The sequence below is a fragment of the Ostrinia nubilalis genome, chromosome 23 (assembly GCF_963855985.1).
Source record: "Ostrinia nubilalis chromosome 23, ilOstNubi1.1, whole genome shotgun sequence".
Classification (NCBI taxonomy): Eukaryota; Metazoa; Arthropoda; class Insecta; order Lepidoptera; family Crambidae; genus Ostrinia; species Ostrinia nubilalis.
This window is the reverse complement of record NC_087110.1, coordinates 12,168,564-12,285,000: the sequence shown is the minus strand read 5'-3', so window position 1 is coordinate 12,285,000 and position 116,437 is coordinate 12,168,564. Positions and strand designations below refer to the sequence as shown.

Sequence of the window (116,437 nt, the reverse complement as noted above, 5' to 3'; positions counted from 1 at the left end):
TTATTTATGTATGTAGCATATTTGTTTTTGTTTTTCTTTCCTGCACTAGAAGTACCGCCAAACAAATTTCTTTTCTGCTCAACCCAAAGGTAAACTGGTCGAGAATGCTTTAGTGCATTAAGTTCGCCTTATGTTCAAATTTATTTTGGCATAAAAGTTTAAATAAATAAATAAATAAATGTCTCCGTTTTCCTGTTCCGTTTTATCGTGTACGTTTTTTTTTCGTCGATGGCGTATGTAGTTGTATGAGCGACTTCACACATAAAAAATTAAAAAATTAAAAATTAAAATTCATAAAATTCATTTATTTTTGCAAATAGGCTTTAAAAAGTACATGACACAGTATTCTGTATACAGTAATACATACAAAAAACGTACACGATAAAACGGAACAGTAAAACGGAGACATGTGTGAACCGGGCGTTAGATAACAAAAACTTTTTAAAAATAAGGACTCGTCCATTAATCCTTTACCCTTTAACCCTTTTGTTATTCGTGATAAAGATTATATTCATCCTGTATTAGGTATTTTAGTTAGTCCTAAAACCTGTATCCCTTTCCCCTAGTGATATTATGTTTTCCTCAGATAATCTCTCCCCTGCGAGCCTAATATTAATGGACGATCCCTACTAACAAAAACGGCATTAATTTTGTTGTTAATTTTTTTAAAGCCACTGCCTATTCTTCTTACGTCGTTCATTACCTTGCCTCCAACGATGCTGACGCCCAACGGGGCCCCGGGGCTCCTCTTTATAGCCACCCGGCGCGGGGGGCCCCAGCGCTGCGCCGCGAGCGGGCCCCGCTCGGGGGACACGGTCACTGTCATCGCTGCCTGGACGTAGCTGTGGACAGCAGGCTTAAATGAGGATGTTGGCGACAGATATGGTGACACCGGTGCTAGGCCATGGACTGCACGGTGACTAACGGTGTTAGCCATCTTGTTTTTGCTATACTGTTACCTGGCTTTATAAATGTGATCTAGATAAAAGTTTTTTTAAAGTCGTCTTCCATTTCTGCAGCTAACAAAGGAAATGCATTTTTTTTTTACCGTGGATGCAGGCCGCCACCAACTGGCCATTCTGGAAATCATTGGGGAAGGCCTATGTTCAGCAGTGGACGTCCTATGGCTGAAATGATGATAACTATGCTAGGCTACGCGGTACACGGTACAAAATAATGCTTGGGAGATAAACAATATTTTTATTAATATTGAAAATAAATAAAAATTAAAAGGTAACTTTCGCGAGTTAGGCGCCACCTATTAGCAATTACCGCCACGCAACGATACAAAACCGCTCGTTTCTGCGGGGGTACTCCGAAAAACTTTGTCCAAAGTTTCGAATGTTGCTATCCCTCTCACGCAAAGAGAGATGCCGGTGACAGATAGACTCAAAACTACTAAACAGCATTTCGGAGTAGCCCTCCTATTTCAGCGACAACTTCTAACTAGCTCAGTAATAGGGCATCATGCCGATTGTTCAAGTGGTTAAGTGAACAATTGGACTCACGCAAACTGCGGGTATGATGTAAATAACGAGGTGTTGTCGACGTTTTACCGAAAATAGCTTGTTTAAAACACGCTTTTAGTGGGATTAAAATAGCTTTGATTTTAATTTGTTTGTACATGCGTGCGTTTTCCGGGTCACTTTTAAAATTAATTGTAATTGTTAGCACATGGCAAGATTTGTGCATTTATTAATTTTCATTAGAATTCTACCCTACCCAGATCACAATTTTAGTTGCATTATTTTCTTCATTAATAGTTGGGTAACTGATAAAGTTTTCAAGTTGGTTGACCACTTATTTATTGATTGTGATGTACTTATGATTATTACTACTCTTTATAATGGTTGAAAGTGGAGATGACTGGAAACCTCCTAGGGTAGGCGTGCCGTGTATGTAAGTATATCAAAACAATGATTAATTAGTTTATTTATTTGATTTATTATTAGGTTATATGTATACTCCCAAGCCGCTTTTGGCTACGGTAACTACCAGAAATTCCTTTTAGTCCGAAATAAGAGTCCCTGCTGCTGCCCTGTCATGTGCCCTAATATGGCTACAGAAGCCAATCTTGTTAGTAAACGTGCGCGAACAATGACGACACGTTAGGACATGGGACACCATTGATGAAGGTGTGAATGATAGCCTTAACTAGTTTTCCAAAATACAAACAAATACAATTCAATTATCCTTCTACAATACACCTAAACACCTACACAAAAGATGCACAATGAAAACAATAAACAATGTATGCAATAACTGCTGCAGTGGCTGTGAAAATTTAATTCGATCAGCGCCACTGCGGACGGATTGAGAGCCCCGCGCGCTAGCATTCGTTATTGCATTTAACTGGTTAGGTTATATGCACCTTATAATGCCTATTGGTAGAGGTTTTTAACGGTGCAGTAAGTAAGATCTGAGGTAGAGAAGATAGAAGAATTAATCGATGACACGTTACTTCTTGACGTTTATTTAACTGGAGTAATTAGAAGTTAGAAAAATCAACCGATGATACGTTATTAATACATAGAATTAGAAGTTTACAACTAACTACGTCTACTTAGCACTTCTATTAGCGCCTACTGCCAGCACAGAATAAACATTAATTTGTTCTTCTGTCAGTTCGTTTATAGTCATCAATGGATAATTTGGAAATCAATCAATGGAAATTAATGATTAAACGAACTTAAAAAGTGAAGTTCTATCATAATTATGCGAGGGCTTTGTCCGAAGAGATTAGAAATAAGAACTATGTAGTATCACGTACGGTGATGCCAGTTTACGCACTGTTAGTTGAGGATATATTTTTTTTTTTTTTTTTTTTTTTTTTTTTTTTTTTGTGGGTATCTCACTTTACATCTTCTTTGACATTGGTATCCGTCGTCAGTTAGTTTGGAGTAGTAATTTGTATTTTTTATCATTTCACTAATATGGGGGTTTGTGTTTTTAATAATATACATATTATATGATTGTTAAAGACGGGTGGGAGGGTTTCTAATCTCTTCGGACAAAGCCCTCGCATAATTATGATAGAACTTCACTTTTTAAGTTCGTTTAATCATTAATTATGCTCGTGCTTTGTCCTCGAGATTAGAAATAAGAACTATGTAGATTTTGAGAGAACTGATGTGAAATGATAATAAAAACAAAGCTGTTTATTACTTTGCAAAAATAATAAATCATTGGTAAGAATACAATGCTTGTTTTATAATTACTATTAAGTGTGACATAACTGTCATAGTTACCCGAGTGAGTACTTTCGTATAATTGATAATTAAGGGTAAGTAATTAAAGGCAAGTATAATTAGCTGTTATATTAGCCATAATGTAAGTGGGAAAGTTATTTATTGTTTCCCAAATCAATTGTCAGTATTAGGTTCTTCTGGCAATTAAATGTTGATTGTTATTTCTGGACGCAATAGGCATTCTGTTAAAGAATTTGGCCAAAGTACCTATTTGAAATAACGCTCCAACCGGGGGTAATTCTGATAATCAAGATTAATTCCTAATGTATATGCTCTAGACGAGGCAGCATGCCTCGTGCTGTGAGTGTTAAATATCAAGGTGTCAATGTCACAAGCCTGCAATGATAATTGAACTAAACTTGTGACTAAACTAAGTGCTCGGTGTTAGAGCGGTAAAAATTTCGTGAGCAACACTTTGCACAAAATGCTTGTACATGACAGTCATAAATTGTCAAGACAATACCAAGATTGATTGTTGTGAACTTGCGCGCGATGTCGTGATTAGATTGAATATTTGTATGCATAATATTTGAATGCTTATAAGGAAGGTTTGAACAATGTGTGTAATAATTACACTAACTAATGACAGTAAAATGGCTAATTTCTCAATATTTTAAATTTTTCGGAAACCATAATATCTGATTATGTTTCCAATATGACAGCCAAATTAAAAGACAAGCTTATTACAGCTATTGAAATTCACAATTTTTTATTAAAATAGTGGAATCTAATACCTTAATGAATGGTAGTTATGGCAAATGTAAAACAGTTTCCTTGAACAATTATTGTACTGCTTGATCATCAGACAATGATGAAGATATAATATCCTTAGATAGATGAAGATGTAATCTTCGTTTTATATGAGACATTTAGACACGTGTAGCGTTATTATTTTTATTCAATTAAAGAAACAAAGCTAGACTTCGTTATAAGGGTACTGCTAGTATACCCGTCGCTTGATCACATGTGATTTTTCGCAATGTATGTGTAATACAAAAAAAGGAAGGAAACCGCAGAAAAAGGCTTGACCTTGTTGTCTTAAAAATTTTAATTGCGTATGCATCGGGATACCTATCTAATTTAGGGTATATAACGATAGCGAATTTAGCAAAATTAACGATGCCATGTTCTCCAAATGTAAAAATGATAAAATGGTGAATTTGGTAATGTCGAGTCCATACTAATATTGAATGGACTCTTCAAGATTCGGTATCTACCATGCTATTATCTAGATAAGATAGGTTTAGATAGGATACATCATTGTGTAGGTATTGATGATTATAATGATTTTTCTAGTTTCGCATCATTGCCACAATTATTTTTATTTGTGTTAAGTGGGGGGAAACTGCACGCCACCTATGCGGTGTACAAAACTGAATTTCATTCTGAGAAACTGAAAATTTTGAAGATCCTTAGTAAATACTTTTAGGCCAAGAAAGGTCAAAGTTTGGAATCTTTGCAGATTAATTCTTATACAGTGTGAGTCACGTTAAAGTGTACATATGAAAATAGATGAAACTAGACCTGTTTTTATCGACAAAAAAGAGGTCAAAAAATTTTTGAGATTTTTTTTTAATTTTTTATAGAATTTTTTTTCTTCCAATTACTTATTGTAAAGAAAACGTAATAACTTTTAAACTAAGCGGTATATCCTGATAAAATAAAAACAGTAATAATTCTAAATAACAGGCGATACTAAAAAAATACATAAAATAGACAAAAAAGGCCAACTTAATAATAAAAAATGATACTTTTTGAAAAAAAACTGCTTAAAAATTCGTGTTTTTTTGGTTATTTGATAAATTTCTCCAAAAAATGCCCCTATAACCGGTGGTTTTTATTACTTTGTATTGTTCTCTATCGTATTATCTTTGTAAAACCAAAAATCGCATGTCTCTATCCCTATCACAACATTTGCTATGATCGTTTGAACAAAGGCCTGCCACAACATTATTCTCCGCTACAGGTAGAGACAATTTTAATTTTAACTAAAATGCTTATTTTACTTCGAAATCTTTTGTTTTTATTTGAAATCTAACTTGTCTTTATCAAAATTACAAATCTAGAGCCATTTTCAGTTTTGTTGTTAACGAAGCGTTGAATGGCGCGCCCGGAGAGGCTTAGTTTAAACGATCATTGCAAACGTTGTGATAGGGATAGAGACATGCGATTTTTGGTTTTACGAAGGTAATACGATAGAGAATAATACAAAGTAATAAAAACCACTGGTTATATGGGCATTTTTTGGAGAAATTTATCAAATAACCAAAAAAACACGAATTTTTAAGCAGATTTTTTTCAAAAAGTATCATTTTTTATTATTTGCTGGCCTTTTTTGTGTATTTTATGTATTTTTTTAGTATTGCCTGTTATTGAGCATTATTACTGTTTTTATTTTATCAGGATATACCGCTTAGTTTAAAAGTTATTACGTTTTCTTTACAATAAGTAATTGGAAGAAAAAAAAAACAATAAAAAATTTAAAAAAAATCTCAAAAAAATTTTGACCTCTTTTTTGTCGATAAAAATAGGTCTAGTTTCATCTATTTTCATATGTACACTTTAACGTGACTCACACTGTATTATGTTTTTAATATTAGATAATTTAATAAAATAAAATAGATGTTGGACCATGGGTCCCCAGAAGTTTCCCCGTAACACGCCGCCCCCCATCCCGTAGTTGAGACATCGGAGTTATACAATTGAAATTTTTTTTTTTTTTTTTTTTTTTAATGTCCGAATATAATCATGTATTATGTGATTTATACTGACATTTATTATTGGTTGTGAGATTGAAATCACATAACTCTATCCTAGTACAACAGAGTCACTTATTACTAGTGACCACTGATGGTAAAAATTTAAAAGCCAACCGACATATTTTACGAGATTCAACTGTTGCGGTTCTGAGCTGGATGCGGCTGGTGCGCTCACGAGCATGACACGTGATGACTGTTTTGAAAGTCAGGAGGTCAAGTCCTCTGTTTTCATCGGTTGTCTGCCTTTCGGACTTTTTGGTGGCTGCTGATTTGATTTTGGGATTCAATTCCAGATCAGCCCCAAACTTTGAAGTTCCCTAGGCAGTTTTTAGTGTTTTGGAAAGTTTTTATCAAAAGACATGGCGTCAATCTTCGGTGTTTGTAATAAATAAATAAATAGATAAGTCTTTTAACAATTTCACACAGCGCCAGCTGGCCCCAAAGTAGGTAATAATTGATCTTATCTTTAATGAGTCTAAGTAGAATTACGTTTTTTCTGATAAGGAATTCTTAGTAGACAGTCGAAAAAATGCGATTGGCATCGATAAGAAATTCATATTAAGGTAATTGTGTTGAGGCTTGTCCTACACAGGATCATCACCAATATTACAATCTCATCATGAAGGGGCGCAGCTGTTTCAGACCAACAGCGTTGCAGGTGTCGAATCTAATTGATTTCTAGTTTCAGCAGCAGCGGAAGCGGCGCAGATGGCAACGAGAGCAGCAGCGTCGGCGGCGGCAGGGTTCGAGGCTAAGGGTTCTGAGTCCAGTGTTTCGATAGCCACTAATGGTTTTTCACCTGCTAACGATTTGGCGTGTATCATATCACCGCCCGGTAGTGTGGATATAAACCCATCAAATCATGTCTTATTAAGACAACTCCCAATTTTTAAACAAGTAGGTATGCATTATTGCATTTTTTTTTTTTTTTTTTTTTAATGTGATATGTACTTTTACAAGTATGGAACAGCCCTTTTGACTGCCTGCTAAAATATGTAGCGGGTAGGTAACAACTTAACACGAATTTTCTGCATGCCTAGTAATATTAACGTTTATATCAATTTAAAATTAAATATCGCCAAATTGTTATCACCGAAAAACTTAGACTTGAACTTACTTGACTTAAAGAATTAAGTAGGTAAGACAGTAAAATTACAACCCGTTGTAGTTGCCCGCAATACCGTAAGTATCGTAATATTTTTAGGATTCTGCGTCTGATTTAGAGGGTAGGTATTGTTGATAATACCGCAAACCATCATATTATAAAAATCACACAGCTCCGCAGTATGGTAGTATGGGTAATTATTATTTAAAAAAATAATTAACTTCGAACATCTGATTTAGAAGTAGGTTATTAATGCAAAGTTTTTAGTGCCGCAAACCCTTAGATATAGATAAATCATTACATTACGAACGTCTGATTTGGAGGCAAGTATATATTAATATCGCAAACTGTCAGACAAAAATAACCACACAAATTAAATAACGTGACAACCCGTGTACGGTTGCCCGCAATATGGTAGTATGTGTAATGATAATATTGTATTAAGTAAATATAATTTACTGTATTCGTCTGAATTAGAGGTAGGTAATAACTCAAACGTTAAAACGCAAATCGTCAGACAAAAACCACAACTAGCATAACGTGACAACCTGCTATGGTTGCCCGCAATATGGTAGTATGTGTAATGATAATGTTGTATTAAGTAAATAGAATTTACTGTATTCGTCTGAATTAGAGGTAGGTAATAACTCAAACGTTAAAACGCAAATCGTCAGACAAAAACCACAACTAGCATAACGTGACAACCTGGTATGGTTGCCCGCAATATGGTAGTATGTGTAATGATAATATTTTAATAAAAATAATTTACTGTATTCGTCTGAATTAGAGGTAGGAGTAGAACTCGAACGTTAAACCGCAAACCCTCAGACAAAAAACACAACTAGCATAAGAAGACAACCCGGTATGGTTGCCCGCACCATGGTAGTATGTGTAATAATGGATAGAACTTACTGCATCTGTCTTCTTCTTCGTTTGGTTGAAGGCGATGAACTTGCGTTTTTTCTAATTGTCTGAATTAGAGGTAGGAGTAGAACTCAAACGTTAAACCGCAAACCCTCAGACAAAAAACACAACTGGCATAAGGAGACAACCCGGGATGGTTGCCCGCACTATGGTAGTATGTGTAATGATGATGTTCTTCTTCTTCTTCTTTTGGTTGAAGGCGATGAACTTGCGATTTTTCCAATTGTCTGAATTAGGGGTAGGAGTAGAACTCAAACGTTAAACCGCAAACCCTCAGACAAAAAACACAACTGGCATAAAGAGACAACCCGGGATGGTTGTTCGCATTATGGTAATGTGTAATGATGATGTTCTTCTTCTTCTTCTTTTGGTTGAAGGCGATGAACTTGCGATTTTTCCAATTGTCTGAATTAGGGGTAGGAGTAGAACTCAAACGTTAAACCGCAAACCCTCAGACAAAAAACACAACTGGCATAAAGAGACAACCCGGGATGGTTGTTCGCATTATGGTAATGTGTAATGATGATGTTCTTCTTTTTCTTCTTTTGGTTGAAGGCGATGAACTTGCGATTTTTCCAATTGTCTGAATTAGGGGTAGGAGTAGAACTCAAACGTTAAACCGCAAACCCTCAGACAAAAAACACAACTGGCATAAAGAGACAACCCGGGATGGTTGTTCGCATTATGGTAATGTGTAACGATGATCTTCTGTTGAACCGCTTGAACGACGTTCAGCACCCCATATCTTCTGCTCCAATTTATTTATTTTCTTCAGCAAATGTTCCTTATCCTCATTTGACGTTTTTCGTTCGGCATTTTGTCGACACAAAAACACTATTTTTAACACTGGGTACGTATTTAAGTAGAAGAAGTGCGAACTGGCAGAGCACTGAATCGTGACTGACGACGGATACCAATGTCAAAGAAGATGTAAAGTGAGATACCCACAAAAAAAAAAAAAAAAAAAAAAAAAAAAAAAAAAAAAAAAAAAAAAAAAATATATATCCTCAACTAACAGTGCGTAAACTGGCATCACCGTACGTGATACTACATAGTTCTTATTTCTAATCTCGAGGACAAAGCACGAGCATAATTACAAATTACCCAATTAAGTAATATTTATTTGGATATTCTGTCTTCTTCTTTTGTTACACAATGTGAGTTCAAGTTTATGGACATTTTGACTGTCGTTAGTTTTTGTAGGACGATAACGTGCATAATCTCATTTCCTTTCAAAATACAAAATGCTTTTCAACAGAGTAATGCACAAAAAGTTCAACGTTAAAACTTGGAAAGTGTTTTAAAATGTCGATTTCATCCTAAAAGCTTTTTCCTAAAACGTGTTTCCTAAATTCTGCTAAATGAGTTTTCAGAGGAGATTTAAAAGAAAAACGGCCATTAGTTTTTTAACTATAACTCTATTATATTACTTCCTGATAGCACATTTACTCAATACGAGTACATAATATAGTAGTTACTACTGGTAGATCTGTATTATCATTACTATTATATAGGGACTCCTTAAAGTAAGACATTTTGGGCAGTACATTTTGATTCGTGCTTTACCAGGATCGCACATGGAAAATTTTGGAAAAACAACGACATAATATCAACAGCACCAACAGTTAGCAAAGGCATGATTAAAACATCGTATTTATTTCGAAGAGCTTAACGGACCCGCATCGGCACCATAATCATCAAATAATGTTTCAAGAATTATCTATATCTATAAAAGCGAAAGTTCACTGACTGACTCACTCACTCATCACGAAATCTCAGAAACTACAAGTGCTAGGAGTCTCAAAATTTTACATGGGGGTTTCTTTTAGAACGTATGTGCTCAATATAAGACGGTATTTTCCAAAATTGAACCCCTAAGGGGGTAAAACGGGGTCAACGTGTAAGAAGTCGCGGGTGACCGCTATTAATAAAATATAAGCTACTTGATGTTACCCACTTTACAAGGATGTATTTTATTGCATTCAATAGACGACCTGCACGAGTGACCGCGGTATTGTTACGCGATCAAATAAAATGGGGTTCACAATGGCTTCGGGATGTATAGGAGGAAGAGATTGTGCACAAACAACTCAGGGCAAGCGTTTGATCGAGTATTAGAGAGCTATTGAGAAGTATTGTTAGAACATTTACTGGACACTGGAAATTGTGTTATTAACAGCTCATGAGACTAGTTTTGTTGCAAAATCACTCTTATTACCACTAAGATGTCTCAGTTTATAACAATGCAGCTTGATGTGCCGTCGTCCGTACTTGTGCTTTCATCATTGGATTAGTTACCCGCCCATGAAGATTATTTACTGATTGATTTTATATGCAAGGTCCTAGTCAAATTGTAAAATACACATCAACATTTTTCGGTTTCAGGATGCAGGCCTCTACCAACCGTGCGATGTGGAAATAATTGGGAGAGGCATATGTTCAGCAGTGGACTACCTGTTTCAGAACTTTCGTTTTAAAACCACAAGCGTGATTTCCGTGTTACGTACAACACGTCACTATTTGGTGTTCAACGCGAGGCCTAACGACTTTTCAAATCGATATTGACCAAGATTGCTTTATTGTCTAGAGGTTCTAAAATAATTTACCTTTCTACAGAAGCTTCATCATTAAACTCTACAGACAACAAATTAAAGCAAATCAATCCTCCAACAGTAATAACAGCCAATCAGCGCTCCTGCGATGAGTTAGCGAGCGTTGTTATGCCGCTTCACGGAGCGGATTATTGTGTTAGACCCGATGCACCGTGCTTGTGAGATCAGAAAATAAAGTTGACGGTGTACGTTTACAGTTCAGTTGAAACGGAGAGATTAGGATTGCTAATAAAGTAACACTTTTATTGAAATGAAACTGAGATAAGGATGTTTGTCACTGGTCAGCCACAGCCCACACTACAGAAGAAAGTAAATATGTATCTTAATAGTTTCGATTAATCTTTTATAATGCGAACAGCTAGGGACTGGAACTCGCTGCCTGTTGCTATCTTTCCTGAACACTATAATCCGGGCCTTTTCAAGGCGAGAGTGAATAGGCACTTACAGCGCAGATATGTACCATCCTAGACTGCATCTTACTTAACACCAGGTGCGATTGCGGTCAAATACCTGCCTTGTCCTTCATAAAAAATAGATTTAAAGTCTCTCCGGAGTTCATTTTTTGTGGAGTGTCAAGAATGACACGGATGAGAATGCCTTATGGCATTAAATTCGTAAAATTTTGGCATTAAAGTATAAATAAATAAATGGCATGTTCCCAAGTTAATGACCTAAAAGGCAGGACATATTGTATCATATAAGCAAATTCTGTCAGCCTTTACATAATTTGTCCCATAGTTTTGGAAAAGCACATGATTACTATGAACAAAACTGTGTGATTTTTAGCAATAAGTACTTCTCGTGTTTCATTGGTTTGGATCGAAGTTTTGAAGAGGAAAAGAACTGATTCTAGTAGTTCCTACTAAGCACCTATTTACCAACTTAACTACCTCTAAATCTGCCTAAATATCTAGACTGCATCTCATATAACATCAGGTGTGATTGCGGTCAAATTCCTTTCTTAAAAAAACCGAATGTTTTCACTATAGATGCCCATAAAGACTCAAAGCAGGAGATTGTTTAATTTTGTTTTATTAACACGTTACATATTTACAAGTACCTATAACCTCTCCCTTTGATAAATCCACGAAGATGCACTATAAAGGTGACCCAGGAACAGATCAGGCCGGAACCAGTGGCCCGTGCGCCGCGCTCCACTGAGCACATTACACAAATATTTATTGTTCGACGGACAGACGATACTTTTGTGTAGGTATATCGACGACATCATAGTAGCCGCTGGAACTATACGGGGTGTTTGCAAATGAGATTTTGCAACCTTTTTTAAAAATGAACGTAGTTTTTGGAAAGAAAATGAAAAGGGTACTTGCAGTCTTTTATAGGGTGTCCCAAAAGTAGTACGATACGCTGACAACGGAGGTAGATGTAGGGTTGCCAACTATACTGGTGTGAACAGTATTATACTGTTTTTCACAAAATTATACTTTTTACTGTTGAACGAAAATAAAGTATACAAGATACAAACAGTATTTCAGTAGAAAGTATCACTAGTATTCATAGATATTTTTAAAAGTAAATTCCCAACACTACATTTAGGTACGCGATGTGGAGGTCGAAGCTGTATTGTTTTTTAAATACTGTTTGTTTTCCTTTTCCGACCTTAGATAATACTTTATATTAAAAAAAGAAACTGGCAACCCTAGGTAGATGGGCCTAAGACGTATATGACTAGCATTAGTTTTCTTAAGTTAGCTTTAGTTTTCAGTAAAGTTTGAACTTAATTTTAAGCTTATTTAGTATGAACCTTAAACTCATTTCAGTCACTATTTTTTTTCTTCTTTATAGTCGGTTCGGTTAAGCCACTTAAAATATCACCTTGATAGCTCTTGGGTATTGCTTGATTAAAGGTTTGGTAACGTAGGTACTTGATTATGGGGTATCAAATATTTCAATACAACATTTTGAGAAGTGAGCTAGAATTATAGTAAACTTTACTTACAAAACAAACATGATTAAAAAACTTTAAACAAACTTACCAATCACTTTAACCACGCCAATCTCTTAACTAACGTCTATTCAGAGCACCCATTTACCTAATTGAATTAAAACTAATTAAGTTAAAACTCACCAATTATATTCTGTCTTCAAACATTCCCGTTTAGTGACGCGAGCACTCCCAAAAGTTCGGATACGTTTCAATTACGTTTCGGTTACGTTTCGTTTTCGGTCACGCGTGGAACTATCAAAAAAGGACGTGGATTGAGCTCGGGCTGTCAATCCGCAATGGTGCGGTGCGGTCGTGGCGCGTAACTCAATTATGGGTATTAGCAATTTTCTAGTAGTGATGTCAGTGGTGCATTTGTTATCGATAAGATTTTGTATCATTATTTTTAAGCCCCAAGCAAACTTGGCGGCGCACTGTAGCAGACGAGGCAAAGAAGATTGGCAAGACTTGGAGCGAGATCAAACGCGAAGCTCAAGACCGAACGTGATGAAGGACTGTTGTGGACGCCCTCCGCCCCATCTAGGGGACATAGGACCTTAAGTCAAATAAGTAATTTTTGAGTACCTGCTTTCACTAACCTATTCACAGATTTAAATAGACGAATTGATTAGCAACCAAGCACTTCTAATAAAGTAAGAAGTGTTTGATTATTTTTTTTGTAAAAAGACACTGAAACAAAACTTATTTTTCTATACCATTTGCCTGCAAATCCCTCTCAATCTTAGTGATATAAGATCTTAATCAATCATTAGGTAATCTACAGCGCGGAACGATTTTTATTTGTCGAGTTTCTTCAACCTTTGATAAATTTTATTGCCGTAAAGTTCCGAAAGCCTTAATCCTAAACTCGAATGCGTTCTTAGATTTTAAAAAATCAGAAGTTTGAACCTACTGTTATCCTTGGACCAAAAACCGTTCTATCGATATCAGTTTTCAGTACACCTCACCCCTAGTCTGTTTTCTATAATCCCTCATAAGTCGCCGCGGGGCGGGCTGGATTGTTTTTTATTAATTTTCTTTGTTTTATGTCTCGGTTTATTTTCCACAACACTAGCTTTGTTGTTTCATAAATAAACAATTGCTCTGTTATGCTATAATAAGTGACGAGATGCAAGTGTCGTCAAGCGACCAATGATTGTATCAGGTAGTCACTTACTAAACTCTTCTTATACTTTTCCAATTTATTTTACTATCAGATTTTTTTGTACAGTTTGAATATCAGCATTTTGTTTGTTCTACAATAGACTTAGATTACGAATTCAATATGATTGAAACCTGACGAAGAGCACATCAAGCAATATATTATATCGTTATCATAATTATTATCAGCTCATATAATCTTCTACAGAAGTACTACAGAAGTTCGACCTTCTCCAATTTACCAGCAGAGGCATGCTGGCCAGATGGGTTGGGGAGGCAAGATATGTGATCAGACAGATCTAATAACTACAAAAGTTTAATTGTTATTACGAATAGTTTGCTACCAGTTTCATTCACATTTAACAATTAATGAACCACTAGCCAGAGTGATTTAAAACCATTGTCTAAAAGCGCCCCGGTCAGCGTTTGTCTACGAAAGTTATTAGTAAAATAACCATTACGGTATTAGTGTTCAGTCGTTCCCACGGGCACGTCACAAGTTTAGTGAATGCAATTACTAGGAAACCCCCACGGAACGCCACTTAGCGAAATTACAATACATTGGTTGCCTAGAATATGTTGGAAAGAAATTAGGGATGTATAAAGGCTAGTCCGTGGATAACCAGTTTGGTATTTGACCACTTTTCAGTCAGTCAGCGCGTTTAGAAGAATTTTTAAGAAATTTTACATACGTATGATTTGTTTATTTAGTTCACTAAAAGACCGGTGAAAAGTAGTGATCTTTATGAATGATCCCGTACCTTACCTCTAGCATGAACAACTTTCGTCTTCGAATCGTTTGCGTATTCGACAATTAATATTCGATACTCAACCTTCGAATTAAACGATAACGTGACAATTTTGATTCTCAAATTAAGTTTCGTGTAACCATTTCTTATACTAAGTAAGTTCAATTTACAACACGTTCACAAGGGCGCTGTTGTAGTTTTCGTACTAAATCTTTTGATGGCGATTCGAATACGCAAACGAAATATGTACCTACTTGATCGCTACAAATTAGGTGCCAAGCGACAAAGTAACAATCACAAGAGTTAAGTAGGTCAGGCCGATAGTCAGGACATCACTAGGAAATGATATTGATATCGAGGTAGCTGGAAGCAATTTTTTATAGTTATTGGTTTAATATTCAATTGTGCTAGATTACGAAGCTGATGAGTGACGTCATTTCAATTGACAGAACGGTGTCAGCGTCGGACTACTAACTCTAGTGTCACTGGTTTGATTCCCATCGACCGCTGGACTAAAGTGGTGAATCCACTCTTCCTTCATACAACATTAATGTAACTTATCAAGAGTTGACAAACATTGTAATAAGTAGCATTATCACAGATTTATTAGTATTTTAATTTTTTTTTATTAAAGTCTCAGTTAGGTTACCGAAAAATACAATCAGAATAGGGATGTTTCCTGGGTAAAAAAGCAAGAGTTTTAATTAGTCCGTCAGTTAGCTTATCAAACGTATTTTTCACTTTTTAAAAACTAATGAAAATGTAAAGAGATAAAGTGTGCCAAAGTTCTAAAGAAAAGGCCCGTGACGTGAGTGATTGCGTAAAAGTGCAGCACTTTGTGACGTCGCGCGGAACTTCAACGCACTATAACTTTGTAATTACTTGTTTGATTGACAATTAAAAATATACGTGTCCAATATTTTTTTATACTAAAATTGATGGACTAAAACAATTTTTTTAGGAAACTAGCCTATTATTAGTATTTTAAAAACTTGTTTCAAAGTCTCAGATAATAGCGAAAATAAATCGGTAACATACATCATCTCTACCCAGTTTCTACAATAGGACTGAGCTGAGTTGTATCGATTCTATCTCTTTCCCTCCCTGCTGGGATGATACTCGAGTGACAGTGACAGAGTGACGGACAGATCTAATCAAAATTTATTGGCGGATTAGACCCTCAATCAAACAAGATCAAACTGAGATTGAATGACAATCGTCGAGTATCCATTGTGGAGTGGTCAGGAAGTTAATTTTCTACGGAGTTCCAAGGTTCATTCCTTAGTGGGGGGAAATTGTGGAGCCTACTTATTTGGCAGAATCTTCATTCGTTGAAGTAATAACGATGTTCAGTGTTTGTTGTAAAGAAAGAGAAAATATAGGAAATTTTGGCTTTTTAAACATTTTGCCTCGGAGGTATTGATGTGAATGGAGTATCTAATAAAATAAAGTACAATTTTGAACTTCACGCGAGCAAATTAGGAGTACTAGTACTATTATTATGATTAGAAGACCTTAGAAGGCCTTAGAAGATCTTTTTCTAAAATATTTGCAGACCTCATAAGATTATTTATCTTTTATCAATGATAGAGTTTTATGTATCACGACTATCAGTAGCAATAATCTATTTTTATTCATCATTTTCTTCAACGTATTTGTCTATTTCGTATTTCACAAATATTCGAAAAGATACAGCAGTTATTTGTAGATATAGACATAAATGATGGATGTCGCGGCATCGTGCCAAATGTTCGAACGTTTTCACGACGTCGTTAACATTGAACCAATTCTTTTCAACTTGAACTTGAGTTTCATATTAAACACCAATGTTATTCGCAAGATCACACATTCTTCCCTTCCATCAAAACTATTTCCTATATCTTTCACGTCAAAGTTTAGTTTGCTCTGGAAATTGATGCTCATGTGGAATTTGTCACGTTTTGTTAGAAATGAAACCTTTTTGTAATAAAAGTAGAGTCCGTTTTTGCTTGTGCTGTATAAAGGGATCGTATTAGAAATGTCCTTATTGTAAGACTTCATCGCATTAGTGTCACGTGCGACAGGAAATCTCTTGGTTCATCTGTTTGTCACATTCAATAAAGTAAAAATAGAAAATGGAAGAAAACTACTGTTGCTAATAATACCTCATACGCTGCCCTTGGCGAATAAGAATCAATAGATTTGTGGTTTGAAATTGTACCTATTTACAGCTTTCTGAAAGACGCGACGCCGCCACTGATAACTGCGATATTTTTTAAGGTGAGACTTTTAATTTCTGAACAAGTTAGTTTAAACCAGCTCCTAACAAAGTTTCAGATAGTTTTCTGATATGTAATGCTATCAAACAAAATAATGTTTGCTGGTAACTTGTATTTCTAAAATCTGAAATCCAAATAAACAACGATGCAATAAATAAATAATAAACTTATAATATCTTAAACCTAGACTTACCTCGCTCTTCTAGAAGGCACAAGAAACTTCAAGGGTCCAGCAGACTTTCTCCTATTCTGGGATACAGGCACCATCAGCAAGTCTTCATCATCAGTATCTGATATCGGGCTCTCCAGATTCACCAGCGCTGGCGCTGACATTCTCCGATCTGTTAAACCTCTAGGAACTTCTAGCATGTCCCGTATCACTTCACAGTACTTGCACGCGCTTGCTTCAGCCATATAGGCTTTGGTGATGGCATACGCATAATTTTCTAGAAAACACTTATGACATCCCGAAACGTAGTTGTTTTCAAGATCCGTCGATTCTTCACTTGGGTCCTTCTTTTTTAGCTGTAATTTCTTCTCCATCACAGCTGTATTATTATCTAGCAGTTTCTTTTGTTCCTCTTTATATTTCTTTTCCTCTTCGTCTAATTTTTGTTGTCTAATCTCTTTCAAACATTCGTCTTGGTCATTGTAATATTCGATACACTTTCTTTCGTGCTTGGACGGCTTGGTCGGGCTTTTTTTCTTTTGCTTCTTATGGGCAATGTTTATATTTAAGGGTTCTATTCTCAATGATTTCATCTGCTTAATTATGTGCTCCTGCACGTAAGGCCGGGTATACGACACCTCGTCGACGGAATTGGCAGTGTTCTGTTCAAACGTTTTGGCACTTGCGTCGTTGTCTTTGTTTCTAACAGCTATTTTATCGTGTTTACTTTTTTCTTTTATGTGTTTATCGCTGGAAAATTTACGAGCATTTTTCACTGTACACTTTGCAGAAGAGTCGTCGTCGAGACACGTTTCGTAGCCATCTACGTCGTGATCGATGTACAACAGCGAATTGCTATCTTCCTGGACGGATATTCTAGTAGTGGCATCGTAAAAGCTAATAGTTTCATCGTTCGGGGTATTTATACATTCCTTCCAACTCTCATCGCTTTTGATTTCTTCTAACTTTTTCTTTTCTACTTTATTTTCGTCACACTCCTTCCAATACCGGTCGAAGCTTATTCTTTCTAAGCCTGTTGGTGTGACAGCAAAAACCATTTCATCAGAGGTAGAAATATCTTTACTCTGTTGTTTAGACAGACTCCTTTCTCCATTTTCTTTTCTATCAGCTGATTTGCTTCTTAAATTTAACTCTCTAGGGGCAGTCAGGACATCGTCTTCTGTTATTGTCATGTCGTCATCTGGTTCGTCTAAAGAATCGTCAGATTTCGAAGATTTGAACTCACCGATGCCGTTAACTTTTTCTCTACTACCTTTTCTTTCGTCTTTCTTGCAGTCTTCTAAACTAAGGTCGCCTAGAGCGGATAATTCCTCGTCCTTGATAGACGCTTCTTCTGGCTCCAGGCAGATCTGAACCACTTCGAGACCCTCGCCATACTCTTGAAGGCACTCATGGAAAGAGTCCATGCCGGTGTGGTCGTCTGACGCCAGGGAGTTTATACATTCCTAGAACAAAACTTTATCATTTTAAAACATACCTACGTGGTATTGAAATTAAATAAAATTGTGGAACTTTTTGATGGTGGTAGGAAACATACCTACGTGGTATTGAAAATCAATAAAGTTATGGAACTTTTTGATGGTGGTAGATTTTAGCTTATTTTAAATTAATTAATAATTTTAAATTAATAATTCAAAAGCATATCTTACAATTATTTACGAATGAAAATAGAAGGTTTGGGAATACCTATGCGGATTTTTCAGTGTAATTTTTATCTCTTCCGTTTAACTACGGGCATGTGTGGTTTTCACCACAAAAAAATCAAAGAAGTAGATAACTTTGGCAACATTTATTTCTGCAACACACATAACAAAGCTTCTGGATAAATATATTTCTAACACAGACTCTTAAAGCATCGGACATCGACTTAACTATATCTATTACAACAATTCACAACAATTCTCTAGTGTATTTAAATACTTTGAGATTGATACTATTTACCTTTACTATATTTGTTTCTACCAAATCCTGTTCACTGCTTAACAAAAGCCTCCCCCAAGGATTTAAGCAACGACCAGGTTATAATATATAATATAATAATGAGTGCTGACCAGGGCTTCCCACCACCAGATCCACCGAGGGAACTGCCCAAACTACGTTTTCTAACAAATCCTCATTTTTTCAGCAAATATTATTATGTTGTCCCGAAGTGGTGGTAGGGCAAGCTTTATTTGGGACGTGTATAAGTGCCCTGGAAAAGGCCTAATGTACTGAATAAAATATTTGAATAATATGAATTTCATTTCATGTAAAATTGATAATGATAAAAGTAACAATCCCAAGTGATTTTGCAACATATAAAAATCTTTCGCTGGTAATTAGTATTCTAGAACTATCCTCAAAACTTTACTCACATTTGAAATTAGTTTCAAGGCTTAAAATAAATTGAGTCTTGAGACAAAGTAAAACCTACTAAGCCTTGAAACTCGTTTTAAAATCGGAATTGAGTTTTAAGTTGTTACATTTAGTCCTAAAATACAGGTAGAGCACCTAATTAAATTAGACAACATTCACTTAATGCTAGAATACGCTATTCTTATTGACTTTCAAAATTTGACTTCATCAACATTTTATTGCGATGCGTATACTAAATTGAAATTATTTACTCTTACAGTAATTTACATCCACCAATTGTAATATACCTAAGCCATTTGATTTCACTGTACACTGCTCTTCTCAGAATAATATTTAGAGTCAGTTCCAAAAACCCCTGGTAGGTACATATTAGAGGCCCAACGTTGTTATAGCAAGAGGTTTTCTTGCAAATTGACAGAGTGTAGTTAAGTCAAATTGCAAGGGTCATTTAAGAAGGCTTTGCCCTTATATTACAATTTGGTTGGAATACTAGCTACCTATATTAAACCTATTATTATGTAAATATACATTATTAAAATAAAACTTTGTAAAAAATAATATCATTTTTTTTTGTAAATTTTACATTGGTAAATATTGTGTAACTTTAAAACTTTCAATTCACACTTTTTGGGGCTCTAAAGACAGTCTTGTAAACTGATGTTTATTATTTTAACTTTGGTGTCTTTTTTGTTGAAAATAAAATATTTCACCCAATATTATTCATATTTTTTAACTAATAATATTTCCGAATGTTCTCTCAACCTTACACCTATGATATGTTACAAATTTCCTGTAAGCGAACGATTATAAATGCTTCTTTATTTGAGCACATACATTTCAATGCGAAACAAATAATAAATACTTTTACACTTTTTACAGTGTATCTTTAACATTTAGAAATATTACGAAATGTAGGTAATATTATTTTTATAATACCGTATTTTTATTTCTTTTTTCAAGATAATAATTTCAGAAAGAAAGAAAGAAAGAAAAATAATTATTTAGTACTAAATAATTCCAATTATAAATACTATAAAAAAACAATAATCACAAGTCTTTCAACATTAATTTTTTACTAGGTCTGGCTATTTTTTAACATTTTCGTCAATGGGTTAACATACCTACATACGAAAATTATACATAACGTAAATATTCTTTCTTTTAGCCAATATATACAATCACGCTTTATACCTATAAATAGGTAAATTTTACTCTTTAACACATAATTATAGAAACTACGGTCACGATTTAATTTTTAATTGATTTTTCCCTAAAATTACATATCCGGACGCATTCATATCTTATAACTAATTTACTGTACCAACTTTAATTAGGGAAATTGGAAGATAGTTCTAAATAGTGAGAAAATTGACATGAGATATTCTAGGAACGATGAGAATAGCATGTTGGAAAATTATTAGACTGAAGAAGATACACCTAGCATTTGTATATTATATTAAATATAATTATTATAGTTAGTTATTTACATAACTAGATTTTTAACAAATAAAAACTTATTGGGAATGGTCTTCTATTGTTTCTACAAAATATTCGTCCTAAATTATCTAAATTATTTCAACCCTTTAAACTTCTTCAGAACCAAAACAAAATTCTATACAAAGGATTTATCTTGAAGTGAATATTTTATACATACGGTTACTCGTATTATCACGCTTGTTTTCACGTCTAGATACATCTTATAGCATCTTTTGGCTATATTTCTTCTTAAACCTAACTTTCAACAATCGTTGCCATTCTCCAAACCGTCTACCAGTTTGGCCAAACCAAAGCATCAACATTACAGGATTAAATGAGCCTGATTATCCAACACATCATTTAATCAATCACAATATCTTTTTTTTAATCATACACACTACTGCGGCACTCGGTCTTCAGGTTTCTTTCACATTACGTTGACCTTTATTGGTTGAGGTTTCATTGACGGTCAAGTGGTAAATCATGACATATACAATAGTCAAAGAAGCAGCAAAGAGATCTGTTATAGATCGTTTCATCCACGAAGACGCGCCCCACCATTCTTCCGCTAATGTTTGAGTGTTATCGGTACACGCTACATTATCCATCACGCATACTACAGTAATGCCGCTAGGAGCAAACTCCCCGCACCCCGCGCGATCGAGACCAAAAATAGGTGGGGCGCGTCTTTTTTTTTATGCAAAACAAGGCAGGTATTTGACCACAATCGCACCTGATGTTTAGTGGGATGCAGTCTAGGATGGTACATAATCTGCCCTGTAAGTGCCTATTCACTCTCGCCTTGAAAAGGCCCGGAATGTAGTTTTCAGGAAAGACGGCAGCAGGCAACGATTTCCAGTCCCTAGCTGTTCGCATTATAAAAGAGTCATCGAAGTCATCAGTCTTCGTGGATGAAATGATCTATAATAGGCAGTCCCTGTTACAAACTGGCTAGCAGAACTGCCTCCTTAGGCTTCAACTACATAGAATTAGAGTTTGCTTTAGTTCCTTTAGACTGTTTGTTTTTAAATACAATATCTACTTTACCTTCAACGAATACAATTCTGATCATCCGGTAGCAGTTCCCTTCAGATCCAATATCAATTTCAATTTCAATCAGTCCACTCCGTAACAGTTCCATTTGCGTTCCATTTCAAATCTTGGTTTCCTCGCACTTCGGCACGTCATCGGACCGCGCGCCGTCCGGCACTTCGACTGTGACCGAATACCTCAGCTTTTCCTCCTGTCATTTCATGGTGATCTCTGCTTTAATCTTGGGGGGGACCCTGAAGGGGGAAGGGAGAGGGGGTGCAGGGTCGTAGTCCTGGGAACACTGGAGTTGTAATTCCAGGATGTCGCGGTGGAGAGACATGATGAGGCGCAGGATTTTCGTGAAGTACTCCAGTTTCTGGAAGAAAGAGAGCGGAATAGTTTGTGGTTTCGTTTGTGAAGTTGTTAAGTAATTTTCAGTATGTATTAGTATTTATTTTAAGAGTTAGTCCGTCTTGAGATAAATGAATGTAAGCTGTGATGTGCTTAGAATTGAATTATTACCAAAAACAATTTAAAAAGGACGATGTGCAAAATGTAATGTCTACAGTAGTTTAGAAGGAAAACCTGTTGATGTCTGTGGACAAGATTTTGTACAAAAAATATGAACACTTTGATGCTGGCATTTGTATCTCAATTTTTTTTCTGCTTTGCAGTAAAGTAACGATTTTAACTTAGGCAATATTAGAAATTCATTGACGTTATAAACGAAATTAAAAAAAAAAACCAGCTATACTTTTCACAACATCTTCGATTTTTTTTATTCTGAAGTTTTACTTCTAGCACACCACAGCTTCATTGCATTATACTGAAGATTACGGTTAGCTAGTTAACATTCTAATTAGACAAACGGCATGCATTCGTATTGTACACTAAAGGGAGATCACAACAGAAACATCAAAAACAAAATCAACAGTATTACTTATTATCTTAGAGCGGTAATTTTTTTCTATTCCCTTTATTGTACAAAATTATTTGTTTAAGTAAGAAAAATATGTAAATATGTAAAAAATTGCATGCTACATTATTGTAAGTACTGCTCTAAGCGTATAGAAAAGCTTAAAAATAACTTACTGTCAGATACTGTCCCCTCAGTGTACAATATACACAACACTCAAACGGTTTATACGAATTTATGTATAATGTATATTCTCCTCACCAATATAAACGTCAAACGGAAAAATAGTACACAGTGTTTTGTTTCTACTGTCAAATAAAACAAAAGACAGAGAAAGAAAACAGTGATTACATATTTTTGGACAGTTTTTATTAGTAAGAGGAATAATTACGTATCAATTTTAGTTTTAAAATACGTGTATTTTCAAACAAAAATAAAACAGTAAAATTTTCACGATACGGCGAAGTACAGGCACATCAAGCTAACACTTTTGGGTCTTATGAAGTTGTAAAATGACAATTTTGGAATCAAAATGTTTCATCTGATGTGCTATCGACTGTACAAATAAAAATTCGGGTATTTTGTTTAAAAAACATAGGGGATTGGTCCGATTCATTAAAATACTTTTTGTAAACATATTTTTTAAATATTTCGATTTTTATTTCAAATACAAGATAAAAAAAAAGTGTTGGATTAAAAAAACATATTAATCGTTCCGTTAGGTACGAACGCATTTTCAATTTTTTTTTCAAAAATTGTAATCAAATTGAAATGACTAATATTTTATGTAGGTATATAAGGTTTAAAGTAAATAATGTACATACCTGACTACTCTGCATACTGTGTCCGTTGGCTTTCTCCCCACCCACTACCGTACTGCAGGGAAGAGGTTTTGCGATACCTATCGTAACAATTCCTGGAACAAAGGAGAGTTTAATTTAATATAATTAGCTACTTCATCATCATCTTCATAATAATATAATAATATAGTTTATATTTTTATTTTGTTTAGAGTTAAGTTTGCCTTAGTTTAAAAAAAATTCTGTTTATTGTAAATAAAGATATCTCCACTGTAGGAAAACTAACTACAATTTCATAATCATCATCATTTCAGCCACAGGACGTCCACTGCTAAACATAGGCCTCCCCCAATGACTTCCACATCGTCCGGTTGGTGGCGTCCTGCATCCAGCGCCTTCTCTACGCCTCCCCATCTCTCTCATGAACCCTACAATTTACCATAGCAAAATGGAGGACTTGATCTACACTCTTCACTTTGGCCTTGTTTGGAAAGCCTGACTTATGTTCACATAAGTATTTTTTCTCCCATAGAAGCGACTATAACAAAAGCAAAAAAATACTTCCCCAATCTAAAATCGAATGTGAGGGTGGTCCCTATTCTTCCTGCCAGAACCACACGGTGGTTACTGACTTGAAGTCAAAACAAATAAACCACATAAAGAGCAATAACACAAAACAAAATGGAAAACGCAAGATAAAAAGAGTGCTCTATTTTTAGAAAACTGACACATTTATAATATTTAATACCTGATAAACTGTGTTATATCGTTTCAAAATCACTGTTTTGTCTCCTTTATTATTAAAAAAATCCGTTAAGGCATACTTGTATAGAGCTCTATTCACTATGATTAAATGGTTAATGTTACACAAATGAACAATATTATGACTTTACTTCAATCAAATACAGACTCATATATTTGATTTACGATAACCCTTATCAGGTTCTGAAGGTTGAGTTTATTTGTTTAGTTGTTGCTAGTGTTTATTTATATCTCATAATAATTGTTCACTCCAAGCTCAATGATTACAGTGATTACCTAGTTTCAGAACACCAAAACAATCTTTTTATTGATTATTATAATGCTGAATTAAAAAAATAAGCATCAAGAGACGCTGCAAAAGAAACGGAAAATGGTCTTCGCGTACATCGAAACCATTGCCAGGCATGTTAGTCCTACCAGGCCTGTTCATCTCCGCGAGTTTACATCGAAAACAAAACACGCACGATGGCCCACCTACAGGATACGATTCGACAAGGCCTCACATACGAGCGAACATTGACTCACGCACGCGTATTCTTGTGTATGATGGAAGAAAATGGTGTACTAAATACTGTGCAGTATTTAACTGCTTAAATAATAATACAAACACAGAATGTACTTTTTTAAGTTGCCTCAAGACACTGATAGGTAAATAAGTAGTTAATATTATTCATGATAATTCATGCTAACTAAATCATGTATTTCCTCCGCCATTTTCCGCAGTTTGGCACCTCACGTCACATCATTTTACCGAAGTCAGCCCTATAGTTTCGGCGCAGTGCCGATCACTGACGTTTGTCAACAAAATGGTGCTTGACTCTTGAGACAGGCTAAATTACACCATATTGTTAGTGACATTGAGCATACATTTTTTTTAATACCTTCGCGAAGTAAAACTTCTGTACGTAGTACTTATTATTATTCTGTGGTCCTACGTTTTGTTGTATAAGATTTTTCGGCGCGCTCTTAATAGGTCCGACAGTAGCAAGCGAGGGAGCTCCGCGACACGTCTTACCCTTTGACGGGATGAGCCGGTCACTTAGCTCATGTGCGTTAGCATAGTGCGTTAAAACAATACGTTTAGGATTCAAGAGCCGTTGCTGGCGGCGAGGAGCGAACAGTTCTAAGTAAGATTACAGCGCTCCTTAGCACATGTGACTAGACTCGTGATTGAGTGAGAAGAGAAGCTACCAGTGAGGGTGAGTGGACAACACCCCGCTTCATAGCAAGTCTGTTAGGTTTGGTGCTTTAAAAAGTACCTTTTGGCACGCTCCTAGGGGGTTGATCTAACGCATCAAATCCTAGAAATAATGCGTAGTAGTATAACTACTCTTTACCTTTGGGCGCGCTCTTGATAGCGCTAACGGCCGCAGCGAAGGGGCTCCTCGATATTTCTAATCCGTTGACGGAGATGAGTCGGTCGCTTATCTCATGTGCGTTAGCATAGTGCGTTAAAACAATACCTTTAGCGCTGCAGCGGCGGGAAGTGGATTTCACGCCACAACACATGGAGTTTTTTGACAGGCGCGTTAGTCCTACGTGTTGTTGTGTAAGGTTACCTTTGGGAGCGCTCTTGATAGCGCTAACAGCTGCAGCAGTGAGGGGGCTCCGAGACAAGTCCCGCCTGTCAGAGATGAGCTGGTCGTCTTTCCTATGTTACTAGACCCATGAGTTCAGTATCATCAAGAGCTGCTGCCAGCTGTGGGAATCGGTTTATTAGCAGGTGCGTTATTCCTAGGTGCTGTTAAGTAAGGTTACCTTTGGGCGCACTCTTGATAGCGCTCACAGCTGCAGCGAGCGGGCTTTTCGATACATTTAACCCGTTGACGGAGTTGAGCCGATCGCTTAGCCTATGTGCGTTAGCATAGTGCGTTAAAACAATACCTTTAGCGCTGTAGCGGCGGGAAGTGGATGTCACGCCACAACACTTGGAGTCTTTTGACAGAAGTGCGTTATTCCTACGTGTTGTTGTGTAAGGTTACCTTTGGGCGCGCTCTTGATAGCGCTAACGGCTGCAGCGAGTGGGCTCCGCGACACGTCCAGGCCATTTACAGAGATGAGCCGGTCACTTAGGTTATGTGCGTTAGCATAGTGCGTTAAAACAATACGTTCAGGATTCAAAAGCCGTTGCTGGCCGCGAGAAGCAGATCGTTCTAAGTAAGATTACCTTTAGGCGCGCTCTTGATAGCGCTAACGGCCGCAGCGAGAGGTCTCCTCGACACGTCCAGGCCATTGACGGAGATGAGCCGGTCGCCGGGCTGCAGGCGGCCGTCGCTGGCCGCCGCGCCGCCGCCCGCCACCGACCGGACCACGATCACAGCTGCCCGGCTCAGTGATGATGATGCGGTCAATGTCACCTGCGTACTATATCGCAGGTCGCTACCAGCTGGGCAACATGGAAAGCATTGGGGGAGGCCTATATTCAAGTAGACGTCCTATGGCTGAGATGATGATGATTTCGTACGCCACGCGTCATGGACAGTAGAACTAAGATGCGCTCTTGATGGCGTTGACAGCGCTCCTTAGCACATGTGACTAGTGCCTAAAGCATAACAAGAGAAGCTACCAGTGACGGAGAGTGGACAACACCCCGCTTCATAGCAAGTCTGTTAATAGTAGTGCGTTAAAAAGTTCCTTTAGGCGCGCTCTTAATAGCGCTAACGGCAGTTGCGAAGGTTAGGTAGGCTTAGCTCATGTGCGTTAGCATAGTGCGTTAAAACAATACGTTCAGGATTCAAGAGCCGTTGCTGGCCGCGAGAAGCAGACCGTTCTAAGTAAGATTACCTTTGGGCGCGCTCTTGATAGCGCTAACGGCTGCAGCGAGCGGGCTCCGCGACACGTCCAGGCCATTGACAGAGATGAGCCGGTCGCCGGGCTGCAGGCGGCCGTCGCTGGCCGCCGCGCCGCCGCCCACCACTGACCGAACCACGATCACAGCTGCCCGGCTCGGTCATAGTAGTGTGGTCAATGTACCTAAAAAATGTGACTTGCTGCCCCCCTAGGCCAAAGGCTTAACGCGCCTCTATACCTTTTAGTGCACTCCTTATAGCATTGACAGCGCTGCTTAGCACATGAGTCTAGACACCTTATTAGTAGTACCTAAAGAACAAATATAGCCGGTCATAATGGTCAGTCCTATCCTATGTATGATTCGTCAAACTCTGTAGGTACCTTAAGGTGCGCGTATTTAGCTCACCCCCTCAGAATGGTGTGATGTTTAATAGTACTAACTCATGAGCTATGAATACTGATACTAAATCCTCCCCGCCCCCTTAAAAGTAACCCTAGATACGCCCGTGCTGTCCGGCTCGATGATAGTAGTGTGGTCAACATTAATGTCACAATCAGTGCTAGTCATTAATGCCAGTGGTGGAGAGTGGACAACGCGCCGCGTCATATCGTCATACATTGATAGATGTGGTGCGGTTAAGAGTACTTTTTGGCACGCGCTTAATGGTACTGCTTTTGCCACTTTTGCTGCGAGGGGGCTTCGTGACATTTGAAAAAGATAAGGGTCTATTGACAGGTGCGTTAGTCCTAGGAATGATGCGTAAAACTCTATTATTAACCTTTTGGCGCGCTCTTAATAGCACTGACAGTAGCAACGAGGGGGGTACCGCGACACATCAAGCCCGTTGACGGACATGAGTCAGTGGCTTATATCATATGCGTTAGCATAGTGCGTTAAAACAATACCTTTAGCGCTGCAGCGGCGGGAAGTGGATGTCACGCCACAACACTTGGAGTCTTTTGACAGAAGTGCGTTATTCCTACGTGTTGTTGTGTAAGGTTACCTTTGGGCGCGCTCTTGATAGCGCTAACGGCTGCAGCGAGCGGGCTCCGCGACACGTCCAGGCCATTGACGGAGATGAGCCGGTCGCCGGGCTGCAGGCGGCCGTCGCTGGCCGCCGCGCCGCCGCCCACCACCGACCGGACCACGATCACAGCTGCCCGGCTCGGTCATAGTGGTCAGTCCTATCCTATGTATGATTCGTCAAACTCTGTAGGTACCTTAAGATGCGCGTATTTAGATCACCCCCCAGAATGGTGTGATGTTTCATGTACTAACTCATGAACTGTGATACTAATCGCACAATTCTTCCCCGCCCCCCTTAAAACAAACCTAGATACGCCCGAGCTGCCCGGCTCGGTGATATTAGTGTCATCAATGACAATGTCACAGCCAGTGCCAGTCATCAATGCCAGTGGTGGAGAGTGGACAATGCGAGCCAGTGCCAGTCATCAATGGTGGAGAGTGAACAACGCGCCGCGTCATATCGTCACACATTAATAGATGTGGTGCGTTAAAGAGTACCTTTTGGCACGCTCTTAATGGTAGATACTGCTTTTGCGACTTTTGCTACGAGGGGGCTTCGTGACATTTGACAGAGATGAAGGGTCAATCGACAGGTGCGTTAGTCCTAGAAATGATGCGCTAAACTCTGTTCTTTACCTTTGGGCGCGCTCTTAATAGCACTGACAATAGCAACGAGGGGGTTCCGAGACACATCAAGCCCGTTGACGGAGATGAGCCGGTCGCTTAGTTCATTTGCGTTTGCATAGTGCGTTAAAACAATACCTTTAGCGCTGCAGCGGCGGAAGTGGATATCACGCCACAACACATGGAGTTTTTTGACAGGCGCGTTAGTCCTACGTGTTGTTGTGTAAGATTACCTTTGGGCGCGCTCTTGATAGCGCTAACGGCTGCAGCGAGCGGGCTCCTAGACACGTCCAGGCCATTGACGGAGATGAGCCGGTCGCCGGGCTGCAGGCGGCCGTCGCTGGCCGCCGCGCCGCCGCCCACCACCGACCGGACCACTATTACTGAACTGCCCGGCTCGGTGATGGTGGTGCGGTCAATATCGCCTGCGTACTATATCGCAGGTCGCTGCCAACCGGGCAACATGGAAAGCATTGGGGGAGGCCTATTATATTCAAGTAGACGTCCTATGGCTGAGATGATGATGATGCACTATGTTGTACGCTACGCGCTATAGACAGTAGGATAAGATGCGCTCTTAATGACGTTAACAGCACTTAGACTCGTGATTAGTACCTAAAGCATAAAAAGAGAAGCTACTAGTGACGAAGAGTGGACGACACCCCGCTTCATAGCAAGTCTGTTAATAGTAGTGCGTTAAAAAGTACCTTTAGGCGTGCTCTTAATAATGCTCCGTGACACTTAGCTCATGTGCGTTAGCATAGTGCGTTAAAACAATACATTTAGCATTCAAGAGCCGTTGCTGGTCGCGAGAAGCAGATCGTTCTAAGTAAGATTACCTTTCGGCGCGCTCTTGATAGCGCTCACAGCCGCAGCGAGTGGGCTCCGCGACACGTCCAGGCCATTGACGGAGATGAGCTGGTCGCTTAGTTCATTTGCGTTTGCATAGTGCGTTAAAACAATACCTTTAGCGCTGCAGCGGCGGAAGTGGATATCACGCCACAATACATGGAGTTTTTTGACAGGCGCGTTAGTCCTACGTGTTGTTGTGTAAGATTACCTTTGGGCGCGCTCTTGATAGCGCTAACGGCTGCAGCGAGGGGGCTCCTCGACACGTCCAGGCCATTGACAGAGATGAGCCGGTCGCTTAGCTCATTTGCGTTTGCATAGTGCGTTAAAACAATACGTTCAGGATTCAAGAGCCGTTGCTGGCAGCGAGGAGCGAATTTCGCGCTGAGTATACAATGTATCCGAGTCTATTGACAGTTCTATGTAATATTAAGTACTTTTTGGCGCACTCTTAATGGCTCTTAGTGATCGCCGGGCGCCCGGACTATACAATCACTCTTAAATAAATAAATAAATAAAATAAAAATCATTTATTTGCAGACAAAACCAGTCTATAGTTTGGTTAGTAACAATTTGAACTTAACTTATTAGTAGAGTTAGTAACAATGTGTAAACTATTGACAGGTGGGTTAGTCCTACGTGTTGTTGTCTATTAGGAGGTGCTCTGTTGCTGTGTTGTGGTGGTAAGGTTACCTTTGGGCGCGCTCTTGATAGCGCTAACGGCTGCAGCGAGCGGGCTCCGCGATACGTCCAGCCCATTGACAGAGATGAGCCGGTCGCCGGGCTGCAGGCGGCCGTCGCACCACCGACCGGACCATCACAGCTGCCCGGCTCGGTGATGGTGGTGCGGTCAATATCGCCTGCGTACTATATCGCAGGTCGCTACCAGCTGGGCAATATGGAAAGCATTGGGGAAGGCCTATGTTCAAGTAGACGTCCTATGGCTGAGATGATGATGATGCACTATGTTGTACGCTACGCGCTATAGACAGTAGGATAAGATGCGCTCTTAATGACGTTAACAGCACTTAGACTCGTGATTAGTACCTAAAGCATAAAAAGAGAAGCTACTAGTGACGAAGAGTGGACGACACCCCGCTTCATAGCAAGTCTGTTAATAGTAGTGCGTTAAAAAGTACCTTTAGGCGTGCTCTTAATAATGCTCCGTGACACTTAGCTCATGTGCGTTAGCATAGTGCGTTAAAACAATACATTTAGCATTCAAGAGCCGTTGCTGGTCGCGAGAAGCAGATCGTTCTAAGTAAGATTACCTTTCGGCGCGCTCTTGATAGCGCTCACAGCCGCAGCGAGTGGGCTCCGCGACACGTCCAGGCCATTGACGGAGATGAGCTGGTCGCTTAGTTCATTTGCGTTTGCATAGTGCGTTAAAACAATACCTTTAGCGCTGCAGCGGCGGAAGTGGATATCACGCCACAATACATGGAGTTTTTTGACAGGCGCGTTAGTCCTACGTGTTGTTGTGTAAGATTACCTTTGGGCGCGCTCTTGATAGCGCTAACGGCTGCAGCGAGGGGGCTCCTCGACACGTCCAGGCCATTGACAGAGATGAGCCGGTCGCTTAGCTCATTTGCGTTTGCATAGTGCGTTAAAACAATACGTTCAGGATTCAAGAGCCGTTGCTGGCAGCGAGGAGCGAATTTCGCGCTGAGTATACAATGTATCCGAGTCTATTGACAGTTCTATGTAATATTAAGTACTTTTTGGCGCACTCTTAATGGCTCTTAGTGATCGCCGGGCGCCCGGACTATACAATCACTCTTAAATAAATAAATAAATAAAATAAAAATCATTTATTTGCAGACAAAACCAGTCTATAGTTTGGTTAGTAACAATTTGAACTTAACTATATTAGTAGAGTTAGTAACAATGTGTAAACTATTGACAGGTGGGTTAGTCCTACGTGTTGTTGTCTATTAGGAGGTGCTCTGTTGCTGTGTTGTGGTGGTAAGGTTACCTTTGGGCGCGCTCTTGATAGCGCTAACGGCTGCAGCGAGCGGGCTCCGCGATACGTCCAGCCCATTGACAGAGATGAGCCGGTCGCCGGGCTGCAGGCGGCCGTCGCACCACCGACCGGACCATCACAGCTGCCCGGCTCGGTGATGGTGGTGCGGTCAATATCGCCTGCGTACTATATCGCAGGTCGCTACCAGCTGGGCAATATGGAAAGCATTGGGGAAGGCCTATGTTCAAGTAGACGTCCTATGGCTGAGATGATGATGATGCACTATGTTGTACGCTACGCGCTATAGACAGTAGGATAAGATGCGCTCTTAATGACGTTAACAGCACTTAGACTCGTGATTAGTACCTAAAGCATAACAAGAGAAGCTACCAGTGACGGAAAGTGGACAACACTCCGCTTCATAGCAAGTCTGTTAACACCTTTGCTGCGGCACTAACTCTCTAATACTTTCCGTTCCTTCGGTACAAGGTCAGTAAACCTGGTATTAAAACTTACGTTGTGGCGGCACAAGGCTTAAAGACCTTGTAATATTTAAGATACATTAATTTTATTTTTGGCTTCATTTTAATAGATATTGTGTTTTTTTTCTTTGAATATTAATAATAATGCATTTATTGACATACACCTGAAGGCGTTCGTGAATAACTTGTTTAGTATAAAAATTATAGCTATATTCAAAATACAAGGCTTATGCACCTTGTGCCGCACTGAAGTAGGGAAGTCTGGTGGGTATTCTAGGGATGTGAAATACAAATATCGATAGTTTAAATTAAGTTTTCATAAAAATTATAAAAAGTAACAAACAAAGATGTTTTAATAATTTAGTCTAAATATTTTACAAATAAGACATACGTGCATAAATAGTTAAATAAGCTATATTTAAAGAAAACATATTATTTAATAACATTTAGTTACAACTTCAAATGTTTGTCACGAAAAACATTATTTAAATTAGCAATAAATCGTGTAGCAAATTAAATTATAATCAATTTGCAGTTTTGATTTTGTTTGTTTCTCTTGACGCCATGTCGATATGTGCGTTTCTTACGAATGCGAGGCAACACTGGCTGCACGAAGCTAGCGTGGGGTGCGGTACCAGGTGCGCAGGGTACAAGGTGCTTCGACCTGGTTTCGCATTGTGAAGACATTTTATTACTTCCGTGCGGTACCAGGTCTAAAAACCTGGTATTAAGGTAGGTACATCATTGGATTCTATTTTAAGAATACATCATAGATATATATTCATCACTTTCCTACACCGGACCCAATTGAAGTTATGCCTTTCGCACGACAAGGAAGACTATAATTTTCTTAGCCGCACGGTAAGCGAGACGTACACAAGGTCTATAGACCTGGTTTCGCACTCAACGTGTTAACAGTAGTGCGTTAAAAAGTACCTTTAGGCGCGCTCTTAATAGCATTAACGGCAGCAGCGAAGGTGCTCCGTGACACACACGTCTAACCCATTGACGGAGATGACACTTAGCCCATGTGCGTTAGCATAGTGCATTAAAACAATACATTTAGCATTCAAGAGCCGTTGCTGGCAGCGAGGAGCAGACACTTCTAAGTAAGGTTACCTTTGGGCGCGCTCTTGATAGCGCTAACGGCCGCAGCGAGAGGGCTCCTCGACACGTCCAGGCCATTGACAGAGATGAGTCAGTCGCTTATACCATGTGCGTTAGCATAGTGCGTTAAAACAATACCTTTAGCGCTGCAGCGGCGGGAAGTGGATATCACGCCACAATACATGGAGTCTTTTGAAAGAAGTGCGTTATTCCTACGTGTTGTTGTGTAAGGTTACTACCTTTAGGCGCGCTCTTGATAGCGCTAACGGCCGCAGCGAGAGGGCTCCTCGACACGTCCAGGCCATTGACGGAGATGAGCCGGTCGCTTAGCTCAATTGCGTTAGCATAGTGCGTTAAAACAATACGTTCAGGATTCAAGAGCCGTTGCTGGCAGCGAGGAGCAGATTACCTTTGGGCGCGCTCTTGATAGCGCTAACGGCCGCAGCAAGCGGGCTCCTCGACACGTCCAGGCCATTGACGGAGATGAGCCGGTCGCCGGGCTGCAGGCGGCCGTCGCTGGCCGCCGCGCCGCCGCCCACCACCGACCGGACCACGATTGCCCGGCTCAGTGATGGTGATGCGGTCAATATCGCCTGAGTACTATATCGCAGGTCGCTACCAACCGGGCAACATGGAGAGCATTGGGGGAGGCCTATATTCAAGTAGACGTCCTATGGCTGAGATGATGATAATGATGATGTACTATGTCGTACGCTACGCGTCATGGACAGTAGAACTAAGATGCGCTCTTGATGGCGTTGACAGCGCTTAGCACATGTGACTAGACTCGTGATTAGTGCCTAAAGCATAACAAGAGAAGCTACCAGTGACGGAGAGTGGACATCACCCCGCTTCATAGCAAGTCTGTTAGATGTGGTGCTTTAAAAAGTACCTTTTAGCGCAATAGCCCTAACGGCAACAGCGAAGGTGCTCCGTGACACACGGGTCTAACCCATTGACGGAGATGACACTTAGCTCATATGCGTTAGCATAGTGCGTTAAAACAATACGTTCAAGATTTAAGAACCGTTGCTGGCAGCGAGGAGCAGATTACCTTTGGGCGCGCTCTTGATAGCGCTAACGGCCGCAGCGAGCGGGCTCCGCGACACGTCCAGGCCATTGACGGAGATGAGCCGGTCGCCGGGCTGCAGGCGGCCGTCGCTGGCCGCCGCGCCGCCGCCCACCACCGACCGGACCACTATTACTGAACTGCCCGGCTCGGATGGATCCTGGGAAGACAAAGGATAAACACCTTCATATTTTTAACAGTTGATACAATCGGCGAATGACCGGTACTTTAATCTATAATGGTGCCAATCTGTTAAGTGAAAATGCCATCCTAGTGAGTGACAATGCGATAGTCCTCCTACCGGTTCAGTGTCGAACCTTAATTTCGATCTCCTTCTATGTTCTTCTGACTAATGTCGTTGCGGGTCCAATGACAGTTTAACTTTCCCCGGGACAAACTTGACCTTCATTGGTTGGGTTTTCGTGGCGGTCAAGCTGTCAAGCTACACAGGAGTTGCAGTGGTGGGAACGAGAGGTGGGAATAGACCCGTACCGATGCAAATATTAGTTGGTGACACTGTCTTAGCCACTAGCGAGTGACAGGACCTTATTGTACAGTGGCGTTAAGTGGTGCATTATTGAGTGTGATACTCTAATATGGTATAATCATTTCAGACACAGAACGTACACTGCTGAACATAGACTACCCCAATAATTTCCCTCTAACCTTAAATCGTCTATCCACTTTTTGGGTAAACGTCACACGCTGTGCTGGATCGGTATGTAGCTTTCATTCCAGGATTATTCACCCCCATCGACCATCAGTTCCGTGTGCCCTAGCCACCGTTACTTCAACTTGCTAATCCGTCAGGCTCTTTATAATTTTACTGTAAATTACTACTTACTTATGGCGGTCAATATGGAATCATTGGGGGAGGTCTATTTCATTTAAAGTCAGTTCAGCAGTGGACGTCCTATAGCTGAAACGATGATGATGACCAAAACCCGGTCTGTGAGCACGTAGAATTTTGTCCAATGACCCCTAGCTACCCATCCTTATCGTTCGCGCGCAATTATATTGCTGTCGCGACTGTGCGACGGGCGCCCGCAGTGAGTGTGCGAGCGCGACAGCAACATAATTGGACAAAATTCTACGTGCTCACATACCAGACTAAAGTTACTCACCAAGTAGTCCAAAATAGAGAAGCCGAGCCCCCGGTCTTCCTTGAGCAGCTGTATGTACTCGATGTGGTCGCTCCACATCGCCAGCCCGCTCAGCGGCTCCAAAGACCTCGACCGGTTCCTTTCCAGGTCGTCTGTGCAGAACTCTGTAATAGAAAGAACGAAAAATTTTTATTTGGTACTAACAAAACAAAACATTTGCCAGTAAGACGTCTCCGCTCTGAAAAGTGATCTGTGATAATCTTTGTGCAATCGATAACAATATAAATATCACACTATCTACATAAAAAAATTGAAACATTTCGAATCTGAGTTCGCATCGAGTGCCGAGCGGGCTGTCATAGTCGTATAAACAACTCGCTTTGGACTCGACCAATTTATTGTAGGCTAGCGCTGAGAGGAAAGCATAGCGTTACTCATATTATTGCTTTTTATGGTAAAAACGATTTTCCATAGTGAAAAAAAAAAGTAATATTCTCGTTAACCCCTATAAGCTAAATACATGTCTGACGTCTGTGTTCGAGAGTTAGTTTCCCTCTACCCGCCCATGGCCATTCCAGCCTTGTGATTATTGCCAGAGTAAATACAAATGAGTAGGTCATCTTTTAGCGTGAATTAGCGGGGAGCCAGTCGTGGTTGCGCCAAATTTTGTCAGTGTGTGCGTGCGCGCCGCATACGTAGTTAGGTTGCATTCAACCGCGTCCTCGCCTTCTAGGGCTGGGCTGCAACGATCACGCAACGGGCGGCACCCCATAGGCCGATTCCCATAGGAATCGGGAATCGGCAGTCCAACACCGACACCGTTGGGCCATTTTCAATTCGTTCTTATTCTTTTTTTTATGCTAGACAAGGCAGGTATTTGACCGCAATCGCACCAGGTGTTAAGTGAGATGCCTATTCACTCTCGCCTTGAAAATGCCCGGATTATAGTGTTCAGTAAATACAGCAGCAGGCAGCGAATTCCAGCCCCTAGCTGTTAGCATTAGAAACGAGTCGTCGAAACGCTTAGTGCGAGCTGGTGGAATGTCGACAATGTAGGGATGGTACGCTGGTTCCCCGTGATGGAAGGGGGCTGGTGGATTTAGGTCGTATAAAGCCTGGTCCGTGAGCACGTAGATTCCCGTCCAATGACCCCAAGCTACCCATCCCTATCGCTCGCGACTGTGCGACGGGCGCCCGCAGTGAGTGTGCGAGCGCGACAGCAACATAATTACGCGCGAGCGATAGGGAAGGGTAGCTTGGGGTCATTGGACGGGATTCTACGTGCTCACGGACCAGGTTTTAATTCCTTCGCACATTCTCCGAAGTGTAGCCCGTATTCCTAAACTAAAACCTCACCGTCATGGTCGTGGCTGGCGGACAAGACCGTGGCGGCGCTGCACAGCGAGGCCACGGAACTCTCGGACTTGGCCTTGATCAGCCGCTGTGGAGGCGCCAGCAGGTCTTGCAGGCTGCCGCCCAGGATCTGGTTCTGGTGAGATAGGAGGAATTTATTGAGTGGTGGTGTTAGTGCAAAATGCCCCTAGTTAGTATCCAGAGGAGCGTGGGGGAGGGGGCAGAAAAAGGCACTTGCATACCAACTGCATATTTTGTTCTTAGGTGTTTAAGAGGGGAGGGAATCTGCTCAAAATTTCGATGTTATGTAAGCAATGGAGAGGGGGGGTACCGGTCCAAAAAAGCGTCTGGGCGAGATACTACCCCGTCTCCCTGGCTAAAAAGCAGTTTAGACCCCCAGGACTACTCAATCTATACTGGTTAGACTTTATTGGAAGCCAAAACATTCGTATCGCAGTCCCTTTTTTCAACTGCAGTCGCATCACTAACTCGTGCTCGCCTAGTACTTGCCAGCCGTTTCGTTCATTCCCCACACCTGGACAAAGGCCTCCCCTGCGGATGATCTTATACTGCCTGCATCTAAGTGCTTCTTGAAACTTCCGCCAGATCATCGGTCCACCGAGTGGGGCTTCATAAAAAGACAATCTCCTCACCCTAGCGATCCCAGCGGCCTCGATCTTGTCCATGCGGTGCTCCTCCTGCTTCCTGACGCACACCAACAAGACTGGTGACGTCACCGCCCGCAATCGCGTCACCACCTCCACGTGATGCGCGCCTAGTACTCTCTAGCCGAATATCTCTTAACACTATCTGAACTACTAAGTTCCTTCTTCAATATTGAGAAGACTCCTTGCAAGTGATACGCGCCTAGTACTAGCCAGCCGTATATCTCTTAACTATCTAAACTACTAACGGCCGAATACTGAAACACTACTCAAATCTTTCACTCAGCTGACGGGCTCCTAAATTTAAGTATCCTTCAATTTTAAATGGTATTCTCAAACGCCACTCAACGGATTTCAAGCCGTGATCAGCTAAGCAGCTCTCAAATGTTTACATAATGGCAACATTTACCAAAAAAAGTATGTTTTCATTTACACAAATGATGACTTTACGTTTTTTATCCATTACACGCAGCATCTTTTGGTTATGTATTGTCTTTTATGGAAATATACTCAATCAACTTAACATAGAACAGTTTATTTTAAGTTTCTATTATATATAAATCTCGTTTTATTATATAAAAAAATTAATGCTTGCATTTTTATTTAATTAAAAAAATAACTTTAAAGCTGATACTTTTTATTGTTGAAATCTATTAAGTGGCGATCGTGGACCGAAACGTAACCACAATTTGATATTTATCATTGTTGACAGAGCATCAAATTGACAAATCAACAAACTCTTGGAAATGCTGCTATAGCTTAAATCCATTTGCGATGTCCCCATATTCCTCTGAAATAGGCATGTTTATGTAAAGCGATTTCATATCAGCTATTTTGGTTGTTACTTTGTGCACTATACGATGCACAGTTGGCTGTTCGATGTGGAAGATATCACCTAGTACACGTTCATAACTTTCCGTTGCGTAGAATCGTAGGGTTATAATAAGTATTTGGTTCACTGGTTGTATGGCGTTTGGTGAGGGGTTTCAAAGAGCTTCCAAATTATGAATCCAGAAACAACACCGTTTCTTTGGAGACGCGGAACATCGCTCGGAATTGCATGTCATTATAATAATATTTTTCAATAGCGTTCAGCCTCATTGCGTTCCTGCGATTAGATCTAGGTACCTATTTCCTCGAGGCTCGAAAGAAATGATAACGATGACACATACATTATTTACCACTATTTAGGTCGATTTAGGTATAAGAATAGGATTTAAGATACCGCGCAAGCACTCTCAAATTTAACGGCTGCTCAAGACGATTTGACAGTTGTTTGAGTAATGCTTAGCGTTGAATGGCGTTTCAGTATGCGAAAATTCATTTGAGTTGCGTTTGAGTGCAACTTAATTTGAGAGGTGCTTAAAAATTGAGAACTGCTTAGATATTGTTTTGAGTATGCGAAATGTAAGTTTAGGAGCTGCTTAACTATTTGAGAAGCTGTCAAATATTTAAATGGCGTTTCAGTATTCGGCCGTAAGTTCCTTCTTCAATATTGATAAGACTCCTAGCAAGTGATACGCGCCTAGTACTCGCCAGCCGTATTCTTAATTCCTTACAAGCTAATTATATCCACTGCTGGACAAAACCCCCCCAGGGATTTCCACAACGATCGTTCCTGTGCTGCCCACATCCAAGAGCTTCCCAAGACCTACATCAGATCGTCAGTCCACCGAGTGGAAGGCCTGACTTCACTACATTTTCTGGTCCACCTCATACTCACCAGCGATATAATCTCTTCAGCGTTGTTCCAAGACCTTCACTAGATCATCGGTCCACCGAATAGGGAGGTCTGCCTACACTAGGTTTTCTGGTCCACTTAGTACCCCCCAGCCGTATATCTCAACTAAAGTCCGGTCGCCGAGCACATAAAATTTCGTCCACTCACTCGTAATTATATTGCAGCCGCAACTGTGACGACGATCGCAGTGAGAGTGCGTGAATATAATTACGTGCGAGTGATAATGATGGGTAGCTTGGGGTCATTGGACGAGAGTGTATCCGCTCGGCGACCGGACTTTACCACAATCGCAATGTCCCTTCTTCTATGATAAAATAAGTTTTCTCACCCTAGCGATCCCAGCGGCCTCTATCTTGTCCATGCGGTGCTCCTCCTGCTTCCTGACGCACACCAACAGAACTGGTGACGTCACCGTCCGCAGTCGCGTCACCACCTCCACGTGATACGCGCCTAGTACTCGCCAGCCGTATAATATTATGTCTTGACTATCTGAACTACTAAGTTCCTTCTTCAATATTGAGAAGACTCCTAGCAAGTGATACGCGCCTAGTACTCGCCAGCCGTATCCTTAATTCCTTCCAAGCTAATTATATCCACTGCTGGACAAAACCCCCCCAGGGATTTCCACAATGACGCGGTCCTGTGCTGCCTGCATCCAGATGCTTCCCAAGACCTTCACTAGATCGTCAGTCCACCGAGTGTCAGGTCTACGGGACTATTCCCACCTCTCGTTCCCACCACTGCAACTCCTGTGTAGCCAGGATCTACAGCTTGACCGCCACAAAAACCCAACCAATGAAGGTCAAGTTTGTCCCGGGGGAAAGTTAAACTGTCATTGGACCCGCAACGAAATTAATCAGAAGAACATAGGAGGAGTTCGAAATTAAGGTTCGACTTCCCTCCATTGCAAAGCGGATGACAGGTGACAAACAAAGGTTTAAAACCTTTAAGAAAAAGATTATGCACCACGGACAATAAATTAAATTAAGGGGGCCTATCTTATGAGCAATTAGCAACTACCTGCCAATAATATTTTTCACAAAATCGCTTAAAAGCACGGAAATTTTTCCTTGTCGCGACAAGATCGGTGTAATAAATTGCGGAAACAGATGTATGTTGTATTGAATTAAGCATTATATCACGTTCATGTTTCCAAAGATCACACTCCCACAAGATATGATGGGCAGACTGCTCATGACTGACATCATCAGTGGAACACTCGCAAAAAGGAGACGGAACTAGTTTGAATTCGTGAAGTTTATGTTTAAAGTTGCCATGTCCCGTGAGGAACTGCGACGAGCAATGGTCGATTTCTAACCATCGCCTAGTTAGACGTTCGCGTACATTCGGGAAGAATTTATATAAGTGACGTCCTTTGACTGACGTATCCCATCTTTTTTGCCATTCATTAAGTAAATCTTCTTCAACGACTACTCGGGAATCAAATAATCGACTTATTTTAGAACGATCGCGGCTATTTAAGAAATCGGAGGTTATATTTTCCCTTGATGCGAAGTACATAGCCGCACGCTTTTGTACCTCTAAGTCGACCGGCAGTACACCAGCCAGGACTGGCAGAGCCTCCGTGCTCACAGTTCTATAAGCTTTGCAAAGAAAAATCAATGCAAGGCGTTGACTTTGGAGTAGTTTCCGTCGAGCGGCTCCTATAGTAGCTCTGTCAGCCCAAACTGGTGCACCATAGCAAATGGAGCTTAAATAAGTGGCCGAATATATTACTCGGAGGATTTTAAACGTTAGACCCCACGTCGAGGTTGAAATGTGACTTAAGGCATAAAAGTTCTTTTTAGCTTTTTCACCGATCTGTTTAATGTGCTCGACAAAACTAAAGTTTTTCTCTAAAATTAGTCCGAGATAGCAAACAGATTCCCGTTTTTTAACAGTTATTTCATTGAATTTAATGCGAGGCAAAACTTTAAGATTACCTTTTAATAGAAGCTGATAAGTTTTGTGAGGGGCAAACTGCAAACGATTCCTGTCTCCCCATTGAGATATTAAATTCAAGCATGTATCCGCTAGAGTGTCAGGTCTGCCTACACTGCCTTTTCTGGTCCACCTAGTACCCCCCAGCCGTATATCTCAACTAAAGTCCGGTCGCCGAACACATAAAATTTCGTCCACTCACTCGAAATTATATTGCAGCCGCAACTGTGACGACGATCGCAGTGAGAGTGCGCTAACAAAATTACGTGTGAGTGATAAGGATGGGTAGCTTGGGGTCATTGGACGAGACTGTATCCGCTCGGCGACCGGACTTTACCACAATCGCAATGCCCCTTCTTCTATGATAAAATAAGTTTCCTCACCCTAGCGATCCCAGCGGCCTCGATCTTGTCCATGCGGTGCTCCTCCTGCTTCCTGACGCACACCAACAAGACTGGTGACGTCACCGCGCGCAGCCGCGTCACCACTTCCACGTGATACACGCCTAGTACTCTTCAGCCGTATATCTCTTAACTACCAGAACTTTAAGTCTCTTCTTCAATATTGAGAAGACTCCTTGCAAGTGATACGCGCCTAGTACTCGCCAGCTGTATTCTTAATTTCTTTCAAGCTGCTGGACAAAGCCCTCCCAGGGATTTCCACAACGATCGATCCTGTGCTGCCCACATCCAAGGGCTTCCCAAGACCTTCACCAGATCGTCAGTCCACCGAGTGGAAGGACTGCTTACACTACATTTTCTGGTCCACCTCATACTCACCAGCGATATATCTCTTCAGCGTTGTTCCAAGACCTTCACTAGATCGTCAGTCCACAGAGTGGAAGGCCTGACTACACTACATTTTCTGGTCCACCTCATACTCACCAGCGATATAATATCACAACTATCACAGTCGCAATGCCTGGGACAAACTTGACCTTCACTGGTTGTGTTTTTGTTGGCAGTCAAGTTATAGATCCAGGCTACACAGGAGTTGCAGCGGTGGGAACGAGAGGTGAGAATAATCCCGTAGTCGCAATTTCCCTTCTTCAATAAATACTAAGTTTCCTCACCCTAGCGATCCCAGCGGCCTCGATCTTGTCCATGCGGTGCTCCTCCTGCTTCCTGACGCACACCAACAAGACTGGTGACGTCACAGCCCGTAGCCGCGTCACCACCTCCACATGATGCGCGCCTAGTACTCGCCAGCCGTTAACCTGGAGAAATAGATAGATAGACATATGGTTTATTTGCAAAACATATTGACACACAAGAATCAAAAAGTAAGATTAATAAACACAGGAGTAGCAGGAAAGATATGGTACATTACAAAGATATAGTAAATACAGTAAAAAAGTGCATTATAACTGTGTGCTTACCTTTAGTTTACGTTAGATGTGCTATTACGTTAAAAATGACATTAACTGGTTGACAAATTGTACAGAGCCTTTAGCGCCTGCTTTCAAGAACTAAAATCTTCATTGAATTTTTGACGCACTCGCTAGCAACACCTCATGTAAACTCATGGTAAACACAGTTTTTATGTTCACACTTAACTTACAAATATTTATGTTATTATTTAACTGTTAAAAAACAGCTTTAGCAATAGTTATAGCCTGACCAGGAACATAAAAACCCTGGCATAGAGGCGCGACAATTGCATTTGATAGTGCAACACTGAGTACAGTCGTACCTGTGTTAAATTAGTAGGCTAACTTTATGTATCAGGATTCAGGATTACGGGCTAATTTGATATTTTCATAAATTAACGAAAAAATATTAGTATAGGTAACCTGGCTTAAATAAATTAAATGAAACCATCAATCGAGCTAGTAGGATTTATTATATTATTCATCAATAATCAAATTCAGAACTTGAATATTCAACTGCAATGTCTGCTCATGAACGCTTCAAACTCGGTACTTCTTTTCCAATTTCATAAAATTCAACACTTAGAAAGTGACAAAAATCTTTAAAATAGGTAGTTGAAACAAACCACAGCTAATTTTCATAGTGGACTGTACTATACGATAAACATGTCAGTCAATTTGACAAGCTTTGTCGGAAACATTATTCAATGAAAATATTGTCCGAACCCTTAGTATTTCTCTTCGACAAATACTTTAACACATTGTGAACCATTTTTCTTTCACGACTATAAAAAGTTTTAAGCAATTTAATTCACAAAATCAATTGCACACATTTAAAACAAAGTTTGTTTACACTTTGACAGCAATAGACTGGCATGCAAGGTGACATGTCAATGAAGTTTTCAGTTACTGTTGCCATTAAAAGAAATTAGTACCATTAGTTTTCCGCAACATGGCGAGGGTTTTTATGTTCCTGGTCGGGCTATAACTGTACAAAAGAGTCACAGTTGTCAATATGATTTAAAGAACCAACTCCAAACTAGTGTACTTACTTAAGTCAAGAAAATATTTGTTTTTACATGTGGAACGACCGCGGGGGCAGCCAGGGTCTATGTTGAACTTTTCCCACCATAGGGGCAGATCCTACTAATTAAAACCTCATGGGATCTACTAGTGCGATATTGAGATGCACACTATTACACACAGGGTTTACCACGTATGCACCGCAAGCGTCTGCCGCATCCAACTCCCTTCAAAGTAAGCGGATGTGCGCGCGCTCAAGTTAACCTTATTTATATGAATGCTAGCCGCCCGTGACTTCGTACGCGTGGGTCCCGTTTTACCCCCTTCATCTGTCTTACGCGGTTTAGATTTTTTCATACAAATGTTTTTTCCCGCTAACTCCCGTTCCCGTGGGAATTTTGCAATATCCTGTTGTAACTAAGCTTTAAGTTTACTAAGGTACCTGCATGCCAAATTGCAAGCGTCTAAGTGGTTTAGATTTTTCATACAAAAGGATTTTCCCACTAATTTCCGTTCCCGTGGAAATTTCGGGAATTCCTTTTTTTATTGCACCTCTACGGTACCTAAGCTACGTCCCTTCCAAATTTCAAGTGCCTACGTTTAGTCGTTTAGGCTGCGCGTTGATATGTCAGTCAGTCAGTCAGTCAGTCAGTTAGTTTCTCCTTTTTTATATTTAGATAAAACCTACCTCCAACAGCTCATCGCCCACTTTATGCAGGCCCAGCTTAGCGACCGGCCCGTTGGGCGCGATCGCCCTGATGTAATGCCGAGCTTGCACCTCCTTGCCGGCGACCACCCGTACAGTGCCCTCGAGCGAGATGCCTAGCCCGCTGTCCTTTTCTTTCATTATTGTGCCGACCTGGGAACAAGGAAAATAATTCGTGTACGTTACTCCAGCTGGAAAGTAGCTCATAGAGTGATATGAGTAGAACGTATAATTAGTTCCCAACGTGGTGTAAATGTGCGCCAAATTAGATATTTGTGCGTGCTGTCGTTTTGGTACAAAACGGAAAAAACGATTCCTGCTGGAGTAACGTTGTTCTAGCAGGAAAATTCTAAACGAATGATCGGAAAGAGAAAAACTGTGTACGAGCAGATAGCTTATATTTGTTCTATTGTGTGAGCTGAAAATGTGATTTGTGCGTCTTCAGGTTTTCGAGATTTTGCATTTCCTGCCAGGGTAACGTTTTGCAGAATGCTCTATCTCTAAAACCATTATGTGTGCGCCTATGATTTGTGCGTATATGTGAAAGAAAAATGTTTATGGAAATATTAATAAATATCAAGTAATCGAGCTTTCTTCAAAATCCGAAAAAATCGTGTAGCGCCTGAATAACAAAACATACAAGCTCACTGAAAACTGTATTCGATCCTTCTTATTATAGTTCCAAAATACTGGACTGTCCTGTCGATGACATTGACAGTGGGGCGCCACCGTCAATACCGGATCGCTGGTTCAGATTTTAGCCATGTTGGAAACCATATAGTTGAACGATGGTAGCGCCCCCCTGTCATTGAGTTTGGTGGGACAGTTCAGCGTGGTTCATCTATACGTATTATAACCATAAAAAGTTTCAAAAACGCACATTCATGGGTCGTTTAATAATATCACTAAAAGTAACTACGACGGTGCTATAATTTTGACGTCAAAATACAAGGAATCAGCTACACCAAGATGAGTGGATGTCAACCGTATAATTAGAGCGTTTATTGAACAAATATAAAATATAATATTCAGCTTGAAATGTATCGCTTAAAAAAAGATATACACAAAAATATCAAATTGTAAATAACGGCTGGTTACCCGACCAAATTCGAATGCATACAAAAAAGCGACGGATTCATACATATCGATTTTTCAAGTTATTTATAATTTTCAAAAAAGTAAAATATTTTTTATAATTATTTGCTTTTTGCTAAATGAGCATGATGTTTGGCTTAGATTTTGTTATAGTGTGACAAATGTGTACTGTGTGGCAATACTGAAATAATTGCTACGACTCGCGTCAGTGCTACGAAATCGTAGCTCTTTGCAGAAGTCAAAGTAGTCAGAATTTCCTGCTTCTCATACAAGCGGCTCCTACGCACACAGCTAAATTAACTGGTGCTACGCCATGTAGCTATTTATTGCAATTGAATTGCAACTGCTACGGTTATCGTCAGTGCTACGGCCACTTATTTTCCGCTACGACTCGTAGCTTTTGCCAGTGTACTTACATAATATTAGGGAGATGCTACACGTCTAGATGCACGTAGGTCTTGTACTACGAGTTATTAGACTGCAATTACTGCGGCAATCATCAGAGCTACGGCCACTCATTCACTTGCACTTTGCTACGAAGTATTTAAGTCTAACTGCTACGGCACTGATTCGTAGTATTTACAATAATCTCATAGTGGTGTTGATGTCCCGGCCAGTCATGCTCATTCTGGAGTATGTTCCGCCACTTATCTTGTATGTGGCGCACCTCCACACTGTCGTAGAGATATGCTACGACATGTAGTTCTTTTCTACGAGGCACTATGACTGCTACGGCAAATATCAGTGCTACGACTCGTAGCTTTTGCCAGTTTTTACAAGCTTTTGCTTTGAACTCTGACTTTTACGGCTACTTACAATAATCTCATAATGATGTTGATGTCCCGGCCAGTCATGTTCGTTTTGGAGTATGTCCCGCCACTTGTCCAGTATACATCGCACTTCCCATTTACACATAAATAGTAGGAAGACGCTACAACACGTAAGTAGGTCATTGCTACGAGGCCCGAGGCACTGCTTTGTGACTGCTACGGCTACCATAAGTGCTACAGCTACTTGTCCTCGTTCCTTTTGCTACGAGACACTTAAATCTAACTGCTACAGTTTGTAGCTACTTACAATAATTTCGTAGTGATGCTGATGTCCCGGCCAGTCATGTTCGTTCTGGAGTATGTCCCGCCACTTGTCCTGTATGCGGCGCGCCTCCCTCTCGGGCGCGTCGTCGTCCCTCCCGATGACAATCTCTGCCTCCTCCGAAGGGGAGGTTGGGGAGGGGAGGTGAGGCTGGATCTCAGACTCGGGCTCCACTTCTATTACTGTTGATTCGTCGTACTGAAAAGTAGTCATAATCGAAGTTACAAAGATAAAAAGAAGTCATGTACCATCGGCCACTGTGTTAACTATCCATTGCCTGTCATGTCGTCTCGTTCTATCGCAAAGAATCACCATTTGATTAGAGCGAGAGCAAAAACGGAAATGGATAGTTAACAGTGTGGCCGTGTGTACATGGTTATGCAGGGTAAAATATTCGCAAAACTTGATGAGTTACGAAATCGATAGTTTGAAAGAAAATACATTAATCTTAAGTAACATGTAGCCTATGGAAATCCACTGGACGAAAGCCAAGCAAAGAAATGCCACAAAGCAATCTTCAACTATGATTGATGGATTATATTAAGTTGAATGATGATAATGATCCCTATTTTGAGTATTTTTCAAGTGTTTACAAATAGTATTTTAAATTTTTCATATAACTTATAGTCTGCTACTTTTAACTTTTTACATTATAGTGTCTACTTTACAGTGCCTTGAATCTAGAAATAGGAAGCTGTATGAAATAAGTTAGACCAACAACACGCGGCTCAGTTTCATTTTTGTGAATCTAATACCGCCTTTAATGAGCAGGCGGGGAGAGTACCACATAACCCACTGGCCGTTCCCATAGACTAGAATGCGGAAATCATTTCCCGACGTTAAAAAAGTAAATGATCATCATCATCTCATCATCATTTCAGCCACAGGACGTCCACTGCTGAACATAGGCCTCCCCAATGACTTCCACGTCTCACGCTGCGTTTTCTGGTATGTAAAAAAGGTAATACTGAATGACTCTTTTTTATTTGTGTTAAGGTGATGCCTTGCGAATATTAGGCGTTTTAAAGAAGCGCAGAATTAGTTTTATTCGTACTTTTCTTATTACTTATGTTCTTATTTTGAAATATGTCATAGTTGACTAATAAATCTAGTGTCTGGTCGAAGCCGAAACATGAATGGAAACAATTTTCTCGATAGAAAAAAAATCCAAAGATGACCCTTCTATTACTCGGTTTTTCGTTTTATAAGCAGATAGGCTAATATTTCAATACCAAATTTTGTATATTGGTAAGGTAATAACATACTATTCTAAGTACTGGTCGAGTTATTTTCTTTAAATAGTGTTTGGTTTTTCAATAAATACATGATTTCCGATTTTTGTCGCTTACGTTATTTTATTCCGCGCCGCGCGCGCTATTGCTGTCCCTTTCCTCGCACTGAGAAATCATATTTCTATCCCTCTGTGTGCGAGGCATTCAGTCGGCCGAAAACTTTTACGAGGTAGCGCCTTAAGCGACTATTCTAGTTCACAAAGTCCTAGTATCACTGCGACCGGTACCGATCAATTGTATGAATGATGAATGAATGATACTTACCACACTAAAACTATATTTGGCCAGAGAAGTGACGGAGGGTGATGGGGGTGCGAGGGGGGAGCGGCGCCCGTCTTGCGCTGCTAGTGCCTTCTGAAGCTTCTCAAACCCCGCCCCGCGTAAGTACCTGTAAGGATAGAATGGAATCATCATCATCATACACATAGCAACCTCAAATATGTGGTGATCTTATTATCTTTTTTGGTTATGACAAGAAATTTATTTATTTATTTTCGTATAGTAGTACAAAGGTACATAATACATGAAAAAACGATGACCCCTGCAGAAGTATAAAACTGTGTCGCAGGGATCAACGCCCTCCTCCAAGAAACAATAAATGATAATTAATGTTAATTTGTTAAGGGAGAGCGACTCCTTCTGTTACAGGTGCCATTGCACTTACAAGAAATATTCCACCTCAAATTATATTCTATTCATTGTTGTTGTTAACAAAATAAAGATTTTTCATTTTTTCATCATCATTTCAGCCATAGGACGTCCACTGCTGAACATTGGCCTCCCCCATGATTTCCACAATAGCCGGTTGGTGGCAGCCTGTATCCAGCGCTTTCCTGCTACCTTTATAAGGTCGTCAGTCCACCTTGTGGGTGGACAGAGTAGAATAGAAAATGTTTATTTTGTTGCCACATGAATATACACAGAACAAACAGAGCTCACAACAGTACTTATCAGTCATAAGATAATAATATAAGGCGAGAAATAGGGCATCGGCTAAATTATCTAGGCGATGTAAGGGCAGCGAAAAGGTCCGCGTCTCAGCTTGTGTCGTGTGACGTACACAGGATACTTGCTGATGTACGGTTCGAGGTTTTATTCCCGATCGGTTAGTCAGAGACAGATAAAACATTAAGGGCCTCAGCAGATATGATACTTTTAGCATCAGCGATAAGTGATTTTTTGACTGTATCGATGCAGCATCGCGATTTCGCGACTTCATTTGTTCGAACTTGGTATCGGAATCGCGCGTTTTAGCAACTGTTGTTGCTGCGTCGAACTTCCGAAAAGCGACTTAATTGCCGCGTTTGGCTTTTAGAGTGTGCGGTGGAATGTGTGGTCACTGCATTCGGCTTCTAAAAAGCGGCTAAATCGCCGATCGCTATTGAAAATAGCATGAGTGCGCTTTGGCTAATAGATAAGATCCTGCAATATCACATTGTTGCACGTGGTACGTACAGTCAGCGTCAAATAGTTCGTAACACCACAGAATAATAATAAGTACTACGTACAGAAGTTTTACTTCGCGAAGGTATTTAAAAAAATGTATGCTCAATGGCATTAACAATATGGTGTAATTTATCCTGTCTCAAGAGTCAAGCACCATTTTGTTGACAAACGTCAGTGATCGGCTCTGCGCCGAAGCTATAGGGCTGACTTCGGTAAAATGATGTGACGTGAGGTGCCAAACTGCGGAAAATGGCGGAGGAAATACATGATTTACCATGAATTATCATGAATAATATTAACTACTTATTTACCTCTCAGTGTCTTGAGGCAACTTAAAAAGTACATTCTGTGTTTTTATTATTATTTAGGCAGTTAAATACTGCACAGTATTTAGTACACCATTTTCTTTATTTTCTTCCATCATACACAAGAATACGCGTGCGTGAGTCAATGTTCGCTCGTATGTGAGGCCTTGTCGAATAGTATCCTGTAGGTAGGCCATCGTGCGTGTCTTGTTTTCGATGTAAACTCGCGGAGATGAACAGGCCTGGTAACACTCAAATTAGCCAAAAAGTTGGCAACACGTCTTTGTTACAATTGGAATAAGGTTGTGTTATCAACTTTTTGACTACTTTAGATATCGTCACGACCTATTTGACGCTGACTGACTACATAACCATAATACTATAAAAATATTTTTTTAATAATAAGCCTTACCGTAACGCTTTTAGCCGCACCACCGGCCCCTTTGCGTCTCTCAGTAACGCCACCGCTCTATGGTTCGTCACCCCGTGCAGTGAAACCCCGTCTACCTATAAACAAATAAATATAAGAAATATCTTATTTCAAGAAAGAACTTAGAGAGGTATTCGGAAAAAATATGCTCGGGCTAGTGAGGCAAAATTTGCCTCTAGTATGATCATATTGACCTTTCTGTGGCTTGCTGCTACGATCTACGATTCTCACACTCACTCACAACAACTTAACGAATTTTTATATCATAAAATATACCTACATATTTACTACAATAATACACTGATGTTTCTACAAGACTAAACATTTGATTTCTCAAACCCTATGGTACATCTTGGGATTCAAACACATAACTGTACCTCTAGCATGAACAACTTTCGTCTTCGAATTGTTTGCGTATTCGACAAAATTCGATGCTCAATCTTCGAATTAAACGATAACGTGATAGTTTTGATTCTCAAAATAAGTTTCGTGCAACCATTTCTCATACTAAACTTCACTTTATGACACGTTCACAAGGGCGCTGTTGCAGTTTTCGTACTAAATCTTTTAATGGCACGGGCGATTGGAATACGCAAACGATTTGATCTCGAAAGTTTTTCGTGCTAGCGGTACTGTACGGGTCATCACGTTCAAATCTTAGCTACCTTTCGAAATCTCGTACCTTGACCTAAAACGTCCAATTAAACCGAGTCACGTAGCAAGTTCATCTTAAATTGCAACGTCTAAACTCTAAAATTGGCGACGCAGCGAGCTTGCTAGTAAATAAGCGCCAGAGTGGAGTAGAACAATACGTAAGAGCGCGCGTCGGCGCTATTCAAATTGGAGGTAGCGACAGCAGAACAACGAAAACAAATTCACCAGAAATATAACAGTATTTAGATCATCCCACAAGATTTAGGTATGCTTAACATTCCCTTCTTCTTAGCCGTTTCACTCTTGGATTACTTTGGACTACTGAATATAGGTGAAAGATTTCATTAATATAAAGAATTAAATTTAGAACATGTCCTGATTGACAGTCATTTTTGCACTCATCTCATCATCATCATCAGATTCTCTTGACTCAGAAGTTTAGGGTTTAATTCGATTGACAAGGTTTAAGCGTGTGTTCCTAGGCAGGGCATTGCAGGCTTAAAAGAACCTAATTGTCCAAAAAAGAAGTAAGATACTGTGTATATTAAGTCATTTAGGGTGGATTCGACCAAACAAGAGCAAATATTAATCTCAAAATCAATCGTCAGTTTTGACATATTTCCCGTAGGTACTGAAACTGTCAATGTGCCAGTTATACCAGGAATTCTCGGATAAAATTTTGGTCGAATCAGGCCTAAGTCTCAAATTTATCAGAGGAAAATTGAATTTACCTACACTTCCCAGGCCAGGGTTAGGAGGTTATTAGTGTTAAAACTTGATAAACAATAAAAACAGAGTTTCATTAATAGATAAAACCATAAGCTAAGACTTGTTCTGCTGTCGGTACATCGAAGCGGCAGCATAGTAGTAGGTAGTGCATCTCGCCCAATCACGCATTCAGGGCGCACTCGGGCTGTTTGCAGAGTGACCGAATTGTGCTGCGACATGTCCAGTTTGTTTACATGTTGCCCGGTCAATAGGCTTCGTTATAATAATGGAAACTGTGCACTATAGTTAATCAACAATACAAAGACGCTACAATACTGGATGTTCAACCAAAACAATAACATAATGTTTACCAACCTAATGCTAAGCCAGAACAATACGTGTTTGCTTACGTGAGATAGCAATAAATAATTATTACCTATTTCATAAGAAAGGTATTCCTAGTTTTAGAGAAAGTAAGCAAACTTTTTAAAAACCTTTGGTCCTAGTCTTAATCTTGTAACCTTTAAAAAAGAAAAATGTTGCTCAGCAACCTAACTGTTTCTGATAATAAAAACGTTGTATTTCTTTTTATTATCTTTTTATTTATCAAAATGAAGAGCAAAAATAATTTGTTGTACCAAATTGAGATCTGCTCAGTATGACGCCACACTCGTAGCTATTAAGATTTTTGCATTTTACGCTGGTTCACATCTTCAAATGCAAGCTAATAGTCTCAGATTCAATACCACCAGATGCAGGTCGATTTGAAATTTCAAGTTATTTTTTTATGCTGCACCTACGCCGGGAACATCCGGGAATAATGTTAAATGATAAATCAATAATAACTAACCTCCACAATCCTATCGTTGACCTGTATCTTGCCGCAGAGGTCGGCGGAGCTGCCCTCGCTGATGCTCTTCACGAAGATACCACTCAGCTCCTCTGAAACAATTGGTATTAAGTTAAATTAATTGATGTGTTCCCTCATCGTGACTGACTGACATAGTGATCTATCAACGCACAGCCCAAACCACTGGACGGATCGGGCTGAAATTTGGCATGCAGGTAGATGTTATGACGTAGGTATCCGCTAAGAAAGGATTTTACGAAACTCCACCCCTAAGGGGGTAAAACGGGATCCACGCGCACGTGTCGCGGGCGGCCGTTAGTTGTCCTATAAGTTTGTTACCAATATGGGACACTAGTAGGATACTAGTGTCTTTCAGACGTCGTCGGCTTGCCAGCGCCCGCGCAGCGTCGACGTAACGCTCGAAAGACGCTGGAGCCCATACTGGCATGGCACTTTCTTATAAGATCAGTCAAAACCATAGCAGGCTGAACTCGGCTGCCATTGGTAAAATAGATTTTAATGTTATTAAAGTTTCATAGTAGGTAGATGACCTAAGCTATTTTTCAGGTACATAAGTAAGTATACCGAATTTAATAATAGCGGTACCGCGGTGGCGGCTTGTAAATGATGCGGCGAATTTCGGATCTCCTTATTTAAAAACCACACGTAAACTCAATTCAATCTCAAACAAATTTATGCTTGACTTTCAATCAAGTCCTAAGTGTCTACGATTCATTTCCTATAACACGAACCTAATTATATAAATTGCTTTCGCACTATCAACATCAATACCTACAGAGTACAGATCCAATTTAACCACTCGAGCTGAAAGTTTACTTCTTGTTTGTAGCGAAATTTCAAACTTCACTTCTAAATATAAACGCGCAATTTATAAAAGAAACAATAAAGACACGTCACCAACTTATTTTCCAGAAACCATTCCGCTGGAGTATATTGGAAAAGTTTGCAAATACGCCGCCACAAATAAAGAAGGTATAGTAGATTCACTACAACGAAGACCGTAGCCTTATTCACGTAACAAAACTTCAACGACAACAAATCGCTGAGTTGCGATCCTATCGATTAATCGTTCTATCAAAATGACCTTTGTGAATACGGATTTAGAACCGTTTTTCAATAGGACGACTTCCAAACGTCAACGAGATTTCGACTGTGTCAAAATACGTGAATTAGGCCACCGGACTCTAAGTTAGCTTTCGTAATAGTTTCGCTGTCCGTATGTCAAGAAGTGTCCCTAGGTGGACTGACGATCTGGTGTGGGACACGAGAAGAACCTGGATACGGGCAGCGCAAGACCGGTCATTATGGAAATCCTTGGGGTAGGTACTTTGTCCAGAAGTAGACGTTATTTGGCTGAAACGAACGACCGAATGTCAAGTTACGTTTATGGAGTCTGAAAGAAAAAAAACTTTCTAAAACTCTGTAATGCAATGAAAGAAGACTAACTTGTAGATAGTGAAAATAATCAAGACTAAGCTAAGATAAACGACTGTTATTGGTTACGTTGTCGTAAATACAGTGGACCAACTGTATCTTTTCCTGTATCTTTTATACCGCGAAAGATTTTATTGGGTCTTATTGCTTGTTACTAGTTCTCTATCGTCGCTAGAATAGCTATGGCAAGCAGCTATAATGTACGAGTATATCATTATACGAACCTCCTTAGAATTGGTTTAAAAAAATTAAAACTCATTAAAACTCATTTATTTCTGTAAATAGGCTTAAAAAAGCACTTTTACACGTCCCAGTATTAACCCTACCACTGCTTCAGGACAATAAATGGGCCAGTGCTGAGAAGAAGCAGCGCAAGAAACTCAGTCACTATTGTCAGCCTCTTTTTCAAAGGTTTACATGCTTTAAAATGTACAAAGTTATAAATATTTATGCGAGCTAGGCAGTAACGTATCCCAAACATTTTTATCTTTTAAATAATCATCGACTTTATAGTAGCCCTTTTTCATTAAGGTACTTTTAATATGTGCTTTGAATTTATGAATGGGTAGTTCTACAACAGTTTGTGGTAATTTATTAAAGAATTTAATACATTTTCCCATAAATGAATTACCAATCTTATGCAATCTGAAATTTGGAACGGCAAGTTTATTTTTGTTTCTTGTATTAAAGTTATGCAAATCGCTCTTTTTCGTGAATTGCTCTATATTTTTGCGGACATATAAAAGGTTTTCATAAATGAACTGTGAAGCTACTGTCAGTATGTTTATTTCCTTAAAAAAATCTTTCAAGGAAAATCGGGGTCCAAGGTTATAAATGGCCCGCACTGCTCTCTTCTGCAGAACAAATACAGTTTCAATGTCCGCGGCTGAGCCCCACAACAATATGCCGTATGACATTATACTATGAAAATAGCTAAAATATACTAGCCTTGCCGTTTCAATGTCAGTTAATTGCCTTATCTTTCTCACTGCAAAAGCAGCCGAACTGAGCCTTTTTGACAAAGTTTCAATATGAGGACCCCATTGAAGTTTAGCATCTAAAGTGATTCCCAGGAATGTTGTGGAATTTATGCTATTTAATGGTTCATTCTTCACCATTAAGCAATAATCGCATTCAGATCTATACATTCTATACTTATCTATACTTAATATTATAAATGAGAAAGTAACTCTATCTGTCTCGCTTTCACGCTTAAACCACTGAACCGATTTTGATGAAATTTGGTATAAAGATAGTTTGAGTCCCGGGAAAGGACATAGGATAGTTTTTATCCCGGTTTTTTGAAACAAGGACGAGCGCGATAAAGTTTTTCTGTGACAGACAAAATTCCACGCGGGCGAAGCCTCAGGCAAAAAGCTAGTGGCTTTATAAATGTAGCTATAATACTCGTATACGAGTGTAGGTATCATTATACAAACTGCACTTTGAATTGATTTAAGAAATCGTATTCAGATTTATACAAAAACTTAACAAATCTTGTTTTGTCTCCACACCTTAACCGTTACATACTCGTACATAAGTTTTTATTGGAAACTCATAATGTTCCATATTTATTTATTTATTGCAATAAAATACATGTACATTAAGAAACTTAAAACTAGGTAACTTAGGTATTATGCACACCCGGTTGGGTATATTTTAGATTGAATAGACAAATTAATATCTATGCTTCCGATATGAAATTTTGTGTAATACCGTAGGGGTCGTGCACCTGTTACCTAATACGAGTTATCTACTGCAAAATACGTGCACAAAATGCGTACGTAAATAATGACAACGTTTTATCGTTCCTATTAAACTACAGGGTTATTTACTACCCGAATAAAACAATTCCATTTCAATATAGGACTAATATTATTAATTCTCATGTTGATGTCCCCATGATTCTGGCGAATATTTGTTTGAAATGTTTTTGTGGAAAATCTAATTTTCCTTTCTTTGGGAAAAGTTGTTGCATATGAGCAGTAGAATCAATCCTTTTACTAGTGAATCATCATGTATGTGTTATAAAGTTTTTCTAAGTCCGTCAGAAATACGGGCAAAGCCGCGCCACTAAGTAGATCAAAAAACTTAGTTTAGACAACCACCAAAAACTAAGTAATCGCCTCCCAAACTCAATCAAACCGGCGAATCTCCATGACAAAGCTGCCATCTTTAATTCAACGTAAACTCGGGGAAATCTCCCCATTTCCCACGATCCCAGCTTTTGGGGAAAAACTGTAATAAAGGCGACGAACTTTCGACAAAAGCTTCGGGATTATTAAGCGGAGATGTAGTCACTTCTACTTTGGACCGTAACGAAATGGCGGGACGGGACAAGTTGCACGTCTTATTAGATGTACAATATACAGGGTGGAATTTTGTAATGCCACCTGGGAAAGTACCATTAATACTGTAGATAGAACATTTTACTCAAAGAAAACACTCCTTTATTTTTGAAAAGAAAGAGAACTGCATTCAAAGATTTTTGAATTTTTTTTGAAAATTCACCGCCATACCATACATTCTGTAAATAATTAAAATAATTTAAGATTTCATGGTTTTCCTTTCATTTAATTTATCAAATTTGTTAGAGAGATTTCATCCCTAAACCTAACCCTAAAGATCTATGCAATAAAAATACAGGATGTCATTTTTAATAGATTTTAGTGGGTTCGATTCCCGGGCATGGCATGCAAATTTTTGGAAATCTTTGAATCCAGTTCTATTTCTTTTCAAAAATAAAGGAACGTTTTCTTTGAGTAAAATTTTCTATCTACAGTATTAAGACTTTCCCTTCAGATTACAAAATTCCACCCTGTATACTCGTATATCGTGCGTTGACTTGAGACAGGGTTCCAGAATATTGAGCAAAATAGTGGAACTGCGATCTTGTTTCACTGCTTTATTGGCTTTATACGAGTAAGCTTTCTTATTATATTTTTTAATCAAGTGAGTGTAGCAAAGTGCGCAATTGACCTCAATCTCATCTGCTAGTGTGGATGCAGCAGACTGCATCTATGTATGTACGTTACATGCCACTCTAAACAGTGATACATAAGTAATTTTATTTATTAATACGTGACTACGACCGCGTTGCCGAATCGCGTTGTAGAATCAAGAAGAAATTACTTTATAAGTACAGGGTGACTGGTAATATAGTCTGGTCGTAGAATTTTGTCCACAGTCGCGACAGCAATATAATGACGCGCGAGCGATAAGGATGGGTAGCTAGGGGTCATTGGACAAAATTCTACGTGCTCACGGACCGGGCTTTAGTGGCGGAGCCGTTAGGGGTAGTCTAGGGTTATTCTGACAGATATCACTATGAGACCTACCGTCCTTATTTAACCCTTTCCAAGATATTCCTACTTATAGAGGAGTTGTGTACTTTTTTACTTATGTAGTGACAATTTGTGTGGATGAATACAACCTCTATTTCAATTAGTGTTTTAATTCTTTGGACACGCGCGGCCAAAATGGCGACCGCCTACAAACAAACGTGGCTAGACACACACGTTGATTAAAACAAACACTGTACGAGTTGAAATTAAAAACTTCAAGCTCTTTCACAGGCTTCGTAAATAAGCATTCCTTGTCTAAATAGTAGATTTTTTTTTATTGCAATACGTTTATCCAAACAACTTTTGAACTTTGGTAAAAGTATATTTTTTTGTTTTTGACAAAAAAACTTTGAGAAGAAATTTAAAAAAAAAAATCACTCCTATTACAACTATGATGACATAGTGCTTAGCTTGGTGTGTTGACCTCTGTACATATAAAGATCTTCAAACTAAAAAGACACCTATGAACCGATTGATTGATTGACAATGTATATTCCTCTTAGGCCCAGAACAGACGGTGAAACGCAACTGCAACGAAACTGCAACTTTGTGATGATTCTGATGAATGAAACTGAAACTGAAAGTTTCAAACTGGTCGCGTCATGTGTGGTTTCTCAACGGACGCTATGGCAGAAACTTAGATGCAACTCAAAACTAGCAGTTGCAGTTTCGTTGCAGTTGCGTTTCACCGTCTGTTCTGGGCCTTACAGAATAAAACGACTCTACAACAAAAGTAAAGAAGCCTGTGAAGAGAATAAAACGACTCTACAACAGAATAAAGAAGGTGAAGACTTCCCCCCATCGACCAGTCCTCAATCGCAACTCGTTTACCCCTGAAATGGAGGCTCCATCAGCAATCAGCGTGTATCAACGTCAGGTGCCAGATTAATGTCGCTCGAGGTAATGACCAGGAAATACGCTAGGTCTGGAAATGGATAGGTTTAGGTAACGACTTGACAGGATGGAACTTGATGGAGATTAGAGTTGACACCTAAGGCTAAGGTTTATTATGCAGGTTGCCTAGGACATAAACGGTGAAACGACAATGTGTATTTTTTACTGCTACAATCTTATCAACATTTTCAGAATACTGAAATTAAACCGAGTTCAAAGAAAATACACGCGTCCTATCTTAAAACTTGCATAATTTAACGTTTAACACCTAGATACTTTAGCATACTACGTCTTCCGGCCAGTGTTCGCCACTCGAGAAATTTTCTGCCCCAACGGCCATCAGCTCTACGAGTTACGTACCCTGTCCATTGTCACTTGAGTTTAGCATAGAATAAGATGTGATATGCATTCTGAAAATGTTTTTGTAAGAATTAATGAACCAGATGAACCGTTGTAGATACACCGGGTTACTATCCCTTTAATAAAAAATATCACATAACCCTCCTTTGCTTTGAGCAGTCGGGTAACAATATTGCGCGCAAAACCTGTAGGTTCATCCGGTGAAATGAGCTACCAAAACCTTTGACTATCTTGGAATAAATTATTTGATTGAAGCTATGACAGTCCACTGATCCTCTATCCAGAATTATTGAGCTGTGAAACGTGAAATGCTTTTGATGTACGATGTACCTGATTGTACATACCTACCTATGTAAATTAAAGTGTAATAGGTATTCTTGTACCCTTGGTATGGTACATTAACATAGTTTTAAGTTATTATCTACTATAGTTTGGATATTCAGCTGTAGGTACGGCGTCGCCCAATATGTCTTAGTTACAAATCTTTTTATTTTTTATCGACATACAACGCTACATTATGTTTAATATCACTACGACATCTAGTACTCGGGAGTCCGATTTAAGACTGCAAATTAGGTTTTAAAAGTATACCTCCATTAAACCAACAACTTATGTTCCTTTTTATTGCTTTTCTTTAGTTAAAACATACGACCCAACCTACCCCGTACCATATCTAAGCAATATAACTATCTTAACGCACTCAAGCAACGGGCTCTCGTCACTTGCGCCACACTTTATTTCGACCGCGGCTGTGGCGGCGGTTAATTTGACACCGGATAGATAGGCCCCTTCTAAAATTAACCCTCGTACCAGTCTACGAAATAGGAAGACGGTTTCAGACACAGTAACATACGAGGCGAGGTTTATTGGTAAAAGTAGTTTTAAGAAAGACAGTAAAGTTACTCTAACTGACTTGTTTGAGATAACAGGAGGAAACAAAGGGAATTATAATAGTAAAGACAATGTCTACTACTTATTATGATGTGTGAATTGAATGATTTTATGTTTCAACCATGCATAAAGGTGGTTAGTCTATCTTGATGTGATTCGTCGAAATTTTTGTAGAAAACATAAATAAGATTAAAATTCAAAATATTTATCAGAACAACAGTAAGTTTGGGTACTAAGATAAATATTAAGCACTAGAGGTATAATATTTTTCAGACCGCTTCAAAAATAAAACACAAACATCGCAATGAATTCGAAAAGGTCATGCTTACCCAAAATTTTATACCACCGTATTTATTCAACACGGTTTTGACGAACTGTAACTAATTATAAACCAACATTCTGCTGAAACAAAACTTTTACATTTACCTTTAATCATTTATACACTGTGCCTAATCGAAAAAATAATTCTCTGGCTAGAAAAAGGTTGTTTCTGTACAAGACAGTGAGAATAATTACCTCAAACGTGTGCCTTGGGAGGTCTTTCGTATTACGAAACAAATTGAGGAAAACTAGTGATTCAGAACCATTGGAATGTTTTATGTACGAGGGTAGACTGGTTTCGTGCGATATTTATAGCTCGACCTGAATTGGTTCGGTAATGTATAAAACCAGCAGTGGAACTTGCTGGAAATTAAGCTGAAAAAGTATTTTAGAACTTTTGAATTGAAGGAAAGATTACATAACATCATTATCACCAGGTTATTACAATATGCAGAAACACGACTCTCTAATTTACCAGAGCCAAATGAATTTGGTGTACACCCTACACCAGGCTAAATAAATTGGGGAGGCTTTTAAGACAATATTTTTGAAAAACAATCACAACAACACGAATAAATTGTAACTTGATTTGAGACAAATAAATACTTTATATCTATCTACTTAAGTACTCGGATGGTAATGATGGTAAACTCTACTACTAGAGACCATAAACGAACAAAAATCATAGAAATAGTAAAATATTACTGACCGAACCCGACTTTGAACAAACTTTTCAGTTTTTCCTCCAATCTCAGCGAAAATCCACAAACTACCAAGTCGCAGTTCTAAAAATACATTACAAGTTTCACCTCCAAAAATCCAATAACCTCAAGGCAACTCCTCAAAGAGAGAAGTCGGCAGATTACGAGAGGGCTTGAGGACCGACGCTTGTTATTTTTACAATCCCTCGCCTCTGAGGTGTTCGAGGATAAGCCCTTAACATCAGTGGAATGGACATGGATACGTAAGTTAAATACTGGTTGCTGGAGAAATAGACAATAAGCAAAGATAAGGTTGTAAGACAAAACTTATTTTTTTCTGGAGACAATTCAAACATTGTTTTTCTTACATTATGCTTTAAATTATGCTCGCGGCTTTATGACACGTTTAGTCGAATTATTATAGCAGCTATATGGGAAGGACTTTTATTGCACAATTTAGAAGCACTGGTCCATTTATTGTCCTGAAGCAGTGGTAGGGTTAATACTGGGACGTGTAGAAGTGCTTTTTAAAGCCTATTTGCAGAAATAAATGAGTTTTATGAGTTTTTTTTTAAATTCAAATTCATTAATTTATTTCACAGAAATTACACGTTCATTAGATGTTAGTACATAATCAATTTCGTTACAATTAATAGTCTCTTAATAGATTACGTAGTTCTGGATATTGTATTACAGTATTACAAAACATTGAGAACCGATTGTAATGTCGCATGTCAGAGTCAAGTCCTTAATTTTTTAAGGTTCCTATTCTTGAAGGAACTCTAAGGTAGGGTTAACCTTTTCTTGAATAAAAAAGGAGCTTCAAATTATACTATTAAAATCATCTTCATCTCAATCATCTCCGCTCACCTCATTAGCAGAAAGCGCCTCAACACTCTGAGCTTTCAAGAAAGCTCCGCACAAAGGAAGTGGCGCTACAAACTACATACTCACTCAACTCGCAAATGTTAAACGCTGAAATTTGAAAAGCTTGCGCGCCGGAAATGCATTTTATGAGGAAAGTTTCGCATAAATTATATTATATGCGAGTCGAATATGAAGTTGTAATGCTTTTTTTAGTTTTTTTTTATGCAAGACAAGGCAGGTATTTGACCGCAATCGCACAGACCTGGTGTTAAGTGAGATGCAGTCTAGGATTTTTTTCATTAGACGAATGAATGTGATATTAGTATAATGCTGCTACAGATAGTTTTTGAAACATTTTTGAGAAATGCTTAAGGTTAGCAGAGCGTACTAAATTATGACGATGGGGGCAAGTAAGACTTACAGATTTTTCTAATCTCTTACCCCCTTACTAATGAAACTTACACGCTCGTTGATCAGTGTTTTAAAGTGACGTTTAGTATATTATTTATGACATTTCCATCATTTTAAAACAGTGTTCAACAACTGTGTAACTTTTTATTAGTAAGGGGGTTAATGTTTTGTGTACATAAGAAACATATTTTTATTCAGTTACAACTCCAACTCCAATCCGCTTTTGCTGTGTTTACTTCTAACATAATCCTATTTACTTAGCAAACGAGTGTAGACCAACATTTTAGGAGTTGATATTTTATTAAATGCCACGTAATATCGAGTCGGGACAGACGCGCTGAAAACTTAAACAGACTCTACCACAGCTTAAGTAGATAAATCCAGCTTGTTTAGCACGAATTTGTTTTTGGATTTAACGTACCATAGCCAAGGAAAATCATGTGCGCTATAAATATGCCCTTCATTGCGCTTCTTTTAGCAACAGAGACTTTGGGTAAATTTATTTAGGTATAAAATTTTCCTATATTTCAACTATTTTCATTGCAACCACGAAATTATTTTAGCTAAGGCAAAAAGGCAGTTACGTCGAGGAAATGCTTTACACTACCTACGTCCTTGACAACTATCATGGGGATGAAGGATACATGAAATTGATAAAATTCATGAAACTGTAAACAGTAATTTGTAAAAAAAATATTATCACATTCACACCTTGCAATAACATTAAGTAATAGGACAGCCAGGCACTTGCTTATTAGGAGACATGTAAAGTGACATGCATAAGTGCCAAAATACAGGTCAAAATTTAACAAAATATTTTTGATTTGATTTGATTTGATTTGATTTTGATTATGTTATTCGGCATGGCTGCTGTCCCCAGGCTGTGACAGTCACGTGTTTGTTTGATAACTACCCTCGGGGCTTAGCTGGGGCGGCGGTCACTGGCTTATCTTGCTGGTTTATTAATAAAATCATTCTTCCACTCTTTTTGGACGCAGGTACTTGGATACGATATTTTAATCATTGGGCGGGAGTGCACAACACAATTAACTTTTGGGTTCGAATGAGTCTTCTTATTACTTCTGTCTGGTGGTTGGACTCTGTATTTGGAAACAAATCAGAATACTTAAGTTTTCTTAAGTGTAAGTACGGGTGTATGAAATTTAAAAGATAATTCAAGGTACGAAGAGATGACATCAATAGGCAAATAATCTTAAGCTCATTTCACGAAACTCTCAATGTTTGATGGTATATTCATAGATGCCATTCCGTAATTATGGGCTTCAGTTCCTCTATTTGTTGCATTCGATTTATAGAAAGAAGGAAAAAATATTTATTTGACAACTAATAAAAATACAAAAACAATGGAGAGAAAAAGAGAAAAACCGTTGACATTTTACTGCCAAGTGCCAAGTCACTGGTTTTCAGTGGGTACCTTGTACGCAGGGGCAAAAAGAATCTTAAAGAATAATCACCAACAGATGGCACTGTTCACTTTATACACCGCGCTAATGCATTTTAACCAATTCACTTACCTTGTTCGCACACGTATCCAGCCACGGTGATGCCGAGTCCGAGAGCGGAGTCCTTGCTGAGCTCCACCTGGTAGCTCAGGGTCTCCGGCTCGCCGGTCCCTCGCACCGCCATGTCCAGGGGTAACCTGGACATAATGGTGCTAGTAATAAGTGCTGTTTTTGCTTATTTATGCTTGGATCAGATTTTATAAGCTGCTATTGTATTTTGTCACTCTCGCACCAGAATGTCCAGTGGTAACCTAGACACAATAGTTAAAGTAATAAGGACTGTTTTGGGTTATTTATTTTGATACTCAAGGCTATGCTGATGACCTAGTGGTTATCATCAGAGGTCCCTGCCTGAGCACAATTTCAAGTCTAATGCAAGGCGCTCTCAACACCATAAGTAGGTGGTGTAGAGAAAACGAATTATCTATTAATGCGGATAAAACAGTGATAATACCATTCACGAGGAAGAGAAAACTGGAAAAACTGGTAAATCTGAAATTAAACGGAAAAACTCTTCCTTTCTCAAGCGAAACCAAGTATCTAGGGGTAACTTTTGACCAAAAGCTTACTTGGAATTCGCACCTAAACAACATCATTCAAAAAGCCAAAATGGCTCTGTGGAGTTGTTGTCGAATGGCAGGGTCAAGATGGGGACTAAAACCCGCAATTGCCCTATGGCTGTACACAGCGGTCGTGAGACCGATAATAACCTATGCCTCTGCCGTCTGGTGCGGCAAGGTCAACCAAATGACAACAATACAGAAATTGAGCAGCCTACAACGGCTAGCCTGCATCACAGCAACCGGAGCACTATCAACGACACCAGGGGCTGCATTAAATGCTCTGCTTGATCTTATACCACTGCATATGCATGTGCAAAAAGAAGCCAAGCAGAGCACATATAGAATCTGCACCCGCACGAAAGTCAGATGGGCTTCTCAAAATCTGATAAGACTCAAGGAATCAGTACTTGAAAACAAACTTCTGTGCATGCCCAGTGACGACATGCATACGGAATGTAACTTCACCAAACTATATTCCGTAAACATACCTCCTAGAGACAAATGGCTAGAAGGCCAAATGTCATTTAAGGAAGGTAGTCACGTCTGGTACACGGACGGATCCAAAAAGGAAAATAATGTAGGTTGCGGGATCTACGGAGAGAGGCCTAAGCTCAAAGTTAGCCTAAACATGGGGACTGAAGCCTCAATCTTCCAAGCCGAGGTCTTTGCCATAAACAAATGTGCAGAGATAAACTTGGAAAGGAAGCTCCAGGATCAACACATCTACATCAACTCAGACAGCCAAGCAGCACTGCTGGCCTTAACATCCTTCGAATACACGTCAAAATTGGTGCAAACATGCACCGAGACACTGAATGCACTGGGAAATACCAACAAAGTAACGCTTACATGGGTACCAGGACATTCGAATATAGAAGGAAACGAAGTAGCAGATGAACTCGCCAGAGATGGAGCCGATAACCCTCAAATCGGCGTAGAACCGTTCTGTGGCATTACCAAACAACGAGCCACCACGCTACTAACCGCCCTCTGCAAACAAGAGGCTATTGAGTGGTGGAAGTCTACATCGGGACAAAAACACTCAAAAGCACTCATTCAGGGATATAGCAATAAAGTAACTAAGGAACTGCTAAAGTTCAAAAGATACAAAGCCTGTGCAGTGACTAGAATACTGACCGGCCACTGCAAACTAAACAAACATAAATCGAACATGAACATGACCGAGGAAACTCTGTGCAGATTCTGCCATACAGAAGAAGAAACGGCCATGCATGTTCTTTGCTCATGCTTCCCGCTTATGAGCAAAAGAAGTATCCATCTCGGGCGACACATCATGCACCCGGATGAGATAGCAGATATCACGCTCCAAAGAATCTGGAAATTTATAGACTCAACGGGACTAAGCAGTGAACTTTAAAGACAAGGGCTGCCACAATAGATCAAACCTGGTCGAGTTGGCGCTAATAAAGGCCCAAAAACCAATAATAATAATAATTGGGTTATTTATACTTAGATCAGAAGATTTTTGTCACCCTCGCACCGCTATGTCCAGTGGTAACCTGGACACAATGGTGCTGGTTATAAGAGCTGTTTTTGGTTATTCATTTTGAGGACCAAAGATGTCTAAAAAAGTTTTCGTTCATATAAGTTAGTGCCCCTATTTCTCACCATCTGTAACCCCTGTACCGTAATGCAGCTCTGTATTTATTTATTTATTTATACTTTAAAGCCAAAATTTTAACATAAGGCGACTTAATGCCATAAGGACGAGAATTCCAGTTTACTTTCGGGTTATGCAGCAAAATAGTCCCGATAGCCCCTCGTACTAAGCTGAATATGCTTGTGTCATCAGTGAGCAAACCACAATAGTCGACTCTGTGAAATAAATGAATTTGAATTTGGGCGAGAGCGGGGTTCGAACCCGCGTTCCTCGGATGACGAGTAGTTGATGCCGTTCGGCTATCGTGTCAATGAGTTGTAATGGCAGGAACAAGTGGATTTAGCTAGCCCTGTTTACAATTAACCCTGTTGAAGTATACAATATAATCTCACCTCATGGGCGGCTGCTTGGGCTCCACCGGCGCGATGATGAGCGGCGGCGGGCGCGGCGCCGGCGCCAGCGCGCCACGGGGCACCACCGCCACGATTGACGCCACCGGCTGTTGAAGGGTTAATTAGTTATTTGTCGAGTTTGCTGAGAACAGCATGAGGTATTGCTGCTGTTGGTAGAGGGTTAATTGATCATTTTGTCATGTAAACGGAGAACAGCGTGGGGCTATGAGGGTTTGACGCAGCCCCAGATAACATGATTCAATTTCAATGCAGCAATTTCATCACTGCGAGCAACAGTTATTGAGCATGTAATGCAGTCGTCCCTCAATAAAGTCTGCCAAAGGGAGTCGGGTGTGAACTGTGGAGTCGTCGCATAGTGCGCCGAGGTCTTTGTCCAGCAGTGGCTGTCCAGGAGCACTATACCAAGCCGCTATGATTCGCGTCAAGGAAAAACCGTACGTGTGAAGGTGGCTATAAGTTTGAGGATGTCTTACTCTATGATTGCAGTCGCTCCTCAATTAAGGTGGGCAGAGGGGAAGCGGGCGCGGCGTCCTCACAAGCACACCATGGCCTATGTCCAGCAGTGGATGTCCAGTAGCAGGCTACTGTGACCTCGTGTTGAGGAGAAATCGTTCGTGTGAATGTGGCTATAAGGTTGAGGATATCACTTACTCTATGATGCAGCCGCTCCTCAATGAAGGTAGGCGGAGGGGAGGCGGGCGCGGCGTCATCGCACAGCGCGTCGAAGCCGTCGTGGCCCGCAGTCTATACCAAGCTGCTGTGCCAGGGAGAAATCGGTCGTGTGTAGAAGGCCATAAGGTTGAGAAGGTCTTACTTTGTGATGCAGCCGCTCCTCAATAAAGTCTGCCTAAGGGACTCGGGCATGAAGTCCTTGTAAGCGTGCCGAGGTCTTTCTCCAGGGGTGGACGACTCTAGGTGTTGTACCCTGATGCCTTGAGTGAAGAGAGGGTGTTAAAGGGGAATCTTGGGAATGAATTTAGGGTGGGAATCTTACTCGGTGATGCAGCCGCTCCTCAATGAAGGTGGGCGGAGGGGAGGCGGGCGCGGCGTCCTCGCACAGCGCGCCGAAGCCGTCGTGGCCGGCCTCGGCCAGGCGCCGCTCCAGCTCCACGGGGTCGGCCAGCAGGCGTGAAGGCACCACTGGTGCTGGTGACGCTCCCAGGGACTGGTGACAAGAGAGGAATTTGAACTTTCTGAATTTTCTTACGGTTTTTAGTACTAGATAGTAAAACTTAATCATAATCATCATCATTATCTCAGCCATAGGATGTCCGCTGCTGAGCATAGGCCTCCCCCAATGCTTTTCATGTTGCCCGGTTGGTGGCGGCCTGCGTCCAGCGCCTTCCTGCTACCTTTATGATGTCGTTGTAAAACTTAATACCACACTTAAATTGCAGATACTTTTAGCCTAGGCGCAGACCACCGACTTTAATTTGGAGCCATTCTAATTTGTATGAAGAATTGGCCGATACCAAATTGGTGTAATCTCATACCATATCCAAAAAAATCGACCGACAAAAAGTCTGTAATATATGGATAGGCTTAGCCTAGGCACAGACCGCCGATTTTTTGTCGGCCGATAGTATAGTCGGGCAGTTAATCAGTATGGGCATTATGGAAATGCGCACATTATACCGATGTCACCGATTGATTCTTCATACAAATTAGAATCGAACCCAACTATCGGCCGACTAAAAATCGGTGGTCTGCGCATAGGCTTAGACTGAAAAGGACTGAAGCATGCAAATTATTGTACTTTATCATTACTTTATTTAACTAAAAATAATCTAAGCACCCTGGTAAGTGGAATAACGAAACAAAACAGGCTAATGCAGGTTACAGAACAAGATTCGAGCTAACGTCCGAAGTCTGAAAATTTACAAAAACTTTTATCTTTATTCCTTACAAGAATATTGAAGTAAAAACCAAACAATAAACTACTTCTTTCAGTCCGTCATTAACCTATACTAAAACTCGACAAAGCCTGACCTTCTCTCCTAAAGTTGTCGAATGAATACAAGATGAGGCACGCAGCCGGGGGCACGTGAATCTGCGACACTTTGAGACGACAAGGTTCTTTAGAATTGGGGACTCCCATTCGGGTATACAATTTGTAGCTTGTTAACCACGATGTAGTACTTTGTCTAATTACGAAAGATTAAACGATGGACTTATGTGCTGGAAGCGATGTAGGGTTAAGATTGAGTTGAGAATGTGTTCTAATCTAATGATCAAGCCTCATCAAGCGCACTGCTGTATTTCTTTATTCATCATCAACGTCATGATTATCATCATCATCAGCTTCATCATTTCAGCCATGACATCCGCTGTTAAACAATGATTTCCATAATGATCGATTGGTAGCGGCCTGCATCCAGCGCCTTCCTGCTGCCTTCTATGAGGTCGTCGGTCCATCTAGTGTGTATCTTTATTATTAACATTTAATAATATTCGATACAAGGTAATCAAGCTTAAATTTCTTTTTTTATGCTAGACAAGGCAGGTATTTGACTTATAAATATCGTATTTGCTAACTTTATTAACTAAAAAAATTAACTTCAGTTATTAAGTGATAAAGTTATATGAACTTGAAATTAAAAACTTTACTCTCACAAATTTTAATTACGGTAAAGGCTTCAGAATATTGCAATTACGATAAAAGTCAATTACGAAAATTGAGCCACCATTTCGGTAAACAAAGCTGGAAATGAATACACCTACACAACACGAGTGTATGTATAACACAAAGTAGATATAGATATACATATGTCTTAATCTTTATCATACGTTTTGCCAGTCGGATCGTTCAGCGAAATTGAAAGATCCCGAACATAAATTCCACATCAAAAGGTTTTCTCATTCCAAAGATCCAAAGCATTGGAACGGTCCGCTCCAGATAAGAACATCGGCAGCGAGCGGGTTAACTCCAAGGAATTTATGCAAGGAAATCATAATCCATTCTGCGGAGAAAATAATCTTTTAGAGTTCACTTTCTTTTCGTAGTCGTTTTTGTTGACTATTAAATTCACGAGGAGAATTTTATTCTAGCAAGCAAGAAGCTTCTTGGTTGAACAATTTATGACTTAAAATACTTACTGTAGACAGTAAGAATTTATAAGATAAACTTGTAAGAGGATGGAAGGTCAAAAATCTTTCTATTTTCTAAACCAAATGTAGGGGTACAGAGACAAACTTTATAGAGTTTTATTAATATGACGATTGAACATCTGTGTTTACTTTCTCGGGTGTTCTAGAAGAAGACAATTCCAAGCGATAATAATGTCTTAAAAAATCAAAATTAGTTTGGTATTTCAATTCCAGTAAATAAAGCAAAATATTATGTACGAGTAAAAGACTTTTAAAACTGTTATCTGGGGGCACGGCAGTGCCCCCACCAAGTCGAGCACGGCCGTACCATCCTTTTCTCGAAGCAATTCAGGCCATTTTCGACCGCCTGTAACTTCGTTGTGGATAAAACTAGAAGGCTGAATTTTCATTAGCTATGCTATTGTAAAGACACGGTATATTTCAAATTTCATTCAATTTGAACCAGTAGTTTAAGAATTATAACGGGTCAAAGTTTCTTAATTTTGTTAATTTTGTCACTCACTGACTGACTCACCGATCATCAAAATTCTAAGGCACTTCTAGCAGACCTAGAAGCTTCAAATTTGGAATATAAGTAGTGTTTGGTGTATGAATCAAGGAAAAACTAAAATATTTGGGGGCACGGTAGTGCAACCGCCAAGTCGAGTAAAATTTTTCAATTTCGGTCCAGTTTTCTAGATACATAACTGCTGTCTACAAAATACAAAAAGAAATGAGATCCCATCAAAAACAATACTTGTCAAAAAAACCAAGTCTCGCAACTCAGTTGTTCTACGGTAAAAAGTTGTGAGATCCATGTAATACCAAGACCAGGCCAGGAAATCTTTAACGTTTTACATACATTTTTACCGTAATCTCACAACTTTTTACCGTAGAACAACTGAATTGCGAGACTTGGTTTTTTTGACAAGTATTGTTTTTGATGGGATTATGTTTACGTCAAACAAACTTACTACGGGACTATTCCCACCTCTCGTTCCCACCACTGCAACTCCTATGTAGCCAGTATCTACAGTTTACTTACTACCAAACTTACTCGATTTGTAAATCAACTCATCCCAATCTCAAAGCAGTTTAGTTTACAACAACTTTGATAGCATTTTTACGAATATTCCCGCCCTTATTCCCCGGCCTTAATTAAGGCGTAACGTTTTATGTTATCGGATGTGTTATACATAAATTGCCCATAACTCGTTCTGTATCCCTCTATCCCATAGGTTCCTAAAGTGGGGGGCGCACCCCAGGGGAGGCGCAAAGACCTTTAAAGGGGGGCGCGGGCCATATGTGTAATTAAGTATAAAAAACCTGCGACCGCTGAGAGAATGCATTCCAGACTGCTCGATACGACCAATTAATAATCTTGACTGGAGGAGGGGGGGCGCGGATTTTTTTGTATGGTAGAAAGGGGGCGAGTCTCAAATAAGTTTGGGAACCAATGCTCTATCCCGTTCCTTAGGGACCTCACGTCTCGTTATTCGTGGGAACATCCCGTGAGGGAGTAGATGAAATTGTTTGATATCTAACCTCTTTTGTGACGGCAGATCAAGATTGACACCTTACGTAGTTGTTATAGATGCGATTTTGCAATGAAAATGTAAATACTGATGTGTTGTCGACTTTACATACAGTAAACAAGGAAAACACAGCAAACAGCTCTAGGGATTTCAGCAGTGCATGATAAAGTTTCAGTTAGTTATCTGAAACAACCTACGAAACAAATAAAGGTCAAAAGGCCAAGACATGTGAAGCCCAATTTAAAACATTTCGATATGTATCTCCATCTTTTTCCAGGTTGGCTAGGAATTGTAATTTGAATGAATCAAGTTCTATAAGAATATTATGATTCTATACTTAGGTGGGTATGGCTATGTGAAACTGTCCTTTCGATTGAGGTGTATCAGATGCTTATGACTGACACCAGTGTTGTGACATCAGTTATAACCAAACGATAAAAAAACACCCGTATTCACAAATAATGCTTGCATAAGTGAAGCAGAAAATCGAACGCACGGCGTTGAATAGAGCTCTGTTATTGTTTCGTGTGTCACCCTGTGCGTCCACGCGCACTGTGATACCTCATAGTAGTGTTTGTGAATACGGGCGTAAGGCACATAACATAATACTACCTAAGCTTTCTTTCCAACAAATTGCTTAATGAAAACCACTATCCACCTCCAATCCCCTCAATTTACGGGCTGGATTCTGCTGCATAAGGTAGCGGAGTTAAGTACCCATCAAACGTGCCAGCCGCGCCGGAAGGGCCCTATCGCCTCCATATCCCGTGCCCTGCTAGCTCAATGTAAGTAGGTAGGGTGACTATGCCTGTAATTGAGGTCATATACGTATCATGTGTTAAACCATGTTAAAATGTATGAATATTATGTATGTGACTTTGTTGGTGTACCTAATAAATAAATAAATAAATGCCTTGAGAGATTTGAGGGACAAACGAGATAACTATCATGGAAGGGAGAAACATTGAAATCAATTAATATTGTACAGTTGAGAGCTCATAAGATACATGTTTGCAAAATCACTCGTATTTTAAATTTAAATGCCAAAGTGTTGTTTGTTCAAAGTATGCCGTTGTCTGCACCAAATAAATCGTCGATCATTTTTTAAATTATTTTTTTATCTTTGTATTTATACATAATTGAAAAGTAACCTAAGCATTACAGAAATTCAAATTAATATTGATGTACTTAGAAAATTTTGAATGATCCTTCTATGACGTGAGAGTTTGGAGTCTTTTTTTTTTCATACTTAGAACAGATATTTCGGCCGCCTGATATCATTTAACTGAAAAATACAATTGTCATTTTGAGATATTTCCCAGTCTATGCCAAACTTTATCAGTAGGCTAATATTTACCTATTGATTAGAAAACAGACCTAAGAAATACATTAACGCAAACTACTAACGCTCTATAAGTCTACTGCTACTACTAATATCTAGTAGGATTAAAAAGTTTCAACAATTGAAAAAACGACAGCGTAATGTGTGGACACCCGAGTCATAACCCAGTTACCAGCCCAGCTTTAATGGCCGCTGATTTCACTGAATTTCATTAAAATTAACATCCGTAGACATAGTAACGTCGCATATCTTCTTGGGCGCTGCATTCGTTGAATAATAATTTGGCTACATTTGGCTCTGTTTTTAATTCCCTGTCCTAAATCTTATTTTTTTGTATGGCTTTTTGTCAGTCCATATGCAATTAGGGAGCGAGCCCATTCTTCCTTATCAACCTCATTCCCAAGGATAAGCCTCACTTCATAGTATAAATAACATGTAACATAATCTATCTATATAAATAAAAATGAATTGATGTTCGTTAGTCTGATTAAAACTCGAGAACGGCTGGGCCGATTGAGCTGATTTTGGTTTTAAAATGTTTGTCGTAGTCCAGGGTAGGTCTAAACGGTGAGTAAATACGCGCGCGATATTGTTTTTCTGTGACAGACAAAATTCCACGCGGGCGAAGCCGCGGGCGGAAAGCTAGTAGGTAATAATAACTGGTAAGAACCAATATTACAATGGGTCGTGAAAAAAGCTTAGAATAATTTGTCAAAGTCAGTGTTCCTTAGTTTATATTTTGAAATCTAAGGATTAAAGTGTGATCCAGTCCATTTTGTACGTAAAATATAATTCTTATCAAACTCTATGGTATAACGCTTACTCCGTCATTGCCTGAGTTATGGGAGCGGCACGGAAGGGTGACATTTTTTTTTACATTGACTGACATATTATAACGTGACAGAGCATACAAATCTGAAGGAGATCAGTACGGCTAGCACGAAAAACTTTCGAGTTCGAATCGTTTGCGTATCCGAATCGCCATCAAAAGATTTAGTACGAAAACTACAACAGCGCCCCTGTGAACCTGTCGTAAAGTGAACTTAGTATGAGAAATGGTTGCACGAAACTTATTTTGAGAATCAAAATTGTCACGTTATCGTTGAATTCGAAGGTTGAATATCGAATTTTGTCGAATACGCAAACGATTCGAAGACGAAAGTTGTTCATGCTAGAGGTACTGAAGGAGATCAGTACGGCTAGCACGAAAAACTTTCGAGTTCGAATCGTTTGCGTATTCGAATCGCCATCAAAAGATTTAGTATGAAAACTACAACAGCGCCCTTGTGAACCTGTCGTAAAGTGAACTTAGTATGAGAAATGGTTGCACGAAACTTATTTTGAGAATCAAAATTGTCACGTTATCGTTGAATTCGAAGGTTGAGTATCGAATTTTGTCGAATACGCAAACGATTCGAAGACGAAAGTTGTTCATGCTAGAGGTACTGAAGGAGATCAGTACGGCTAGCACGAAAAACTTTCGAGTTCGAATCGTTTGCGTATTCGAATCGCCATCAAAAGATTTAGTACGAAAACTACAACAGCGCCCTTGTGAACCTGTCGTAAAGTGAACTTAGTATGAGAAATGGTTGCACGAAACTTATTTTGAGAATCAAAATTGTCACGTTATCGTTGAATTCGAAGGTTGAGTATCGAGTTTTGTCGAATACGCAAACGATTCGAAGATGAAAGTTGTTCATGCTAGAAGTACTGAAGTCTCGCTGACGTTTAACGTCCTACAACACCCTCCAGTGCTGCTCCCATACGTCAGGCACTGACTGAATTGAGAGCTAGGACCTTAACTAAAATGGACGTTTTGTACATCAAATAAAATCCCATTCTCGCTACCACAATACTCTTTTAGCCCAAACAGCGTTAGAAATAGGAGCTTAGTTGGTTTTCTAAAAATAGATTTAGCACGGACCAGGGAACCCTAAAGTCGGACTAATTGGAGGGGCGAAGCGCCGAGCCGCGGTCGCGCTTAATTGGGCCTCGCTCAGCTTTTAATTTATAGCTTCACTAAGCTTTTTGAGTGTATTGAGCTTAGTTTTATGCAGGTGTAAGGCAGTATTACGAGTATGTACGTGCACTTCAAGGTCGTTTCTGAGTTTACTACGAAGAAAGGGATCTCAAAATTTGATTGGAACTTGGGCTACAATATTTTACAATATTCTTGAAAAAGATTAACTCAAATTCACAAACGATCCTTGATTGAGTGAAGCAGCAAATCGAACGCACAGCATTGAATAGAGCTCTGTGCGTCCAATAGCACTGTGAGACCTCAAAGTAATGTTTGTGAATCCGGGCGTTTTCAGTATTCGAATAAGTGTCAGGTGGTAGTAGATTCAGTTATTTACTTAAGTAACATTTTCAGGTAATAATAATTAGGGAAAATTACAATCTTTATACCTAGAGTCTTTAACATCATTTAATTTTATTAGTATTAGATATCGGTGCTACAAGTAATACCAAAAGTACTTAAAGTTGTCGTAGCCTAGGACATAGGAGTCGTAGTGCTCGTAGTCATCGTAGTCACTACGAAAATACTCGTAGCTACCCGTAGCATTGAACTAATTAGTAACTGCAGCATTGGTTTCGTAGTTTAAGGACAGCTACGGTAGGGCCTAAGGTCTGACAATCGTCATGTAGCCGGATGACAATAAAATATAATGATGTCATAGAGCCAGTCTGATGATGGAGCTGGAAGATGGCCAAAGGACCTCTGTGACAAAACGATGAAACCGTTTCAAGTTTGGACTCGTTAGTTGTGTCTTGATGAGGGCTCTTACATTATTATGGAGCCATTGCGGAGCCACTACGGAGCCACTGCAGAGCCAATGCGGAGCCGATGCGGAGCTGATGCGGAGCCACTGCGGAGCTGTCCTGTAAGAAGATAGTACGTACCTGCGGCTACGGGTCGAGCCACCACTAGCCGCACGCAGGCGCCGCACTGCCGCAGCACCGCCGCTGCCTGCCACGATGCGGGGCTGATGCGGAGCCAATGCGGAGCCAATATGGCTGAGCCGCTGCTGAGCTAAGGATGGTACGCACCTGCTTGGGCATGGGAGCCGGTCGAGCGACCAGTAGCCGCACGCAAGCTCCGCATTGTCTAAGCACCGCCGCCGCCTGCCGCGCGCACATGCCCACCACGCAGACGGCGCCGATGCGGAGGAGCATGTCGCCGCTGCGGAGACGCCCATCCTAAAACAATGAGATTTTAGTTATCATCATCATCATCGTTACATTCCCTCTAATATGGTCGAGTGAAGCGATGGCTGGTTCACTCGTCATGTCTGTGAACAGGCGCTGCTTTCGGGGACTGGTCAATCCAAGTTATTCAAATTTATGTATGCGAGTCATTTCTACTAGTATCTTAATATGTAAGTCTAGATATTAGCACGTCACTACCTTGTTTAATATACCACGCAATCTTGTATACCCATTCTTATAAGATACACCATACAAGAATGCATGGTAAATTCAGTGAACTGCTCCTGAATCGAATGTACCTACTACCACAGAATAATAATAAGTACTACGTACAGAAGTTTTACTTCGCGAAGGTATTTAAAAAAATGTATTCTCAATGTCATTAACAATATGGTGTAATTTAGCCTGTCTCAAGAGTCAGGCACCATTTTGTTGACAAACGTCAGTGATCGGTACTGCGCCGAAGCTATAGGGCTGACTTCGGTAAAATGATGTGACGTGAGGTGCCAAACTGCTGAAAACGGCGGAGGAACTACATGATTTAGCATGAATTGTCATGAATAATATTAACTACTTATTTACCTCAGTGTCTTGAGGCAACTTAAAAAAGTACATTTTGTGTTTTTATTATTATTTAGGCAGTTAAATACTGCACAGTATTTAGTACACCATTTTCTTTATTTTCTTCCATCATACACAAGAATACGCGTGCGTGAGTCAATGTTCGCTCGTATGTGAGGCCTTGTCGAATAGTATCCTGTAGGTGGGCCATCGTGCGTGTTTTGTTTTCGATGTAAACTCGCGGAGATGAACAGGCCTGCTACTACTACTATTTCTATTTATTTATATTAACCGGCAGACAGTGGTGACTGAGTTTGTTGCGGCGCTTCTTCTCAGCACTTGCCAAATGTTGGTCTCGAAGCGCTGGTAGGGTAAAAAGATTATGAGACATGTAGAGGCTCCTTAAGAGCAAAATGACGATTTGTAAGAACTATTTATTAGTCCAAACAAATAAAGAAATTTTGACTTTGACTTTGAATCTCAGCCATAGGACGTCCACTGCTGAACATAGGACTCCCCCAATGTTTTCCATGCTGCCCGGATGGTAGCGGCCTGCGTCCAGTGCCTTCCTAGATTTTATTTAGGACAAAGACAAAAACATAAGTACATTGACAAACAAACATCGCGAGGGTGCGCAGAAGTTTCTCGTCTTCTCTTTACAAAAGACTAAGAACTCACGGAGTGATTTTTATCCTTGCTCGCCACGGAGGAGAAACCACTGCTTTTTAAATCCGCGATTATTATTTGCAAACCATGTATACGTTTTCGTATGAATGTTGAAATGACCAGCCACCGCGGCATGCCTGTATGTAAGTCACCCTATGAGTTCTCAGCGTAGGACACTTTATAACTTCATTTATTAAGCAACATAACGCCAATACGCACACCGCGCTTATAATGCAGGAGTCGGAGACGCCCTGCCTGAAAACCACATTCATTGACATAATGCTAAAAGGATTCGCGGAACGACTTTCACGCGATTTTTACGAAGATCCCTAGTTTAATTTTATGACTAATCACAACCTACCCACGATATGGTATACAAAATACAACAAAGTCACCCCACACCCCTACATCAAAGTAAGCTTAATAAAAAAAGAAGCTATAACATCGAAACTATAAAACCATTCAATTACACATCACTAACTAATCCAGCTTAGCCCCGACACGACGAAGTTCGCAACAAATATCGCGACAAACATCGCGAACTCCGCGACGCGCCTAATGGCTTATCCCTGTAGCCGAGTGATGGGACAATAACGACATAAACCGGTATCGACATATTGGAAATCAATTATGGGAGTTACGTTATCGGCGAAAAGTAATTTAAAGGTTTTTCTTGGGAAAAAAGAAAATGTGTTAAGAGTTTTTTGGTCTTGTTTATGCGTTGATCAAACGAATTTTCTTGGATTAATTTAGTATCACGTAGTTGTCAATCGACAACGAACACGATAAATAAATGTTTATACGAGTAATTGCCTATTTTATAAATACACACACATACATACAAGTAGAAAATGCTCAATTTAGGCGGTCTTATTACAAGAAAGTATTTCATATGACGTCCACCCACAAGGTGGACCGACGACATCATAAAGGTAGCAGGAAGGCGCTGGACGCAGGCCGCTATCAACCAGGCAACATGGAAAGCATTGGGGGAGGCCTATGTTCAGCAGTGGACGTCCTATGGCTGAGATGATGATGATGATGATGATGATTTCATATGACCCTGGAGAAGGTAGTTGTTAATTCATTTTTGTACATGAATACAAGAAAATCCTCGACTCCTCAGCATAAACGTTTTGTGTTTGTCTGTCCTAATATTTGTCCCTAATGGGACCTGAAGAACACTCTACCGCAAGTACCGTCGTACAACAAGGCCCTAGGCTGCCGTTCAAATCTCAACTTTGAATACAAACTGCAAATGTACCCGAGATGTACTTACAGATCTATGTGGTTAAAGGTTAGTTTCGATAGAAGAGACCTTGGCTTAGTGAATAGACATTCCTGTATAAATGAAGAGTCATCTTATTTTCTTTAACTAATTACGTAAAGGATCCCAGACAGTGTGGCTCGCTCCAGAGCTTTGTTTAGGACCTAAATCAATAACCGATTCCTAAACTTTGGGCAGTCGCAAACTTATTAGTAACTTATAAGACATCGGAATCTAGTATATCTTATAGGTTATCGAGAATAAAAAGGCTAATAATTACAGCATTTATCAATTTTTAATAGATTCAACACCATTTCAGACATTACAGTACTCTGCTGAAAACAAGTGAATCCGGGTGAAGCTCGCCTCCACCTTCGGCCTGATCATCACTACCTTCAGGTGAGATACAGGCCAAGAGCTTCTTCATTGTGGATAAAAAAAATAACTTGCGTAAATCTCAACCTCTTTCTTTTTCATCCAGCGGTTTATCATATTGATGTCATCAATGGGGTAGAAAGACCGAACTTTACAACTTAGGGCTCGTTCCCATGGTAATCCAGTTTAGCGGCATCCAGTAATCCCGCAAAACTGGACTGTCATTGTGAACACTCATAATGTGCGCTTGAAATTCGAACGAATCGGTTTTTGCGGGAGACTACAAACGGGAAATTCGTGTAAACGTTCATAGATTTATGAATACCTACTACTAAATGGAATCCTGAAAAAAACTAAATGTCTCCATGGCCAGAAGTATGACCAGAAATATTTTAAAACTTTGCTATTTTCAAAAGAAGCCCAAACAAACATCGCAAAATGTGTAAGCTTTAAAAAGTTACTGAAACATAACATGTACCTACGTTTCAGAGTTTATTTAACGAGATTTACGTAAGAGAGGTCGTCTAACGGGAAGTACCCATAAACCATCGATAGAACAGTAACAATGACATCACTAGCGATAACTTTAATCTCTCAGTTTACGATATCATAATGCGCCGTCGACTATGTATGAGCGACTGGCCTCGTTGTAAAAGTATATTGTCCCATAATGTAAAGCAAATTGATGAGTAACGCGGTTGTGTGGTCACAGTGGGTAATGGGAGAGAGGGCTAGTTAGATGTTAATTAATAATATACCAGCTGTGCCAGTAATTTGTACAATCAATATAGCCTATGGCACTCACAAATAATGTGGCTTTGTATTGGTGAAATAATTTTCAAATCGATTAAATAGATTCAGAGATTACCCCCACAACCTCATAAGCTCACAAACTTTACCTCTTTGTATACATAGACTAGCTTTCCGCCCGCGGCTTCGCCCGCGTGGAATATCGTTGTTAAATTTTCCTAAATTTTCTTTGCTATAAACCTCACGGCGCCCGAGACCTTTCCAACGAATGCAAAACCGTGGAAATCGGTTCGTGCGTTCTGGAGTTATAGCGTCAGGGAGGAAAACCCGACTTATTTTTATATAGTAGATTAAAGTTCTCTGTATCAGTTTGAGAGAAGTCAAATTCAGTTGCTTCCTTACACTTTAGATAAAGTAGCATTCAATAGATAGAAAGAAAGTATTTATTTGCAACTGTCTCAATGTTTCTTTGCCAAGAACCATCTCCAAGTAATTGAACAAAAGGTTAAAAACAAACTGCTCGAAAATTACTCAGATATAACATGGTGAAAAAGGACTAAAAAGTCTGTTAGACCGACTGAAGATCCTTGTACGTACACCTATGTAGGTCGTCGTTTCAGCCAAATGACGTCCACTGCTGGACAAAGGCCTCCAAGCCCCTAAGCCCCCAAGGCTTTCCACAATGATCGGTCCTGTGCTGCCCGCATCCAGGTTCTTCCCGCAATCTATACCAGGTACACCTATGTAGGTATAACATCGAAATTATTGTTTGGTAAAGGTACGTGAGGAAATTTTTTACTTGATGGGAAACGTTATGCCATTAAGTTAGATTGCAGAAAACTTTGACAGATGCCTGAAGACCAAAACAAAACATTCAACTTATAAAGAAACTGAAAGTAAGTTTGACTATCAATCAAACACTCTTCTCCTTATGTAACACTAGCTTTTGCCCGCGGCTTCACCCGCGTGAAATTTAGTTTGTCACAGATTGTCATAAATTATAGCCTATTATGTTATTCTGGGTTATAAACAATAATACTGTAAAGTTTCATCAAAATCCGTTTAGTAGTTTTTGCGTGAAAGGGTAACAAACATCCAGACATCCAGACACCCAGACATCCAGACATCCAAACTTTCGCATTTATAATATTAAGTAGGATTATGGCGATGAAAATACATATCTGAATCTGAAACTACTGTCTACTCACGGACATTGCCCGCGGGCGGCGTGACCGGAGGGAGCGGCGAGCGTTCGGCGAACGAACGAGCAATGTTCGGTTCGCGAGCGAACATTGAGGAAGACGATCCTGACGCAATCTCTTCAACGATCTTGCACTAAACGGTCTCGATAGTCTTGTAAATTTATACTGAATAGATAATTAATTTCATACAGTCCACTCTTTTCATTTATAAACTTCCACTACACACACTATCGAAGTAACAACAACTTTTGTATGCTCTGAAATGGCTAATCACGTTTTTGTATACAATGACTCTACCGTATCTATCTATACAACGATATTTCCCAACACATGATGTTTATCGGTAACGTATATCGATAATAACTAATGTGCAAACAATACAACATCGTCAACTTAATTGCTCAGTAAAACAGAAAGCTTTTGCAATCTTTTGTATTAATTACGATGAAAGAAAGAAGTTAGGCTTGTTCCCACCGAGACATCCCGTTTTTTGCAGGACCACAAAGGGCAAAGTAAAAAATATTAAACAGTAGGTACCTACTTACAAATCGTCAAATATTTTGCTCTTAAGGAGCCTCTACATGTCTCATAATCTTTTTGCCCTACCAGCGCTTCGCGACCAACATTTGGCAAGTGCTGAGAAAAAGCGCCGCAACAAACTCAGTCACCACTGTCTGCCGATTGATATTTAGTAGTATATTTACGTTCACATGAACATCCCGTTTGCCACTTCCCGCAAAAAACCGGACCGGTTGAATTTGTAATTCGTATTTCAAACTTACATGTGTGTTCCCACGAATGTCCAGTTTTGCGGGATCCTACATTACTGAGGCCCGATTCAACCAAACATTTATCCGAGAATAACTCCTGGTACAACTTATTGACAGTTTCAGTATGGTAATGGTATGTCAAAACTGACGATTTATTCCGAGATTAAAATTTACTCTTTTTTGGTCGAATCCACCCTGAATCCCGCAAAACTGGGATGCAAAACTGGGATGCCGTGGGAACTAGCCCTAACAAGTAATCGTGTAACCCAAGTGCCGGGCTTTATGAGCCACTGTAAAGGCTGACATGGCTCATCAACAGAATACTGCCAGAGATAGTAACCGGGAATGATGGCACTATGCTACGGAATGATCATTCGTAGCTGAAGTATAAACTTACTGTCAGTAATTAAGCAAATGGGAAACGCGTCTTGATTAATTTGTATAAATGTTGGCAAATTGGTGCAACTTTAGGTACGCAAAAGTTTGTGCAGTTGGATGGAAGGACGTTTGTTAATCCTTGAGACGCAAAACTACTGAACTAATTTTAAGTACAGTCACGGAATGAAAAGGTTCGTCAGTTTTCAAATTGATTCCTTCAACGAATCGCGAGCACATATTACCTTTTGAAACTATGTTACAGAATAATCTCGAGTTAGAGAAAATAATCTTTAACTGTTCGTCAGTAAAGTTCAAAATTATTCGGATCAAAGTTGTTTGACGATTTATCTTGTCAAGAAGATTATTATGATTGATAAACTAAAACCTTCTTGTTGGTTCAACCTGCCATTATTATTTCTATTAAATAAAAAAAACTATTGTCAATTGGTCAATGTCATCATTGCATTGCACTGATGGGATAGAAAAATAAACAAGCAAAACCTTATTTGTTAGCAAACGTCATATTATTTATTTAAATGTTAGCAGCACTGTTTCTTGCACTGTTATGTTGGCAGGTTTGACTCTTACAGTACCTATAGTCTATCCAATATAGCTTGATTAGAATGACGGCTGTCAAACGAATGTGACTAGTGCTGGGTATGTTTCGTACGGTTCACATAGATGTATCGATAAGTTTTACAAAAAATGAGATAAAAAAATGCACCCAATTTTTCTTTATGTCTTCATTCATAAAAATGACAATTATGATTTAAATTTAAAGACAGTAAAATTTAAAATTTCAACCTAAGTCGTAGTCATTATCATCAGTGTTCTTCAGTGGTTTTTTCCTCTCGCTAGAGGGCGGTGGGCATCTCTTCTAGAGCAATGGTGCTATGAATACCCAAAAAATTACCGGTGATTGATTTCCGATGTTTGATTATCTAAGAATGAAATGTTTTTTGGTTTTTAATAGTGAACATTTAGAAAAACGTACAACTTGACTTAAATATGTTGAAAAATGAGTTAGAAAAAATATTTGTTAAATATGTTAAAAAAATAGTTTTAATTTAATATGACATTTGTCGATGTGTCCCAACACTAACATTTTTGTAACTCGAGATAACCTTGTAGAGACGTCGTTAATACTCTAGCTTGATTTTTATAATTTCGAATTACTACTTATTGGTGTAATTTAACGCTGCATTTACACGAAATTAACATTTTTATTGGAAGCACTGTCGTCGAAAATATTGTTTGTAGGTCAGACGTGAATTATTTCTTGTCCGCCAATATTTAGCTCTCATTGATCGCTACTACAAAGTTATGTCGTTACTTTTGATGGCAGCTGTCATTCTAATCAAGCTATATTGGATAGACTATAGTGCAAGCGAAAACCGACACTAAGGTGACGAACCTTTTCATTCTGCGACTGTACATAATGGATGCAATAAAATATTGAGTATTGAGTATTACTAAAAGTTAAGTAGGTACTACACTAAACTTTCCGGCATAATAAATAAGTAGGTACCTACTAACTAATAATTACTTTCGAGTCATGAAATTACATTTACAAAGTTTAATTTTCAGGGAAATACTTTTTAACCCCGTTTCAGTCCCATCAACCCCTCGTTGTAAGTTTAATATGCTTGTGATTACCACAATAAACAGTGGCGGCAGAGTTCGAACCCGCGTCCCTCGAATCTCCATTCGGCCAGTCCAACACCGACATATGTATTTGCCTATGGTTGCTTTATGGTATGGTGACTTTTGTGGCTCTCTTCTTTAATATAAAGAAAATATATTTTCTCTAAACACAAACATAGCCTGTATCTGTACCTAAGTACCTACCTACTTAACATCAGCTCCGACCTCGTTCCAAGTTCCAAAGAGCGAGAACTCTCACAACAAAGATTATTTTTGCCGCGCTAGTGAGCGCGTATGGTCATTCCCGGGTTGATTGATGTGTTGTTACGCTTGTACTAGTGCTGTTCTATAGTCTATAGTTTTCTGCTATAGATAAATTACTACTGTAGTTACTTGTACAGGAGTTCTATTGATGGGAAAAAAGTGGGATTGGGCTCTTATAGATGGATTTATTGACTGATGCTTTCGTTAATGTTTTATGTAGTTTTATCACTTTATTTTAACAATTTCATAAGGAAAAAATAATGGTATTAAATGGTATTAAAGAGTACCTACTATATTTTTTGCGTGATAATTGATTTTTCTCAAGTTAATTTCTCAACTTTCAAAATGGCACATTGACAGTTTCAGTATGGGAAATATGTCAAAACTGACGATTTATTCCGAGATTAATATTTACTCTTGTTTGGTCTAAATCCACCCTTAGAAGCGTTACTGTACGACCTAACATTATGTAGGACTACTATACTTTTTTACTCGGATCAAGAGTCGGCCAGACCCACATTCGCCGTTCGGCTATAACAAGTTCGTTCATCGACAAAATCGAAACTTTACAAACAGCTCCCAGCACTACCCCGCGGCGTGTTCAACAACAAAGCCCTGACGTACTGCGGCAACAACGCGCTGTTTACGCGACGGAATTAGCCCAAATTATGAAACAACCGTTAAATTACACGTGGCGATAATAAGCTTTGATAAAATTATTCCGCCGGAATTAAATTTCGTATTTTTATAAACGATAAACTCTATCTGATATTCATATTCAATGATTGAGATTCTTGAAAGTTCACATTTCAATGTCTTGTAGACCATGGTCTGTATTACAAAACAACGCTCTTAACTGAACGAACTCAATATCAATCATAGAACCGATACCTGGGCAGACCCAGGTATCGGTCTAAACATTGAAATTGTATAGTCAAAAGCTTCAATCAAGTAGGTATGCTTGGAATTTAATTAGCTTCGTTCTGTAACACAATTCTCAAACATCTATGACCTGGATGTCTTTAGACACTAGTAAATAAGTATTTACTGAACAAGCATGCCCTATCTAAACTTTTAACTTTTTACCAAAAGGTAAATTCGAAGTCAAACCTAGACGCAGTTCCAAGTATAAAAAACTTATTAACAATAAATACAATTTTCTTCTGCCTTTCTCTTTTATTTTAAACATCTAAACTCTTTCGAGCTTACCTGGAAGAGATGGCTTCCTAACAATAAGACTGCCTAAATTGCGCCGTTTCAATTTGGAGTTCCTTTTACATCTGTTTTGTGTGGTATAATAAGTACAACAAAGTACCTAATATCTATATTCTATCTATCTATTCAATTTCAAACCCATAATTTTTTCTGTCCTAAATCACGAAGAATATTCTTCTTGACATAAAAAATGTGTATGATAATTCCCTCCAATTTGTGCGGCTTCAGCAAGATAAACTTCCCGACAGGACTCAGGAACATCGATTCTGCGATCGGCACCGAACCCATTTGCATGAAACGATCCCTCGAATCTGCTTTTCGAATTCAAAAATTAATATCTGGTTTGCATTGTTAATGCTCTGCTCTTACGTTTCTACTTCAAGTAAAATAAGGAAATGTTAATTGAATTATACATTTGGGGATGTTTAACTGTAACAACTAAAAAAGTCTATGTATGGCCTATCAAAATCAAATCTTAGAATATACGGGGATTTCCCCAAAAGCAACGGACATCTTTCGGTTGAGAGAAAATGTTGATATAATGAGACGTCCACCCACAAGGCGTTCATGCCCTTTAAAGGTTGCCTTGCCCTGGATGCCCAGTCAACCGGCCAATCTGGATAACTTTCGAGGGAACCCTATGATCAACAGTAGAACAGTTAAGATGGTGATGAGCGTGGGCGTGACACGTTAAATAATTCACGTCGTTGATTTGGGAAGGGAAACCTATAGTTAGAGAGATTCCACACGGGTGTTGACGTAGCGGTGTATTGTTACCGCAGATGCATGGCGTCGTAAGTAGAATCAAGTACTTATTATTATTCCGTGGTAGAACTAGGGAGTGGCACTGCTCCGCTGCAGCGATGCACCGCAACGTCAACTGTCAACACCCTTTTATCATTGCTTCTAACAAGCAGTACATCTTTTCTTAAAGTTTATTAGTTAAACCTTTGTTTGTCACCTGTCATCCGCTTTGCAATGGAGGGAAGTCGAACCTTAACTTCGCACTCCTCCTAAGTTCTTCTGATTCATTTCATTGCGGGTCCAATGACAGTTTAACTTTCCCCCTGGACAATCTTGACTTTCACTGGTTGGGTATTTATGGCGGTCAAGCTGTAGATCCTGGCTACACAGGAGTTGCAGCGGTGGGAATGAGAGGTGGGAATAGTCCCGTAAGCAGTGGACGTGTTTCGGCTGAGAAGGAGAGCATATACAGGGTGGAATTTTGTAATGCCACCTGGAGGAAAAGTACTCTTAATATTGTAGATAGAAAAAATTTCTCAAAGAAAACATTCCTTTATTTTTTAAAAGAAAGAGAACTGCATTCAACATTTCCAAAAAATTGCTTGCCACACCCGGGAATCGAACCAACTAAAATCTGTTAAAAATTACACCCTGTATTTTTATTGCATCGATCGTTAGGGTCAAGTATAAGGATGAAATCTCTCTAACAAACTTAATAAATCAAATGAAAGGAAATACACTCGGCATCAAATAAATCGCACCTCCCGCGACAAGCACTTTCAAACGTATGCATCCCCACTTCCCACCAAAATTGGTACCATTTGAAAGCCTAGTTCTAAACCTCATTTCATTAAAGCAAAGGTTTTTACCCCAAAAACGTGTCATTACAAGTAGCCAGACTCACTTCTTCAAAAAATAGGTAGTTACGCTATAGCCATTTTTATGACTATAAAACTGTTAAGTTGGGATTAATCGCTATCCATCTGTTAAAGAGGACACGTGAGATCTTTATTTGGTTTTATAACCATAAAAATTGGTCTAATTGATCCCAGAGGTGAGCCCAAAGTGAGGTCTATTTTCAAGTCACATTTATGGTATATGTTAATCATTTATTTAGAAATGAAATGTATTTTTCTTTAAGGATATTTATTGGGCTTTCAAATAACACCAATATTGTTGGGGTACCATAATTGTGTCAGAAGAAAATCTTTAAAGTTCGCGTCGCGGAAGGTGCGGTTTATTTGATGTTGAGTGTACATAAAATCTTAAATTATTTTAATCATGTCCAAAAAATTGTATGGTATGGTAGTGAATTTTCGAAAATTTTTCGAAAATCTATGAATGCAGTTCTCTTTCTTTTCAAAAATAAAGGAATGTTTTCGTTCAGTAAAATTTTCTATTTGCAGTATTAAGAATACTTTCCCTCCAGGTGGCATTACAAAATTCCATCTTGTATACTTAGATATACTGACCCTGTCGGCGACGCCGCCGGGGAGGACGCTCTTGACGAGCACGCCGGAGGAGCGGCCGCCGACGATGCCGAACGCCAGCCCCGAGCCGTCGTTCACCAGCTCCACCACCTCCACCTGCGCCCATTCGCCGAACACTTGCTGCCGACAAACGCATAGCATTACAAAATAGAATAAAACATAGCTCAAACTATACCAACTTGCTTAATAAGAACCTCAAAGACAAGTGTAACAAAGTCAAGAAAGAGACGAGACGAGAGGTCTGCAACCGTGGACAAATTGGGCATAGGCGGTAATCGGGTGAAGGCCTCGCTACACCGGTACTTCCTCTATGCTCAGCGAGATGGACATTCGTGGTTATTTTAGTGGGTAGGCCCTGCCCTTCTGGCGGGGAGAGCCCCTCTTATCCCGTTGCCATGACCACAGCGGCGGGTATGCAGTTTTATGCATTTTTTCCACGTAAAAAAGGACCGGTCTGCCTGGAGACGCATGATACGGAGGGCCGACTAAATAAAATTTGAAAGGGCTAGGCAAAGAAGTATACCTACTTGCTTGCTCTTTAGCAAACTGCTCATCTAAAAGTACCGCAGTTCTTTGAGGAAACTTGATCAGTTTCACACGAGCCAAATGGGAGTGCAGTCAATTAAAAACACATTATCACTCCTTTGCCTCGCGTAGTCGAGTAATCATCTCAGAGTCACTTAGCGACCTGATAGAGGGCTAAGCTTCTTGTTTCTCTGCCACATCACTAACGAATTTTCAAATAAAAGAAGAATATCGTCAACGTAGCACATAGCAAATTTTTTGGACAATACGATACTTCTTCTTTTAAGTATCTAAGAATGTACTTATTTATATACTTTGTAATTACAGGGAACATGTCACACAGGCTTATCAGTGTCAATTTAATCAAGCCTAAATACGGCAATCTTTGAACATAATATCAGTGTACTCATAATTATGTCCCAAACTGGACACTACGAAGCTAAAATAAGTGCCTATCTTATTACAGAGCTAGCGTCAATAGCCATGTGACCCTTTTCTAGTCCCTCGCGAGGATTGACGTGCCATTTGTCTTGTAAACGGGATAGCCTATCGAAAAGGACTGGGATTTTAATCGGATATCCTAATAAGATTAAAGTTCAATCACTCCAAAACACTATTCCTACGGAAAATTACTCGAGAGTAAATATAATTTTGTTCGAAGTAGGTACCTGTACTTATAAAATGATCTACAAAAGAATTATCTACTAATGTAACAATTATTGTAATAGTTAGATACTTTACATTGCTCTTTTAAAATCTTGAATTTAGTAGGTACACGATTTCGAGTGAAATAGCATGTACATTTCACAGTGAACCTCTTTTTTGCAATTTTGAGGACATACTTTGTTCTCGCATCCAAATGCTTCCTGTGATCTTCACCAGATCGTCGGTCCACCGATTGGGATGCCTGCCTACACTTCGTTTTTTGGACCGTGGTCGCCACTTAGGATATAGCTAGCGGGCAGCGCAGCACTAGTCGTTATAAAGATCGTTGCTTTTTTTCAGCAGTGCAAGGCATTTGATTGAAAGGACCACGACGACGTTAATAGCTGTCACAATGACAGTGAAGTACTGAACAAATCTTAAATAGGGTAAGCAGTGGGTGGGGCACATAGCTTGTAGATCTGATGGCTGCTGGGGCAGAATAGTTCTCGGATTGCGACAACAGGCCAGAAGACGTAGTGTGGGCAGGCCTCCCAGTAGGTGGACCGACGATCTGGTGAAGGTCTAGGGTTGCGGACAGCGTAGGACCGGTCATTATGCTTAGGGAAGGCCTTTGTCCAGCAGAGGAGATCATATGGCTGAAACGAAAAGAAAGTAAATAAAAAACAAACCATGATGCGCTTGATCCGCCGCTTGCTGTGTGGCCTGCGCGCGCAGTGTTCCGATCAGCTGACCTTCTCCGCCATCTTGTAATCTCACTGACAGTTGTCGCGGAAACAGCCGAGCGCGCCCGAGCACGTCGCGACAGGAACGCCGAATCGGACCACCTTCTCGCACATTTTCGTTGCAATCGTGTTTTTTGACGGATTGAGCGGAGGGAGTTCTGAAACAAAAAAAAGGAGCTAATTATTTTTAAACCTATAATATATTAATTCCAGTTTCAGCTCCAGTTTCAGCCTGCAATTAATACAGCAAAAATATATTCTTCAAACTTCTTTCAGAAATCCAAACGAATATTTTTTGTTTCGGTAAAATTCTACTAGATCCTAGGGAGATCGTGCGGAGAGTTGTATCCGCCTCTACAACCGATGTGAACAACGCCTCAACGTGACCACGACCGCTCTGCCAAGAGCGTAACGAATAAGAAGAAGAAGAAATTCTACTTTTGATATTTGTTTTCCATTTCAAGGTACGAGATCTAATGTAAGTAGGTGCCCCGGAGGTTAGGTACAGTGGAAAACACATCAGTCTCTATATTTTAGTTGAATAGTAGCACCAATTACAAATACATAGCATTGTTTGTACCAACACAGAAATAGTCATAGGGTAAAAGTAGGTTAACTTACAAAATATAACCATGTTCTGCAAGAAAGTAACACTGCATTATTGACTGTATGTCCTTTATGTTACAGATCTATTTTGCTACGCAACATTGGACTGCCAGTTCGAATAACAGGGTGTGAGGATGAAAACAACGGCTTATGAATTGTATTTGTTTTGCGGAAATCATAACAATATTTTATGCCAATATCCTTTTACAGTATTTATATGTAAATGAGTCCTCTGTCCCAATTTTCGTCCATATTGAATGTATGTTGATTTAAAATATGTTGATTCTTTCACGTCAAATATCAATGAAAATAAACAGTTGAAAAAATATCTCGGAGCAAATCGACTGGGTTTTTATCAAAGAGCCTAAGTTTACGTTTAATATTGGCTTAAGATATAAATAAGTCCTTATGTTTGACTTGTAGATTATATTGAATAAGTCTTTGTAGGCATTAGACCTTTTCTAGCCAATTGAGAGATTGATTAAATCTTTCGGTGTCACTCTGAAATTGTTTTTCTTTCATTCATAGTTTATAGAAACTAAAATAGGCATTCTATGAGGATGATATTATTGTTAGATTGTAAACACAAACTAAACGCAAAAGTGTTTGACAGTGACGTTTGTTAGTGACAATTCAACTTCCTGTTTGTCTCTTCCGCTCTCGATGGTTGTTGCGCTGTGTAACCTGTGTTTTAATTACCGAAATAAATCTCTGATAATACTAAATAAATCTAGTTAATTTTGGCCAAACCCATCAGGTTATGGGCCCAGATGCGCGAAAGTAATAATATTTTGTCGAAATTTGCAATTCTTGACAAAATATCAAACAACCATTCGTTCCACACCCGGCCGGCAACATGGCAAACGGTACCGGCGCCTCGTCCCTCGTTGTGGAGAAGTTGAAAGGCATCGAAAATTACCATTCCTGGAAGTTCACAATGAGGATGGTGCTGATACACGAAGATCTTTGGGAATACGTGGAAAATGGGAGCCACGATGCAGCACATGAGAGGTACGTGCAGAAGGCACTTGCGCGTATTGCGTTGTCAGTGCACCCGGCAGTCTTCCCACACATTAGAACGGCTGCCACGGCGCACGAAGCGTGGAGCAACCTACAAAAGGCGTATGAAGACCGAGGGTTATGTCGCAGACTTGGCCTGCTGCGGGTGCTCTTCGGCACCAAGCTGCAGGAGTGTGCAGGTATGGAGAGCTACTTGAACAAAATATGCGACACGGCCCAGCAGCTCAGTGATATTGGAGCTCCGGTGGATGACGACTTTGTGGCTGTATTGATGCTGAGCGGTCTTACTGAAGATTATGACCCACTCATCATGGCCATTGAAAATTCAAATGTGAAGTTGTCAACGGAGAACATCAAAGGAAAACTGCTGCAAGAAAATATTCGGCGAGATGACAAACATGAGAATGTGACAGCGCTAGCAGCCATAAGAAAGCCACCGAAGTGCTTTGGATGCAAAAAGGTTGGTCATTTTATCAGAAATTGTCCGACAACAAAGAAAAAGACCAAACCAAAGACGGAGGAGAAGTCCAGATCTGAAGCGCTGCTCACAGCATTATCGGCCAACGTACAGAAGGATCTCTGGTACGTGGATAGTGGTGCAACTCGTCATATGTGTCGTGATAAAGAGCAATTTAGTGATTTTGTGAGTGAAAAGTCATTACCAGTGTCAGTGGCTAACGGGGAAGTCTTGTATACTGCGGGACGCGGGACTGTGAAAGTACAATTACAAAACGGTGTTATTAGAGACATTAGTGATGTGTATTATGTACCTAAATTAACCACAAATTTACTATCTGTTAATGCTATGACAGAAAAAGGTTATAAAGTTGTATTCAGTTCCCAAAAGTGCACAGTATATGGCCATAAGTCATCAGTTTTAGCAACTGCAACTTTGGATGCAGGTGTTTACAGGCTTGACACTGAAAAGAAACTGTTGTTTAAAGCTTTATCCCCACAGGCAAATTTAGTAGCTAGCGTGGCTGCTGCTGATGGTGAAAGTGCAACTGGAAGCTTCTCGGAGAAGGTATGGCATCGGAGGCTTGGTCATCTCAACCGCAGAAGCATGAATCTTTTAAAAAGAGGTATGGCACTTGGTATTTCTTATGATAATTCTGAATTTGAAACTTGTATTTCATGTCTTGAAGGGAAGAAAAGTAAATTACCGTTTCCAAAGAAATCTAGTAACAGGGCCACAGAAGTATTAGGGCTGGTGCACACTGATCTTTGTGGACCAATGCAAAGCCCCTCATTTAGTGGTGCACGTTATTTTTTACTTTTCATAGATGATTACAGTAGAAAAACATTTGTGTATTTTCTCAAAGAAAAAAGTCAAGTTTTGGAAAAATTCAAGGAATTTAAGGCATTGGTAGAAAATGAAACTAGCCAAAAGATAAAAATATTAAGAAGTGATAATGGTGGTGAATACATTAATAATGCATTTCAGATATTCCTGAAGAATAATGGCATTCGGCACCAGACAACTGTTCCTCACTCGCCACAGCAAAATGGGGTGGCGGAGCGTGCTAACAGGACAGTAATGGAGGCCGCACGGTGCATGCTCCAAGACGCAGAGCTGCCGAAGCGATACTGGGCGGAAGCTGTCAACACAGCTGTGTACATCAAGAACCGCTGTCCCACCAAGGCCGTCCTGAACAGCACTCCGGAGGAAAAGTGGTGCGGGAAAAAGGTATCTATCAGTCACTTACGTATTTTTGGATGTACGGCCTATGCACTGAATCCCAAGAGGACTAAGTTGGATTCGAAGTGCAAGCGATATGTATTTGTCGGTTATTGTAATGAGACAAAGGGGTACAGACTTTTAGACCCAGCAGACCCGACAAAAGTTGTAAAGGCCAGAGATGTTACATTTTTGGAGCATGAAATTGTACATAAAATGTCACATGATGATAATTTATCTCAGAACACAAAATGTGTTGAATCCTTATCTATTCCACGTTCTGTACAGACAGAAACATCTATTGTGGATACTGATTTATCTGATGACATAGATTTAGCGCCAACAACACAGATTACACAGCGCCACGTCGCAGATAGACACAGTACAATCACAATAGATGATTCTGCGAGCTCATCAGAGCCCGATGATCCGGCGGATGAAACTTATATTCCAGAGGAGAGTGAAGAAAGCACTACTGGAACTTCAGAGCTTGAAGAATACAGTGACACATTGGATGCTATGTGTGCCGCCATGGTAAAGACGTCCTCGGATGCTGACAACCCGCAGACTGTACAGGAAGCACTGGGAGGGCCAGATGCTGAACACTGGAAGAAAGCAATGTCTTGTGAGTACGATTCCTTCATTAAAAATGAATGTTGGACTTTGGTTGACCTGCCTGCCTCACAGAAACCTGTGAAATGTAAATGGGTTTTCAAAATTAAAAGGGGGTTGAATGGCGAAATATTAAGACACAAAGCTCGCCTGGTAGCCAAAGGTTATACTCAAAAGTACGGTATAGACTATGAGGAGACCTTCTCTCCCGTTGTAAGATATTCAACTATTCGTACTTTACTGGCCATAGCAGCAGAACATGACATGGAGATAGAACATCTGGATGTGAAGACTGCCTTCTTAAACGGTGACCTCAAGGAAACCGTTTATATGGAGCAACCTGATAACTTTGTCATTAAGGGCCAGGAGAATAAGGTATACAAGTTGAATAAAGCTATTTACGGTTTAAAACAGGCGTCGAAAGCTTGGTATGAGAAAATCGATGAAGTTTTGTGTAAAAAGCTGGATTTTACTAGGTCATGTTCAGAACCTTGTGTTTATATCAGATCACATAATAATTCACTGATAATTATAGCACTTTATGTTGATGACATAATTTTGTTCAGTTCTTGCAATTCTCTTGAGAAACTGAAAGTAAAAAGTAAATTAATGAAAATATTTGACATAACTGATTTAGGGCCAGCATGTCAAATATTAGGTATGAGACTGTGTAGGGAAAATAATAAGATAACGCTTGATTTATCTAACTACATTGAAAGATTGTTGCAAAAGTACAAAATGGAGGATTGCAAGCCAGCACCTACTCCAATGGAAACAGGTCTAAGATTACCTAAGGATACTGTCAAGGATGTAACTCTTGATTACAGGGGCTTAGTAGGTTCGCTCATGTACATAGCAGTTTGCAGTCGACCCGACATTGCCTATGCAGTGAGCTATCTTAGCCAGTTTAACGAATGTTTTTCAGAAACACATTGGAAAGCAGCCAAGAGAGTGCTGCGATACTTACGGGGTACTACTAACCTTTGTTTAACATTCCAGAAAGGTGGCCTTGAGGTCTCCGCCTATGCTGATGCAGACTGGGCGAATGATGAGGGAGATCGGCGTTCGTATACTGGTTTTGTTTTCAAGTTGGGTAAGTCAGTTATTTCATGGGAAAGCCGTAAACAAAAGACCGTAGCTTTGTCGAGCACTGAAGCTGAATACATCTCTTTAGCTGACTCTTGTAAAGAAGGCTTATTCATTTGTAAGTTGTTGAAAGATATTTTTAATAGAGATGTTAAAATTACAATTTTTAACGATAATCAATCTGCTCAAAAATTGTGTAAAAATAGTCTTTATCATGCTCGAACTAAGCATATAGATGTAAGACATCATTTTATAAGGCAGTATGTAAATGATGGAAAAATTTCATTGAGATATTTATGTACTAATGATATGTTAGCAGATATCTTCACGAAAGCTTTATGTAAAGAAAAGTACAAAGGGTTTGTAGGACAGTTAATGTTATGTTAGCGAGTCTAGTGATTAATGTAAACTAGAACAAGTATTATTATAAGTAATAATGTGTTTTTGCATAACTGAAATTGCATTTAATTTTGTTGTTCCTTTTTTTTTTCTTTTGTAAAGCAACTTGATTTGTTGATACAATGTTTGTGATAAGTAGTAGGTACATGTAAGCCTAAGTTAACATTGTTTAATGTTTTTAATTTGTGTTTAAGGGCCAGTGTTAGATTGTAAACACAAACTAAACGCAAAAGTGTTTGACAGTGACGTTTGTTAGTGACAATTCAACTTCCTGTTTGTCTCTTCCGCTCTCGATGGTTGTTGCGCTGTGTAACCTGTGTTTTAATTACCGAAATAAATCTCTGATAATACTAAATAAATCTAGTTTATTTTGGCCAAACCCATCAATTATAAGATGTTTAAAATGTTGACACTCAAGCAGGAAAGTTTTTTCACCGGACAACAGACCGTCAAAAAACGGATATCCTTTGTTTGATGTAAATTTTATTGTCGGACCTATATCCGATGCACACGTTCATTATAAACCATACACCACCGCTAAATCCGGCTTAAAAATCGGGCCGTTGTCCAGTCAAAAAAACGGATGTCTACAAACGGCCTAGTAGCAAAAAACTACGGAACCCTAAAAACGGACAACTCGGCAACTAAGATGATTTAAATGTTGACACTCAAGCAGAAACAAATCGAATTGTATCCGCTAATATAAAGTAGAAAAAGCTCTCGAACGGGCAACTCAGCAACTAATTCCATCAAGCACCCCAAAACGTAACGCCAGTTATTGCATTAGTTTCGGTTCTAAAAATAAATCCCGGCGAGTGGAGGAAAAATGGGAATTCCCGGGAACTTCCCAACTCGGGTAATAACTCGGACTGGGGTCTCTTGGAAGTTGGAAGGAATCCTTAAGATGGGAACACATGAGTTGGGGCGATGAGAATTTGATGATTATGATAAGTTTGGTTTGGAGATGTCATTAAAAATATCCAGAGAAAGTTTTGAAGTCTTCTTATATTTTTACTTACAAATGCATGTAGTTAAGGTACTTGGTAGTTATTTTATAGTCATATAAAAAGCTCTTTAGAAAGCCAATTTACTGAGAATAAATTTAAATGACTTTCATGAATTTATGACTGCGAGTTATCTTACACTTTTTCTTTTTCAGGAATACTGCAATTGGAACTCAGACTTAATGGAGCTTAATGTTATTGTGTCAAAAGTTTATTATGTGCAGCTGTGCCTGATTAATCAATGCATAAGTTACTCTATTTGGATAACCAGTAAAAAAGGAATTTGAATTTGAAAAGGTAAATGATACGTTTCAATAATAAGAGAAGCTCGCTTCCACATCATCACTTATCATCAGGTGAGATACAGGCCAAGAGCTTATTTAACGATAAAAAAAGAGAGAGAATACAAAATAAAATATCTACATTTCTTCGAATTACATTCAGCTAGCCTTGGCCTTAAGATCTACAACTTCGTCCTTACTTCTCGAGAACTGAAGTAGGTAGCTACTTAACCTTTTGAAACCGACAATCGAGGATCGATCCATAAAGATTGGAAATTAAAGGCTTCAAATCTGAAAGTGTTAGCTATTTTTAAGAATCCTTATAACTTTTTGTGAGTTAAAATATTAAGAAAACATGCATGTATTAATTATAGATAAGTAAGTATCAACTGGCAGATTTTTCTATACACCGGTTTTTCCCACAGTAGATCATTTAGGAAAAAATTATCGAGTTACTTATAGTTGTACAACACTATCATTTTTATTAAGACCTTGGGTGTGCTATTTTCTGTTCTACCATAGACAGATTACCATAAAATATAGACTGTCAACCTTCACAAAAATAGGGCACTGAAAAAACACGTTTTCAGCTTTTTATTTACTTGAAGGGGTGCCAAGGAAATCTTGTTCGGAACTATTGAACGAGCACATAGAGCGAGTGTGCACTCGACTCTTTGCACAGAGAGAAACGTAGGGTAAGGTGGGGCACAATGAAACAAAAAAACGTTTTTTGTTCATAGAAACTAAATATCTTATTATTTTAATAAACTCTTTTCAAGAAAATTTACATTAGCTATCCCTTTAATAATCAACAATATCAAACTACATGTTTCTATAAGTAATCTTAAATTATTGGCACTTTTTCGAGATCAATTTTTTGTTGTACTGTGCCCCAGATCTGGGGTACAGTAAAACTAGGGTAGGGGTACTATGAAACAGATTGGGGCACAGTCCGTAAACACTCTTCGCACTTTGTAGTTGGGCGTATATCGCACGACCTGTCCCTCTTCTTCTCGGTTTTCCTTTTTTTTCTTGAAATACCTATACAATGTGCTAAAATTAACATTTTTCAGATTTTCTGCTTCTCATAAGTTCATATCTGCTTCATTAGGAAGCCCTATATCCGTTTTTCTTTTCCGGTTACGAACCATTGTGGTGTTTTCTAAAAACAAAAAACTTATCTTACACTGAAACATGTTTTACTGTGCCCCGTTTCACTGTACCCCATGACCCCCTTCAATAACACAAAAACATATAACATTCTTTAGGTTATAAACACCGGCCTTCGTCTGATGTCAATATTACAAGAAATATGCAAGAATTATTAAAAAAAATAGCCATACATACCTTTGGTAAACAGTGTACTAATAAAATCGAAATCTTTTTCGTGGAAAAAGATACGAATTACTTTCAAAAATCAGTTTTTTTGCAAGAATTCAACAGGCAGCTTTCAAATTGAGAAAAGACAACTGCACCAAGATGGCAGTGCGAACGCTTAATAAAGCAGTGTGGCCAGTAAAAATAAATTGATAAAAAGAGGTAGAAATATTAAACTTGTTTTATTGTACCCCGTGTGTCACTGTGCCCCCTGTAACCCTACAATTTATAACTCACTGCAAGCTGTATTAAGAGCCATATTCGGATTGGAAAATGTGCTATATACGCAAAAGTTATAAGCTTTGGTATTGTTCATTACTGAACACATCTATACTTAATAATTTAATTTAATGATAATTTATTAGTTCTTTATATTATTAATCAACCAATGTAATGACATTTTTTTATTGCTGGTATATTTTCTTTTTCGATGTAAAGTCTACTAGTTACTCTTTTTAATATTTGCACGCGTCCTAGTTCGAGCAAATTTCAGTGCAACCTACCAAATCTATGTAAGACTACTTATGTACCTGGAATTACGGAAATAAAGAAATTTGATTTACTAATTAGTATAAGTTGAAGAGTTTCTTTGTTTGCTTGAACGTGCTAATATCAGGAACTACTTTTGTGTTGGACAGCTCATTTATCAAGGAAGGCTTTAGGTACTATACAGCCTTGATATACCTACAGCCAATATGAGCGGAGCAGTAAAGAAAAATGTTGCAAAAACGGGAAATATTCAAACTATTTTCACGCGTACGAAGTTACGGGCACAGCCAGTCAATAATACATTTTCTTATTAATTTATATCTACCACAATAAAATCCCTAAGTTAGCTTTTACGTATTAAGAGTGGCTGAAGAATGAATCAGATTACAAGAAACCCTATATCAGCAACAAAACAGGAGCTTCCTCGGATGAAGTCGTTCTTAAAGCTCGTTTTATTATTGAAGGCTTCACAAAGCTTTTGTCTGCCGTCTGTGTAAGGCTCTATTCAGATCTGTGTATTACACAATCCTTTCAATGACTCCAAATTGAAGGTAGACGTTATTATTACGTGAAATTGGAGAGCTTGAAGCTGAATGATGCTCAATTTTTGGTAAAAAAAAGTAAAAAGAAATGTTACGCTGATTATTTTGTAACTTGAACTTCTTTTCGATAACGATCTGCTTCCACGTCTTGCAATATTTTGATTTCTTGATCGTGTTTTGATAAATTTTGCCGAAATAAACTTTATTTAGTTGTAAAAAAAGATTAGAAAATATTTAATTTATTTATTTGATCACCAACAAGGTTACATTGAGGCTTCACAAAAGTTATTTATTTTATTTTGATAAATATAGAATAACAAAGACAGAGAAATAGTAATTGTGAAGACGTGATGTTCTTGGGGCAAAACATAACCCTCCTTCTAGCGCAGTCGAGTGAAAAGAAATTTCCAAGTGAATAAAAAATGAATGTATTTTTTACGCATACACATGATCAATGTAGGTACCTATGTCATATTATGCAGTTTTGTCTTCAGTCGCCCATGGAAGGGGAAAAGAAAAGAAATTCCTGGTAGCCCTGTTTGAATGAATATTAATGATGTCACTTCTCTAGAATGGTGGCGTCACCGGCGTCTAGTTGGATCAGCCTTTTGTATTTTCGCAGCTTGTTTTTTCTGTGTTTTATTGGTTGGGTTTTTTACTTATGCATAAAAATTTGCTTTGTAGCTTTTGAAGACTGTGGCCTCTTTTGGAGTTGAAATATCAATTGCAACAAAATTGTAAGTCTTGATGGATTTTCGTGTGTAAAGCTTTTTTCGGGGATTAGAAGACGCCTTGTAAAATGTCCAAGGATATTATCAAGATCACTACAACATTGCCATTAATCTAAATAGGTAAATATAACTCAAAGGTGACTGACTGACTGACATGATCTATCAACGCACAGCCCAAACCACTGGACGGGTCGGGCTGAAATTTGGCATGCAGGTAGATGTTATGACGTAGGCATCCGCTAAGAAAGGATTTTACGAAGCACCACCCCTAAGGGGGTAAAACGGGATCCACGCGTACGAAGTCGCGGGCGGCCGCTAGTGGGATATAAAATAAATGGGATTATGAAAAATATCTATAAGTTGAGGATAAATAGAGATCGCTATAGAATAAAAATAGTCGGGATTTTACGGCGTGTGTTGTTCACAGTGCGCTATAAAGACTGACCGACCGAAACCCATAATAATAAGATATTATGTGGCCCTGAACATTTTTCACTACTCTATCTATTGCCGAACTAAGAAACATTTACATCTACTAGACAACGGACTACAGATAATATGAATAGGCACTTGCAGGGCAGAATTATGTACCATCCTAGACTGCATCCCACTTAACATCAGGTGCGATTGTGGTCAAATACCGGCGTTGTTATGCATAAAAAAAATTTCATACATGAAATAAAGAAATTTTAATTTAATTACCTAACTCAATGCATATTGCACACAGATACCTACCTCTGGCATAATAATCCAGAACACAAACTAAGTCAGGGAGCTGAAGAATAACGCCCGTATTCACAAATGATGCTTGCTTAAGTGAAGCAGCTAATCGAACGCACAGCGTTGAATAGAGTTCTATGATTGGTTCGTGTGTCACCCTGTGCGTCCACGCGCACTGCGAGACCTCATCTATACTAATATTATAAAGCTGAAGAGTTTGTTTACTTGAACGCGCTAATCTCAGGAACTACTGGTCCGATTTCAAAAATTCTTTCAGTGTTAGATAGCCCATTTATCGAGGAAGGCTATAGGCTATATACCATCACGCTACGAGTAATAGGTGCAGAGCAAAAATGAAAAATATTGCGAAAACGGGTTTTCACGCGTATGAAGTCGCGGGCACAGCTGGTAGTATTATATTATTTGTGAATAAGTTTTGTTGTAAGTCTTTCTGCTTGTCCCAGTAAAAATATAAATAAATAAACCATTATCAAACAGGACAATTTCGCGCTCCCGCGATCACATTACAAAGGCTCCCGTTACATGATTCTGGAAGCCCCCGGGATTACGCATGTTATTCGACAAAAGATTTCCCGGGAAGAACGGAATATAGAATTGCTAAGCCATTGTCTGATGTCGTTGTCGAATATCAAGGACGGCAGATAAAGCTGTTAAGGTGGAGTCAAGATCAGTTTACTCGGGTGAAAATGGAATGATGTGGAAAACTTCAGTGGATTTTGATTTGGGTTTGGCTCTAAATACCTTTAATTTGATGCAGGCCGCTACCAACCGTGCGATGTGGAAGTCATTGGGGGAGGCCTATGTTCAACAGTGGACGTCCTGTGGCTGAAATAATGATGATGATGATGACCTTTACTTTTAAGAAAGTTTTGTGTAAAGATGGTGATGGCCTGCAGTTGTCTTTCCCGAAGACTATAATCCGGGTCTTTTCAAGGCGAGAGTGAATAGGCATTAGGCACTTACAGGGCAGACATGCACCATCCTAGACTCCATCCTACTTAACATTAGGTGCAATTGTGGTCAAATAACTGCCTTGTCATGCAATAAAAATTGCCATTCTTATGCTGACTCTATCCACAACTAATGACTTACCAAAACCTTAAGTTCAAAAAATACTTTGAATTTACTATAAGGAAGTTGCATGATTAGGTTTAAAATTTCAGTAAAATTCAACCTATTAATCGAAATGTTTTTGCACAAAATAATAATTAAACAAAGGACTACAAAAGGAATTAAAGACAAATTTTAATCTCGATTCTATGAAAATATTATAATTTCAAATATTCCTCAAGTTCTGTTACCCGCTGTATGGCAAAAGTAGTGCTCAGTATAAAAAGCTCAGGCTCAAAGGTATCTAATTATAAGTTAACCTCCGGACGCCTCTCAAAGGCAGCTTAAAGCACGCAAATTGCCAAGTTGCCGATCAACTTTAACCCCAGTTAATTTGAGAAGGTTTGTTGGTAAACAACGCAGACAACTTCCTTGGTAGACGCCGTATTGGATTCAGTGATTAACTGAAGGATCAAAAAAGTTTCGAGTTCAATTCCCATCTGAGGCAATCGATTTTTGTTTTAAGGAATTGAGAATCAAAGATAAAAGGAAGCTGTGTGACTGTGTCCTGCAGACTAGCCGAAGAATAATATTTAAATGTAAGACACCTAAGCTGTAGTAAACTCATGGTAAGTATGATCAAATGAGCAAAATTCTCTACCACTTAAATGGAATTTAAATGAAAAGGCGACAACAGCTTTACGAGTATTTAACTGAAAGAAATATTGTAAAATAAAACTCTTTTGGAGCATTGTGGGGATTTCTTTAAAAGTGGACTTGTCAAAATGGGGATATCTCAAAATGTGTAGTTCACAAAACGGGGATTTCTCAAAAAAGGGAGCTAAATGAAATCCACATTATGAGATATCCGCGTTTTGAGAAATCCCCATTATACTACTAAAGGAATAAAAGTACTTTAAAAAACACAAGCCACAGATATTTCCAACCAACCACCCAATACTGTTCGACCTCTATTCACTGCACTGATCTAGCACCAGAGACACTCGAATGGAATACGAATGAGGCAAACACTCTTCCTGTCCGAGGGTATTTAGCACTTTAAGGCCCAATTTGATCAAACTTTTATCCGAGAATAACTCCTGGTATAACTCGCTCATTGACAGTTCCAGTATGGGAAATATGTCAAAATGACAAGTTTATTCTGAGATTAATATTTACTCTTGTTTGGTCGAATCCACCCTTAGTGTTAGTTTTACACCCGTATTCACAAACGATGCTTACTTAAGTGAAGCAGCAAATCGAACGCACAGCGTTGAATAGAGCTCTGTGATTGGTTCGTGTGTCACCCTGTGCGTCCACGCGCACTGTGAGACCTCATAGTAATATTTGTGAATACGGGCGTTAGTCTTTTCGACGCAATACACGATCATTATAAGTGTAACTCGGAAGTAATTTATAAATGTGAATTCACACGCAATAAGTAACGCAGTTTCATCAGCATAATCAGAGGTGGAATTGTGTGAAGCAATCGTAATTATTTGACAGTTCATAACGTACCATTATTCTGTCAAACGCTTTGTTTAACTCACTTTATCGTATGTTATAAACTGTCAAATGATTACGATTGCTTTACACAATGCCATCTCAGATCACTTAGTTAAAAAACTCATGAAAACTCACAAAAGTCATTTATTTTTGCAAATGCACTTTTACACGTCCCCGTATTAACCCTGCCACTGCTTCGGGACAATAAGTGGACCAGAGATGAGAAAAACCAGCGCAAGAAACTCAGTCACTATTCTCACTAGTCTGTAGTGTCTATAGTCACTAGTCTATTCTGCAGGAGTACTTCTCTTGCTTTCTATAGGCATGGCCTACAGAAAACCATGCTGACCAGAAGGGTTAAGGCTGATTTACACTTTGATTAGTGTGAGTGCAAGTGAGTACTGCAAGTGCAGGTGTGAAGTGTGAGTAGTGTCCAATTCAATGACTGCGAGTCTGTCCAGACGTGTTTAGTGGCAGGCACGCTGCGAGTGCGGGAGAAGGGAGAGCGCGCGGGACGAGGCTACTCGCAAAAAAATAGAACACGCTTCTATTCACTTTACTACACAGCCAACTAATCACTTGCACTAATCAGATGCTGTCCACACCTAGTCACTAATCACCTGCACTCACACTAATCAAAGTGTAAATCAGCCTTTAAGCAGGCCTCCCTAACCCTTCTTTGCATATTGTTTCCCCTGATCACCTCTTACGACATCCACTGGAAGAGTGGGGGTGGTGCCATTCTACTCTGCCGTAACCACACGCACAACAACTTGTTCTACTTAAAAAACAAAGTATATACCTTATTACCATTATCCTAATTATTGCTTGGCTTGTTTTGAAACTGCTAATTACTATAATGTGCTATAATTTGAAACCTCGCCCTTTTCGTGTCATTAGAGCTCGTCAGCTAATTACCAACCACCTGCACTGAAACACCCTCGCTTGATGACTACGGATCAGCTATGGGGGTAGTTAGCGTGAATTCGTGACACACAAAGTGGTCAAAAAGTTGAAAACACAACCTAATTCCAATTGTTACAAAGACGTGTTGCGAACTTTTTGGCTACTTTTGGCAAGTTTTTGCCCATATTTCCATGAACCTATTCCTGCTTCACCTACTCGGTTGTACATGACGCCAATTGCCATCGCCGTTGTATATTACTGAATGTAGGTTCTATCTTTAGACTAGGGACGAGTAAGTAGGTAAAAAACTGACCTTCCTGGTAAAAAAGGTATGAATTAAACATGTCAAGTAAAGAAAAAAAATCTATTTCTGCATTCTATGTAAATTAAATAACAAGAAGAATCTTTATCTTTTTATTCACATCTTACAATTTGCATTTTGGCCATTTTTTCCCTATTAAAATCGAAAGTTGCTGTCTATTCGAGGACTCATAACCCATTTTTGGGTTTTTATAAACTATAGGCTATTATTCATGACGGCAAATGCTCCACTAGTAATTCATTTGTTTGTCGGCAATGCCAAAACAAAGTAATTTGCCCAGAGCGTCCGCAGAATGTTCGGGCAACGCCGATCGACATAAATTGGCCCCATCGATATCTTCTTGTCTCAACTCCTGACTAATGTCTCCCGTTTATATCTGGAACACCATTGAGTATCGATATCGTACGTAGGTGGTATCGATAAATATGTTGAACATTATATTGTCGACAAAATTGATGTGAATATTCTGTCCTTGTAGAAGTGAAAACTCACCCGTGAAAACTCACGGGAGTGAAACGATCTTTGTTCATTACCAATTTTTTTTTCTCGTTAATTTTTATAAGTTGTTATTCCTAGTTTTTTTTTATCCGAGTGGTTTAAGCCATGGCCAAAATAAACTCCATTGTGTATTTTAGAAAACGAACTAATTTTGCTAAGTACCTAACTTCTGAGATGCTAAGTTAAGTGTGCTTTTTCAAACAGAACAAGCCTAAATAAACAATTTTCTCGTCTTTAACATTAATAAATTACATAACATTTGTATACAAAATAACATTGCAACACTAAGTCTAAGTTCCCACATCATGTCACGGTTTGTTTATTTATTCTTTTCTGCTTGATAGATAGACCGCTATATTATCGATAGACGCCCTAAATCTTCTCAACACTATTGAACAGACCCATAACGTTGTCCCTTGGCCACGTTCCATGGAGTTCTTGGCAAGGCCACTTAAATCCATTTCATGCAGTTCACTTTTACCATCTCAGAACATGAAACCGTTACTAAATACGGAGTATGAAAATGCTAAGTGAATTTTGCAGAGACTCTACTTCAATATAATATTCCCTAACTAAAACGCAATAAGCATATAAAGAAAATCTTCAAAAAGTCATATTCATATTAGTAAGATTACAAAGAATGTGGTTTTCTGAATAAAGAAAAATAAAATAAATAAACAAATTATACGAAGGAGAATAAGGCGAATAATTGTGCTCTAATCATTCATTAATTTAGCAGAAAAAAATCTAAAATTATACAAAGGAGAATGGGGCAATGAATCAGCGCATCAAAAGGAAAACCTATAAAGCGTCATAATCAGAGCCGTTCCGAGTTTACGAGGGTATTTAAATTCCTTTACGTTTGTAATAGCGAACGGCTGCCAATGGGAGCTTAGTCAAGGCCAGACTTTGTGATGTCATTGGGCCTTTTTCTATGAAATAATTACTTAGTTATTTATCGGTTATATCTTGACATTATTATTATATGTATATCTTATTGTTGCGACACTATCCATCTTACTATCCCCTTTGGTTGACCTACTAATATTATAAATGCGAAAGTTTTGATGTCTGGGTGTCTGGATGTTTGTTACTCTTTCAGGCAAAAACTACTGAACGGATATTATTGAAACTTTACAGTATTATTGTTTGTAACCCAGATTAACACATAGGCTACAATTTAAGCCGATCTGTGACTCTAAATTTCACGCGGGTGAAGCCGCGGGCAAAAGCTAGTTACTAATACAGCAGACTAAAAGTCGAAGGGGCAACTTTTTTACATTATCGCACTAAGCGTTTCGATAACTCTTTTATGATGTGAACAGCTAAGGACTGGAACTTGGTGCAGTCTTTCCTGAACACTATAATCCGGGCCTTTTCAAGGCGAGAGTGAATAGGCGCTTACAGGCATTATTAAATTAAGCGTGTTTTTTCCAGTGACGCTTAAATAAAAATCTAGAATGCTTCAATCTATTCCTGAGTTTATATCGATTTTTTAGAATTTAGAACTCTTTGAGCTCTGTTCACCAATCTACAAAAAGCCCCCATACTAAAGTGCCCCTTCTCCCCTATTACGCGATGATCCCGGCAAGCGAAAGTGATCCGTATCCAATATCGATGCAACTCGATGCGCTGCGGTGCAATCTGCAGTTGGCACGTTACGTAAAGGGAAAACTACTCATAGGTTCGTTCGTTCGTTCGTTTCAGCCGAAAGAAGTCCACTGCTGGACAAAGGCCTCCCTCAAGGACTTCCACAAAGACCGGTCCTGCGCCGCTCGCATCCACGCACCGCACGCGACCTTCACCAGATCGTCGGTCCACCTAGTGGGAGGCCTGCCCACGCTACGTCTTCCGGCTCGTGGTCTCCACTCAAGAACTTTCCTCATAGGTACATTAGTTTAACCCTGGGTTGCACAATCTTACTATAATTATAACAAACGTCAAAATTCTGTCAAACTCCATACAAAACCACCGGCTAAAGTTTTACAGTAGTTACGGGCACAGTTAAGATGATGCAACTCGACCTTATTGTGTAAAAGTAATTTATTTTTGCAAAGATAAAGCTATTTAAGATAGAACATGTTCAATTTTTAGTGCTCTCACTTAATAATATGCCTATTGTTAAGGAAGTAATCCCGCTCGAAAGCTCAATTTTGTCAATATTGTGTTGTTACAGAATAAAATACCTATACAAAAGACAACTTAGAATTTATTATTTAGTAATTGGCTACTGGAAACCCTGAGATGAAGAGACCAAGTTTATAGCGATTTACAGGCGTGAAATGATCCATTACATCTTTTCAGGAACATTCAATTGCAAGTTCCAATACAGTGACAATAGACGCCATTAACTAATTGTCCCCGATCGCTTGTCTACTAACGAACTGAGTCAACAGTAGGGCACAACACCTAGAGGGTTAAGCTTAAGTTTAAGTTTGGGATCGTACTCGGATCGGTCGAATGAGTTTGAGTTTTGGTAGAGTCGATTTCTGTACTTTAAGCTTTAAGTTAAACAACATTGTTTTCCACTGTACTATGCCATTTTAAACTAGTGGACCGACCATTTGATGAGGGTCGCGGGAGGTGCCTGGATGCGGGCGATGCAGGATCGGAAGTTGTGGAAAATCCTTGGCGGAGGCCTTTGTCCAGCTGCAGTGGACGTCATTTGGCTGAAACGAACGAACGAACGACCGACGTTATTACACCAGTGGACCTAAATAAAGCAACTGTCATGACAGTGTTAATTTGGAAATTGCTATATGGACCGAAATAACTTCGAATAACAAAATACACTGCATATAATTTTAATATTAGAGGAAAATTACTATCAAAAACATAAGTCTAGTTAGTAAAGCCTTTTTTTTTTTCTAAAAAGATCAAGGTAATAAACAAATAACGCGTAATAGAGACTAAACTTTTGAACGGAAAAGAATTCACTTTGTAACAAGAACAACTTGTCATTGTAATGTATTCTTATGTAACCTAGGTATAATAAATTAATGCAGAGCGAATACAGACCACAACGGGTTAGCTCTATGTATTAACCAATAAAGTTTATGAAACATTGTATATTGTATTAGTGTGGGAATCGTACAAAGCATCGATGTTATTGTATTTCTGTATTCCACGCAATCTGCTAATGGAAAGAAAACAGGTGAACACAAACTAAACTAACAAAGGAGATGCTATAGGTAGATGTTGTGGGTAGGTACGTAATACTGTTGACGTTGCGGACGCTCTTTTGTAATATTTTGGGGTTCTGAAACTTGACTTGTTATTCGTATTTCGATTTGAGCAATTCATTATTTTATGCTTTTATCTTTCTTACTATTTTTGTATGTGAAATATATTTCAAGTCCAAACAAACTCAGGGCCAGAGATAATCTCTTTATTCCAACTCAATCAGTGAGCAATGTCAGAGAATAAGTGAGTATACACTCGTACATCTAGCCACTCTACAATCTGACAGAATCAAGAAAACCACAACTTTTACAGGTGGTACAATATGAATGACCAAGTCGACATCTTTATTGGCTAGGTGTGACGGAGTTTGGTCATCTATCTTCTTGTCGCCGTGCGTAATAAAGATCACAAGAGTTTAGGCTTAAAAACAAACAAGGCAGTTTATTTTAAAGCCTAAACTAACTGGAATTAAGAACTTGTAAAATATCCATCCAGTTTATATTGAAAGATTCTACTAGCTCCCTTTCGATAGCGTCATCCGAGCACCCATTCACCTCGCATACACCATTCCTTCACACACACATTAAACAGGAATCCACGCAATAAGACCAAAGCCCGTGCCATAGCAATAACATCTGAAAGTAGCAAGTTTGGCACCGTTGCTCGAGTTGTAATCACAAACGAACTGAAATCGCGAATTTGGTCAAAATCCAAATTAAAAATGTTTTATTTAGTATTTTTAAACTTTCATAGTGCATTTTTGACTAAATTCTCACTATTACGGGATTTGGCAACACAAAAACAAAACTTTTAAAAAGGTGAAACCTTTCCCGACGTTTCGACTCGGTTGCACAAGTCATGGTCGCTGAAGAGATGTCTTTATTTGTTTAGAGTTAGACGACAATGAACGGTCCTGCGCTGCCCGCATCCAGGCTCTTCCCGCGACCTTTACCAGATCGTCGGTCCTTAAATGCAAAGTATTGCTTGTTATTAATTAGTAGCTTTTGCCCGCGGCTTCACCCGCGTGAAATTTAGTTTGTCACATATCGTCATAAATTATAGCCTGTATGTTAATCTGGGTTATAAACAATAATGCTGTAAAGTTTCAACAAAATCCTTTCAGCAGTTTTTGCGTGAAAGAGTAACAAACATCTAGATATCCAAACATCCAGACATCCACACAAACTTTCGCATTTAAATATTAAGTAGGATTATAAGTAGGATTACTTGCTCTTAAGGAGCCTTTATAAGTCTCAGAGATTTTTCCCTACAATCATTGTAAAGATAGGCAAGTTCTGGAAGGAAACGCAGCAACAAACTCAGTCACCCATATTAATTACTGTTTCAGGAAAATAAATCTGAATTTACCACGCATTCTTGTAGCATGAAAGTTCTAATATAGTTTATCTTAGGATAATGACCTAGGTATTAACTTTTAAATTTATTTACTTCGCCCAACATACCAGCTCATACATACATACCGTATCAGGTGCGATTAAGGTCAAACGCAGACTAAGTCATGTAAAAAGAGTCCGTCCTGAAATTTTCATTTTCAATGAATATTTCAATCCGGTCCGGATCCGGTACCCATCCGGAGTTCCATTAGCCGGAACGACAGGACGTCGGCAAGTGTGTGTGAAATATGATCACGCGGGTGAGTGGGGAAACGGGTGCATACGGATTTATTTAGGATTACCCAAAATCATACAAAGCTTAAATTTCAAGGCATTTACTGAAAATGCGTCTTTTCAGCAAGTAGATATGTAGGTCTCATATGAGATCAATTAAAGTGAGAAAAAGTGCTTCTTAAAAGCCTACCGTAAATTTTAATAAGTATTTTTATTTTACTAAATCTATTTTTAACAAATCAGATAAAGCACACGATTTTTTAAAGTTTGTGTTTCTGTTTTTAATTAATGGAAGCCTCGACGAAAGAGAAAAGCAAGAAACAATACAACGCATCTACAGAGAGATTTTACTTTTTTTAAACGGTTTCATGTTAAAATTAAGTTGGATTTAAACCCGGTTTCCACCAAAGCGAAGCAGAGTGGAGCGGTAAAGTGTTTTGAATAACCAATCAGATTTCATTATTTCCACGTCTCTCCGCTACGCACCGCGCCGCCGCCGCTGTCAAATTGTATAGAAAATGTTGACGGTCCGACACTTCTCCGCTACACTCCGCCTCGGTGGAAACCCGGCCTTAATAGAAAGTTCCAAGCCTGTCAAAAGTGCAACCGAAATGTTCCACATTTAACGGTGCTATCAACCAAGTTCAGTTGCAAATTCAAAGCTCAACTACCCGCAAAATGAACAATAGTTAGGATCTAACTCAGGTATGTAGACTCTGATAACTCACTTAACAACTGTAACTTAGTTATGTAAGCGAGAACGAACTAGTAGAGGGTGATTCTAACAGAGCGAAGGTTTTACGCTAACTCCTGAAGCAAACAGTCAAATCTAGCTGGTTTGCAACTTTTTACCCGGGGTTTAGGTAAATTTTAGGTAGCCAATACGATTTACACGTATAATGTTAGGTATACGTGATTACACTGACAATTAAAAAAAAAACATAAAAAAACTCATTAAACTTATTTTATTTTTGCAAGTAGACTTTTAAAAGGCATAACGCAATTTACTAAGTACATAAACTTTAGAAATAAATGTTTGTTTCATGCTTTCTTTCTTTCAATTTGACTACATGGCTAAATGGCCGGAAGGCGCAGCGTGGGACGTCCACCTACAAGGTGGACCGACGACATCGTAAAGGTAGCAGGGAAGCGCTGGACGCAGGCCGCTACCAATCGATCAACGTGGAAAGCATTGGGGGAGGCCTATGTTCAGCAGTGGACGTCCTATGGCTGAAATGATGATAATGATGATGATGACATGGCTAAATACAAACTCGAGTTAAGTATAAATAACTAAAGATTTCGTATAAAAATATTTTCTTCTATTTCTGTAACCTCCTGAAATATCTATTTACGTTTGTTTGTATTTCCTTTCTTCCAGCGAATAAGATAAGAAGACTGAAACGAAGCGAAGTTCCTCAGTGAGTAGATTAGGCATATTTTTACTTGAAAGTAGGTATATTCTGACAGGCATTGACAAGGGTGAGGAGGTTTCTCAGAAGAGTTTTTCTTAGCTCCTTTAATGAAAATTTTCTGCTTATTTACATGAGAAAATTACCTTTCTCAGTACTACTCTAGTGACTCTAGTATACTTTACATAGATTTTCATGGATAGAGAAACTAAGCAAAATTTTTGCTCCATTTTGGAAAGAATTACAACTGAAGTTCGCCGCAGCTGCCTCATTCGTAGTAATTTAGCCAAACTTAAACCATGCAGCGCTAGAATGCTTAAATTAATGTCAAAGTCGCACTAAAGTGGTGTACGGATTGTAGTACACTACTGTTGAACAGAACAAGTGTTCGGATCACGAAATTTAGTGCGTGGTACAGATTATTTCACTTTGTTCACCTTAGTGAAGAAAGTGGAATTTTTAGTGTCCTGATTTCACCTCGGAACCATTTTACCCAGCTTCATTTTCCAGGTAAATTGGTTCGACTAAAGCGGTCGCCTTTTTTTCACCTAACAATTGATTCACCCAGGTGAACAGATGCGAAGACCTGGGTGAATTAATCCCTAATAGACTAAGAGCTAGTGAACGCCAGACCTACGTTATTTTGTAAATGCTGAAAGTTTGGCAGCGCATGCTCCCAACATAGCTAAGAACCATGGCCAAACATGAAGTTTGGGTCATGGTGGCTTTGGCAGACAGACGGTACTAAAGGTGTGTAAAATACCAACTTAATTACGTCAAAGTATAAAGGCTGATTTTTTAATATTTCCTTCAAAATGTTATTAGTAATGACGTCATCAATTGACAGACACCTACCATGGTGGCAGCCCTTAGCCAGACACCTTAAAGTTCATGAAAATGTGGTCCTACTTACGTCATACTATAAAAGCTGATATTTACATAAAATATTTGAACTATTATTTGATGAAGTTTCCTCATCAGCCAGACACTTCTGATGGTTCCTTCGCCTTGCCAGACAGCTTTTAGGGTGGCTGAAAGTGCGAACGCGAGGCACTATAATTATTGTTTTTTGTACTTTTTCTTATGTTACTCAAGTATTTGAGTCTGTAAATCATCATCTCATGTTGATGAGCTGATGATGGAAGGTAAGTACAACTCCGTAAGGCTTAGGTAATCCCTAATTTTAAAGTGATCACCTCTGAAAGTTGCCTAGATTAAAGTTCTTAGCAACATTATCATTACCTATGTTAATGCTAATGTTGCTAAGAACTTTACTCTAGGCGTTTAGCAACTATTTTGAAGATAAAATTTGTGGCACCACATTTTCCGCGTATATAAATTCTAGTGAGGATTTGGGGGTCCTAATTCAATATAGAATTGTTATAGTATTATTTGCTACTATAAATTTGATTATACTATGCATAGTAATAGATATATCGTGATGGTTTCGCTGGAAGGATACTCTGCAGCGCAACCACTTTCAATAACAAAATACGGCGAAACCTGTGACATATTTTTTTTTAAATAGGACTAGAATTTTATAGACATTTCAAAGATTTATTTTAGAAACACACTAGACTAGTTAAATCAAAAGTAGTTCCGCCGGGGAGCATGACGTGAATTATCCTACAACTCCTAAGCGTTAAGGAGTTGTACCTTCCATCAACATGGGATGATGACTAGCTGATGCAAACACCCAAATAACTTTAGAAACTATACTTATATATATATACTGGTTAAGGAATTGTCCTCCAACTCCTAAGCCTTAAGGAGTTGTACTTAGCTTCCATCATCAGCTCATCAACATGAGATGATGATTTACAGACTCAAATACTTGAATAACTTAAGAAAAAGTACAAAAAACAATATTTATAGTGCCTCGCGTTCGCACTTTCAGCCACCCTAAAAGCTGTCTGGCAAGGCGAAGGAACCATCAGAAGTGTCTGGCTGATGAGGGATTTTCATCAAATGATAGTTTAAATATTTTATGTAAATATCAGCTTTTATAGTATGACGTAAGTAGGACTACATTTTCATGAACTTTAAGGTGTCTGGCTAAGGTCTGCCACCATGGTAGGTGTCTGTCAATGACTGACGTCATTTCTAATAACATTTTGAAGGAAATATCAAAAAATCAGCCTTTATACTTTGACGTAATTAAGTTGGTATTTTACACACCTTTAGTACCGTCTGTCTGCCAAAGCCACCATGACCCAAACTTCATGTTTGGCCATGGTTCTTAGCTATGTTGGGAGCATGCGCTGACAAACTTTCAGCCTTTATAAAATAACGTAGGTCTGGCGTTCAGTAGCTCTTAGTCTATAAGTGAACAAAGGCGACCGCTTTAGTTGAATCAATTCACCTGGGTGAAATGGTTCTGAGGTGAAATGGGGACACTAAAAATTCCACTTTCTTCACCCAGGTGAACAAAGTGGAATGAACCCGTGGTGTGGTACAGTCAGCATCAAATAGTTCGTAACACCCAAAGTGGTCAAAAAGTTGACAGCACAACCTTATTCCAATGAGGGCTATCGTTTTAGCGCTCACCAGTTGGCGCCACTGTAGAGTAAGGTCCTGTCACTTGCTAGTAGCGAAGACAGTGGCGCCAACTGGTGAGCGCTAAAGTGGTAGGAGGACTATCGCATTTGCCCTCATCAAGATGGCGCCACTGTAGAGTAAGGTCCTGTCAATCGCCAGGGGTGCCAACTGTTAAGTATAAAAACGATAGCCCTCATTGTAACAAAGACGTGTTGTGAACTTTTTGGCTACTTTGGGTGTCACGAACTATTTGACGCTGACTGTGTATATCGATGACTTTATAGCTATACCTAATCGATTAAAATAATAGGGCACCTTTAATCGATGCTATACGCCGAGTCAAATCAAACCGAACCTCTTATTTGAAATAATTACCAGTTGTTTCACGTATAAGTGAGTTATAATTCCTAGGCAATTGGAAATTCCATGGCATTTTTAATAGGGACATGAACGATGCGACACTCGACACGGAAATTATTATGTAGGAGAATTCACATCACATCACATTGCAATTAGACGTTTGAATCATAAATTGACATTTAATTCTTATGGGTTGAAAGAACTAACGTCACGACACCAGGGTAGATCAGGATCAATGAGGGTTTTCGCGATTGAAAAATCCGCCAGATGGCAATACGTAGACGCGAGGTCCAAATGCTGCATGATTGGTTATTTTTGACATGACATTGACAGATAATTCAAAATCCACCAATCATGCAGCATTTGGACCTCGCGTCTACGTATTGCCATCTGGCGGATTTTTCGATCGCGAAAACCCTCATTGGACAGACTACTGAAAATCCTTGTTTGATCAAACAACATGGAAATCAAAGCCAGGACCTCATGATAGCCCAACTTTTAACATTAAATCTCGAAGGACTTCAAAAACGTTCATAAGAATTACTTGAATTAAAGTTATTATCATACATAAGTTTTTAGATTCAAATATCGACTTGAACAGAAATTGGACTGGCTCAGAATCCTTCACATTACTTCAGATATACGTATTCTTACTTGAATGGATAGATAATAGATACACAGCTTGGTGTAAATGTTATTCAGCTTTACTTGCTGGACAATTTTGTTGCATTTCATTAATTTCCCCGCGGCAATCAGTCGGCAAGCTACTCGTATTAACGCCGGCTCGTTAGCACGCAAACAGCGCTAATCTGTTTAACTTCACGGTTACCACAGCTGATTGGTCAACGATATAGCACTACCTATAGGTGTAGAGAGAATTGCAAAAACATTATGTATTAAATTGGCTTATATTCGGCTCCAGTGGGATTCAAACTCGGGATCGTAGCTGCGTTTAAAAAACGCGTATCACCAATTTTCACTCTTGGTTTCAGAACTAGGACTTGGGGATATATCTTTAACTGATTGACTGACTGACTCACTCACTCATCACGAAATCTCAGAAACTACAAGTGCTAGAAGTCTCAAATTTTGCATGGGGTTTTTTTTTAGAACGTAGGTGCTTACTAAGACAGGATTTTGCAAAATTCAACCCCTAAGGCGGTAAAACGGGATCCACGCGTACGAAGTCGCGGGCGACCGCTAGCTTACATATGAATTTAAGTACCTATCACAGTTTTCTCAAATTGATATTTATTTGCTTACATTTGCTATAACGCGTCTACGGTCTGTAACATTTAACCGCAACGAAATTATAAGTCGCGTCGTTTCAGCCAAATGACGTCCACTGCTGGCCAAAAGCATCTCCTAAGGATTTTCTTTGTAATTATAAAATTACAATTAACTTACAGAAAAACAAATCCTTATGAAAAGAAGAAAAAAAAATAATTCCAGTCTCTGCTGGGACTCAAACCCACGACCTTACAATTGCAGGACAACTGAACCAACAACCGGCACACACAATAATATTAATAAAGTTCAAAATGGGTTGTTTGTTATTTACAGGAACATAGATCACAGAAAATGTCATCAAAGTAATTTTCATTTTCATAATCACTGTTTAATCTACCAAACCCTTCTACGAGTATTAATAAAATGGAAGTCATTCAAAAAAACAGTTTTGGAACTTTATCGAACATCAATATACATATACGGAGATAATCTCAAACAACTACTTTATTCCTGGCGAAGCTAGAGCTTCGATTGACCCCTTTCCCGGGATAGATTTGACAGCTCGACCCACTTTGACAGGATTGGTATCAAAGGCTGTATATTGCCGGTAGTTTTCACAAATTATAGAGGATTAGGACTTACAAGATTATTAAAGAGTTTAATGGTAGTGGCTTGGATTGTTTGGATATTTTTATTAATTTACCAACCTACTTTTAACAAGACTTTAGTCTTGGTAAAGACCTGATTCTAGCAGTGAACTGGGCTGATGATGTTAATGATAATAAACGGTTAATTGCTTGCTGTATGTAGGTAAGTCAATGGTTAGGACATCGAACTGCCGATTCGAAAGGTTAGGTATGCTAGTATCTACATCAACTACTGGATTATTGTGGTAAACCACTCTTCTAACCAGCAAAAACATAGGCACTTAGCGTAGCGTCTTAGCGTATCTGTAAAAAGTTATCGCCTATTAAATTTCCACCTTGTAATCCTACTAATATTATACATACGAAAGTTTGTATGTTTCTTTTTCTTGTAACATGATGAAACTTTACAGTAGGTATTATTGTTTACACATCAGAATAACTTATAGGATAATTAATATTGATCTGTGACCTGTAACTGAATTTCATGTAAGCTAAGCCGCGAGCAGAGCTAGTTTGGTATACACGATTTCAGAAAGTTTCAGCTATACTCTACAGTCTACATAACTGATATAGATTGACTATGTGAAAATCTCTCGAGAACATGTAGGTAGACGAGGAAAATAACAAACAGCCTTGGGAAAGTCGCATAGTTATGGATTTTCCTCGATAACATAGAGTTTTCGAAGGACCAGCCTTGATTACCAATGGGGTGACGGAGATAAAATATTGGTAGAGGCTATGAATAATGTAGAGACAGCAATATAGGAACTGAAGTTCAGACTTCAGGATTGTTTATAAGACGGGAATTGTGTTATGGACTTAGGAAAAGGGTGGGTTCGATTCTCAATTGGTTAGAACGATTTTTCCTAATAAATATTTGTTGCTAATGTACAAGTAAATTATACAAGCCTTCAATATTTACGCTTAAGGTAGAGGCATTGGTAGGTCAATAAATATAAAGGCTTTAATTGAAGATTCTGACTTATAACACTTCCAAGTTTTTTTCTTGGTACTGAATAAAATTATTCGTCGTTTCAGCCAAATGACGTCCACTGCAGGACAAAGGCCTTCCACAAGGATTTCCACCTAACCTTACTTACTTACTTTAAAATAAAATTATTCGGTTTCGATCCTTCTAGATAGCACGTCAAGTGTGAAGCTACATAATTAATTGTTCATTGACACGCTTATTTTTATTTTTCGATGGCATTATTAATCAAATATGTCACAATTCACGCAATTAATTAGTATAAAAGTCTGTCTGAAATGAAAAGGCAATTTGTCTAATAACAGAAACTAGGCTGGATTCCAGACCCAGACGCGACCGATCAAATCGCGTGCTTTTGACTCATTAACGACTGTACACTATACGAATCACTACAAAAAGTTTATTTATAATACTGAGACTGTAATAAATATGTTTCAGTAGATTTTTATCATTAAAAAATATAATATTTGTCTCAAAATTAACACATACAATATAACGATGTAGAACGGGCGACGTCACATCAAGCTACTACGAGGGGTGTTCAAAAAGTAATGAGAATGGGATAGGTATTTCTAGCCATCACTAAAATCTGAAAGAAAGTAGATAGCCTTATTCTTCACTAGAAACTGGTAAAAAATTAATTTAAGTTCACCATTGCGTTTAAGAATTACATTCGCCTGAATACCTACGAACAGTAGGAATCGGAAAGTCCTTGTTTTCTGTGGCATCCGTACACAACCTTGAAGTTCCGGTGACAGCCAAAAGTTGGGTTTTAAAATGCTCAAAAACCCATCATATTCTCTAGATCTGACTCTCGATTACCTACGCATCAACAATTTATAGACTTGTTTACTAAGGAGTAGGTAAAACATCAAAATAGGTAGATAGATAGGCACATAGCTCGTAGAGACGATGGCCGTTGGGGCAGAAAAGTTCTCGAGTGGCGACCACGGGCTGGAAGACGTAGTAGCGTGGGCAGGCCTCCTACTAGGTGGACCGACGATCTGGTGAAGGTCGCGGGAAGAGCCTAGATGCGGGCAGCGCAGGACCGTTCATTGTGGAAAACCTTTGAGGAGGCCTTTGTCCAGCAGTGGACGTCATACGGCTGAAACGAACGAGGTAGATAGATATATCCTTGAAAATGCTGAAAACCTTTACTTACTTAGGTAGTTTTTCAGAAAGTCATAATTTATTTACAAGAGCAAAACTCATTAGCGCGTTGTAGGTGTAACATCTATTTTATGTATCTACCCACTCCTAGTTTACGCAATGCTTTATTGCGTGGATGTCGGATATTATGGCGAATCCCACGGGAACAGGATCTATTTATACGATAAAAACATCCCATCCCAGCAGGAATATTGTAACTTTCTGTCAATAAACGAATTTTCGAACGAATCGAGCGAAGCGAGGTAAGACGCGGGACAAGTTCAGAGGGAAAATAAGAGGGAAGAACTAGAGTAGGTAAATATAACCATTACTGACATTACTTATGCGAGTACGTAAAAAGTATGTAAATATAAAAGTAACTAAAAATTTAGTTTTTATAATCATACATTAAACTAACTACCTACTACGTCGAGTGAAATGTAGTTTTATCTTGCTGAGCATTGAGGTTGTATGGTATTTTAACCGACCTCATCAAAAGGAGGTTCTCAATTCGGTTAGCTTATTCAAAGTTAAAGCATAAGCATAAAAGTAAACGGTCTAACAAGCAAGAGTACTTACTCTAACGTATGTAGGTACTTGCAAGTCACAATATTATGTAAATAAAACGATATACATAATTTGGGACTGTCGTCCTTTATGTAGGTCATTCCACTCTTCTAATTTACTCGAAACGTTTTCAT

At 39.2% G+C, this 116,437-nt stretch overlaps 2 protein-coding genes across 2 annotated transcripts in view; both read right to left on the bottom strand.

Moving 5' to 3' along the window:
* LOC135083491 (inactivation-no-after-potential D protein) overlaps positions 1 to 12,903 on the bottom strand; it is a 110,968-nt gene extending 98,065 nt beyond the window's left edge. The window contains exons 1-2 of the mRNA XM_063978250.1: positions 12,738 to 12,903; positions 704 to 842 (exon numbers count right to left, since the gene is read on the bottom strand). Coding sequence (XP_063834320.1) covers positions 704 to 826 — 123 coding nt within the window. The 5' untranslated portion in view covers positions 827 to 842; positions 12,738 to 12,903. The remainder of the gene's footprint in view (positions 1 to 703; positions 843 to 12,737) is intronic.
* A 4,047-nt stretch (positions 12,904 to 16,950) lies between these two features.
* Positions 16,951 to 87,904, bottom strand: LOC135083240 (uncharacterized). The gene is made up of 19 exons (XM_063977979.1): positions 87,700 to 87,904; positions 85,823 to 85,960; positions 74,356 to 74,505; positions 66,335 to 66,505; positions 65,320 to 65,426; positions 62,756 to 62,880; positions 51,977 to 52,068; positions 49,747 to 49,841; positions 47,848 to 47,971; positions 46,277 to 46,489; positions 44,087 to 44,257; positions 42,066 to 42,222; positions 41,390 to 41,517; positions 39,394 to 39,573; positions 38,063 to 38,114; positions 35,328 to 35,470; positions 34,189 to 34,363; positions 23,555 to 23,646; positions 16,951 to 18,396 (listed from the first exon to the last, which is right to left on the bottom strand). The coding sequence occupies exons 1-19, from the start codon at positions 87,700 to 87,702 to the stop codon at positions 16,951 to 16,953; spliced, it is 3,762 nt and encodes a 1,253-aa protein (XP_063834049.1). The 5' UTR covers positions 87,703 to 87,904.
* Positions 87,905 to 116,437: the final 28,533 nt, after the last annotated feature.

Coding starts and splice junctions, on each gene's coding strand:
- LOC135083240 (XM_063977979.1), bottom strand. Junction 34,364..35,327: donor TCTCTATTTTGGACTACTTG/GTGAGTAACTTT, acceptor TTGTCTTCCCAG/GATCCATCCGAGCCGGGCAG. Junction 18,397..23,554: donor ACAGTATGCAGAGTAGTCAG/GTATGTACATTA, acceptor GTTTTGTTCTAG/GAATGTATAAACTCCCTGGC.